This window comes from Caretta caretta, chromosome 5, assembly GCF_965140235.1.
Source record: "Caretta caretta isolate rCarCar2 chromosome 5, rCarCar1.hap1, whole genome shotgun sequence".
In the NCBI taxonomy this organism is placed as follows: domain Eukaryota; kingdom Metazoa; phylum Chordata; order Testudines; family Cheloniidae; genus Caretta; species Caretta caretta.
Window position 1 is genome coordinate 13,892,195 of NC_134210.1, and position 101,583 is coordinate 13,993,777.

Genomic DNA, 101,583 nt, shown 5'->3' on the forward strand with positions numbered 1-101,583 from the left:
CACTGTTCTATTGTATATGTAGCCCTGCTGCCAGGAGGAGTCGGCAGTAACAAGGGCTGGGTTCAATATGTAGGGGCTCCCCTTAACAATAGAAGATAGAACCAGCTCGAGCCCCCATCCAGTAATTTGGGAAAATTCACCACCACCCTGGGCACTGCTCAGCAGCAACATTTCCCCAGTCGCAAGCATTGAGTCCGTGTATAGCAAGGAAAACTTAATAAAAAGAGAAAAGGAACCCAGCATTAATTTGGGAAGACACCTCAGCTATGATTCAAAAGCATCTGACCATTTGCAAACACCCACCCCAGGGTACACTGGGCAGTGTCCTTCGCCTCAGTTTCTCATCTTGTGGTTGTGAAAGTCCAACAACAAATGTTCCTTTAACACATCACTCCCCTCTTCTTCCATTGCACCCCACTGACAGTTACTGTCCTGCGTCAGTGAAGACCCAGAGTTGAGAGGTGCATTCACATGAATTCACCTTCCACCCCCTGCAAGGTGGAGGGGTACTGAGCAATGCCTCAGCTGTGAGGGCACATTCCGAGGTTCCACCACTTGACCCAGCTCTCAATGATTTCAGTGGTTGGTGGAGAACTCACGGATAGTGCAGACTGTGTAGTCTTTTTTCACTGCAATACTGTCCCACACCATGTCCATGGCTCAGCACCTGGTTATTAGTAATTTCAGCTCTAGCAATCACTGAACAAAACAAGGACTCTCAGTTGAATCTAATCAGCTCTGTCTTTAAACAGTGAATAGAAAAGGGCCAAATAGCATCCAGAACTCTCTAGGCAGAGCCCACACCCTCCAGTAGAAACACCTGTCCCCACCCTCTCTGTCTCTCTTTCCGTGGGATTTGGCACTCACTGAGCAAGGGGTAGGGATGAGGTACAGTTTAGGGGAAATCCCTGAATCAGGACAGGCTAAGTATAGTTCTGCCATCCTTTACTCATACAATAAGGATGAAAACATTCCATTACCCCTGCAATAAAGTGATTTGTAACCCAACATCAGGCAACATTGATCATTTTGGCAAAGCAGCTCCCTCTGCTGCATGCCTAGGCAGAGTAGATTATTCCTGGGGGAATTCTGTGCTACTGCATGCACACATCAATAATAAGCCACACATATTTTTCATTTTTTTGCACAGAAAAAAGCTTCTGCTGAGATGTTGGTGCAAGAACCGACGGGACAAATGCCCACTTTTGTCAAAACTGTGGGGTGCAGTGCAGAGGGGGTGAGCAGAGATGCTACCCCGCCCCCACAGGGGGAGGAAGCAGTGTTCCAGCATGCGCCCCTCCCCACCGGGTTCCAGCGACTGGGCAACAGCCGGGGGGGCCCTCGGGCGAGCAGCTGGGGGTGTCCTGTTTCCTCTTTCAGAAATATGGTCGCCCTAGTGAGCACGGTGGCAGAGCAAGACAAGAGGGGAGAAAGCCATATCAAAGGGAGAGTGCAAGCTGGGAGAGCTAATCCCCAGAATGGCCAGCAAGAGGCACTGCAAGTAGTCTGTGCCCTGTGATGGGGTCCCCTCATTTTTTTCCATGTGGTACAATGGGGCTAGCAGGAGGTGACCACAATGGACTGTAAACACCACATGGTAACTCTCCTGGAGTTTTCAGACCATAACTCCCTCTAGGCATGACAGCAAACACAGAGAGGACAAGCCTACTGCTCAAATCCAGGTGACCCATAAGGAATGGCAAGCCTTGAACTTATGGGCACAGGAGCTGTTGTGCACAGAGAGTTGCCCTTAAAGATGCTGTGCTGGTTGTCACCTCACCTTTAGCAGTATGGCTCCAGTCAGAGCCCTGTTGCCATTGGCTGAGTTCCCACCCCAAAGACTCTCAGTAGCATCCACAGCAGGTACTCTGTAGGAGTTAATGGTGCTCCTGGAAACTTATGGCCACATGATATTATGGAGGCCATGAGCTTAGCAGGATTTCCCAAAGGGCTGGATACTGAATATGCCCACATTTACATTAGAGAAAACAGAAACAAGTTTTAGGAGGCATAAAACCTCTCCTGCTTCAGAGCATACACCGACCACGAAACTGCCTGAGATTAGAAAGACTTCCCCTGTGGGCTGATGATTCGAAAATTCTGCCTTGCAGGGATTCACACACCTTCCTTGTGTAACCCTTCTGCCTGTCAGAGTTGACAGCAACAAGGGCCGGGTTCAGTATCTAGGGGTCCCATTCCAATAACACAATGCAAAACCGGCTTGAGCCCCACCCAGTGACCTGGGACAAATATATACCACCCCCGCTGGGCGCCTCCAAGAGGCAATACTTCCCCTCTCGCAAGCACATAGTCTGAGTGTAGCAAAAAGCCTTTTAATAACAGAGAGAAACAATGTGGCATTATGTTGGGGAAACACCACCAACAGGATTCATAACACAACCCATGAGCAAAACCCACCCCAAGCAAATTTGGGGCATGTCCTTTCCCTTTGGTTCTTGAGTCCAGCAACCCAAAATCACCCGAAGTCCCAAAAGTCCAACGACCCAAAAGTCTCTGTCCTTGGTCAGGGCAGCCCCAGAGTTCAAAAGTTTATCTGCAGGGTTTTACCTCCCAACCTGGGTGGAGATGGGGGGGGCAGTTTAAGGGGCACCTTACGTGGTCCAACGCTGATGGCCCCACCTCTCAATGGGGCTCTGCTCCTCCAGCCACTCCGCTCCACTCGCCGTCCTGCAAACTGCTCTGCTCCGCCAGCCGCTCCGCTCGCCATCCCGCAATCTGCTCTGCCATATAGCTTCAGGCTCCCCCACTACTTAACACAACACTCAGTGATTTCAGCTCTTAGTAAGTTTAGCTCTTTTGTGATTTCAGCTTGTAGTAGGGGAACCTCAGTACTGGTGCACCATCAGCCCAAAGTGAATTCAGCTCAGCAGCCTGTAACTAGACTCCTAATGGAATCAAAATTAGCTCTGATATTCCACAGTGGAGAGAGGAGGAATTGCAATTAGCATGCAAGACCCTCATCAGGGGACCTATGCCACCAAGTATTAATACCTGTCCCCAACCTCTCTCAATTCAGAGTTTTGGAACCTATGTCCCTTGCCTAGCAAGTGCTACTTAGTTGATGGCGAGTCCCTCCATCATGACAAAAGGCCAAGTACAGTTCCTCTGTCCTTGATTCCCATAATCAGGGTAATAACAATTTATTCTTCCTGTCCCAATAACAGAGACACTAGGGATCCCACAGCAGCCAAAGTGACCACTTGGGCAGCTATGGGCTCATGCTAGGCAGGGTGGGTGTGCCTATGCAAATGAAATCAGCCCCTGAAGTTCTTTTCCACAACTTGCCACACCTCACCACCAGATGTCAGGGTGGAGCTCATCCTGACTCTGCTTACACTTGGAAGCAACTGGTCCTGGCCCCCGTTAGACCGGATACTGACTAGACGGACTACTGGTCTGATCCAGCAGGATAATTCCCATGGTTCCACGGTGATCTGAACAGAAGAACTATTAGAGAGACAAAGTGGGTGAGGTAATATTTTATTAGACCTTGCCTCACCAATATCCTGGAACATAAACCAGATCATCACTCTGGGATCCACACAGAGGGGACTCTCCACCCGTGAATCCCTCTCTGCCTATGTGGATGTCCCTATTCTGGAGCTCTGCCGAGTTCAGGATACAGGGCAAAAAAAGACATGCAGCAGGATATTGTCCATTCTGCAATACTATGACCTACACAATTTCTTCATGGAAAACTGAGCAGCAAGTAACATAGCTCAGAGCTGTAGCACGTCCTTCACAGTCCTCCCCAAGGCCAGCATGGTGCAGGATACCATGGGGTTAAGCCAAAGGCAGCTAGCATTGCTGGAGCAATACTGCCTGCGGGCAGGGGAAGCAGCTGGAGAGAAATTGCACCTTTTGGGGACAGTTCCTGTCCCAGGGTACATATGGATGAATTTCATTCTCCAAGCATAACTCTGTTAATTTCAACTCCCTCACCTTGCTTCAGTGGAGTTACACCTGGAGTTAATTCAGCAACGTGTATTCTAGCGGCAGACAGTCTGACAGCAGAGGCTGGAAGTTTATGCTGTGAAGGAGAAAATAAGGACAGCAGCATCCTGAGAAATATAAAAGTGTCAGTGGATGTACCATAAAGAGCAGGAAGAGGAAGAGAACTAGCAGCCTTTAAAGAGAGTTCTGTAAACGGTGTACAAGTCAAAAGGTATTTTGGGTAAGAGAACTGTCAGTTTTATAGGGGGAGAAGGTCCTGTACATGATGTAAAACAATATGTGGAGGGTGAGCCAGATTAATGCCTCCCTTTGGTGGAGCCTGTTCATTTGGCAAATATTCTACAGACTCATGCTCTGTTACAAGGTGTGCCTGCTGGGGCTCGGGGCTTCAGCCCCACTCCTGTGGAAGCTCTGAGCCCTGGCAGGTGCCTACCATGGGGCAGAAACCCTGAGCTCCCCACACCCCAGTCTGGTAGGTTGGGAATGCGGGAGTGGAGGTATTCCGTGAGCCGCATTTTACTTGTAAAAGAGCTACATGCAGCTCATGAGCCACTATTTGGCCACCCCTGGTCCATAGGCGCCAACTTTTCCCAGTGCTGGTGGGTGCTTGACCCCCCCAGCCCCGCCCAAACTCCACCCCTGCCCCGCCCCCTCCAACCCACATTTCAACCCTTCCCCAAAGTCCCTGCCCCAACTCCACCCCCTCTCTGCCCCTATTGGACTCTTTCCCCAAATCCCCACCCCGACCCCACCTCTTCCCCGAGCAAGCCACATTCCCCCTCCTTCCTCCTCCCTCCCAGCACTTGCCGCCGCAAAACAGCTGTTTTGCAGCGGCAAGCGCTGGGAGCTTGGGGGAGGAAGTGAAGAGGAGGCGAGCTGGGGTGGGGAGCTGCCAGTGGGTGCAGAGCACCCACCAATTTTTCCCCATGGGTTCTCCAGCCCTGGAGCACCCACAGAGTCAGTGCCTATGCCCTGGTCTATTGTGTATGTTCAAGAGGCAGGAAGCTTTCCTGGGGAATGCAGGCTCCATCACTCATTGTAATTGTTAAATGGTATTTTCCCCCTCTTATTTCAGCCGGATGGGTTTTTTTTTACTTTATATGTACATGTACTTTTCATTGTTCTCTGAGGCATTACCTGGTTCAATTTATATCGGAGACACAGGGAAACAAGAAAAACAACATACCTTTGTCTAGGCCAGGCTCGGCTTAGGCACTGCTTGCAAAACACCTTTTAAGAACATATTTCCAGCACACATCTCCAATTCTTTACACATACCCCCTTACGTACATCACACAATAATAATAATGACCAGTATGCTACCAATTTGCATATACCTCCCAAGACACTTTTTAGATACAGATTATGGCAACAGTTGGGGCAATGAGAGTGATGTGAGTGATAGTATGGTATGCCCACTGCCAGTTGGCACTGAGGGACTCCCTGGGTCACAGGGTGCTAATCCTGGTGTGCTAGCTATATTCCTGCATTCTGCTTTTCTAAACACCCTTGCACATCCAAAACTGATTTCTTCTTGGGGCTTTCTGTTGCTCCTCTGGCTTCTGCAACATATTTGCTTTTGTTGAATGTGTCTAATTTGGGGCATGATCCTACAAGCCCTTCATGGGCAGATATTCAGGGGAATTCAATGGTAGTTCCACATGCAGACAGCTCACATGGTCAAGGTTTTAGGTGGAAAGATGTTTGTTGACAAGGACCTAGGCTTTCTATGTGATTGTAAAGCACCAGTTACATCTATGGAGCTATATAGATAACATGTTAATAAATAATATTCTTCATTTCCTGTCTTACATGTTTGTGTAGTGTTGCTCTGGAGTTTTGAAACACCTACCATGTTCCAACCCAGAGGCGGCTGCATTTCAGAATTAGGTAACAAGATCTACGTACATGCTTTCTGCACTTCACAGCCTGGTCTGAAGCTTAAATCGTTGATATTCGTAAAGGATATTCTTGAATGAAAAGCTGTATGAAAAAATATAAAGTGCCTGTGACGTTATCTAATTAAAATATGACCACATAGATCATTGTTGCTACCACTGTTATATAATTACAACAAATCTTGTACAAAGTGTGGCATGTAAGATGTCTACGGAAAAGTTATGATTTGCTGAATATGATTATGCTATTGGTATGCATGTATCGTTTTTGTATTTGAAGTTGTGAATATTGGCTCTATATTTGTATTTCAAACATGTTTGCTTCTGAGTAACACACACAAGATATTTAGCCAATACATTGTGAAGGAACTATTCAAGTTGAATGGCCCATCAAAGAACGCTTAACTCACAATGGACCATGGGAGATGCCTACCTACACTTAATGGACTTTCCTGTGATGGCTTCTACTGTGACTAAGCAAAGCATGCATGGACATCTGACTTGCCCATGTTACTCCAAACACCATCTTGTTCCCTGTAATTTTCCACAGTCAGAACAATGGGTTTCCCTACACTTGGCAGAAGCTATAAAAAGCCCTGGGAACAGCTCCATTTTGCCTCTTTCCTGCTCAAACATCTGGACTATGGACTTATACTAATGGAAGCATTCTAACCAAGGGACTGAGGACCTTCCAACAATTTGGAAGCAACCAGAGACTTAACAAGCCAGCAGTTTATTCCATCACTGCTACAAATGTGATCCAAGAACTTTGCATTTATTGTATGTATTTGATTCTTTTAATAAATTTTAACTCTCACCTCTCTGTTTTATAATTAAACCTTTAGATATTAGATACTAAAAGATTGGCATCAGCATGATTATTGAATAAGATCTGAGTTGTAGATTGACCTGGCTATGTGTCTGGTCCTTTGGGACCAAAAGAACCCTTTTGTTTTATGAAATTGATTTTAAATAACCACTCCTCATTAAGTCTAGTGTCTGGGTGTTGAATCCAGGACTGGAATACCTAAGGAGGCTGCATTTCTGACTTCTTGTTAGCCAGTGTGGTGAGACAGAAGTTTACTTTTGTTGTTGGTTTAGTACATCTCATGGAAGAATAACCACCAGTTTTGGGACGTCTGCTGCGGGGAAAGCTGGCACAGAATGGTGGCTGTGACATACCAGGGTACAATCCAAACTAATGAGCAGCTGTGTTACCTCTGCCCTGCAACCTTGAATGCCTTACAATACCTTGCTGAAGTAGCTCCCACTTGGGCCTCTCACAAAAAGCATAACAGCATGCAAGTCACATTCGGGTTACACTCTGGGTTCTCACCAGCCTGGGTCATACTGCAGGATGACCTCAACACACCCCCAGTCTTAGATTTTCCCCAGAAATGTAAGTCCTGCCAGTCCTTTCCTGGACAGTACAGGTTATATTAGGTCTATTATTTCTTTAAAAGGAATAATATGCATACAATTTGCCACCCCAAATAGAACTTCCCTGACACTTTAGTTTAAACACACTGGATTAGATAAAACAATACAACAAGTTTATTAACTGCAAACAGATAGAGGTTGAGTATGTATAAGTAGTGAGGCATAAAAGTCAATGGTTACAAGAAAAATAAATATAAACCACTACTGGTGCCTAACTTAACAAACTATGTTAAATTCAAAGCAAAGTTTCCTAACCACATGCTCTCAGCAGTCTTATCATCCAAACTTCTTAGGTCAGGATCCCTTCCCCAGTCCAACGGCTGCTTCCTTTATCCCTCCAGGTGCAGTGAGTCGATGGGAGGGGGGGAAAGTACCTTGGGGCGTCTGTCCCCCGGACTGAAGAATATTTCCCTCTGGGTACCTGGAGACAAAAAGTCTACAGGGAAAGATGTTCCCTGCTACTTTTTTCTCACTTGTTTGAGCTTCCTTTGTTTCCCTTCCTGTTTGATGACTCTGTTTATGGCTTACATTCAAATTAAGCAGAGCACACATTCCTTTGTTTAAGACAGACCTGTTTGCCAACCTCAGTTTGGAACATGTGTTAATAACACCATACAGAAACGTCTTATCACCTCACACACAATGTTGCCACACATATTTTAACAGATTATATTGATAGGCAAATGATGAGTTTTCAAATGACACCTTACAAGGTGTACTTTGTACAAAGATTATTACAATAGTGAGCAGGATGTGACTAAAGGGGTATGTTCTGGCGGAGCTGGGTGGTGGGGGTAAGGTGGGAGGAAGCTCATACCGGAGGCAGTGGTGCCGGAACAGACGGGGCCAGGGGGCCACGACCCTCCCACTTTTCAAAAGTGGAAGGGCCTGGCCCATCCATTTTTCACCACTGCGAACCATGCCCCCTTCCCCTCCAGGAATAGCTAGGTACCAGGGGCGAACTGGTACGGGAGGGAATTGCGGGGGGGGGGAAGCTGGCATGGGAGGAGGATGGGGAGAAGGTGGAATAGCTGGGTACTGGGGCAAAACTGGCATGGGAAGAGGGCAGGAGGAGGGTGGAATAGCAGGGTACCGGGAGAGCTGGCAAGGGAGAGAATGGTGGGGAAGCTGGCACAAGACGGGAACCGGGGGAAGGTGGAATCGCTGGGTACTGGGGGGAGCTGGCACGGGAGGGGAAACAGGAGAAGGTGGAATCGCTGGGTACCGGGGGGAACTGGCATGGAAGGGGACAGGGGGAATTGGCACAATAGGGGAACCGGGGGAAATGGAATCACTGGGTACCATGGGGAACAAGAGGGGAACCTGGGGAGCTAGCATGGGAGGGGAAACAGGGGAAGGTGGAATCGCTGGGTACCGGGGGGAACTGGCACTGGTGCTGATGCAGGGAGCTAGCATGGGAGGGGAACCAGGGAAAGGTGGAATCTCCTGGGTACCACGGGGAGCTGGCATGGAAGGGGACGGGGGGGAGCTCGCACAAGAGGGGACAATGGGGGGGGTGAAGGGAACTGGCACGGGAGGGGAACCAGAGGAAGGTGGACTCGCTGGGTAGCATGAGGAGCTGGCATGAGAGGGGACGGGAGGAACTGGTATGGGAGGGGAACCAAGGGAAGGGGAATTCACTGGGTACCATGAGGAGCTGGCATGGGAGGGGACGGGGGGGGGGAACTGGCATGGGACGGGAACCAGGGAAATGTGGAATCGCTGGGTACTGGGGGGAGCTGGCACGGGAGGGGACAGGGGACGGGGCACTGGCACGGGAGGGGAACTGGGGAAAGTGGAATCGCTGGGTACTGGGGAGAGCTGGCACGGCAGGGGCTAGGGGACTGGCACAGGAGGGGACAGGGGATGGGGGAGCTGGCATGGGAGGGAAACCGGGGAAGGTGGAATCGCTGGGTACTGGGGGGAGCTGGCCCGGGAGGGGACAGGGGACAGGGCACTGGCCCGGGAGGGGAACTGAGGAAGGTGGAATCGCTGGGTACTGGGGGGAGCTGGCACGGGAGGGGACAGGGGCTGGGGCAGTGGCACGGGAGGGGAACCGGGGAAGGTGGAATCGCTGGGTACCGGGGGGAGCTGGCACGGGAGGGGACAGGGCACTGGCCCGGGAGGGGAACCGGGGAAGGTGGAATCGCTGGGTACCGGGCAGTACCGTGGGAACCATTTGAGGGATGCTGAAACCCACCGAACCAAAGTAACCCTCCTGTATCTGACGGGAACCGCTTCAAGGCAGGGCTGCTCCCGCATCCCCAGCACCTCTGCTACCGGGGGACGCCGGCACTGGGCGAGGGGCAGCCGCAGCAGTCCCGAGCCCCGCGGGCAGGCGGGCGCTCGCGCGCGGCTGTGTCGCCCCGTCCCGAATCTCCCTGCCCCGGGCCCGTCTCCGCCTGGCTCGGTCTCGGCTGGGGCGGAGGCTCCTGAAGCGCAGCGGCAGCCGGGGGTTGGGGCGGCGTCGGAGCCATCCGCCGCCATGGTGAGTGCCCCCCGGGCGGCAGGCCGCCGCGCCTCCCCGAGCCGGGCCGCCGTTGCTCCGGGGCCTGAGGAGAGGGCAGCCGAGGCTGGGCGCGGCCATTTTCCCGGCAGGGTCCCTGACACCGCGGCGTGTCTGTCCTGAGGCGGGCGGGGCCTGGGGGGCTGCTGCGTCCCGCCTGCGGTCCCGGGGTCCCCCCGAGCGGGATCAGCCCCCCGGAGAGCCCGCCCCGGGGCTGCTGGAGCCTCCGAGTGGGGTGGGAGCTATACGGGGTGGGGACCCTCCCAAACGGCTGCTTTGAGCCTGCCTGCTGCTTGTGCGGGCGTCACACTGCTCCGAACTGCCCCTGACTCCGGATTGGGGCTGTTGACACGGTGCTATTGCTCCACCTCACTTCCGGGCTCTCCTTCGGACCCCCTGATAATCCCTGTTGTTCCCATCAAGGTGGCAGGCCTGTGAGTCAGGCCGCAGAGGGAAATGCTGCTCTGTTTTTTAGGGGGTGCTGGAGGTCATGACACACGCCAGGACTTTGTTGTGTGTTGTACCTTTTGCCCATCCTTCCTTGAGCCACACGTCCCCCCTGCGGTTCTGGAGTTAAATAACGGCTGGCGCAGGTAGAGAGGGGTTTAGCAGCATGGACAGGTAAGGGAGGTAAAAGGTACCCCACCCTTTGAGGCAAGATCTGAAAGGGGTTTGGGGCGTGTCAGTACACATCCTGTATTATACCTGCTCAGATCTGTTTGCCTGAATCAGATCGTCTGGGTTTTCCTAGGAAATGGGAGGCAGGGCTGGGTGGTTGTTGTTGTTGTTGTTTTTTAAATTTATTTGTGTTTATTTTGTTGGCAAGCCGGCCCTATTACTCTAAATAGCACTGGCTGTTAATAATGTATCTCATCTCTGCTGAATATTTTTATCATAGGGATCAGTCTGTAATGAGCCTGGTTCTGTGATAAATAAATGCCATCTCCATTTTGCTCTTTTCTTTAATGTTGTTAAGATATCACAATTCAGTCCTTCCATTTCTGTAACTTTTTGAGGGGGCGTGACAATATGTACACCTTTTACTGACTTATACCTCCCTTACTTGTGTTTACAAACATCAGCAATAAGTTTAGATGGGGTGTGTACATATTTACTTTATGTCGCTGTCTGTTCCTGACTTGAAACTGAGTTGTGGGTCATTCCTCCCTGCATTACAGTGGGGATCTAAACACTTCCAAGAGAAGAGGGGGAAGCTTGTTATGGGGGGATGGAGGTTGATTCTCCCATGTCCCGGTGCTGCTGAGAGCCGGTGAGAAGCACTGCTGCTGTATGTGCAGCCAACATGGTTCACGTAGTTGTCCAGGAGTGATTCTGCTTTCCCACAGTTGTGGCTGTAAAATTTCTGGGTTTTGTTGAAAATCTGCTGTATTTTACTTGTAGAAGGGAGAAAAATACGCTACATTTTTGGATTGCCTTTTCACCTGCCCTGTCTCCATACTATTAAGCCCCATCTACTCTGTTGCAAGCTGGACCTACGTTTTGAGGCAGGATTCTTTTCTATGGCAGTCTGGTGCAGAAGACTGGAAACTCAGCAGCAGCTTTGTTTAAATGTAAAACAAAATCCTGTAAATTAATTGAATATAAAGAATAACACTTTTTATGCTGTGTCCATATTTCCAGTTTTCTTTATGCCAAAAATTTTTGTATGAGGAATATGTTACTGTAACATAGAATTTGTCAGGAGTGGTTTTAGAGGTTTTTACAGTTGAGTAAGGTTTTAGTTGGGGCTTTTGGGACACAATTTGAGAGGAATGTGAGTAGTATATGGCTCAATAGCATTCATCACCATGTATTTTTGACAGGTTTCCATGCCCCATTTTGGGCTTATGTCCCGCCCTCAGTTTCCATTTCCCTTGGTGTCGAGGTTTGGTGCTGTCAGCCGTTTTTAAATTTTTTTTTCTTATTATGTTTGGTCAGGGGAATGTTGTGTGATTGTGCTTTGATGCGTTTGGTTGATTATTTAAAGGAAAAGGTTGAAAGAATAGAGTGAGAGAGCTTAAAGGAAATGAATTTTTTTAAAAAATAAAGTTTTGGTTAGGTTTTGAGTAGGGTTGGGCAAACTACGGCCCGCGGGCCAGATCTGGGCCATCAGGGCTTTGGATCTGGCCTGCGGCACCACGGGAGTGCTCCCAGAAGCGGCTGGCACCATGTCCCTACAGCCCCTGGGGGAGGGCTCTGCACGCTGCCCTAGCCTGCAGGCACCGCCCCCCACAGCTCCCATTGGCCAGGAACGGGGAACTACAGCCAATGGGAGCTTTGGGGGAGGTATCCACAGGTGAGGGCAGCACACAGAGCGCTCTGCTGCCCCCTTCCCCAGGGGCCGCAGGGACGTGGTACTGGCCATTTCCGTGAGCAGCGTGCGGTCAGGGCAGGCAGGGAGCTTCCCTAGCCCCGGTGTACACCGCTGCCACCGTGGAGCCACTCCAGGTAAGCAGCGCCTGGCCAGAGCCTGCACCCTGAACCCCGCCTGCACCCTGCACCCCAGCCCCTTGCCCTGAGCCCCATGCCACACCCCTCCTGCACCCTAACCTCCTGCCCTGAGTCCCCTCCCGCACTCCACACCCCCTCCTGCACCTCAACCCCCTTCCCTGAGCCCCCCCATACACCCCGCACCCCTCCTGTGCCCCAACCCCTTGCCCTGAGCCCCTTCCTGCACACCACACCCCCTCCCACACCTCAACCCCCTGCTCCAGCCCTACATTCATGGCCCTGCATGCAATTTCCCCACCCAGATATGGCCCTCGGGCCAAAAAGTTTGACCACCTCTGGTTTAGAGGAAAAAAGGAAAGAAAGATTGTTTGGTTAGGTTTAGTAAGGAGAGATGATTTTAAAGACTAGAAAGAGAGGAAAAATAAGCACAGGGCAAAGAAAAAAGGATTTAGAGAATAAAAAAAAATTACGCAATAAGAGAGTCTGTGTTACTGAACACATGCAGAGCGAAACATCCTACCCCAGCAACTGCCGGTAGTGAAATGATAGCTGTTCTGGGAGACGAACCTTGGGAGTATCCCCGCCTCTTGGTGGACCAATCAGAAGCTGTTTTACAGCTACATCACAGAATGCACTTTTTGAGTCAGTCCTTTCATGACAAGATTTTAAAACAAGAGCCTTTCAGAAATGGGCTGTTGCGGAGTGGATTATTTGAAAAACTCTAGCCAATGAGCATTTGATCATGTAGAATCATAGAATATCAGGGTTGGAAGGGACCTCAGGAGGTCATCTAGTCCAACCCCCTGCTCAAAGCAGGACCGATCCCCAATTAAATCATCCCAGCCAGGGCTTTGTCAAGCCTGACCTTAAAAACCTCTAAGGAAGGAGATTCTACCACCTCCCTAGGTAACGCATTCCAGTGTTTCACCACCCTCCTAGTGAAAAAGTTTTTCCTAATATCCAACCTAAACCTCCCCCACTGCAACTTGAGACCATTACTCCTTGTTCTGTCATCTGCTACCACTGAGAACAGTCTAGATCCATCCTCTTTGGAACCCCCTTTCAGGTAGTTGAAAGCAGCTATCAGATCCCCCCTCATTCTTCTCTTCCGTAGACTAAACATCCCCAGTTCCCTCAGCCTCTCCTCATAACTCATGTGTTCCAGTCCCCTAATCATTTTTGTTGCCCTCCGCTGGACTCTTTCCAATTTTTCCACATCCTTCTTGTAGTGTGGGGCCCAAAACTGGACACAGTACTCCAAATGAGGCCTCACCAGTGTCGAATAGAGGGGAACGATCACGTCCCTCGATCTGCTGGCAATGCCCCTACTTATACATCCCAAAATGCCATTGGCCTTCTTGGCAACAAGGGCACACTGTTGACTCATATCCAGCTTCTCATCCACTGTAACCCCTAGGTCCTTTTCTGCAGAACTGCTGCCTAGCCATTCAGTCCCTAGTCTGTAGCAGTGCATTGGATTCTTCCGTCCTAAGTGCAGGACTCTGCACTTGTCCTTGTTGAACCTCATCAGATTTCTTTTGGCCCAATCCTCCAATTTGTCTAGGTCCCTCTGTATCCTATCCCTACCCTCCAGCGTATCTACCTCTCCTCCCAGTTTAGTGTCATCTGCAAACTTGCTGAGGGTGCAATTCACACCATCCTCCAGATCATTTATGAAGATATTGAACAAAACCGGCCCCAGGACTGACCCTTGGGGTATTCCACTTGATACCAGCTGCCAACTAGACATGGAGCCATTGATCACTACCCGTTGAGCCCGACAATCTAGCCAGCTTTCTATCCACCTTATAGTGCATTCATCTGGCCCATACTTCTTTAACTTGCTGGCAAGAGTACTGTGGGAGACAGTGTCAAAAGCTTTGCTAAAGTCAAGGAACAAAACATCCACTGCTTTCCCTTCATCCACAGAACCAGTTATCTCCTCATAGAAGGCAATTAGATTAGTCAGGCATGACTTGCCCTTGATGAGTCCATGCTGATTGTTCCTGATCGCTTTCCTCTCCTCTAAGTGCTTCAGAATCGATTCCTTGAGGACCTGCTCCATGATTTTTCCAGGGACTGAGGTGAGGCTGACTGGCCTGTAGTTCCCAGGATCCTCATTCTTCCCTTTTTTAAAGATGGGCACTACATTAGCCTTTTTCCAGTTGTCCGGGACTTCCCCCGATTGCTGTGAGTTTTCAAAGTTAATGGCCAATGGCTCTGCAATCACATCCGCCAACTCCTCAATGTGTTCAAAGCCATGTATTTTTTCCAACTGCGACTTTAAAATCGGGAGCCTGGACAAAACAGCCATGTTCTTTTACAAAATGCCCACAGACGCCAAGAAACCTGAATTGCCTATGGGTGCTCCAGCTCATGTTCAGAAGAGAAAACCCATTTACACTTATTTTGCTAAAGAGGCAGCACCGGTGCCGAACCCCGCAGTTCATCCTGAAATTGAACTGAAGAAACAGGAAGACTTTATGAAGTGGGAGGTGCTGGGGCGGAGGGGCGGGGATAGGACGAGGCAGGGGGAGTGGGTGGAATGGGGTGGGGCGGGAAGAGACGGTCAGGGTTGGGGAAGGGGTGGAGTGAGGGCAGGGCCTGGGGCAGAGTGGGGGGTCAAGCACCCCCTGGGAACTGGGGAAGTTGGTGCCTCTGCCTCTTTCATATCCCGAACATTTATAGAAGCTTATAAGGGATGTTCGTAGTTGTATTTTAAGTCTCTTTTTAAAGATGTAATTTATAACAGTTGGGCATATTTGGAAATAAACATTTAATTCCAGAATTCTTTGATCCTCTGGAGATAGTGGAAAGTAATGTTTGACTCCTAAACCATCTAGACATGTCATAACTTAAATTGACTGCAAACCATTATGTAGATTGTCCTGAGAAAGCTCTCTATGGGAACCCTACAGGGTGGTTCTGTCTTCTACTCCTTTCTCTTCTCTCTCTAGACTTTATTCCTGGATATTCTCATCTGCTTTTGTAATTTCTACTTTTGTCTTTATGCTGCTGATTTATAAGTCCCTCTTCCCGTCTTTGCAAAAAGAAAAGGAGTACTTGTGGCACCTTAGAGACTAATCAATTTATTTGAGCATAAGCTTTCGTGAGCTACAGCTCACTTCATCGGATTCCTGTCTTGTATATCTAACTTTGTTGGTTTGACTTATATAGCTGAAGTTTAGGGCCAGATTCACTCCAGTTTTGTTGATTTTGCCAGTGTAACCCTGCTGCAGGCTACCTTTATACATTGTAAGCAAAAAAGGCACAATTTTAACTTTTGTTTTGTAAAATCCTTCCTAGGCCAATTTTAAGAAAATGAGAATGTAATCAGTTGTGATTATATTACCATAAATGCATTACTATCACTGATTGCAATGATACATAGAAACATAGTCATGTATTCTTCGGCTTATGAGAAGCTAGTCTTCACTGTAAGTTTTAGAAGGACTTAGAGGGGTCTGCCCAGGGAAGCATGACCAGCAGCCTCCCTCTTACTCTCTCCACATATTGAGCAGTAGTGAGAAAGCTTGTAATGGACAAACTATGGAAATCTCCAGACCCTTGGGGCTCCTTTCCTAAAGTAGCTAGCGCCAACCACAGCCAAGGCCACAGAGTTTAAGTCAAGGCTTTCCACTTCTCTTATGTTCCACCTTCTATGGACATACACACTTGAAACAGAGGGATCTGCCCTGGTTATTGGGCCAGTGGCCTCTCCTCCCCATGGGAAACAGAAGCCAGGAGGAGCCTCCCCGGTCTTCTGACACCAATATTCACTCAACTCTGAAGCTTGACATCTGGGAGCCTGCTTCTCCACTCAGTGACTTCAGTGGAACTACCCTAGCAACTCCCCTGGAATTTTTCCCCCTGACTTCATTTGGTTGTTGTTCCCCTTCATCCCACCCTGACCCTGCCTAACTTCACTCTTCTGCTGTTGTGTTTATCTCCTTTCCCATCTACCACTCTCCTCTTTTCCTTCTGTTTACGTACCCCCTTCTTTACCCCTTCAACCACTCCCCCAAAAGCAATAGTAATATAAATATTAAAAATGAAAAAGCAGACAAACCCTTAGAACTGACATTCCATGAGTGTGGGATGAACTGGGTCACTGTGCCTTTCTTGTGCCGTTATTAATTATTAGCATGGCAGTAGCATCTGAGGCCCCAGTAAGGGACTGGGGCTCAATTGTGCTTGGCATTGTACAAATATATAACAAAGACAGTCCCTGCCCTGAAGAGCTTGTCCTACATCTGTTTTTCGTCTTTTCAGATCTCTTTGGGATAGGGACTGTATCTTCCTATATGTTTTTACAACACTTAATACAAAGCCCCCTTCCTGGTTGGGCCTTAGGTTGCTACTGTAATATAAATAGTGATGTTGGAAATACATGGCATTTCAAATCTGCAATGTACAAATCTTCTCACTGATATCAGTGTAACTCAAATTATAGGAACAGCTTTAACACCTTTTAGAGAACACCCAGTCCTGTGAAAGAAGTGAGTGAACTGGAATTACTTTTATTCAAGCTGACAACTAATAATGAAAAACTAAACAGCTGCATGGAAAGCAACTGTGTTAAAGCAAAGAATACAGAAAATTTAAGGCCATGTCTACACTACCACTTATGTTGGCAAAACTTGTCATTCAGGGGTGTGAAAAAACTCCCCTCCTCCCCCAAGCAACATAAGTTTTGCCAGCATAAGCACTTGTGTGCACAGTGCTTCTGCCAACATAGCTCTTGTTTAGGTGGTTTTATTATGTAGACAGGAGAGCTGTGCTGCTGTAAGTTCAGTAGTGTAGACATGGCCTAAACAGGTAATGTGACTGACCCTTATTTCAAAAGATAAATAATCAAAACAAATATAGTATCATTGTAGGTATCCAAATTCCCTTTGTCAGAAAATCCTGGTTATCTGAATCCATGTGCATCCCCATGTTAGTCACTAGAACTTCTGCTTATCTGAATGCCCAGTTATCCAAAAGCTTTGGATGTCTCCCAGGCCCTTTGGATAAATGGGAGTATACTGTACATTCTTTGTATGTATATGTGTAGAAATAACTTTCTACTTATATAAGCATTGTATTGGGGGGAAGTGGCAAACCAGGTATGTTCTGGAGAAAATAAATGACAAAGTTCAAGGAAATAAAGATACAATATTTACATAAATTAATAAAGTGGCTTAGTGTAGGCCTGGCCTAGATTCCTATGACATGCAAGTAAGGGTATTTACAAATATAGAAGGAAAGGGTTTAATTAGTAAAAGCACATCTCATAATACTTTTGTTTGTTAGTTATCTATAGCCACACACGTGTTCCACCTTAACTCTGTATCTCCTGACTTGTGAAAAATAGGAAGGGGTCACATTGGGCCAGCTTATGCTGCCTCAGCAAGTTGATACATTTTTTTAAGAAGTTGCCAATTTGTGTTGTGAAATCAAAGTAATTTTTAAAATGAAGTTTCTAGCCTTTATAGTTACAAAAACTATCCGCAAAATGTGAACTGAGTATATCTCAATGCTGTGATATCTGTAACAATAGCTCAGAGAGTTAGGAACTACTCCATTCAGCTCTCTTGTATTTGAACTCTGAATCCTAATGGTGATTATTTAAAATGTCACAATTAACAATAATACAAAATAGGCAGTTTTTATGAGGTGAAATGTGTATGTAATTTGTTTCAGATGTCATTGAAGTATAAAATACAGTACTATCCTATAGAAGTCTTCTATAACACTGGTTCTTTCCCCGCCTCAGGTGAATTTCACTGTAGACCAGATCCGAGCGATCATGGACAAAAAGTCCAATATCAGGAAAATGTCTGTGATTGCTCATGTTGATCATGGCAAATCGACACTGACAGACTCTTTGGTATCTAAAGCAGGTATCACTGCTTCAGCCAAAGCTGGTGAAACACGATTCACAGACACGCGGAAAGATGAACAAGAAAGATGTATCACAATCAAGTCTACGTAAGTACCATAAAGTTATTTTTAACCTTTGTCTGAATCTTGTAATGCAACACTGTAAAACTGCCTCCTCACAACCCCACACACACAGATTTTTTATGAGAATATTCATGTATGGATTAATGTTATTATTAATAAAATTAATGTTAATAGGCCATGCTATCTGATGACTGTATCACCATACTTTGCTGAAAGCATAGTAGCGATTATTTTCAGAATTCCTTACCTACAGAAGATACAAATGTTAGTCAGTTGAATTAATAAAATGAATATAGTACTATCAAAGCATTGCTACGTCAATGCTAGGACCTTTAATTTACAGGGTAGTTGGGGATATCTTCTTTGTTAATTATTTGCTGTTCCACTTGTTTCTTTTGAGCCAATATGTCCTGCAGCTATGCTTCTTGAATTGAGAATACATATTATATCCTCCATACAGATGTTGTGATCTTTATTTTTTAAAGTGCTAAATCATCAAGTGGATTCTTACGGTTGCACTCTTCTCCTAATATAATATTTTCTGTTTGTTACTTGAAACAGCACACATTTAAAATGAAACCCACTAATTGACACTTCATTCTTTTTTAGTATTAAATTTGCCATTTTTCTTCACTTGTGCACATAGAATTTAAATTGAAATACTTTGATGGCTTTTAGTTTTAAGAATCTAATATGAATGTTTTTAAATTATTTTAGTTTGTAGATAACTTGTAGGTAGTGCTAATTATATTAGAGTTATTTTTGTAACAAATACTTTTGTAAAATGGACGATATCAGGGTTCATCTTATAAACAGCATGTAGTGGTCTCTCCTACTTGCTCTGGGCCAGATTCTGACACTTTTACTCATAATGAGCAGTACCTTATTCTGAGTAGTTCCTTTGATCTTAACAGGATTACTTGCAGCAGAGTAAAATACGACTCATTGACCAGAAGTGGCAGAATCTGGCCATTTGTGATGATTGAGAATAGCATCTTGACATGTGACGTATGACTCCGTGCAACGGTGTCAACCAGTTGAAAATAGGTTTGTAGAGCAAGTGATTTGGGCCAGGACTACAGTGTTATAGCATGACAACTATCCTGCTATGTTGGTCTTGAATCAAAACAGAAATTCCTTACAGCCAGAGCAAAATGTTGGATCCCAAGAATTTTATGAGCCCAAAAATAGTGTTGAGTAGTTCCTCTTTCATTTTCCTTTAGTTTATGTACATCATGATGACTGTGTTTTTTACAGAGGAGCTACAGGAGACTCCATAATATACATTTTAAATTACTGAAATAAAATGTTCTCTCTTGTAGAGCAATCTCTCTGTACTATGAACTCTCGGACAATGACTTGGCCTTTATCAAAGAGTACAAAGATGGTTCGGGTTTTCTTATTAATTTAATCGACTCTCCTGGACATGTAGATTTCTCCTCTGAAGTTACAGCAGCTCTTCGTGTCACTGATGGTGCCCTTGTAGTTGTTGACTGTGTTTCAGGTGAATGTGCTTTAATTAAAAGATTTTGCTGCATCATTAAAAAGCCTGACTTAATGCACAGGCCTTCTTGCTTTGAAGGTTTAGATTCAGTTTGGAACTAGACTGAAAGTGAATTGATGGTGGGTGTTAGTCCCTGGCATGTTCTCCTGTTCACACCACGAGGGATGAATCTGACCATTCAGGCTCTGTGGGTGAAGTGTAGAGTGGCTGGGGAAGTGAAATCCATCCTCCAACCCAGCATCAGAATGCAAGGCTGCTGCTCAAACTCCCCATTTCTCCCCCCAGCCTTTTACAGTTGCTATCCCAGTTTATAGACTGGAATAATAGCTGCAGTCTGTCCCTGCCAATTGCACAAAGCACTGAGGCTACACAAGGAATTTCTGTGCTGGGATTCTCTGGCCAGTTTATATAGCATAAAGTGGCCTTAGCAGACTGAAAAATCTGAACCATTGACTTTTTTTCCTCTTAGGGGGGTGTGTTCAAACAGAAACTGTTCTGTGTCAAGCAGTTGCTGAGCGCATCAAGCCAGTACTGATGATGAACAAGATGGATCGTGCTCTGTTGGAGTTACAGCTAGAACCAGAGGAACTTTATCAGACCTTCCAGCGTATTGTGGAAAGTGTCAATGTCCACCTATGGAGAAGGTGAAACTGGACCGATGGGTAATATGATGGTAAAGAAAACTCAAGTTTTTGCTTTAAATGGTACCAAGAATAAATATATCCAGAAGCTTCTGTGGTAGTTCACACTTCCTTACCAGGATCCTGTCGCAAACATGTTTGTAGATTTTGTATAGGAGAATGAATTAAAATATTTCTACAGTGGAAGCTGGCAGTTTCCTGAACTCAAGATCCTCTGGCCTACCACCTGAAGATACTTCTGGTCAGCCCCCTGCTACCTGTATTGTTTCATCCTCATGCAGAACAGGAAATATATGAGAGAGGGCAACCAGTTGAGAAAGGAAGCAACTAGAAATCAGGAGCTGAAGGGGGAGAAAAGGTAGCAGTAGGGCGTCAGAGAGCTAGTGGGGAATAGATGGAGCAACAGGAGGGAAGACAGCTTGAAGAAGAGGAGAGAAATGTAGATACTCCTAAATGCATGTTTTGACATTAAAATATTGTGAATTTTAAAGCATTTCAGGGTCAGCATTTCTTCTGCCTTTGAGAGAAGAATAAGGTGTAGACATAGGCATAGCCTTGGGGTTCACACCAAGGACCAGGAGTTAGGAGATTTGGATTCTTTTGTTGATTTTGCTGTTTAACTCATTTATGACGCTGTGCAAGTCACTTCCTTTGCTGTGCTTCTGTTTCCCCATATGAGGATAACAATATTTCACTACCTCACAGTGATCCTGTGAGGCTCCTTCAACAATTGTACGTGAAGCCCTTCAAAATCATCAGATGGCAGCTGGTAGTAGAAGTTTATAACATTTTTGTGGCACACAAACTGGATTTGCTGTCCTCTGATCGACCTAATTAGGCTATTGGGAGCTAAAATCATTGACACTGTAATAATAGGTTATACATAGCCTTGAATGAAAGCTGTTCTATCTGGTGCTTGACATAGATGTATGAGTATTATTCCCATTTTGCACTTAGGAACAGCAAGTCATGGAGAAATGATGCGACTTGCCCAAGGTTACAGTCAGTATGGAAGAGTTTAAAATATAATCCTGACTATTAGTCCTGTGTTCTAATCACTAGATCATGCTGTAGTAAGTATTGTGTAATCAGTTTCATACATTAGCTCTGAGACAAGCTAGTTCTTTATAGCCACACATTTCAGACCTGGATTCCTAAAGTTTAGCTTCTAAATCCATATTTAATTTTAGAAGCTGCCAACTTTGAAAATTGTTACCTCAAAGAACTAACTTGTCTTGCAGCTAACTGATAAAACTGACAATACCCATGTCACATTTTGGGGTTCAGACCAATGAGAATAGGATCTTCTTCTGCCCTGTAACTGTAGGTGCCTTAAATGCTCTGCTGCTATGGTTCACAGCTTGCACACCAACAGCCAGCAAATATGCAGTTCCCTGAATATCTGTGTGCTCTGCAGCCCTTGTACAGTACTCTGCTCCCACCAGTCCGCCTACAATACAACAGCTGCACCGTGGTCTCCACCAGCCTGGGTTACTACTTGCAGGGTGACCCCAACACACCCCCAGGCCCTAATTTCCCCAAAAGTGTGTGCCCTGAAATGTCCAGCTCCCTCCTGGAATACTTGGAGGCATAATAAGGTTCATTGCTCCTTTAAAGAGTCAAAAGCATAGCAGCTTGTTGCTGTAACTGGAGTTAATAATCACATCAAGTCAAATACAGTAAGGGGTTGATTTAGATTTTAGACTAAAAGGTCAAACAAGTTTATTTAATCAAAATGGAGGTGTTGAATTCAAATATAAGGGATAAAATCAAAAAGCAAGAAAAGTAAAACATGCTTTCTAGTGGCTAAGAGTTAAATCAACAAGCTATAGCCTTAGTTCCAGGTAGATTTCTTACTTTTTTTTTCTTTCCAGCCACGGCTGACTTTCAGTCAAGACCTTCCACAGAAGTACAAGGTGCTAGTTCCCCTTGTCTTTCTCAGTAAAGGGTCTTTGCCTAAGTAGCTTTCTCACCTATATTCAGTTCCCAGAGTCTTCAACCCCTTGGTTGAAGGACCCATCTTTCTGAGATTGAAAGAGCTCTGTCCCTTTGTATCTGTGCAGTGATGGAAGCCAAGATGGCATCTTCTTCTCCCCTTATAGCTTCCCCAACTCACTGTTTTGTCTCCAGACTCAGGATAACCTCATATTGTTCTTCCCTAACTGTGGAGTTCCCATCCCCCCGCTTATTTGTACGTAAATGAGGCTTTCATTATATTTGGTCACACCTTGCTTAATTTCAGCAGTGACAGGTAGATAGCTGCCTTCCCACCTGTCTGGGAGAAAACCTGTTTTTGTCAAAACTTTAAACCATAATGAGTATTCATAACTCCTCCATGCAGTGTTAATACTTACATTTCACAATTATATGAAAGTTAATGACACCTTGGTGATTAATAAGAGACCTTCCTTGAGACACTTATTATAATACAGCAATATTGTACAGACGTTCCCCGGGTTACGCTAACCAGACTTACGCAAATCCGCATTTATGGAAAAAGTTCCGTAAGCTAGAAATAGGAGGGTTGTTGGGGTTTTTTTGCGTAATGGTCAGAGATACGTTTCTGACTTACGAAATATTCGAGTTACGCAACGTCATATATATATATATATATATATATATATATATATATATATATATATATATATATATATAGTCAGTTGATTAAATTACTTATCATTTGAGATTTAGACTTCCTGTCTCTATAGTCAGGTAAATCATTGAAATGTATTCTCAGATAAAGATCCTTTTCTCCTTCTAGGAGGGGACGCCATGTTGTCTGGTGAAGACTTCATGCTGATTCCTCCCCAACTGGTGATAATTGAGTCATTACCTCCTCCCCTTGTTAGCTTGATGGTTTTGTTTACCTTTTGAATAAATGCACCTTCATTGGCTCTGTCTGATGGCCAGGCTGGTCAGACAAACAAATACACTGTTCCATTAGGGCAGACTGGGCTTATGCACTGCTTGCCAAGCACATAACTCTAGCATATATTCATAACTTTCTATGCACCCGGTACCTATATCATGCAAGAATGTTAATGATCAGTGAGTTATTAGTTTTGCACTGATATCTTACACAACATCATAATCTGTATCTAAAAGGTAACAGTGTGTTAGGTGTAGTAAGTATGTCAGGCCTGACAAGAGCTGCTGCAAAGAGTACTGAACCACCAAATGGCCTCTGTCGCAACCTACTACATCATGGTCTGGAGGTTAGAACGAGGGCTTATTAGCTAGGATTGTATCCTAGGCTCTTCCACATTGGGGTTCAGTGGAGCTGCAGATACCCAGCCACTAAAAATCAGACCACTTTGCCTAAGTTTAGGCACCCAGGTTTCAACTTCCAGAGGTAATTCAATATCAAATATTCACAGAAATTCATGGAAATATTTGGAAGGCTTTAATCAAACTTTTTGCTGTAGATATCTTTGTAAAATATAATCAAAACTCTTTGGGTGTAATTGGATTAGCAAAATGGGACAAAATAGAACTCTTGCTTCAAAGTAAGATCCAACAAGACCAGTCTTGTCAAGATTGCGGAATATTTTGGGAGCCTCAGTCACATGCTACATCCCACTGAAAGCAAAGTGTCTTGTCCCAGGCATTAACTATCATTCTGTTTTTAGATTGATCCCCTTATTGGTACTGTTGGGTTTCGCTCTGGTTTACATGGCTGGGCATTTACTTTGAAGCAGTTTGCTGAGATGTATGTGGCCAAATTTGATGCCAAAGGTGAAAAAGCACAACTCCCTCCAGCCGAACATTCAAAGAAAGTAGAATACATGATGAAAAAGCTTTGGGGAGAAAAGTGAGTGATGAAAGACACATGTATACATAGGCACGTGCTTAAATACCACAGCGATAGGCTGTTCAGGAATAGCTTAATAAAGTGTATATATTTAGCACAGTGGCTTAGTCCCCCCCGCCACCCCTTTAGGGCCCTTTAAGAACTCATAGTTAGGACCCTATCAAATTCGCGGTCATGAAAAATGTGTCACGAACCATGAAATCTGATCTTTTGGGTACTTTTACCCTATACTGTAAAAGTATACAAAAGTATACAGCATTTCTCAAACTGGGGCTCCTGACCAAAAGGGGGTCACAAGCCTATTGTCAGGGGGTTGCAGCATTGCCACCCTTACATCTGCACTGCCTTCAGAGCTGGGTGGCCGGAGAGCAGCAGCTGCTGGCTGGGTGTCCAACTCTGAAGGCAGCACTGCCACCAGCAGCAGCCCAGAAGCAAGGGTAGCATGGTATGAATGCATCCCTGAAATTTGCTATTTATGCCATGACCAACTTGCAAAAATGTGTGATTACTCCACAATTTAAGTGGACCCCTACTTACAGTTCAGAGCAGTTCAACTAGTCCCACAAGGGGTCCCATTTATTTACTCCACAGAGTACTCACTGGCCCTCCAGGCCCCAACCCCAGTTCAGTCTCTCTCTCAGTAGTCCAAAATACCGCAGTGTATTTGAAAACAGAACACAGACTCTCACCGTGTTGACCCCAGTTTCAGCTAGGCACAGCCCCATCCTTCCTGAGGATTCTGTCTGCTTCCCATTACCTCTTGCCTGGAGTCTGTCCTTCTCCACAGGTCATTCTAGGTAGGCCTTTGCTATCTGTCCCCTGCTTCTTGGGCAGGATCTCTCCTTGCCTTGAAAGCTTTCTCCTGAACTTCCTTGGCTTAGTATCAGGCTTCCTGCCTCTAGCAGTCTCAGTTGCTCTCTCATCCACCATCCCCAGCAGTTGCCTGCTGCACTTTATATAGAAGTCCCTTGATTTCTCTTAGGTGGGGCTCATCTTGTAATCAGGGCTGGCTTAGCCCCAGGCTCTCCTGCCCCTGGGCAAGGCACCCTGTTCCAGTATACATATTTAATCCAGACAGTTTGTGGAGAAGTAGCTTATGCCTTTACAAAAAAAAATGTTAATGAGCAGCCTGAAGAACTAGACATAGTTAACATGTATGGCTCAACAATATGTCTGTGTGCATGTGTGTGTGTGTATATATAAAACTATTAGGAATACTACACGTATGTGATACAAATATATTCCAGAGGGGGATTCTGATGGCATGGTGGGGTGGGAGAGAGAGAGAGACTGGATTGTTGCCAAAACTTTAGGATGGAGTTTGCTTTTATTACAATGTGTGGATAAACTGAATGTGCAGCAAGTTAGATTATAGGCCTAATCCAAAACCCACTGAAATCAGTTGCAGTCTTTCTGCTGAATTCAGAGGGCTTTGTGTTACCCAGGGTTTTCGGAACCCAAAGCAGTGGTAACTTAAATGTTTCTCTCCAGGCAGTGTCAGGAATAAATCAATGGGGACACAGTTCCTCCGTCTGCTAAATGATTGGTACAAACCAGGGTGCTTTTTTCTCAGGTCTTAAACACACACACATATATGCTGTAGTGGTAGGTTCAGAGTATCCCAAATATTATAGTTACCCAATGTTTGAAATCGGGGGGGTGGGGAGAAAACCTGGATTTGTGCTGGAAATGGCCCAGCTTGATTATCATACATATTGTAAGGAGAGTGATCACTTTAGATAAGCTATTACCAGCAGGAGAGTGGGGGGGGGGGGGAGAGAAAACCTTTTGTAGCGGTAAACACCCATTTTTTCATGGTTTGTGTGTATAAAAAGATCTTTCTGTACTTTCCACAGTATGCATCCGATGAAGTGAGCTGTAGCTCGCGAAAGCTTATGCTCAAATAAATTGGTTAGTCTCTAAGGTGCCACAAGTACTCCTTTTCTTTTTGTGAATACAGACTAACACAGCTGTTACTCTGAAACCAATGTTTGAAATGGTTTCACATGATCAACAGCTAGGTTTCCAGGGGGCCTCCTTTTGTCCAGCTGTTGGGGAGTTTAGGTGTCAACTCTTTGCCCGAAGAAAAGCTTCTTTGGACTGTTCCAAAGCATATTCTTTTGCTTAATTTTTTTATAGCTAGCTTAAACAAAGCATAACTCATAGTGATTCCTAGTGGGTCAGCATACTAACCCCTAGTGGGTCACCAATTTTCTTAATTTTAGCAAACTACTCATTATTTCTTATTAAAGCATTTCTGGTATTTCTAGTTATAACAACAATAAAATTTATATGTCAGGAGCACTTAAAACCAACGTTGGCTGTCCAACCATTCTTTTCATTTTCATGATATGTTACCTTTCTGTCCCATCCTCCGATTCTGATTAGCAAAACTGCAATCATGTAGCTGTTTGGCCTTGCCTCTCAGAGCCCTAAAATTATTTCTAGCTATGTGGTGTTTGGTTTTCAGCTAGAAGTCGCTGGACACACAAAATGGCTGACTTCAGTAATATCAAGTTCTGGGGTTACATTTGGACCATGCCTTATAGCAGGAAGAATAATTATGCACAGATGAATTATAACTGCATTGTTTGAAAGTTACAGGCTAATTATTAGAAGATGTATTAATGCTTAGAAAGAAATTTTCAGATTAAAGGCACTACGGAAGTTCGAAGTCCTTTACAGATGTTAAATAAAATCTAATATTACTCCATGACTAGGGCTATACCAAATTTCACAGCCATGGAAAATACATCATGGACCGTGAAATCTAGTCTTTTATGTTTTTACCCTGTACTATACAGATTTCACTGGGGAGACCAGGGTTTCTCAAATTGGGGGTCCTGACCCAAAAGAGAGTTGCAGGGGGGTCTCAAGTGTATTTTAGGGGGGTCGCAGTATTGCCACCCTTACTTCTGCACTGCCTTCGGAGCTGCTGCTGACTGAGGGTCCATCTCTGCAGGCAGCAGTGCAGAAGTATGGGTGGCAATACCATACCAGGCCATCCTTACACTTCTACACCGCTGCTGGTGGCAGCTCTGCCTTCAGAGCTGGACTCCTGGCCAGCAGACGCTGCTCTCCAGCTGCCCAGCTCTGCAGGCAGCACCACCGCCAGCCAAAGCACAGAAGTAAGTGTACAGTACTGTGACTCCCCCACAACTCCTTTTTGGGTCAGGATCTCTACAATTACAAAACCCTGAAATTTCAGATTTAAAAAGCTGAAATCATGAAATTTACAATTTTTTAAATCGTATGACCGTGACATTGACCAGAATTGACCGTGAAATTAGTAAGGTTCTATTCATGAGATAAGCAAGTTTATGGGGATATTTAGCATAGAGTTGAGGTGATTTATCCAAGATAACAAAAGGTATTTTAGGTAGATGCAGGAGTTCCTGGCACCCAATTCTTTGCTCAAGCCACTAGACCAATTTCGGTGATTGAAAACACAAATCTAATCCCAGTGCATGGGTATCTCTTACAAAACAAAAACACTTGCTTCCTGTACTTCTTTTATCCAAAGCAATTAACTCTTCTCCCTATGAATGTAACAGCTCTAAAATGTTCCAAGTAGGAATCTCTCCTTTTCCTACTATTTTAGTGCTCTGTACATAATTCAAGGTGTTCCACACTGAAGCACAGTCTTGTTCTCACAAAGTGATTGATCAGTAGAAATCTTGAAAAGTTTTCAAACCATGGATGATTATCATCTCTTCGAATACTTTTCCTCTAAAGTTCAAACCGGATGAGTAAAGCACCTTAAATCAGTGGCAGATTAACGCACAAGGGCCCTGGCCTATCTGGGGCCCCCCAGAGGGGCACTGGAACCTGTTGTAGTAGGAAGAGAGCCTGAGACATAAGCCCTTGTATTAGAGGCCTGGTATGAGGCAAGACCTGCTTACAAAGTTTGGCAAGAACAGGGCTAATAATGCAGAAGTACACATTCCTAAGAAATGCTAAGCATAGAGTACTTATGCAAACATATTCCGATATTAGGTGGTACCGGAACATCCCAATATTAAGGATGGTATAAAAACATTCCCCAAAGATAACAGGAACACACTGGCCCCTTCTTAAGGATAAGGCTAGGATGACTGTATGTAATAGAGATGTTTTAATTGAACCAACATGTACAAGGTGATGGGTAATAAATAGCCATGTCAGGAGGCAGTAACTAACTATGTCAGAGGCAGTACTAACTTGTTTGTATCAGGGTATAAAGATGTATCTCAGAGGGAGTACTTTTGTCCAGCCGAAGGGGGAATGGAAAGTCCCACCATTTGCTGAGCTGTGTCCATTGTCACAGGCATGTCTTAGTATTCTTGTCAAGTTTGCCAGGTGCTATTACCATGCTTTGTTGACAGTAAACCTGGCCTGGTGCCTTCGTACCTTAACGGATCTTGTGGTCATTGGGCTGTTTGCTCAAGGTCTGCTCTGCCGGATGTCTGCGCAGAGCTGGGGCAGTACACAGGGAGAACACACACATGCAGCCGAACATCTAACCACACCTGTGTTAAAGTGGGGGTGGGGCCACTGGTGCCAGAATGGTAGCTCTACCCCTGCTCCTTTTCTTCCCCCCTGGGGCCCCACCCATTGGCCCAGCCAGAAGTTGGAGCTGGGTTGTGGTAAGAGCCACCAAGGGAGCTCGGGCCGCTGTGGGGAGCCCCAGACCTTCCACCTACCTGGGCAGGGGCTGGGGTGCTTGAAAGCAGCCCCCAGCCCGTGTCCTCACTCCCCGGGGCGCGTTGCCCAAGGCTACTACAGCCATGTTAAAAAGTCGGCAGGCCATGGCCACCCTGGCCCACCTAGTTCTGGTGCCCTTAGGCCCCCGGAGTGTGGGAGGCCCAAATGTTCTTTGTGCCCAAGGCCCAAATAAATCTTAATTCGCCTCTTCCTTCAACTTTTTATTTAGATATTTTGATCCAGCAACCGGAAAATTCAGCAAATCAGCCACCAGCCCAGATGGAAAGAAATTGCCACGGACGTTCTGCCAGCTCATTCTGGATCCCATCTTTAAGGTAAAACAAAAAGTTAATCTGTAGCTGCCCCAACTGGCATTTTCATTCGGTGGTATAAGTGTAGGATTCAGCCTAGAAAAAGATAGAGGCTCACTCACCAAACCTGGACTCCATAAGCTGGTTATTTGTACAGCACACACCATGTGTGCAGTCCCTGCCTTCCAGAATTTATGATCTAGGTAAACTACATACAACAGCATGAAGGAGAAAGAAGGCAACACAAAGTCTGAAAGAGGAATGGAATGTGGCACAGGTCTTGTTGTTCTCCATTTAAAAAAAATTGTTAGTGCAGTGAATTTGTTTTAATATATAAAAGAAATTATTTTGGTGTTATCCAAATCAAAGGTTTAGGAATTATCTTTCATTGGGAGGTTTAGAAAATACATTTGGTGTGACTGTCATCTTTCAGATCTTTGCTGGAAATCATGAATTTTGTTTTTTATACAGAACAAAGAATTATTAAATAAAAACCTAAATTTGGAGACTGTGAGGGCATTTTCAACCTGCATGTTACAGATCCACTATTTACAGCAATATGTTGGAACAGATTTAAGATGTATAATGGTAAATCTTTTACCACACTTTCCTCTGTAGATCTTTGATGCTATTATGAACTTTAACAAGGAAGAGACAGCCAAGCTGATAGAGAAACTTAACATCAAGCTGGATGCTGAAGATGGAGACAAAGAAGGCAAACCACTTCTGAAGGTATTTTTAAAAGATTTAATGCAATAATTCAGTTTGACTTTTTTCCTTTAACCCAATAGTCAGGATTAATGGAGTTGCAACATTTGCTGCTGGTCCCCTTCTATTTTTGCTACACAGCACAGCCCTCCAGAATACTTTATGGGTCTTAGAAGGACCTACCTTACTTGTCAGTTGCAAATCTCAAATTTATCAACTAATCATAGGGGGCAAACAAAGACAACCTTGTGTATCTAGAGTGCCACAATTCACAATAAATTATCTAGAAGTGTGAGCCCTTGAGATATGTGAACAGGATTTGAGTCTGATACTGTACAACCAAACAAAGGCATATTGGTTAAGAGGGAGAGAATGTAGATTGCACATTCAGGTAAATAAATAACTGAAGAAAACTGCTACTGCAACATATATATATTTTGCATCAGTTGCCTTGAGAACTATAACTTTTTCAAAGTTGCCTCTGCACATTCCCACATATGGGATGTGCTAACTTGTCCATTGAGCTTTGAGAAATGTCTAGAAAAGCAGTGACTATTGGGACCTCACAGGTACCGTTCTGCAGTACTTAGTGTTCAGAGCAGAGGCTGTAAGAAGCTTTATCTCAGTTCTTTTGCTAAACCCCAGAATCCTTAAGGGTATAAGACTCCATGGAAGAGGGAAAGGCAGGCGGGTAGTGTGGCTGTGCAGAGCCAGCCGTCACAAAGAGCTGCAATTACTATTACTGTAGAGCACAGAATTAATAACTCCTAGAAATGTCATGAATAATGGTGTAATTGGGTCTCCTTTCTACAATTTTCCACAACTGATTAGTTAAATTTGATGGCAAAACTACACATAGAAAAGTTATAGTTATGCTCATGGTTTGTCAATAAACATTAAAACTGCTGCTTCCATTCATAGCTTCAGAGTTTAATGTGGCCCGAAGCATAGTTTCCTCCTGAAATGTAGTGCACCAGCTTGAAAAAAGTGAGTTTTCAGAATGCTCCATTTGAATAATTCAAATGTTAATTATTTTCATTAAAAAAGAAAAAAAACAGGCAATGAGTGGAATAACTGCTTAATTAGATTAAAGTCTTTTGAACTTTTAAATGGTCCCAGGAGAGCTTTGATTAGTTGTCCTGGTTTTTGCCCCAACTCTGTTTTTGGCTAGTGTCTAGAAGGGCATTAGTTATTTCTGGGGTCAGTTGTTATGTTTATCACCTCAAATAAAGTTTCAGTGAGGATGCAGCATTTGTGTTTCTCAGGCTGATGCGCCACTGGCTGCCTGCTGGAGATGCCTTGCTTCAGATGATCACCATGCACCTGCCTTCCCCTGTAACGGCACAGAAATATCGTTGTGAACTTCTGTATGAGGGGCCACCTGACGATGAAGCTGCTATGGGAAAGGAGGGAGCTCTTTGACTTTGCAACTCTAACTACACAATGCCCATAGCAAAGATAAAAATACGTTGTTATACACATCAGATGGAATAAAACTGACTAGCTGACAAGCCACATAAATCTGGCTCAGAGTTGGTTATTACATTGTGCTGGCCTTTTCTTTATTTAATTTGTTCCATTACTCTGTTTGTATGGTGCCTAACACAGTGGGGCTCCAAACTGGTTGAGGTCTCGAAGTGCTACCACAATACAATTGTTCAGTAATAATAATTCAGTGTTTTCATGCTGCTGCACAATCCACTTTACCTCCTTATGTGCTGGATGGTCTTGTGTGTGAAACTGTACTCTTTAATTCAGTCCCTGAGAATACATGGGTGGGATGAGTTTGGAGGATGATGGAATCCTGCTGTCCCACTCGAGACATGACGTGTTAGGGGGCTGTGCAAGTACACTGCTCACAGCACCCACTCGGACTCTTCCAGTCAGTTACCAGGCTGGATTAGTTCAGAGCACATACCCACTTTTTGGAGTTTTGATTTATTAAATCACTTCTTTAGTTGCTGGAATTCATGCACACTCTGGCTCCATATAAGAGTCTTGATAGGTTTTCTTGCCTCTATTCAGGAGGCGCTCTTTCCTGGAGTTGGGTTTGTACTTCAGATGGTTTCTCCCAAGCAGGAATTCCCCAGTGCCCCTCTTGGAGCTGTGGTTATAGCTTAGGCCAGCTGTACGGCCTTACCCAGCTGCTCCTTTTCCCCAATTAGTCCTCAGGTTCAGCAGGCAGGCCTTCTGCTGTGAATGAGGCAGTATATATGCTGATCCTCTTCCTAAGGATCATTCCAGTTGGCTGGGAGAGAGGAGAGCCTTGTCCCACCCACTCTGCAAGGCTCCTGGTCCCTTAAAGAAATGGTAATGGCATGTCCTCCCAACACTAATTCCCAGAACCATTTTCTCTCTACCAATATCTCCTAGGGTCCTTGTATATATCAGACCTCCCAAAATCTTAAAAGGCCACATGTGATGGGGATGGGTTGATCTGTAGGCCTCAGCATGCCTAATGGGGCAGACTACCCCCTCACAGTGGGATCATGCTGAAATGTCTTGGTTATTTGTATCAGACCAAACCTGGAGAATCATGATGGGCACCTGCTCCTCCACTTCCAAACTCCTTATGTGGAGTCCCATATTAAACTATCATCACCTGCATCTTGTTCAACATCTGCATGAAGCCACTAAGGGAAACTGTGCCTTACCATTAACTCAGAGGCAAATGGTGCCATCTACCAGCTATCCAAAGGCTTAGCTGAGATCAGCAATTGGATAAAGAGCATATGGCTGAGGCTGAACCTGGGAAAGACTGAAATGATGCTGGTAGGGAGAAGGAAGTACTGTCCAGAACTCATCGTCTCTATAATATTCCCCTTCATTGATAGTTTCTTCCCTTAGGTCATGAAGACAGTCTGCAGCTTCAGTGTCCACCTGATATTTCACTGCTTTTAGAAACCCAAATAAATATGGATCCAAAAACCATCTAGATTTGGCAAGAAGATAGCGCAGCCTCCTGTCAGATCTGGACTTAGCCACAGTGAACAGGCATTCATGACCTCCAGACTTGATTTCTGAAACTCTCTGTACCTACGTCTGAAACAGGTGACCACTTAAAAAAAAAAATCAGTTGGTCACTAATGTCAAGCAGTCTCCTCTGTACAGTCCACTGGCAACATGTCACTTCTGTGCACAGTATGCTGCTTTGGTTCCTGGTGAGTCAAAATCAAAGTTTTTGCCCTCCTCTTCAAGATCTACGTCCAAGTAGGCCAAGTTACATGAGGGACCACCTCACTCTGTGATCTTGGCTTTCCATAACACGTGCGTTCTACTGGAGCAATGGAACTTGCAACCAGAAAAGTAAAACTTGTGCTTGCAGGAGACAGAGATTTACTGATGACTGGCCGAATTGTGGAACTCACACCTGGAAGACATAACGTTGACCACAAACCACTGTGTCCAAAGAGCAGAAACCAAAACCCACTCCTTTGAGCTAGTCTACCACATTATACACCTGCCACACACAAACACAGACCTGTGACCTCTGGACTGGAAAGTAGAAGAGCTGTTAATTATAACTTTAGGCATATTTTGGGAGGTTTCAGAGTAGCAGCCGTGTTAGTCTGTATTCGCAAAATGAAAAGGAGTACTTGTGCACCTTAGAGACTAACAAATTTATTTGAGCGTAAGCTTTCGTGAGCTACAGCTCACTTCATCGAATGCATGGGAGGCATTCACAATAATGGGTACCATATGAAAAACAAGGCTTATAAAGTGGAAGGGGAAGGAAATGCTCAGTAAAGCGTTAGGCCTAGTTTTAAACAGCTTTTGAAGACTCATTGAAATGCATTGTTTTACTGTAGGTGTCAAAAACTGTGATCCCAAGGGCCCTCTGATGATGTATATCTCCAAAATGGTCCCCACATCTGATAAGGGACGTTTCTATGCCTTTGGAAGAGTCTTCTCTGGTATTGTTTCCACTGGACAAAAAGTTCGAATCATGGGACCAAACTATACACCTGGCAAAAAGGAAGATCTCTTCCTAAAATCTGTTCAAAGGTAGATGGAAATAGTTTGCTTCTGTTGAAGAATGCATGCAAAAAAAAAAAAGTCAAGATGCTTGCAAAGCCTATTTTTGGGAACCTAATAAAAGGAGCATTGTTTACTTTTGTCAATGAAAATACCAGATTTGTATGATTTTTTTTTTTTGGCTTACGTAACAAAATGAGTACCAGAGGGAATGCAGGCAAATAAAAGGCAGTTACAGAAACTTCCTAAGATAAAAAAAGGCATAGTTTCAACAGATATATAAGGATTGTTACCCAACCTCTGTCTTTATAGAACCATTTTGATGATGGGTCGTTATGTTGAGCCCATTGAGAAGGTACCTTGTGGCAACATTGTTGGTCTAGTTGGTGTTGACCAGTTTTTGGTGAAGACGGGTACAATTACCACCTTTGAGCATGCACACAACATGCGAGTGATGAAATTTAGTGTTAGTCCTGTTGTACGTGTTGCTGTTGAAGCAAAAAACCCTGCTGATCTACCAAAACTAGTTGAAGGTCTAAAGCGTCTGGCCAAGTCTGATCCCATGGTTCAGGTGAGTGTTAGTTTTAGAGTTGCTGGTTTTCAGTGAAGTACTCCTGAGAGACTAGACTTTACTCAAAAAGATACTTATTCACGATAGCTTTCATAATCTGACATTTAGAACCTTCAGCCATACCACTTACATTGTAATCATATGAGACTGAACAAGCTAAGCAGGGATGGGCCTAGTCAGAAATTGGATAGGAAGTCTCTAAGGAAAACCCAGGTTTTGCAATGAGTAGTATTGGTTATTCATTAGGCAGCACTCTTCCCTCTGATTTAGCATTGAAACTATGTCCCAGTATGATGTTGGCATTTGCTTTTCAGATGAGATTGTAAAACCAAGATCCTGACTACTTGTCATTACAGATTTTCCAAGTGTGGGGATGTTATTAGTCTTAGGGTATGTCTACACTACGAAATTAGGTCGATTTTATAGAAGTCGATTTTTAGAATTCGGTTTTATACAGTCAATTGCATATGTCCACACTAAGCGCGTTAAGTCGGCGGAGTGCGTCCTCACTACCGTGGCTAGCATTGACGTACGGAGTGGTGCACTGTGGGTAGCTATCCCACAGTTCTCGCAGTCTCCGCCGCCCATTGGAATTCTGGGTTAAGCTCCCAATGTCTGATGGGGCAAAAACATTGTCGTGGGTGGTTTTGGGTACATGTCGTCAGTCGCCCCTCCCTCCATGAAAGCAACAGCAGACAATCGTTTCGCTCCTTTTTTTCTGGGTTACCCGTGCAGACGCCATACCATGGCAAGCATGGAGCCTGCTCAGCTTACCGTCACCACTTCTGTTGTGGGCAAGTCTACTGTGGGGGCTGCTGTGATCCAAGTAGCCAATGCAATCATTGATGTTCTATTATCAAGGGTAGTGACTCTGGGAAATGTGCGGGCCTTTTTAGATTTTAGGTGCATCGTATTCCTGTCCTTTGTTGCTGGTGAAGAAGTCTTACAGCCGTACATTCCAGTCCGGTCGACGTTGTAACACCCCATAACACTTCTGTGGTTGACACATATAACAGCTCCAGGGCTCTTGCTCTTTTGCCTTGGCCGAGGTACCTTGCCCTAACAGAACCTCCAAGCATTCGACACAGAAGCACCTTCAGCAGCTGGGATTGCTACACAGCAGCAGCTCCTGGGTGCCTTCGCAGCAGATGGTGCAGTAGGACTGCTAGCTGTCCTCATCCATGGTGTATGGCTCCACTTCTTCCGCTGCAACTCTGCTCTTCTGCAACTCCGCAGCAGACGGTGTAGTAGGACTGGTAGTCATCCTCGGACATGTAGCTTGGCCGAGGGTTCTGGGAACGTCTTCCCTGCCCAGTTCCTAGCAACTTCCAGGGCATGGTGTACGGCTCCACCGCTTCCGCTGCAACTCTCCTCTTCTGTTCTCCTGCAAGCTTCTGCCCCAGGCTGCTCTCCCAGTTAGCAGCACCACATGGTTGCATCTACCCCAGCCTACCCCTTGCTCCCATGGCTCATTAAGCCTGGACAGTAGTAAGGAGCAGTTCAACTATAGGCTGAGCAAGTGCAGAATGATGGTAGAATGTGCCTTTGGATGTTTAAAAGCTTGCTGGCGTTGTTGGTCAGACTTCAGCGCAACCAACAGTCCCATTGTTATTGCTGCTTGCTGTGTGCTCCATACTATCTGTGAGAGTAAGGGGGGGGGACGTTTATGGCGGGGTGGGAGGTTGAAGCAAACCGCCTGGCGTCCGATTTTGAGCAGCCAGACACCGATTAGAAGAGCACAGGTAGGCGCGCTGCGCATCAGAGAGGCTTTGAAAACCAGTTTCATGACTGGCCAGGCTTTGCTGTGACAGTTGTGTGTGTTTCTCCTTGATGCAAACTCGCCCCCTTTGTTGATTTTAATTCCCTGTAAGCCAACCACCCTCCCCCCTTCAAAATAAAGTAACTATTGTTTTGAAACCATGCATTCTTATTAATTTTTTAAAAATGAGATAACGGACAAGGTAGCCCAGGTGGGTGGAGGAGGAGGGAAGGACAAGGCCACATTGCTTATTGTAGCCATACTAAAAATCGAACTGTTTGAATGACAGTCTTCTGTTGCTTGGGCCATCCTCTGGAGTGGAGTGGCTGGGTGCCCGTAGCCTCCCACTCCACGTTCTTGGGTGTCGGGGTGAGGAGGCTATGGAACATGGGGAGGAGGGTAGGCAGTTATACAGTGGATGCAGCGAGGATCTGTGCTCTTTTTGGCTTTCTTGCTTCATCATGTCTGTTTGCTCCCCCATTAGCCTCAGCATCGCGTCCTGCCTCCGCTCTTCGTGCTCACTTAATTCTTTCCTGGCCTCGGCCACTGAATGCCTCCATGCATTAAGCTACGCCCTATCAGTGCGGGAGGACTGCATGAGCTCGGAAAACATGTCATCCTGAGTGCAGGTTTTTTGCCTCCTAATCTGTGATAACCTCAGGGATGGAGATGATAGGAGGAGCGTAGAAACATTCTATGCTCTACAATTCTGGGGGGACTGCATGGTCACCTGTGCTGCTGACTTCGCCACGCTGAGCAAACAGGAAATGAAATTCAAAAGGTCCCGGGGCTTTTCCTGTGTGTCTGGCTACTGCATCGGAGTTCAAAGTGCTGTCCAGAGCGGTCACAATGGAGCACTCTGGGATAACTCCCAGAGGCCAATACCGTTGATTTGCATCCACACTACCCCAAACTTGACCCAGCAAGGTCGATTTTAGCACTACTCCCCTCATCGGGGAGGAGTACAAAAGTCGATTTTAAGAACCCTTTAGGTCGACGGAACGGGGTTCGTTGTGTGGACGCAGTCATTTTTAAATCGACCTAATGCAGCTAAATTCGACCTAACCCTGTAGTGTAGACTAGGGCTTAGTGTCTGGCTAAATCAGCGTGGGCAGTTTCTGCCTGTCTGAATTCCATATACAGTTCCAATGTTATGGAGCGCTCTTCACTTCCTATTGTAAGCTATTATGTAGTTTTGCTGTATGATGTTAGACCACCTGCAACATTTCACTGGTGAGTCAGGTGATTCATTGTTAAGTCATTGGGATGAAAGGCACTTCATAAATGTAATGATATTTGGTTAATCTCCACAATAACAGCTATTACTAAGCAATTTTGGAAAAAAATAAGTCACAGAATAATCTAATAGAAAATGCCTGTGGAATGTTCTGATTTAAATTAATTTAAGAAAATATTTTTTTACTCTTACACAACTAGTATTTCATGTTCTAGTGTATTATTGAAGAGTCGGGTGAGCATATCATTGCTGGAGCTGATGAGTTGCATTTAGAAATTTGCCTTAAAGATCTGGAAGAAGATCATGCTTGCATTCCAATCAAGGTATAAAAGGCTTCTTTTGTGTCTATATCTGCAATGCACAGAAGATGATTACACATTAAGGATGGGATTTTCAAAGGGTATTTGATGCAAATTGGGCATCTAACTTCCTTAGGCTTCTTTGAAAATACCATCCAAATATCAGACATCTTCATTTGCACTAAAACTTATTTGGCCATGGAAAAATATTTCTGTTACTAGGATTCCTTCTCACAGGATATTTCCATATTTATAAGTCCTGAGGTTTTTTCCACAGAAAATCTTGGAATCAGAAGATAATGATTCTACTTGTCAATACAGCACAGTTCTTCAGCTGCATTTTATTGTCTCAGTGAAATTAGCAGTCTGTGGTCTGTGTCAGGGAACACTTGTACTAGTGAATGAAACTGACTTTAAAGTCTACCTTGAACAAAATTACTTCTGGGGGAGTTCTGCGCCAAAAAATTAAAAATTCTGTGCACAATATTTTAAAATTCTGCAAAATTCTGCATATTTTATTTGTCAAAATAACACAATATAATCACACCAGTTTCAATTATTTTGATAATTTATTTCAAAATACTTGTTAGCAAGTATGTCTGTAACAATACAGACAAAAAAAAAGTTTCAGGAAATTTTTTTTTTGACAAAGATTCCTTACTAGGCATATTAATACAGAACTTTGGGTAATTCATTTAAACTACAATACAGAAAAGTATTTCCTGCACCCCTCAGAAGCAGTGCAAAGGCATGGGGAAGCCAGGGGTAATAGAGGAGCTGAGGCAGAGGGAAGGAGCCTGGGAGTGAATCCTGGAGGACTGTTGGGTGTGGGTGGGAAAAGTATGGAACAGTTTCTTTTTGGGGAGAAGGAGATTGTTAGAGAGTTGGGAAGCCTCCCCCATGCAGACACCAGCTGACCTCGAGCCTCTCCCATTCAGTCAGGCACATCTGTCCCTATCGCCAGGTAGTCCTGGAGTCCACCTCCCATTCAGCCCCTGGCTCAATGCTGTCACCCCACTTGCTCCTGAGCCTGCACCCCAGTCTGTCCACCCCACTAGCCCTTCTGAACCTCAGTCTGTGACACACACCCCAACAGCCCCATGTGCCCCACTCTGCCTCTGAACCTGGTTCCACAGGCAGATGAACGCCGTTTCTGCAGGTCAGCCAGGTGTTCTGGCAGCACAGCAGCCTCTGGTGGTCGAAAGGCAGAACTGCAGGACTTCTTGGGTAGAATGTATTTTAGGGGGCGTGGGGGGAATTTGCACCGGACATGATTACTCTGTGTGTGTGTGTGTGTGTGCGCGCGCGCGCGCAGTGGCATAGAATTCCCCCCAGGAGTACAAAATAAAACCTGCTACCTAAGGCAAAGAAATGATTTAGAACTTTGTTATAAAAAGGGTAAATAATACAAATGTGGGAATGACAAGACGTAGTAGGTTCCTTTTGTAATTTTAGTGTAAAATGTTGGATGTTCACTATTACAATCTTATTGGAATTTATTTGCTACCTCGCAGAAATCAGACCCAGTTGTATCTTATCGTGAAACAGTCAGTGAAGAATCGAGCCAGATGTGCTTGTCCAAATCTGCCAATAAACACAACAGGCTGTATATGAAAGCTCGGCCCTTCCCCGATGGCTTGGCAGAGGACATAGACAAAGGAGAAGTCAGTTCCCGTCAAGAACTGAAGCAGCGTGCCCATTACCTGGCAGAGAAATATGAGTGGGATGTTTCTGAAGTTCGTAAGATCTGGTGCTTTGGACCTGATGGAACTGGTCCAAATATCTTGGTCGATATCACCAGGGGTGTCCAGTACCTAAATGAAATCAAAGACAGTGTTGTTGCTGGCTTCCAATGGGCAACAAAAGAAGTTAAGTATGAATAATAGTTTACATGCAGGATATTATTAGATATTAAAAATCTCTGACGTTATCCAAACGCCTTTTTAGCTACTGATGGAATATATATGTAACCTTTAGGAAAAGACAACTTATTTATTAGAACTGTTAGGAAATTACACAAAACTATGAACAGTTTCAGCAAAGAACAGAAAAAAAATTGAAACTCTATTTAGATGAATGATTTCTAGTGATTGTAAATGCATGGAATTCCTCCACCCAAATATTAAATAGTTTGCAGTCTGCGAGTGGTTGAACTTTGATTCCAAGTGCAGCTTTGTTGTGAAAACGCCTGTGTTCTTAAAACTTGCATTTCCATGTTGCAATGAATAGTTCTTCTATTCCTTCAGGATACCTGCTCAGTACCAAAAGAAGTGTTCATGACTCTTAACTTGAAGGTCAAGGTGTCAGTGTAAGCACACTGTCAAATATATTTCCACGTGAACTCCCATATCTGTAAAAACGTTCAAAGTAGTAAAAAGTGACAGTATCAAATCCACCATTTTCCTTTCAATTCTGTAAAAGGTCATTGACTCTCTTGCAGGGTGTGTTGTGTGGGGAGAACATGAGGGGCATTCGTTTTGATATCCATGTTACTCTGCATGCCAATGCGGTCCACCGTGGTGGTGCACAAATTCTTCTCACGGTCAGAAGTGTCCTGTATGCCTCTGCTCTTACAGCACAACCCAGACTTATGGAGCCCATCTATCTCGTGGAGATCCAGGTATGTAAGAGGGTGAGCTAGAGGAGACATGAAAGGAATGTAATTGTACAAGTACTGTTAAGAAAGTTGCACTTGCTATGGTTTTGGGGTTTTTTAGGAAGTTGGTCCTGTTTTCTGAGGATGGTAGAGTTGGAGCTGTGTGTGCCTGGAACAGGGTAGAGTTTGAGCAGTGAGAGCTACATGCATTGGGTTAAATCACACTGTTCTTCATGAACTGCCAGTGCCACTCAGTATAAGCAGCTCTATTTCTAAATATGTCTCTGTATACTTAAACAGTAGTTTTTCTAGAGTTTTGACCTACTCTGTGTCTACACTATGATCTTAAATCAACCTATATAGCCACCAGGAGCACTTCCACCAACTGAAGAGGGGCAGGCAGCAGCCCAAGCTGGGAGCCTGGGTGGCAGCCCAGCTGGCAGCCGGCTTTCTTATCCATTTCACAACTCCGACGTAAGGAACACAGTGTCTACATAGACGCTAAACACTACACCTCTTGTGGAGATGGAGTTATGTCGGTATAGTAGGGCACATACATGGGTGGGAGCAAGGCTATAGCGTAGACACTGACATAGTTAGGTTGACATAAGCTGCCTTATGTCGACCTAACTCTGTAGTGTAGACCAAGCCTAACACTCACTTCTCTTGTTTTGTTTTGGGGAGAGGAAGAGTTCAAATTACTTTGTTTGGTAAATGCAAGACCTCAGGAAATTTCTATTTGTACTAAAAGTATGTATTACTTTCTACAGCAAAACACATACTGGTTTGCCTTTTTTTAAAAAAAAAGAACCCTCAAGTTCAATGCCTGCCATAATTTAGAAATGTGTAGTGGTAAAAATCCCCTACCAGAAAACACTCTAACAGCAGAGTTGCTTGAATCACATCACTTTCCCACAGTCCCCCCAGCCAAGTGAGGGCATTGCAATGAACAATTGGATCTGCTTGCTGTGGCTACTGCTGCAAAGCCGTTCTTTTTAGCACCTGGAGTAGTGCCTTGACTGTTTTAACATAGCGTTATCAGTGTGTGTCAAGCATTCTTTTAAATAATTCCATTTACATATTTACCTTAGTGTGCATTTAGTTTTAGACAAATGATGGGAGCCCTGCCTATCACTGATCTGCCCTTTCACTAAAAGACGTAGAGAATTATTATTCTGGGGCAAAAAGTGAGCACAAGTTCTTTACTGAACACACAACCTTTGGACAGCGCTGCACAAACATATGCTGCAGTGTGGTCTATTGCAGACACAAATGACACGCTGGGGATTGTACAACCCGAGACTGGTGCAGAGGTTGGTGAGGAAACGCCTTGGAGAAGGGAGGCAGGCACACATAGATGTGGTTCCAGGGTGGGAGAAGAATCCAAAGGGATTGTCTGGTGCTAAGTGCTAAGAACATAGTGCTGCTATGTTCAATGACCAAGCCACTGCTATTTGTATGTAACTTAGTAACATTTTTCTTCATAGTGCCCCGAACAAGTGGTTGGAGGTATCTATGGTGTGCTGAACAGGAAATGGGGCCATGTCTTTGACAAATTCCAAATGGCAGGAACCCCGATGTTTGTGGTCAAGGCTTATCTACCTGTAAATGAGTCTTTTGGTAAGGAGGCCATATTGTCTTTAGACAACTCCTTGTACCTTCCTTAAGTATGTCTGGATGGTGGGGGAGGGCTTCCAACAACGTGGCTGGGAGTTAATGAAATGGGAATTCGTACATCTGACTTCGTTCCTGGTATTTTTTGCATCTTCAACTCATTGTGCTGACAGGCAGCCTTCTCCGCTGAGCTTTAATGTCTTCTTGGCACCCTGTGCGGACACATGCAACTTACTCGTCCCAGCTGAGAACATTCCAGGGTGACCAGGACCCTACTTCTGTCACTAAAGATATTTATTAAAAGCAGGATCTTATGCTCTAGCAAACTGGTGTAACACAGAGCTATACCAGCTTACCACAGCCGAGGAGGTAGCCTGATGTTTTAAACCAATAACCCAATCTACATAGCCTTACTGATTAACTTGATATTATATCCCTTTCCTTTCACTGCCCATATCTTGTCAATTTTCAGTGTGCTTTTTTTTTTTTTAAATATATATAAACTGAAACTGCCCTTTCGCAGTGGGGATGTGTTTAGTAGTGAAGCTGGAGGCTTTGCCAGCTGTGGGGCAGGGGAACAAGATAACAGATGGGCTTTTGACATAGTGTGAGCAGCACATTAACTGGATAGTTCTGCTGAAATTATCAATATGAAATGAGTATTTAAAGGATCATCTTTAGATTTCAGAGTTAACATTGTAAGGAGACAATTAACACATCAGAACTATTGTTTGTGTCTCGAGATTCAGACAGACAGTACATGGGTTTCTTTGTTTCCTATTTGGAAGGTGCTATTTGCAATCAGAAGTTTGAACTTTTTCTAATGATAGGATACATTGTGGAGGTTGCACATTATTCTGCACCTTGAGCATCTTGTAGAAACCCAAATGCTGAAACAGTTGCTCCTAGATTTCCTTGGTATAGGTAAGGCTTGTCATTCTCAGCTGAGGAACTGAAGCTGTTCCAAAAACTGATATTTTCCGTACAGCTCATACTAAGTTGCATTCCCAGGAGTACTGATATCGCAGTTGGGAAGGAGCTAGTCACATGGCTGAATTGCTGCAGCTGGAAAAGAAAAAAGGAGGCAGTCGTTGTTTGGTGAAGAGGGAAAGGTGAAATAAGTCAGTCATCCTTCTTTAATAAGTATACTTACATCCAAAGTAGTTCTGATGCATGTGACTCACTCATCTAGGAGAAAGGGCAAGATCCACAAAGGTACTTAAGTCCATCATTTAGGTGTGTCTGCCATTCAGCTGCCAGCTGCGCTTCTGCTGATGGGCATGTATAAAAGCCAGCAGCAGTCCTGACACTGGACCACAGCTCTTGCTGAAACCCTGCAGTTTTTCAGGCTCGTGTTCTTCACCTGTCTCCCCCTAGGGCCTGATGGTATAGGCACTCTCAGAGCACACCTGTGGGGTTAGCCCCGATCCATGAGACAGGTGTGTATGTCCAGAATGCACAATAACCCAGGAGTCAGTGTACTCTCACCTGTGATGAGGGAGTAAGGTTCAAGTCCCCAGCAGGGATTGAACCTGACTTGCCCTCAGCCCAGGTGAGTACCCTGCATGTAATGGAGGGGTTCTCTTCTCCCCATCCACCTCCTCTTCTTGGCATTTCACTCATGGCTAATTTAGGCAGCTCCCCATTCAGCTTGCTAGCTTCTGCGGTGCTTAGGTCTCCCCTGTGCATCGTACAATGAATATGGGTGCCTAAGTCGAGGCTGAGATTCCACCAGGAAGTTAACCATTGCAATACAGTTACTAGTTGTTCACTTGTAATTACAGTTAGGTGAAAAGTAAACAAGAGGTTAATGAGCTCAGTTAGAAACCTGGAAAAAAACAAAATGGTAAACTTCAGGGTGGTCAGTTTCCCAGAGGTTGTAATTGGGACAGCACATGTACAGCACTGTACCACACAAGACTTCCTAGCTGTTGGAAAGGAAGGGTCGAGCTAGGACTGCTCCACCCTATCCCCTAACCTTTTTTCTGATTTCATGGCTGTTGCTTTCCACTAAGAAACCAGCACAGAGCAACCGATTGCAGCAGGAGCACAAGCGGTAGGTGTGAAGGAAGGATTAGAGGTGCCAGACTCCTGTGTGAAGTAACTAGGTGCCTTGTGTGATTGTCACTGATGTTCTAAGAATTAAACAGTGGACAATGAGGGGGTTACAATACAACACTGGCTATTGTAATGGTTTAACATGCTTTCTAATCATGCTCTTGCCCAAGTTGAGCTTAGCTTCTCCGTGTTTACACACTTAGAAAGGAGAGGCTCTCTCTTGTACCGGAACTGGAGTTCAATGTTTTGTCTCTCTGGGTATTCTGCTCTAGAGCCAAACGCACCTCAAGAATCTCACTCCACTGTGCCATTCTAGCAAAAAACTATTCAATCCACAGTAGAGCTTCCAACTCTGCCTAGACACAGCAGGTATGACTGGCTGACTTTGCTTTCCTCCCCCCCAGGTTTCACTGCTGACTTGAGGTCCAGCACTGGTGGTCAAGCTTTTCCACAACGTATCTTTGATCATTGGCAAATTTTGCCTGGAGATCCTTATGATACAACTATTAGTCTTTGGCAAGTTGTGGCTGAAATACGCAAGCGCAAAGGCTTGAAGGAGGGTATTCCACCTCTAGACAACTTCTTAGATAAGTTGTAACCACCTTCTCTGTTTATCATGTTACAATGCCCAGTTTCACCTTGTTACATTTCCTCAAAACCAGGAAGGAAGTAGTAAGCTTTGAGAATATCACATTGAATACAAACAATCCAGCATATTGCAATTATATCATGTTCATTCCCCCCCCCCCAAAAAAAAACCTGAAAAAAAAAAGTTATGTTGACTGACTAGTTATTTTTGTAAGCAGGCCACTCAGTAGTTACCTACAACTTTCACAAAAGAGATTATTTCCATTAACACGTAGTCTGTTTCAGAACTGTCCTGATGTAGAAAACAGTGGAGGCAGCTGCTTTACTATAGAATTATGCAGGAATTCTTAACTAAATTTAAGTTTTTCTTCTTAGTCCCCTTAAAGCTAATAATCTATTTCACTTACCCCTTTGAAAACGTACATGTTCTTGATAATATAGTGAAAGTGATCTTAGAAACCAAGCCTTTTAACACAAGATTAAAGTTTTGAATGAACTTAGATTATCTATTTTGGTATTAGGGAAACTGAAGTAGACAATTAGAAAAAACAGCCCCCAATTTCTTACTAGCCTGTTCCAGTTTCTGAAAGAATTTAATAATGTTAACTAAAAAGGTGTTTGGGAAAGCCTTCACCCGAGCTGCTCCAAATAATAGCCATCATCAGTTTGTGGGGGTGAGGCTAGTTTTGCTTTTATCTACCACTATTTTCTCTACCCCTCAGAGTATGTAATAATGTAGGGATTTTTTTTTTTAAAGTGGTAGAAACTACTTTCCTCTAGCAGCTGAACAGTATCTGGCTCTGTTCAGTTCAATTAAGTTACACTCCAAGCAAAAAAAAAAAAGGTTCTTTTACAGTGGAAGCTAAATGGAAGTGCTTACATTTTATTACACTAAAAAAACCCTCAATATATATCAATCTTGCTATGAAGCAAGGAACATGCTGAAGTACAAAGCCTTAAATGTTCCCCCTATTGCATAGGTGCAATAAGGGTACCCTATGCTGCCCAATTCAGCATGTTCTCCAACACTGCAAACTGCGTTCCCTAGAGTACTCAAAATATTCAGTATAAACTTTCTAGCAGAAGGGTTGGTATGGCTGACATATCAAAGCAGTCTGTTAGGAACCATCCACAAATATCTTAGCTAGTAGCTGCTATATGTACATCTGTATAGTATTAGAACTGTAGCCAGCTATAATTTGTCCATGGAAGTCTTTCAATTGCATTTATGGCTCTCACTGTACTGTTGGGCCTGATATTTAGAACTATGCTTTCCTATTAATTGAAGGTAAACCTTGCATAGGACTTCCATCAAAAAGTTTTGCCAGTTTTTAAAACAAAAGAAGCCCAACTTTGAAAAACTGCTGCGATAACTCATCTCATTCTACAATTGCCAGTTTGCAACCGACGAAAACAGCGATGGACGAAACTGAATTACATTTGTCAAGCTAAAAGTCACACACACAGCTCAAACTTGACTTCCTCTCAGTGCTTGTAAACTTCTCCGAGAAGAGCGGTGTTTGAAAGTGGAGACTGCATTTGCCCCAATTACTTAACATAATGATCATTGTTATATGGCTGAATAGCTCCTCTCCCCCTGCACCTGATTTATACTAATGAAGTGTTTGCTACATACCAACTAGTGGTGCCAAGGAAATACTTCAATTCTGTTATAAATTCCATTACTGAGTCTCTCACAAAGAATGTACTGTTGAGAAACTGAGCACTGATCAAAGCATGAAAGCTGAGAGGGATTATCCCTTCTACTACAGCCTCTGTAGGGAGCTCTGTCTGTCAGGATACATTGGCCATCATGCACCCATGACGCAGCCCACCGTTACCTGCTGCGCTAAGTTGGAGTGGGTTTGTCAGGTGAGTCATTTTTTCTTGTCCCTGGTTGCAGAGCAGCCCTCTGGAGCCCCTTGTATACTAGTATATCCCCATGGTAGCTCTAATTTACACTCGGCCCACAGCAGGTTTCCTGCCAACCAAGCATTGGGCAGAGGGAAAAAGTGTGGCTTAAAGCCACCTTTTGCCTCTTGGGTATGTTTGGTGCTGGGACTCCTGGAGAAGTGGCACAATCTGTCCTGTGGCTATGCGCTGGTGAAGTCCATTTCTCATTGCTGCACAGCCAGTTCTTAAAATCCAGTCCAGGTCAAAGGGTTGTTGTGGGCTTTTGGCTCTCCATCCAGTTTTACATACTGTAAATAATCTTCACGCAACTATACAGGTCAAACCAGAAATTTCTTTTTGGACTAGGACTAAGGTAGTTATACCACACAACTTTGGCTTCCGGCAACTGAAACCAATGCACTAGACTTCCATCTGAGAAGTGAAAAACAGACTATACTAGTTGCTGTAGAACTGCAGGCATCACTGGCAAAACCTTCTGCATAAAGTTCTCAAATTGTGAAGGGACAGCTTGTCACTTCATTTCACTGCTGCAGTATGGATGTTCCAAGCAAGCAGACGAGGCACAGGTACACTGTGCATACCCTTCCACCCTGCTCAAATGGAAGGGAGCACTGAACAAAGCTGATCCTGGGCAATTCGTAAGTATGTTTCCTCAGTTATCTGCTGCTCTGAGAAAAGGAAATCTTTTTTTCTAATTGAGCAGATACAACAGACTAGGAAATTATAGAATTGCATATTGCAATTCAGTGCTTCACATGTTAGTTTATGATCCAGTGTATCAGAATACCAGTCTTGGTCACTGACTTCTACTCCAGCTGTCGTATGCACAACATGCCTCAGGTGGCACATAACCAGGATTCAACACTGAATTTAGTCTGCTGGTTGGATCGTTAGCTGCCCAGGCACTGAGTGTGTGTGACAAATACTGATCCATGCCAGCATCTGCAAAGTACCAGATGTTCTTAGTACAAGATAACTTTTAAAAATATTGTTTATCTTTAGTGTCTCAACATTAGCAGGACTATGCTATTTTTACTTCAAATATGCAATTAGTATAGAGAAAAACACTAATCACCTAAAGAAAATTAGAAATAATAAGCAGCTTGGCTTTATTAACAAATCATGCCAGAAAAAACTTGCTCATTTAATAGGTACAAAGTTAGTAAGTAGACAAAGGGAAAAGAGTAGGGGATGAACTGAAGACTGGCTGAAAGAGCATACAAAAAAGCTACAAGTAACAGGAATGCCGATAATTTGGGGTGGGAGTGGAGGATGACAAAGGGATCTGAAATCAGCCCTGTTTTAACATCTCCTGTATTTACACTTAGTTCAAATACTATGGTAACAAGTGCCATGAGTATGGCTTTCGGAAGGCATAAAGCACACTGAACTAAATGCAACACTTCCTCATTAGTATCAAAAATAAATAAAATATATTAGGGAAGAGACAGGAAAGAATGAGAATGAGTTGTTAGGGGAAGAATTTTAAATATAGTCAATAGAAACACTATACTTGGAGAAGTTGCAATGTCAAGATATACAGACAATACCAAGATTCCAGCTCTAAAGCAAAGCATTTCCTTACCACTTTCCTGGTCTGTAACCCCTTCCAACATGCAGCACTGAGAACATCCATAGAATACTGTGTAAAATTCTGGGTACCACCAAAGAAAATATCAGGGAAGAGGAAGGCAAAGATCAAAAATATTAAAGGGAGGGATTAGGAGGAAAGATTAATTATAGTCCTGATCAGCAAACCCTTCTAGACACTATACACAATAGGACTGTTAAGAAACCTTGCATGATTTGGCCCTATATGTATATTTTGGCTAGGCAGGGACAGTGTCTACACCTGTTTGACGATTATCACAACAAAGAAACCCTCTAGTCTACCATGAAGTTTAACAAGGAGTAATGGGCTGAAAGAGTAAAGAAAGTTTCCCAAACGTAGTGTCAAACTGTGCAGTAGCCAAAAAGGCGAGTGAAGCCGTTTGAATCATTTAAAGCTTAACTAGACAAAGCTTTGGCAAATATGCACAGAGAACAATCCTGCACTGGACCAAAGACAGACTAGACAGATAAGTAACTACTTCGTGATTCCAACAGCTGCACTGAAGGACACAGTTTAGTTTTATGAACTAGTATGGGTAGGCAATTACATGAAGGAAGAAAAAGGATTTCATCGTCTGAACAGGGTTTTTTTGTTTGTTTTTTTACTTTCCACCTTATAGAAGAGGCCTGGCCAGAAGTTAAAGGACCAAAGCCAGGTTCTGCATAGCAGTTTGTTTGTGAATTGAAAGCACACATTAACATCTGTATGATGAAGGGTTTGCATAGTTTTTCTCCAAAATACACAAGGAAGAACACTTTAGGAATTTGCATTCATAAGTAAATAACACAGTCCGGAACCAATTTACAGGATTTTTCCCCCCCATGGAAGGGGGAAGAAGGGGAAAGAAGGATGTAAGGAACAAACAAATATAGCACAAATCATGGCTATTTCACAAACCTTCATTATTCTAAATGAAGTTTATTACAGGCTGCAGTGAAAGAATTCAGCAATGCAGACTTCTGCACCTCTCTCTTGTATCCAGGATAAACATATGCTGTTTTCATTCTAGAGTGGTTAAGTGCCTTCTTTATTTAAAAAAAAGTTGTATTTTACATTATTGCTGTGTAGGAATCCATCCAACAACAAAACAAAGTCAGTTTCCCCAGAACAAGCCAAACAGTACATTTGTTCTGACGATCTTTTTTACTCCAAATATTTTATGACCGTGGGGGGAAGGGGGGGAGAGAGTTCTAATCATATCTGTTCCTACTGTAGATGTAGTTTTACTCGAGTTTCAGAAGGCAACAGAATCAATCTGTCTCTTTAATAAATATCAAAATAGCTTCCAAGACACTGCAGTTCCTTCTCTAGTCATGACGAGCAGCTCTGTGCAATTACTCCTAGAGTTTTTTGCTGCCAGCGTTTCAGTCCAATGAGATGATGTCAGGAATGCTGCTCCCACTGCTGGTTATGACTCCTGTCTCACTCCTGCTTGAAGAACTAACGTGAGTGCTGCTCTCCTGGTGGCTGGTAGATGTGATGATATTGCCAGGGGTGCTGCTTGTTAAGGTTGAAGTGAGACTATCCAAAAACATAGGAGGACAGTACTGCTTGAAACAAACAATGATGCCGATAAGGAAGAGACTTAACTGCACAAGGGAAAATAAGCTCTGAGGATGCATCTTCCCTACAACAAGTTAGTTAACTACAACAGAAACTTGCTAATACATGCATAATAAGAACCAGACTTTTACAAACCAGCAAGCAAGAACACAGCAAGCAAAGAATGCATCAAAATATATTCTGCTCATTTATTTGAGAAGGCTAAGTTAGTTATAACAACACTTCACTACTTCTAATACATATGCTACAGAACATTTACTGGCATACTATGAAATCTTAGTACGGAGCTGTGGCAAGGTCTTGTGTTGCTTTGACATCTCAGTGGAAAATTTACCTCATAATTTGCAGATGTGCAAGTATAAGAGGGTCTCCTGTCATTTGTGTAATCACCTTATATTTACATAGCACTTTTAATCCTGAATGACACAAGAGTGCTTTGCAAATTGTGTGTCTACAAGAATCAGTTCATCCACGCCACTGAAGTGCAGCCACTTAACAGGAAGAGATACTTGACTCTAAGAACATTTTACCAATGACAAATGGGCTGTAATAGTCGGATTTTTTTTTTGTAAACTAAACTCATGCAAATTCGAAACAGGTTTCCTGAATTGGCAGAACCTCCTTTTAAACTAGCATTATTATGGTTGAATACAGGGAGGAATGTTTAAGGCACTACTAATCTCTAGCAGGTTTGAACGAGTTCATACCCAAAAGGGATCAGAACATCTTCAGTCTTTACCTACTTGATGCACTCTAAAAACGTACTATACTAGTTTTTAAATGGATTCATACTGTTGTGGTGTCTTCAAAACCATCCCACCCTGGGACCTCAGGTCACAGCAAGTGTTTGGAATCAGACTGTAATGTCTGAATTGGCTGGAGAAGTTGATTTACAGCAATATATTCAATCTATATCCTGTGTGTACAGCCTCTATCAATCCCAGCTTGGCAGCCTTTGGATCCCCAACTGAGTCCCCTGCTATAGGGCCCATCTGCAGGGACATGCAAAAAGGAGGGCAAGAGCCCCCCCATGTGTGTTTCTGCAGCCTTGGGCCAGGAGAAAGTGGCAGGGCTGCTGGCTGAGCTCCTCCTGCCCCCATCCCTACAGCTGCAGCCTGCTGCTTCTCCTTCCCAGCTACTGGGAGTCCATGTTGCCTCTGCCTCCAGCCCCTGACTCACCTCAGCTGTGTCTGCAAAGCAGGCAGCAGCACTGGGACTCCAGGAGCACAGAAGCAGCAGCAGGTTGCAGCTGTAGGAGTGGGGGGGAGAGGGGGGAGAGAAACGACGGGGGAGGAGGAGCCTGTGACCAGGTGCCCTGCTGCTTCCTCCTTGCCCAGGCTGCAGGGGGAGATGCTGCTGGGCATTGCGAGAAACGGGGGCGGGGGTCCACTCAAACCTGTCATTTGTGTGTGTTTAGTGTCCCTCCAAAAGTGTTCACATTTAAATTCCTGTGCATGCCCCTGCCCATCTGACACAAAGTACTATCGGACACCGCAACATTAAGTACTTCCTTTTTCTCCAAGGATTGGACAGATGACAGTTGTCCTGAAAGCTCAGGAGAGGATCAGAATCTGTCTCAAATCCTACTCTTGTCTTGGCCATTTAATTAAGATCAAGATCAAGTGTAGTATCCATTTAATATCTGATATAGCCTCCTGCCTATGCAGGGGACTGGATTGTAATACGTCTGATACCCGACCTAGAGTCAGTTACATTACAAAGGGACAGAAACTTTCATGTTTCTGGGAAAAGGACACTAGCTACCTACCTACCTGAGGATTTGGGGGGAGGGGAGAGAGGGAGTCTTCCCTTATTGAAAAGGGATTCTATACTGGTCTATCATGGGATGCTTTGTGCCTTCCTCTCAAAGTTTGGTACTAGCCACTGTTTAAGAAGGATTCCTGACTAATCGGACCACTAATCAGACTAAGAGGAGGACCCGACTAGTCCGGATAGTTTGCAATTCATTTTTCTGAAGTGTATAACCATGAAAAACAAAACATTAAAAAATTAAAGGCCATCAGTGCAGCCAGGAAACATACCTGTGGATCAACTGGGATTAGTGAAAGAAAATCCAAACCTAAAAAGATAAGAGATTAATGTTGTCTCCTCTGTTATCAAGAGTTGTACAGCTTTAAGAAACGTTTTATCATAGTTAAATTGCTTAGTGTTAGCTATAGAGTACTTAGTGAAGGACATGTGATAACACCCGTCTCAAATTATCAAGAGCCAGGAAAAATAAAGTTGTCTAGTTATAAGTGGGTTTTTTCCCCTACATGAAGGTACAGCGACGATGGTGATTCACTGGATATACTGGAAAAAGAAAAGGAGTACTTGTGGCACTTTAGAGACTAACAAATTTATCTGAGCATGTGCTTTCGTGAGCTACAGCTCACTTCATCGGATGCATTCAGTGGATTCCATCTCATGAAGTGAGCTGTAGCTCACAAAAGCTTATGCTCAAATAAATTTGTTAGTCTCGAAGGTGCCACAAGTCCTCCTTTTCTTTTTGACTCTCAACAGCTGCTACTCTGAAACCTGTCATTATGCAAGGCACTGGATATACTGGGGTGATTTTAACATAGTTGCATAGATGAGGAGGTAGCTAATTGGAGATATTGCAAGTGTATGCAAGTTTAGCATAGCGCAAGATTCACTGTGTGACCATAACTTATCAATTGGACATAAAGTGAGTCATAATATTAAGCATGCTGTAGAGAAGTAAGTCCACCACCAAACAGCAGGCCTCTCCTCCATCCAACGGCAGCCAGCAAGGAAACACTTCTAACATCATCCCTATGGTGTTAAAGCTGTCTGGAAACATTAGGAATGCAGAAGCAGTTCAAACTACAAGCTTCAAGGGGCAGTGACTGAATTTCTTCCATCCTATACACCTTCAGTGCTTAAGCATTTAGGGTAGAACTTTCAAAAACAGAAGCCTACCAATGCTAGAGAGACTTTAGTCTTGTATTTTTGAAAATCCTGGCCTTGCCTTCCCCATATTGACAGAAAGAAAGACAAAAGAATAGAGAATGGAATGGGCTACTGTAGAACTCACCTCCTACTCCCTCCCTTGCCAGCCAGCCCTCACCTCCAACTGGATCTAGGCAATGGTGTTCCCTCACCAGCAGGCTGTCTCTCCCCCCACCCACTGAGAAAGATGGATGGGAGATTTGTTTCAGGAGATTTCTCTACAGCGCCCATAAGGGATCCACAACTCATTGTGAAATTCTAGAACTTTAATTCACTTTAACCTTAAGGAGAGAACTAAAGGTGAACTGAAGGCTTTTCTGAGTATTCTACAGAAAGACACTGGGTTTTCTTAAGGGAGGCATGTTGGGAGGGAGGGAGCAATAAAAGAACCAGAGAGCGCAGTGAAACACAGAGGAGGAGATCTATCCCGATACCATCATCCAGGTGGGGGCTGGAACAGGAAAAAAAAAGGCACAAGTGCAGCAGGGAGGACACGGACAGGTCAGGGAAAGGGGTGGGTGTTGGCTGAAACCATTTTCCAAGGCTCTGTGTACTAGTGTAGGTAGAAAGAATCCCAAGAATCCTCACAAACAGCATTCTTGTAAAGAGCAAGGATAGAAAATACCACCATTTCCCACCTTCTGATTGCTATTAGCAGCAGTGTTGAAGAATGCATCATGGGCATTTAGGGTATGTCTAGATAAAAAAAGGCAACAGAGGTCAGAGCTTACACATTGTAGCTCACACCTTAACCTTTTTCCTAGGCTAGACAGAGTAACACTAGGAACAAACCTCAACCAGCTAGATAGAAGTAAAAGGTTTCTCTCCTTGTCTAGAGGCAAGATAAGGTTGAGGTGAGCTGTCACAACTTTAGATGCTTACTCTTCCTGTCTCGTGTTTTTAAAGCACATCAGCCAGGTGATCACACTAACAAAACCTAATCCATCATGGTGAGGCTTCTCCTCTAGCTGATTTACCAACACACAAACTCGAGTTTGTGCTCATTAGAGCATTGTTTTTGACATCACCATTTTGGAAGCTATACGCCTGGAATCTGAGTGTGGAAAGACACCCTTGTGACCTGCTTGCACTGTTCTTGTTTAGATGTAGCATCAGTGCAGCACTCAGTGTAATCTGGCTCAGTAAGGCAATACCTCATTAGTTATCAGAGTGTTGGAATAGGTTTAAAAAAAAAAATTCACCACCACCTACCTGGCAAGTCTGATGACATACTGGATATCTGTGAGTGGTGGAATGGTACTGAGTAGTCTGTTAACGAAGGAGGAATAGCAGCAGGATCAACTGTTGTCACACTGGGCACTCTTACAGTAGATGGCTGATACATGAGAACCCTGTTTTAAACAACATGGGAAATTACAAACAAACAATCTGGCTGTTAGTTAAGAGGAGAGAAATTCTGCACCACAGCGCATTCTCATTCACAAGGTCACTATGTTACAACACAACTATAGTGTGGCTACTCACTACACAGTATTCCACTCTAATCTCCTCTTTCATAACAGTCTTCATTATAACATGAACGTATCTTGGCTCTCAACAGCAGCTGTGACATAGGAGCAAGTTGGCATTAAAACAAAGTACAGGGCTTCAGGTCATTTATAACACTATCATCCAGGAATATAAATGGATATTTGTAAGTGAATTAAGTACTCTGGGGAAGTGAGGAACTGACAGAACCAGCTGGAGCCACGACCAAGCTGGCACTTGTTTAAGCTTCCCCACGTATCGCTATGCCCATGTTTCTCAATGTTGATCTCTAGTGCCACAAAGTTGGTCCAGCATTTATCAGTCCTCTCTTACCAATGTATGGTATGAAAAGACCAAACTCATCTTCATTCACAACTTAAAGCAAGAGTTAAACTCAGCTCTCCAAAGGTCCAAGACAGTTCAGTAACTCACAGGGCCAACTATCCCCTCAAATATTTGAAGAAGATCTTTTTGTAACCCCAAGTCAGTGATAGAAACTTACACACGAAAGATGCCACAATGCACACATTTCTAGACACTGAAAATATGGCTTAAGAGACACCTTAATTCTACAGAAGTAGAGCTGATGTTTTTGTGCTCAGAAAACAGACAGGAATACTTCAGACCAACATAGGACATAAACATATGGCTGGTTGCACCCATCTTGCCAAAAAGTGGCAGCAGCAGCACTATGAAAGGAAGTCACTGGCATCTGAGGTTACTATTAAACCTATTCTTTCCTAAAGATATTTAGGACTATTTACATTTGCAATCAGTACTGAGAGGGGAAGAAGTCTGACTCCTCTGCTGCTCTCACAACAAGTGATGGGAATTCAAAGAGGGTCACCACTGGAAATCTATGAAAAAGTAATTTCAACTATAGACTTGCAAAAGAGCAGTAAACACCTGTTGCTGCAGTGTGAACAGGGCATGCTCAATATTTCATCAGGTGGCAGAAGGGAGAAAAGTAGTAAGTTTTGGGCATGGGGTGAAGAATTTACTTGAGGAAAGACATGAGTGACTATGCTGTGACTCTCAAATGTTGTAGGAAATTTGATTGTGACCAGTCAGTAATGCCAGAAGGTTGACCCTCTGGAATGGGTAGGTGGAGCAATGCTCGGCTCTAATAATGGTCAGCCTAACAAATACTCCCCTTCTTTAGATGAGTAACTGAAAGTCTCTCAGGCCCCCAGAGTAGAATCATAGAATATCAGGGTTGGAAGGGACCCCAGAAGGTCATCTAGTCCAACCCTCTGCTCGAAGCAGGACCAATTCCCAGTTAAATCATCAAAGTACTCCAACTGAAAAGCCCTGATGGGAAGTTGTAGTCAGGGACTGCAGTTGAGTGATGTAAAAAATGGGAGGGACCCAGAAGAGAAAGAAATGTTGGTAATGGTAAGAACTTCACTGGAAGTTAGGAATCCTGTGTCTACCTGGGAAAAACGTGGAGATGAGGAGATAAGAGAACTTTTAGGAAGCAGCACTTCTGACTGTGCCTGACAAGAGCCACTGAACAAAATCCATCCCCCTTGTAACTCTACTAAAGCAACAGAATTGTAACCAGGAGTGAATATGGCCTTCTTGTTTTTAGCAGGATGGCTTTTTGCCATCTTCGCCAATCTTCTGGGGTGGCTGTTGTTTTTTTGGTCCTTAACTCCCATTGCTGCTTCTTCTATCCCACTTAACTTTTCTCTCTCACACACAGTGTTCCCTGTCTCTCTTCTGGCTGATTATCAGGTTTAAGAAATTCAGCTGCATGCAGACTTTGGAAGGAAAATCTAGGAGTTGATTCAACACAGTATAGGGTTTCCCTTCCAAGGCTGACATGCTGGACTTAAGCATATCAATGAAACAGCACTACAGATATTCAGGAGGCAGGCCCTTTACTATTTGTGGTATTTTCAACCCTTAAATGAAAGCTAGTTTAGCAGGAACGCATTAGCATTTTGCACAGGGAACCCCCACTGCCACAGCTATCACACCAAGAGAGTACATTACTGCATACACAGCAAGTGAGGGCAAATCTCTGGGTGATGTAAAACTATATAAAATAATCACCTGTACGAAGATACCATATATTAATACAGGCTACTTCTTGCAGAAGGCTAACAAAAGTTCTGATGTGGAAATTTGGAACTGCATCCAGAAGAGATATTTACAAGTCCATCCACATGTTAGCTTATCTGAGACATTACAGAATAACAACTAACTTTAAAATTAACAAACCCTTTGGTTGGGCTTCCTTGTGTTTCAGACATAAATAGGCATTTCCTTTTGGCAGGAGGATCTTCCTCTTCATCAGAAGAGCTTTCTATTGTCAAGTCGATAACATCTACTTTCTTCTTGTTTAAGTCATTGGCCACTGTCACAGAACATGGTTTGCTGACAACACTGGAACCTAAAGAAAAAGCATGATTGTTTAAGCGATGTTAACATAAGCCATTTCCATTTGTGGTACGAATAGCTTCTCAAATTCTACCCTACTGACCTGAAACATTGCCCTTCTGGCCTCTATATATGAAATCGGAATTCAGAAGCAACCTTGGGATTTCTACTCCCTACACCAAAGATTGGGTGCTCCAAAGGCTTGTCTACACTACCGCCTAAGTCGACGTACGTTACGTCGCTCAGGGGTGTAAAAAGACCACCCCCAAGTGACGTACCTTACATCAATTCCTGCAGTGTCTACACCATGCTATGTCGCTAGGAGAGCGCTCTCCCATTGACTTATTGTGTCTTCAGCAGACCCGCTAAATTGACGCCACTGAATCAATCGCAGTGGTGCTGATTTAGTGCCATAGTGAAGACCAGTCCCAGAAAGACCTGGATCATCCAGTGCATCTCTGTGTTAAACCGAGGGGAACAAACTGCTTCTTGGGCCTCTCCCAGGGATAATGAACGGTCCATTTCCCAAAAGAATCAACATGAAAGAATATTCTGAGAGAGAAAGGGATGTTCTTTTAAACTCTAAATGGGTGAAGGGCCAGGATACTAAGCTCCCATAGTCTTTGCTGGTAGCTAAAAGGGTTATCCTCATTACATCCGAGAGTCTATAATGTTTGGATATTTTTATCCGTTTGATATTCAGTACCCAAATATACATACTTTCTATTTTGGTACACTGAGGACTGGACACTTTCAGGGCTTCCTTCTTAGGCCTCATAGGACACCAAGAACCATCCTCTTGAAATTTAATCTCATCCACATCGGAACATTCATTGAGGATTTCCATAAAGAGCCTGGAAAATAAAGTTGAGTTGCTTTGGTTTTGTTTGCAGTCCTGAGCTAAATCAGAAGTAATGAAGTTAAAAGCCAGCTATGATGGAGTGTGAATTACATCAAGGAAGCTACGGAGAGAAAAAAAAATTTCATCTACCTGGGGTATTACAACATTACTCTACAATCACACCACTACAGCTGTCCTTCTCTATAGATTTCAACTCTGTTCAGAATACCACAGCCTACACCCACTCCACCTGGGGAGCGTTACTGGTATTTATGAACCTTTTCAGGGGAGTAATAGGGATTAAAGATAAAATTATAGCCTTGGAATAAATGCTTGACATTGATTGAAGCAGTTACAGAATATTTTACAGTCCAATTCTATGCAAAGATTTCAGAAGTACAGCCTGCCTATGTAAAAACCTAGTGATATGGTGGATTCTCCATCACTTGATGTCTAAGTCAAGACTCATGTGTTTCTAAGAGATCTGCTATAGCTCAAACAGAAGTTATAGGCTTGATGCAGGAATTATGGAGGAGGCTCTGTGGTCTGGTGTTATGTAAAAGGTGAGCTTAGATGATCATAAATGGTCCCTTCTGGCATTGACATCTCTGAATATTCAAGGAAATAAAGTAACACTGAAATAAGATAGCCAGAAACTGAAAATCTCAATGTTGACAGCATAGCATAGGTTTGTACTTGCTATATTCACATTCTAAGATACAGAACTACTGTAAAAAAGCTAAGTGACAAACTCAATCTCTTACCCATCTAATATTAAACTCTCATAAGCTGCCTTTTTGTCACAGACAGGACAAATCCAGGTGGGTTTCTTTTCATTCATTTGTAGGTAAAGAGCAGCATCAAAACATTGCAGATGTGTGCAGGTAACAGCACGGCATGGGATTGTCAGTCTCATTTTTCCCAGCTGCAAGAGATGCAATAGAAACAAGTATCAGCATGACAGACAAGAGGGAACTGAAATACATTTTCAGAGATAACAATGAAATAAACCAATCACGGGATAAGAATGGTTTCCTGTTGGTAAATAAGTGCCCAGTCCCAAGGTCCTGGTATGCCCATAAATCCTATCAGAATCAACAGGAGTTGCATGTGCAGAAAGAATACAGGATTGTGTCATTCACAGAGGCAAAACCAATGTTTCTAAATGTCAAGGCCCAGCACAGACATTTTTAATAGCAGATTGTGCTGGCCCTATGTCCGTGTTCTATTGCTAAAATTTTGTTATGGTAAAATGTTTGAAGTAGTCATAATATTTTGTACCTTTTATCCCAGGATCTCAAAGTGCTTTATGAACACTGATTAGTGAAGTCTGACTTCTGAATTGGTATTATACCCACTTTATATGGGTAAACTGAACAAAGCAGATCACTCAGCTGGTCACAGTCACACAAACAAATCATGACTGAGCCGAGAATAAAACTTAAAAAGAGTTCTGACTCCCAGGCATCGTGTTCTTGTTAAAAAGATTACAGTACTACAGACTTGAAGCATTATTTCCTGCATGATTTCAATTTAAATAGGCTGAAAGAGAATCCCAAAGTTATTTGTAGGTCTTATGCTTGGGTAACATTCAGTGACAAAGTGGTCAAGAGTTGGCTTATTCTTATAAAAAGGTGGTAGTGTGGTATAGTAGGTAGAACATTTGAGTCAGGAGATCTAATTTCTATGCTCAGCTCTGCCATTTATCTGCTGAGAAACTCTAGATGAGTCATGTCAATTTTAATGCCTCAGTTTCACCCTCTTAAAAAAAAAGGGGGGTAAGGGTGGGGAGAGATGATAATACGTCTTCTCCTGTTTAAAAGGTCTTGAGAGGTACACATGATCAAGTATGTTGCACTGGATGCTCTCACAGCACTTTAATGCTCTCACTTGTTGACTACTGTTTGTATTTAAAAAACAACATACCACTTACTATATTATAGAAATCCCTCTTACAGTAAAAGCTATTTTACAAAGTTCTGAGTTGTGGGTACTTTTTACAATAATCCAACTTTGAATTTAAGATGAACAAAAATAAAGAATGATTCCCCCCAAAATTTAATTGCATATTATACTTCACAACTTTACTTACAGGACACATCAGAGATACCCGCAAACTGGTTGTGGCAATTTCACTATCAGGATCGGCAGTAAGCTTTTCTTTAACTAGTACAATGAAAAACACAATTTAAATTATATTACATAACCATTTTTAAAAATGCCACTCTTACCACTCAGGTGTTTGAGTAGATACTCATTAATATACGGTTTAATTTTCATGTAAAGCCATCTATATTGAGAAGCTGGGAAATCTGCTTGCAGCAAGTATCAAATTTGCATTGATTTCCTAGCTTAAGGTCCAAACCTGCAAACACTGGCAGGCAGAGTACTTACTGCCATCAAGAGTAATCCCACCGATGACCCACAGCAGTTAGCACTAGACACAGTATTGTTTGCAAGAGCAGGCCCTAACCTATAAATAGGCTGAATCAAGTACAACCTTTGAAGGGGGCCTCCAAAAAAGTCTTTACACGTCACAGGAAGGTGAACGGCACCTCATGCATGTGGAGAGATTAATGGATATTGATGCCAACACAAGTGCTATATTTTACAGCCCACCACTGCAGAGGTGCTCTTAGCAATATAAGGAGAGTATCCAGGCATTGAGTAGGTGTTCCCACATGGTCTGGAATGAGCAAAAGCAGTGCAAGCTCTCTCTCTACTGGGGATAGAAGACTTCTGTAAATCTGGTACCTTTCACCAATTCTAGATCTCTCTAAAAAAAAAAAAAAAAAAAATTAGAAAAATTCAACCAACTTACTTAGTGCTCTGGAATGGTCTGGGTTTCTGATACCTTTCATTTTTAACCTCTGCAAAAGCATGGCTGAAGTGAGCTGCCGAACAAGATATACAGACATGGAGTAATTCTACAAAGGAAGAAAAATATGATTAAGGATGGAAAAGTTTCATAGAATCATAGAATATCACGGTTGGAAGGGACCTCAGGAGGTCATCTAGTCCAACCCCCTGCTCAAAGCAGGACTGATCCCCAATTAAATCATCCCAGCCAGGGCTTTGTCAAGCCTGACCTTAAAAACTTCTAAGGAAGGAGATTCTACCACCTCCCTAGGTAACGCATTCCAGTGTTTCACCACCCTCCTAGTGAAAAAGTTTTTCCTAATATCCAAACTAAATCTCCCCCACTGCAACTTGAGACCATTACTCCTTGTTCTGTCATCTGCTACCATTGAGAACAGTCTAGAACCATCTTCTTTGGAACCCCCTTTAAGGTAGTTGAAAGCAGTTATCAAATCCCCCCTCATTCTTCTCTTCTGTAGACTAAACATCCCCAGTTTCCTCAGCCTCTCCTCATAACTCATGTGTTCCAGTCCCCTAATCATTTTTGTTTCCCTGCCTTTTAAATCAAAAACAAAAAAAATACAAAAACAACCAGTTTTATTTCATGCAGTAACAGACATACCTCACAATACAGTAAGATTTAAATATGCTAGTAGAATTAAATGTAAATCAGTTCTCCGTTGGTCACACCTTTTTGAAATATTTCTATAGATTAATGATGGTGCAGAAATGGAATTTCTTCCTAAGTAAAGCCATTTATTAATTTGCTGACCAAAGTTTGAAGCTATTGCAATCAGTGGGATAAATTCACAATTGGTTCAAGACAGTGCACCTCTTCACAAAGTTCCACCCTCTTACACCAACAGAGAACTTGGCCAAATGTCAAGTCATGTGTTTGTCAGTTTTATGGTAGGTATCTCAAAAGGTGACCCAAAACAGAATATAAAACTGTTTATACAAAAGCACATGCCTGCCCACATAATCATTAGTGCAGATTTCAGACTAATTCTAACACTATTACTTTCTCCCACATCTCTTTAGCAGGCTCCCAAATGAACAACTGCAGGAGAGTAAAATGTCTAGACATCTCCAATACCAGTAGCAGAGTGGATCAGAGCTCAAGACGGGAGTTTGCTTCAGGGAAAAAGTAATGATGTAGAGATAGATTATTTAATTTCTTCTATCCTACCTCCAGTGTGCAATAGTTCTCTGTAGTAGTTATTAATATCTTGTATTGTCTAAATTGTATTAGAAGAACTGAACTCTGATACTTCACTTGAAAGACTATTCCTCAGTACTACAGATCTCACCAGCAGAAAATTTTCCCCGATTTACCCTAAGTTTTCCCCTTCTTACCTGCAACCCTGTACTCCCAGTTATACTTCCTTTTACGATGTCAAACAATACCTCCACCTGTTCTTGTTATTTATATCCTGGCAATGTTAGAAGGCATATCCCACACATAACTATCACTCAAATGAATGAAACAATATTTAACTCACTCTTCCTGCAAATTTAGCACTCTTCGCCTCAAATAACTTTAGATGCTCTCCTCTGAACTCCCTTCAATTTGTCACCAACTTTTTGGTCAAACTCAGAACAGAGCACACTATTTCAGGTGTGGTCACACCCATTACCTTCCTGGGCTATGATATAACTTTGCGCCACATATGTGAAGGTATTGGTCTATTTACTACTGTGTCATAGCAAAATCAAGCCTAGTCTGGTGTATTCTTGTACTATTACTACTTTTGAGGTTTCTCCATTATTGACCTGTTTTGGTCTATTTTTCCTTGCTTATATTTTCTAAATCAGATCTCAGTTTGCAATTTTCGGTCCTCACTGGTGTTTACCACTGCTCCCTAATTCATACCATCTGCTCATTTCATTAACTCACTTGTCACTTCTTTCAGCTCACTGATGAAGGTTAAGACACTACAGTACCCCCAAAAGACACTTCCCCTCCAACAAAATGTGCTGCTTATAACCCTTTGTTTACAGTTCTTCACAGCCAGTTTTCTTTTCTTTTAGCTGTGGTCTTATGGCTCCCATCACTGTAGTATCAGAGTGCCTCCTATTTAAATACAGAAACACTCCTAAGTATTTAAAAATAGAAACAAAAACATTTCTTCCTTTGAAACCTGTTGAAGGAATAGTCATGTCTGGGTGCACAAAAGTTGTCTACATGCATGTGAGGGGACTGAGGGAAGCCGGGGGGAAGGGGGAGAGAGAGTTTTTGAATGAGTTCTAAAGCTGTCTGTGATCATACTTGTCTCTTGCAGGCACAATTTCCACAGTGTAGATCCAGCTCCTGTGAAAGTTCTGCATTCACAAGGCTTCCACTATCAGTTAACAGATTTATCACTGGTGAATGTAGCTATTGTGGGAGGTTTATGATCACTGAGGGAGAGGGGATTTCTCAGAAGCTGGGATCAATACCATGAAAGGTTTCTAATTTCATGACAGAGACCTTGAACCAGACTACTGAATTCAGGGCTCAATCCTGCAAGATGTTAAGCACTCTGACTTGGATCTAGCAAAGGACTTCACCGTGTGCTTAGATTACATCTTATAAGTAATCCCACAGGCTTCAGTGTCAGAGTACTTCACACTTTGCACAAAAGGAGCCTTGGGAACCAGTGCACAGAGAATACCGCATTGATGTATCTGCAGCAATCCATGTTGGTATGCAGATGGCTTGATGCGTTTAGCATCAGTTGTAGTATATTTGAAATGAGATGGGCTATAATGTCACTAGACCTAAGTTGTCTAACCAGCTTTCCCACTGGCTTCACATAAATGCTGAATAATATGAGGGAATCATTACAGGTTGTCTTCCTCTCTAATATTTATTTTAGAGAATGTAGTTGTCAAGATCAAACCTTGTTCCTTTTTTGAGTAAAGATACTACATGTTTCTGGCATCTCATCAGTTTTCCCAACTTTAGAACTGAAGTGTCAGTCATACAGCAAGTTCCTTGCTAACTTCACTTAATAATCACAGGGCGACTATCTTCCACACCAACTAAATTATAGATCTTGAAATTTTTCAAGTATCCCTTACCTGCTCTTTATCAATAGCCATTTTAATATGGTCTTCCTCACCTCCTAGTTGTCCGAACTCTTTCCTTTAGCTTTCTTGTCAAAGACATTTTAAAAAACAAATTCAGTATCAACCTTTTCAGCCATCATTGATTTCCCTCCTTTATTAAAACCAAATTCCTTTTAGAACTAATTTTTCCTATAATACATTTTTTTCTAAAACACCCTTGTTCCCTTTAGCCTCTTGAAAGTATGTCTACACTACAAATAAATGTATTAACTCGGGTTAAAATAAGCAATGAAGACATGGCAACTCTGCTTTTAACTCGAGGTAGCAACTTAAAGCTAAAGCCCATATGGGAGCCTGGGGCTGAACTTGAGCTACTAACCCAAGATCAAGTCAGAGTTGTCATGTCTTCATTGCTACTTTAACTTACATTAGCTAATATAGGTTAACAAACCCACCGTAAGCACACTTTTTTTGGTAGCGTAGCTCAAACTCAGTCTGTTCTTTTTGCTTATTTGTCTTCTCCATGAAAATTTACATGAGTCTATAACTTTGTATGGCTGACTCCCTCTTTTTCCACTTGCAGTGTTTTGTTTTTTAAAAAAGCCTCATCTTTCAGCAGTTCCTAGTCTCATTTTACTTTACACAATTTATGTGGCTTACTTATTGCACTCCACTTTCATCACAGGCAGTGAAAATAAACTGATCAGTTTATCTTTCTGGTTTCCATGCATGGGTAGAATGCTTTAATATCTGAACTGCACACACACTGAAGATAAGTTTCAATTCTAACAAACAGTTTTCATGTGAATTTTTAAAAAGGATCATGAAAACAGTTCTATTAATATATGTCTCTTTTGAAAAAAAAAATCTTAAATCCTAAATTACTTGACAGCGGCCTTTGTATTTTCACAAGAAAGTGAGATTTTCTAGAGCTGCTTTTTTTTTGGGGGGGGGGGGGGGGGGGGGGGGGGGGCGGGCGCGCGCTGGCCTCCCTGCCACTTGGAGTTCAAAATACTCTTTTCCACTAGAAACAATTAAAGCTTATATAAATTAAAAGGTATACCACAGCTCCCTTAGAAAAATGGAGACTAGGGAGAGAATTACTTTGAGTCTCTTCCTCTCCACCCACCCTGAAGTCACTCAGCCCCTTGAGGGACCAGGCTCCATTTGCAACAGAGGATGATATGCTACTCATTATAACCACAGATAATTATGCACATGCTCAGTTTTATCATGAGCAGTGCCACTGAACTTAGTGTGAGAGAAAAACTGGAGACTTAGCTATGTTCAAGTAACTTCTTTTATTTACTAAATTGTGAAATTAAAATTGGTTTCATGAAAACATTACTGAAAAATGAACAGCATTTGGGTAGAAAATAGGAAACTCAAACGCATGTCTGTATGAGGGTGGCTGGAGACAAGGCATGTCTGGTCATTTTCAAAATGTCTGCTCCTGTGCCCACTGATTTCTCTCACTGATCTTAATGGCCAACTGCCTCATAGAAGACTCATGCTACAGAGCATTTTCTTTGTCACAAACTATATCAAGTTAGGAAATGGCAAGTTCCTTTCTTTACTAGTCATTTTTATTATTCATCTCACTACAAACAGTGAAGAATAAAAAAACTGTTCTCTGAAGGAATTCTAAATCCTTTTACATTATTGTTTTACTTTAATAAGTTTCAGGTGAAATGCTGGCACTGCTGAACTCATTGGAGTTTTGCCATTGACTTCAATGGCACCAGATTTTCTCCTATAGTCATTAATCATGCACGCTCTATGGAACTTTTCTGCAAGCCCTACATTCCTGTAAACTATTTAACTTTTTATTAAAGCTTCTAAGATAAATGTTTTCTTCCTAGCAAGCTACTGGATGGGAAGAGAGTGGAAATCTTTATAGTGAAGGAGTACAGGCAACATATGTTAGCACATCTCTGGTCAGCAACGATCAGGAAGGAGTAATACTGAGTGAGGTTACTCTCATACTTCAAAGAACATAGTTTACCTTTCCAATTTCAGATGCCCAAGAAATGGAGATCTGATTTGGCACTGCTGATGATAATCTAACTAGAGATGTAATATTCAACGGGCGGCCGGGTCGCTTCTGCTCAATTCCATTTTTTGGTGGTGGAGCATATCCCTGCAATAAGGAAGAAAAGAAATGTCTCTCTAAAATTTTAGGAACTCCTCTGACTGTACTCTGAAATCTACCAAAGAGACACCATTACAAGGTTTTTGGAAATCAGAAGTTTTTATACAGAGTTATTTTTTGGCACTCATTTTGTATTTTGCCATCACAAATCAGTTACATACCTACCCTTCTCTCCCACCCCAATAAGTCTCTTTTAATCACTAGCAAAGAGATCTTTACTTCAGTCTAGTGATTGGGTATGCATCAAGTTACATGCTCTGTCCCGAAACTGTTATCAATATAGAAAAGTTCTGTACAGCTTTACAGAGCTGTACAAAGATTATCTGTAAATGGGTAATGTTCTCCTCCATTTTCATCTACCCTCAAGCTTCAGAGTTCCTGTGCATACAAGTCACGACCTTGCCCAAATGTTAACTGTTATGAAACCACCTGCCCGTAGAAATGAGTCTCACATTAGCCTTCTTTGTGCTTGGGAGATTTTGCAAAAAAAGTTTCCCACAGTTGCTAACATGGTTTGGCTCCACCACTTTTTGTCAATGTTTGTATTTGTCTATTGGCCTAGTATTTGTCTGTCCTTCATCCTCACCATGAATATTGCTATATACCAACAGCTATAAATGGCTCAAATTTTGGAGTGAGATATCTTCTACAAAATTTCCTCACAACTCCAGGAATTCAAGCCATCTACTGAGCACAAAAAAAAAGAAAGCACACTCAGATTAAAAACAGACTGCATACAACCAAAGCAAACCTGATAAGATTTTGCAGATGCTAAGTAGAGAGGCTTCCCTCACAGCCACAGTCAGAATTTTTAAGATGAATCTTTATGCTGCAATTTATCTTTGTCACAAATGGACCAAAATTAATTAATATCTACATAGTACTTTTAACATGTAAAATGATAAATATTAGCATTGGTATCTTAGTGATCATCAGTGCCTAAAAATGCCCGATGTATAGATCAGTAACTGTACAGGCAAATTAGGCATAAATTTGTGAGCATATTTTTGAAAAAAGTCAGGCCCTTTTTTTCCCCCACTTTAGACTTTAAGGACACAAATCTATCAGCAAAAGCTACATATTGAATAGAATTTCAACAACTTACCGGCAATGGAAATAACTTCCCATTTACTTTAATGCACAAACTATTGGGATAGTTATCTTCTTGAGGGCAGCTAGTCTCTGCTAAGCATAACCTATTTCCAAAAGAGAAATTTCATTTTTAAGTGAGTTACACTCAAAACTATTTATATGTGTTAAAATATATTTGAATTAAAATAATCAAGTACAAACTTAATGTAAGAAAAACCTTGTATCACCTTAGCTGAACTTGGACTGTGTAGTCCCTCCTGCCCCCTGGCAAGAAGTCCCTGTTGAGGGAAAAAGAAAAAAAAGAAAGTCCATTGAGAGAAAGAGAGGGGCAGGGATTGGAGGGGAAACAAAATCTCACACCCCAATTTATCACATTTTAAAAAAGGACAGACCTGCTCCAACATCTCTAGTTACTTTCAAGACTCTGAAGTTTCTCATTACTACACTACCCATGTAGTACAAGAACAAAGCACTTGTAACCAAAACAATCTATTTGTATTAATTAAAAGGATAAACTAGGTCTGTGCAAGGTCTTGGGACTCCAAGGAAGTCGTGAAGAGAGAGGGGAGAAAAAAAATCCGATGCCACCTGAGGCGGGAAAACCAGCCCAAAGGAGGTCCTCCCTACCGCACTCCACTGACAAACAAGGATAGAGGGTAGAAGCAGCATCCCACCCCAGCAACTAGTGATGTAAATATCGTTTTAAAAGATAACAGATTTAATAGTTTAAACAGAGATTCGGGCCTCATGTGCAGGACTCTCTCCATTTCAGGCAGCACCTTTGTTCCGAGGATGGCGTATCTCCCCTCCCTGCCTTGCCCCAGACAGATGGGAAGGGCAGCTGAGCTCATACCAGGGGTGACAACAGGCCTAGCCAAGAGAGCCTAGAGTAGTTGAGGGGGCTCAGGACCTCCCTCACATCCTCAGTACCCAGGAAAAGGGATAGGGGCCACAGGTACCTAGTTTGTCCCGATGCGGCGTCCGCACACACTCCATGCCACCCCAGCAGCAGCTTTCCTTACCAGTGTGCAGACTGCCTCTGCAGCCAAACCCCTTCCAGTGGCACAGGGAGAAGCCAGGGGATGACTTTACCCCCCCCCCCCCCCCGACAGGGCCCGCAGCCCCTGCCCACCTCCCTGGCCAAACACGCACACCCTGCCTGGCTGGCCATGCCCACCCTCCCCCATCCCTGCAAAGCCCCTGGGACAAAAACCCTGTTGGGCTAGAGCGTTAATATCAACGCAGCCCCTTTAAGACAGGGGTGGGCTCCCACTGACCCTCGTGATGCCTACCCTTTCCTGGTTGCCATAATCACCTCTTGCCAGAACCTGGTCGAGACCCGCACACATGGGGTTAATGGTTAGGGTGGGTTAACGGTTAGACTAATACTTACCGGTTAACCAGTTAATATTTTACATCCCTACCAGCAACCAGGGAACATGGGAAGAAAACAGTCTGCCACTCTTGCAGCAGCCATGAAGGCTATTTGATTTCAAATAATCAGGTCCCATCTTCTTATCTAACTCCCTGATGATGTAGGATTGTCCCCCAACATAACCATTATGTGTTTGTACAAACACTAGTTTTAGGTGTACTGAATAATAGGCTCCCACCCACCACTTTACTTGAAAGGTTGTTCCACAGGCGAAGAGATGTGAAGGAAGATTTTTCTGAAACTCCCCTGCAACTTTGCAAAAGCAGTGATTTAACACATGCTCACAAATGAATGCCAGGCACTCCCTCTTACCTGGAAATGCAGATTTCTCTGACTTGCTGAGGTGTTAAAGCAAAGATAAAAAACTTCTCTTGGAACCTCTGAATACTGCTCTGTACTGAGAGAAGACATGCAAAGCAGCTTTAAAACAGAATGGTCCACTAATAAAAGTCCAAATGATTGCAAGGGTGGTGAGTTAATAGAGTCCACAACTCTGCTTTCTTGAACAAAACAAAGGTCACATAATAATGGAGTTGCTGCTGATTGCATGCAATTATCAATGAGGAATGGATATGAATCATTCAATTATAGTCAGATAGCTTAATATTAAAATTACATTTAATACTAAAATGACATTTTTGCCCTCTTCAGAAGCTTGGAAAACTAGGTTTATTTTATTCCTAGATTTTACAAGGGACTATACAGGGTTGAAGTGTCCCAAAATTTTCGCTGGGTGTCAGGCGAACATGCAAAGCAAACATCAACCCTGCATTTCCTCCCACATATCCTCATAAAAATATAAGTAGAGTTTGAGATATTACAGTAAGTAGTTATCAGACAAGCATGTGCACAAGCTGTTATTGGCCAGGTGGAGAACAACGATTCACTGGAAAACTGCTTTAATCCCAGGAGTGGTGAAGAAAGTTACACCTTTGGAAACTACCAGACCTCAATGCTAAAGAAAACCATCTATACGAAGACCTTGTCTACACTATAAAGCTTTTGCCAACAACATGGGAGGCATGCACACACTACTTAGCTATTTTGGTGGCAAAACTCAGCTGTTTTGCAGCCAAAATAAAACCACCTCAACGAGAGGCATAAAGCTTTTTGTGGCAAAGTGACAAGGCATCAGTGTAGACACTGCTGTTTGTTTTGTCGACATAACTGGCTTCCACCAGTGTCCCACAATGCCTGTCGTGACCTCTCTGCTCACTATTTTGAACTCTGCTGCCCTGCGCCCCTTCCCTTTCAAAGCTCCAGGAAGTATCTGACAGCTGAGCGTGCAGCTCCCTTTGGGGAACAAAGAGCAAATCATTAATGTGGAATGCTCCTGTTCTGCCCTGCACTAGGAACACAGGGGAGCGGGGGAGAACAGGACAACTGCTATGCTGCTTTGACATTCCTCAGCAGGGAGAGCTCACAGAGCTGCTCAGGATGTCACTTCCAGCAGCTGAAGAGGCTGTGGGAGAATTCGGAGGGAATCACAGAAAACCCCAGGCAGGCAGGCCAGAAGAGACTTGGGGAAGAGCCTGCTTAGCCGAGCTGGGGTCTGATAGGATAGGTCAGTCAGCCTGATGTCTCCCCTGCCCCACACACACCACTCTCCTCTACCTCCCCCCAACATTTCAATTGAAAAGCAGCTGACAATCTACTAGGATACCTGGAACATGGGATTGAGAAATCTGTGTCATGTGACATTGTACCTGCCCAATCACAGAATATCAGGGTTGGAAGGGACCTCAGGAGGTCATCTAGTCCAACCCCCTGCTCAAAGCAGGGCCAATCCCCAATTTTTGCCCCAGATCCCTAAATGGCCCCCTCAAGGATTGAACTCACAATCCTGGGTTTAGCAGGCCAAAGCTCAAACCACTGAGCTATTCCTCCCCCCGAGGCATTGCAAACCCTTCCCAAAGCACCTTGCGGCTAGTTGCACAGTGGAATAGCTACCCACAATGCACTGCTCTCTGTTGATGCAAGAATGTGGATGCACTCTGGTGACACAAGGAGCTAGTGTAGACATGCCACAGAGCTTTAATTAAAGCGGCATAACTTTTGCCAACAAAACTTTGTAGTGTAGACAAGGCCTAAATATGCCTGGGGATCCCCCTTATGAATATTTAAGGAGGCAGGGAGGAAATCAGACTAATGGCAGAATCCTCTTACTGACTCCTACTTGGCCATTTGTGGTGGTAATTATTTTAACATGAGAACAGGGTGCAAAATGTGTTACCTTATGGATTTCTTTTCTGGGACCAATCTCACCCATAATACTGAAGCAGTTCAGACTTGTTTACAAGTCTGGGGGCTCTCCATTTGTCCTCCCTGTCAGTGAGAAAAGGCCCATGAAATTTTCATCTCTTAAAAGTAGAAAAGAGTGGGTGTGGGTTTTGCCGCTATGGCTCCAAAGATTGCCTATAAAAACTAGGATTGCAACAGGCAACTTGGAAGCCTTGAACTGCCATGTTGATTGTACCACTGGAGGCAGAGAATTTGGGGGCAAGGTCATAAGTGGCATGGCCAAGTCTCTGAGCCGCATAACAGCCTGGGCTGCCAGTATCTAAAGAGGGCAGTAGTCCAGAAATCTCAGATTGTGGGAAGGGTCAGGATCCAGAAAATATTAAACAAGTTTTATTAAATATTAAACAAATAATAAACAAGTTTTTCTTACTATGCAGAAAGGGAGCTAAGGGTGGGCCCATAGGCTGTTTTTGTTTTGGGGGGGTTGAGGGGGAGCCTGAGCTGGTAAAAGTCTCATGATCATTTGGAAAGGCAGGAGTATTACATTAACCGACATGTGGTTTGGTTTTTTAAGATTAAAAAAAAAAAAAAAACACAACACTACATTGCTAGTATGCAAATATATGAACTACTCATCCCTTCAAAAAGTCATATGGAAATAACTATACTCCTTAGCTGCTCAACCATAAGAAAAAAGAAAAGGAGTACTTGTGGCACCTTAGAGACTAACCAATTTATTTGAGCATGAGCTTTCGTGAGCTACAGCTCACTTCATCGGATGCATCCGATGAAGTGAGCTGTAGCTCACGAAAGCTTATGCTCAAATAAATTGGTTAGTCTCTAAGGTGCCACAAGTACTCCTTTTCTTTTTGCGAATACAGACTAACACGGCTGTAACTCTAAAATCAACCATAAGAGTCTATTTGCCCTCCAAATCCTTAATTCTCAAATACACACAGCGAGTTGTTTGTTTTCAGTCTCAAGAGCCTTCCTGGGTCTACTAAATGGGATTATGCATAATCCAAGTCTGTTTTATTTTAAAACCAGTTCTCTTTCACACACAAAATCAGTAGTTAATTATCTTGATATATTTCATGTAAAAAACTCATATGGAACTAATTACACCAAGTAAAGCTCTGTTTAGGGCTTGGCTGCAGCCAACCTCTAAATATTAATTTGTAGAGCTTGATGTGTACTTTAAACTGACAGTAAAAATGGCGTTTTAAGGGTTCACTCTCTCTCAATAAAACGCTAGCTCAAGCATGCCTGGTTTACAAATTTTTTTTTTAATTTATTTTATTTTAAGTGTTTTTCCTGTCAGTCCTGCAAACAGCCTGGGATCTGAACATCAAGCAAAAATTCTTGACTTCTGCGTCATCACTGGAATAATTCATCAGGCAAAATTCTTGGACTCACTGACAATTGTGCAGGACTAACAGAAGTAAAACACTTCTATTGACTTCTATTAAATCAGAATATGCACAGAGAACACATCTGTTAAGTAAAAAGTGGTGATGTTCCTCCCAACTGCCCAAAATCACTTCTACAGCCTTACTCTAACATGCTAACAATGCTATCCTTGCGAGCAGCTTTTCCTTTTTTAGTAGCCACAAGACCCTTGATTTTTTCTACTATGGAATACGGGGATATACAGGTTAAGTGGCAGAACTTTGTTGGATGTTTAGAAAGAGCTCTTTCTAAACCTTCTGTCTAGCCAAACGGGTCAGTTTTGGTTTTCGAACTACAAGAGGTCGGTGAGGTGATCGCATTGGCTGTCACTTTTGGTTGACAGTGTTTTTCCCAGGTCAGTGACTTCAAGCTCACAGAGGAGTGCCCAGGCTTTACTACTAGAATGAGCGTAGCGAAGACCCTCCATTATTTTGTTCCATCTTTTCAGGCATGCAGCGTTCCATGACAATTAGTGCTTTTGCTGTATCCAGATCATAGTTCTTCTCATACTCTTCAGCTGCCACAAGGAGCATAGACCATGTGATAGCTGTGAGAAATATGTTTCACAGCACCTTTGGTAAGAACATAAACAAGGCGGTCAGAGAGTCCTGGGATTGATCAGATATGGTGTATCCTTTCTACAATTACTGCGGCATATGCAATGCACATCTAAACTGACTTGCAGAATAGCAGAACAGTGTTGGCTGCAAGCAAAGTCTCCAAGCACTGTCTGAGTTTTCAGAGGAAAACCACTATTGTCTTTCATCAGAAAGCAGAGGTCCAGTGTTCTATCTGCCAAAGCAAGAAGTCCCTGATTTTGAACCTAAACAAAGATGGTAGACATCTGCAAAATGAGGTCCACCAGCTGCATCATGTCTGCTATAGCCCTATTCTGAGTGGTGGCTATTTAAGTTACCAAGGTACACAGCCAAATGGGGAAAAAATGGAAATGCAGGCTTCAGCCATTCAAGATTTGGAGGTTTGCACGCATTCATTACGGTCAGTTGTCCAAGTTCTTACTGCAGCAATAGAAATTCCCATGGTCTTGGGATCCTTCAGGACTGAGACATCTTTAAGACCATGCCCAGGCCGCACTGAACATCATTCACAGCAGCAATGAGTTCATAACCATTAATATTGCATCTTGCAGTTTGCTTGTAATCTGCAGCATGAGTTTCTTAGTAGATCATCAAAGTTATTCACCTTGAGAACTCTTAAAAGACAGTCATACTTAGCAGGAGACAAGCCTAAAAAGCTGTCATGAAGTGACAGTCATTGCCCTCTTCAAACATGGGAAGCCAACAAATGATACTGCCAACAACTGCTCAATATCACTCCTTTTCACAATTTGCAAGTTAATGGAAAGGGTCTTACTGGCCCATCTCACCCTATCTTTGAGGATGCTTATGGCTTTGAAAGGCTGAAAAATATTGCAGTTGAAAACATTTTTTAAAAAGTGAATTCATAAGCATGATACCCAGCAAGGAGAAGGGTTTAATTACTTCAGGAATGCAAACATGTAGCACAATTGTGCTTTTATATTGTGGCCAGATTCTCAAGGTGGGAATACTTGTCCATTTCCTCTTCCTGGATTTAGCATTAATTTTTATCAAGTCTCCCCTTATTGCTGGCAGTTCCCACTGTAGTAATCATTCAAGGAAATTCTACGGTTTGGTTCTATACTATGTCTAATTTAACATTATCTTTCAAGACTATCAGTTGCTTTTACAAACACACACCTCCAACAGATAGAAAAACTCCTGGTTCGTGTCCTGGTTTAGGTAGTTTATATGGTAAAGAAACCTTCTAAAAATCGTGTATGAAATCTGCACTTGGTTACAAAAGAATATCCCTAAATCAAAATTAAGTATTTCATCATGACTAAAACAAAAGCAGCTCCACAAGCCACCCAAAAGAGGAGATCACTAGAGGCACAATGCACAGTACTTTTAAAATTTAATGCCCTACAGAAATACTAACAAAATGAAGTTTCAATACCACTAGAAGATACAGAGGTACTTAACTAGCATTGCTCAAAACGTACAGCTGGGATGCCATAACTCATTGCAGTTGCAAAATATGGTTTCACTTTCATGGTTTGCAAGGGTATACAGATGCAAAACAAAAAAAAAGTGAAATTTCACTCTAATATTGGAGTCATTTTTTAAAAGAGTACGTACTGAGTTCTGTGAGGAAAATGCTATCCCCGCCAACAAGCCATGCACATGTACATCAAAATTTGACCCCAGATCTCTTTGGAAAGGTTTCCTATGCTGACGCTACTAACTGACATTACTATTATAAAAGCAAAAGTGGTCCTTGTTAGAGCCCATTAGGAAATGGATACGTAAGAAGAGAAAATATAATGCCACTATATAAACCCATAGTATGCCCACCCCTTGCATACTGCATGTAGTTCTAGCCATCCCATGGCAAGAGAGACATACTAGAATTTAAAACGGTACAGAGAAGGGCAACAAAAATTATTAGGGGTATGGAACAGCTTCCATTCGAGGAGAGATTATAAAGACTGGGACAGTTCAGTTTAGGAAAGAGACAACTGAGGGAGGGGTGGCAGAAGAGGTCTTGAGAAAGGTCTGAAAAAATCATGAATGGATTAGAGAAAGTGAATAAGAAAGTGTTATTTACCACTTCACATAACACAAGAATCAGGGGTCACCCAATGAAATAAATAGGCAGCAGGTTTTAAACAAACATAAGGAAGTACTTTGTACAATGCAGTCAACCTATGGACCTCGTTGCCAGGGGATGTTGTGAAGGTCAAAAGAATAACTAGGTTATTCTATGGAGGGTAGGTCCATCAACGACTATTAACCAAGATGGTAAGGGATGCAACCCCATGCTCCAATGTCCCTAAGCCTCTGACTGCCAGAAGCTGGGACTGGATGACTGGGGATGGATCACCCAATAATTGCCTCTCTTCATTCCCTCAATATCTGGTAGTAGACAGGATACTGGGCTAGACAGACCATTGGTCTGATCCAGTATGGCCATTCTTATGTTATTGTGTCCTTATACTGGCACCCAACACCATAGTATATAAGCATCCAATATATACAAAGACTAGGACATCCGTCTTCAATCTACATGGGGACTTTCATTTGAGCCATGCCTAGAGTACCTACTGCATACAGCCATATTTTCCTGAAGAGTACTTCAGACCAGTTTAAACTTTTGGTTCATGTTATACAACAATGAAAAAACAGAAGTTATCCTGTACCCTGCCATTTAAGAATAGTAACATGTATAGATGGTTTATAAACAAACAATCCACAAAACTTTAAGCAAACTTTATATTAATAAATGTCTTAAAAGAAAATTTGACAACCACCAAATCTCAATTACAACTTCCTTGCAGTATGTTGGTTTGTTTGTTCTTGGTTCAGAGCTTGTAATACTCAATTATCAAGTCATTTTCAAAACCTAATCAGTTTCCTTTTTAATCATAGCCATTGTAGAGCAACAGTTCACATTTACGTAGATTCAAAAACTTAGCATTTTCACTGCCTCACGTTTCTCTGTCAGCAAACTGCTGTAGCTCACGAAAGCTCATGCTCAAATAAATTGGTTAGTCTCCAAGGTGCCACAAGTACTCCTTTTCTTTTTTCACTTACAGCAGTGCACCCTGGAAGATATGGACACTGCCAGAGCTGGTTGAAATATTGGAAAACAAAAATTTCATGCAGGTTTGCTACCTTCTGTGATGTTGCACCCCATAATGCTTTATGGAAATATGCTTATGAATATAAATATGACATAACTGGAATATGTTTTATGCTACATATGCCATGTAACATATCTCTGCAAAGGTTATGATCTACTGAATATATTCATCCTATTTGTATGCGTGTATCATTTTTGCATTCCAAGTTATGAATATTGGCTGTGTACTTGTTTGATTTTAAGCAGCCTTAGTAAGGCATTTGGTCAGCTTCTTTAGAAAGGAATTTGCAAGTTAAGTGCCCAGTCAAGAAACACTTAAATGGACAATGGATCTTGGAAGACTCCAGTCCACATAAGAAGTCTACCTGAGGATGTTCAAGGTAGCATGTAAACAATGGCTGCCACTTGTAAGAAACTGAGTCATGCATGGACATGCGACTTGCCCATGTGACTCCAAAACTCCATCTTGTAGCTGGGATTCTACACAGGGGGAGGGAGGGGTGTCCACCCACAAGAGGAAGTCTATTTAAGCCCCTGGAAACCCCTCCATTTTGTCTTCAGCTGTCTCAAGAGATATCCTTTCGGGGTGGAGAGGCTACCTGAAAGAAACTGGAACAAAGGACAGTAACCACAGGGGTGAGAGTGATTGCTGGACCCAGACTAGAAGGAGGCTAATCTATAAAAGAAGCTTACTGGAACATCTCTGAGGGTGAGATTTCATCTGTAATCACTGTCTTACTGTATTAGGTTTAGACTTGTCTGTTATTTTATTTTGTTTGGTAACTTACTTTGTTCTGTCTGTTATTACTTGGGACCACTTAAATCCTACCTTTTGTAGTTAATAAAATCACTTTACACTTATTAATTAACCAAGAGTATGTACTAATACTGGGGGATGGGACAGCTGTGCATCTCTCTCTATCAGTGTTATAGAGGGTGAACAATTTAGGAGTTTACCCTGTATAAGTTTTATACAGGATAAAAATGGATTTATTTGGGGTTTGGACCCCACTGGGAGCTGGGCATCTGAGTGTTAGAGACAGGAACACTTCTTAAGCGGTTTCCAGTTTAGCCTGCAGCTTTTGTGGGACGTTGTTCAGACCTGGGTCTGGGTCTGTAGCGGGCAAGCGTGTCTGGCTCAAACCAGGCAGGGCTCTGAAGTCCCAAGCTGGCAGGGGACACAGGCTTAGAGGTAGTCTAAGCACATCAGTTGGCAGTTCCCAAGGGGTCTTCTGTGATCCAACCCGTCACACCTTCCTCCTCAAAAAACAAACCAACCCAGAAAAATTACGTACACTACCATACAAACCAACCCCAACCCCAAGACCTGGAACATCCAAAAAGTTTCCAAAACTAGATCTAGCCTCTGGCTAAAAATCAAGACAGGTGCACTACTCTCTTCCAGGCTATACCAATATACAGAGAAAGTGCTTTAGACTACCTGGTTAGTAGTAACCCAATAAAGCATGCTATAGTGATATATAAATAGCTCGATTACACTTACATCCTTGTGTAAAAAGAAAAGGAGTACTTGTGGCACCTTAGAGACTAACCAATTTACTTGAGCATAAGCTTTCGTGAGCTACAGCTCACTTCATCCGTCTAAGGTGCCACAAGTCCTCCTTTTCTTTTTGCGAATACAGACTAACACGGCTGCTACTCTGAAACCTATCCTTGTGTAAAGTAATTCTGTACCCATATAGAAGTATTTTTCCGAAGTTTGCCAGTTGAACACAATCATGCTGAAAATCTAACTGGTAGTTATTCACACTACTGGAGAAGCCATTATTTACAATCAACAAATTTATTAAATCATTAAGACATGTTCACAACTCTGAAAAATTAACAGTTATTATTAGGGCCGTAAAGCGATTAAAAAAATTAACTGTGATTAATCGTGTCATTAATCATGGTTAAACAATAAGAGAATACCATTTATTTAAATATTTTTGGATGTTTTCTACATTTTCAAATATATTGATTTCAATTACAACAAACTACAAAGTGTACAAGCACTCACTTTATATTTATTTTTGATTACAAATATTTGCACTGTAAAAAACAAAAGGAATAGTATTTTTCAATTCACCTAACACAAGTACCGTAGTGTAATCTCTTTATCAATGAAAGTTGAACTTACAAATGTAGAATTATGTACAAAAAAACCCCTGCATTCAAAAATAAAACAAAGTCCACTCAGTCCTACTTCTTGTTTATATCGGTTTACATTTGCGGGAGATAATGCTGCCCACTTCTTGTTTATATCACCTGAAAGGGAGAACAGGCGTTCGCATGGCACTGTTGTAGCCAGTGTCACAAGATATTTACATGCCAGATGCAGTAAAGATTCGTATGTCCCTTCATGCTTCAACCACCATTCCAGAGTACGTGTCCATGCTGATGATGGGTTCTGCTCGATAACGATCCAAAGCAGTGCATGTTCATTTTCATCATCAGAGTCAGATGCCACTAGCAGAAGGCTGATTTTCTGTTTTGAGGGTTCAGGTTTTAGAGATTCTGCATCGGAGTGTTGGTCTTTTAAGACTTCTGAAAGCATGCTCCACACGTCATCCCTCAGATTTTGGAAGGCACTTCAGATTTTTAAACCTTGGGTCAAGTGCTGTCACTATCTTTAGAAATCTCACATTGGTACCTTCTTTGCGTTTTGTCAGATTTGCAGTGAAAATGTTCTTAAAACGAATAACATTTGCTGGGTCATCATCCAAGACTGTTACAACATGAAGTATATGGTAGAATGTAGGTAAAAAAGGAGCAGGAGACATGCAATTCTCCCAGCAAGGAGTTCAATCACCAATTTAATGCTTTTTTTTTTTTTAAATAAGCATCATCAGCATAGAAGCATGTCCTCTCGAATGGTGGCCGAAGCATGAAGGGGCATATGAACGTTTAGCATATATGGCACGTAAATACCTTGCAATGTAGGCTACAAAAGTGCCATGTGAAGGCCTGTTCTCACAATCAGGTGACAATGTAAAGAAGCAGCGGACAGCATTATCTCCTGTAAATGTAAACAAACTTGTTTGTCTTAACAATTGGCTGAACAAGAAGTAGGACTGAGCGGACTTGTAGGCTCTAAAGTTTTACATTGTTTTGTTTGAATGCAGTTCTGTAACAAACAAAAATCTACATTTGTAAACTGCACATTCACCATAGAGATTGCACTGTAGTACTTGTATGAGCTGAACTGAAAAATACTATTTTATCATTTTTACAGTGTAAATATTTGTAATCAAATATGATAATATAAAGTAAGCAGTATACACTTAGTTTTCTGTGTTGTAATTGAAATCAATATATTTGAAAATGTAGAAAAACATTCACAAATATTTAATAAATTTCAATTGGTATTGTTTAACAGTGTGATTAAAACTGCAATTAATCGCAATTTTTTAAGTTAATTGTGTGAGTTAACTGTGATCAACAGCCCTAGTTATTATATTACTTGCTCAGCACCAGTGTGCTTGGTACTGTACAAAAACAGAAAATGACACAATCCTTGCCTTGTGGAGTTTACAATCCAAAAGATTAAGTTCAATTGAGGGAAGAGTATAGTGATCACTTATAAGAGATTGTGTGAAGAAATGGGTTTTTAAGGAAAGAGGGAGCTACTAACAAATGATAAAAAAAGTCTATCATAGTCATGGGGGCAGGTACAGAAGAGTGAAGGGAAAAAACAAAGGAATTAGGAAAAGAAAAATGGTTAGTCTCTAAGGTGCTACAAGTACTCCTTTTCTTTTTGCGAATACAGACTAACACGGCTGTTACTCTGAAACCTGTCACAATTAGCAGTGAGCGTGAGAGAAAATGAGAGCAAAGATGGAGGTAGGACCATCTTATGCGCAGTCTCGGAGGCATGAATATTAAATGTGATGCAACAAACTGAAGTTCAAAAAAAAAGCAGAAATCAACATTCATAAAGATACAATACGTTTTCCAGGAGCTGAATTTAGACCCAGATTTTGAAGGTATTTAAGCATTGGTGCACTCAGTGTTGCAATGCTTATGCGATTTAGGGACCTAAATCTCATTTTCAGAAGTGATCTAGTCTAAGGCTATAAGTGCCTACAACACTTCTGAAAATGAGATTTAGGTCCCTAAATCGCATAAGCATTGCAACACTGAGTGCGCCAAGGCCTAAATACCTTTAAAATCTGGGCCTTTGAGGATAAACAGGACTTCAAATTGCTGAAGTGCACACAACAGTTCTATTCTGTACTCCAATAAAAACAGTCACGGCATGTCTATACTTGTCATTTAAAGCGCAAAAAGTCCCTTTTTTGCGCAAAAACCACGAGAGCGTTTACACTTGCCAATGACTTTTTGCTGTGAAACTCAGTCGTTTCACCGCAAACAGAAAACCACCTCCACAAGAGGCGTACAGTTCTTACAGGTGACACTTTTGTGGTGATGTGCAAGTGAAGACACATTCTTCCTGTTCACATGGCTTTTAGCCTCCTGAGGATATCCCACAGTGCCTAAGGTGACCACTCTGGCCAGCAGCTCTGACACCATGTAAACAGATGTCCTACCCCTCCCGCTGTAAAGCCTCAGGAACTTTAAAACTCCCCTTCCTGTTTTCTTGGCACGTGCTCACTTATCAGAGCAAATGATCCCCTGCTTAGAGCAGTGCTGAGCTACTGGAGCTGACCAGTGTTTGGGGAGAGGAGACTGTGCAGAGACCCAGGATGCCCCGCGATCACCCCTCCTTCCCACCAGACCTATCCTCAAAATGGAGAGAGCTGCACTGTGGGATAATTGCCCTCAATGCGCTGCTCTCATTGGCAATGTAAGTGTTACAAATGTGAACATGATCTGATGCCTGTGGAAGTAAGCGAGAACACAAACCAGCACTTTTCTTTTACCAGTTCCCTATCACTGGTGAAACTGACCGTGTAAAAACTCTGCAAATGTAGCCACAGCCTCAGTCAACAACAGGTAAGGTGAACAATCATTTCTGCACAACCAACATTCATCAAGTGATTAAATCTACTTCACTCATTTGGTATAATGTCACATTCATTATGGAAGAGCTGGGCTCTTCATAGCCTACCCTGAAAACAAACATCTCAAATTTTCTGTAGCTGGAGGACAGTTTGCTAGCCTTGACAACTTCCTTCTAGCAACACGACGGCGCAATTTGTGATCACCCACATGGATCAAAAATTTCCAAAATCCATTTTCTACTGGCCCTGATAGGTTTGCTTCTTGGTTATACTGATCATAGGTACATTTTGCTGCAAAGATCATACAGGAAGTCATTTCTTTAGTATTTTCAAAGGCAGAAGAGAACCATGATTTTGAGTGTCACTTGGCTGCAGGTAAAGAACATTATTGCTTCTGGGAGTGGAAATTAGAGCAATTTATAAAATGACAAGCAGCACTGTCTGTCTTCAAAAAGTGGAAATGTTGACCTCTATACAAGTGTCTAATGTGGGAAGCTCACTATTTTATGGATCTGGATTTACTGATCAGATGTAATGATCAAAATGATGGTTGCTTTAGTCAGTCTTAACAACAAACTCTACAGATTGCTTAATTTAACACTTACCTAAACTTGTAGGTTTAATGAGAACATCAAGCACATCATAAAATGGGAGGCTTTTTAGCTGAACATCAGGATGGACGGGTGGAATTGGAGGTGATGGTTGCTGCATCTCAAAGTGAGGCTTAGTGTCTTGAAGCAGCACAGAACCAACAGGCGACGAAGGGGATTGAGGGGTGACTGAAGTAGAAGGTAGTGGGTGGATTCCAGAAACAGCCAAGTCAGGTTCCACAGGAGAGGAGCTACTATCCAAATTGAAAACTGAAGGTTTTACAGGTGACAAGTCAGACAGACTTTCAATTGTCCTTGGGTACCGACGCCTATAGAGCTCTCGGATTTTAATTTGAACGGCTGGGCTGCAGCCACTCTTCAATAAATGCAGTGCCCTCATCAGGAGGTCATGTTTGCGCCCACTTTTATTACGTCCAGCAAAGCCCAACAACACTTGTAGTTCAGAAACTCGAAAACTTGATACCATATTCTAAAGGGAGAAAAAAGTTAAGGTTAGCACAGTACTCCCAATATGTACAGCATATAAAATTCATTTCTGCAAGTACATAGATTTTTATTGCTCAGGTTTAGTATTTATTCTTTAAAAACCAGTAGTGCCTCTCCCTAAGTATAGCTTTGCCCCTTGCGCATTTCCAAAATTTGAGTATGATCTTGCCTATTCAACTAGACCAGTGTTTGCTAAAGAGCGGGATCACTTCCTCAGGTATCAGAGTAGCAGCTGTGTTAGTCTGTATCTGCAAAAAGAAAAGGAGTACTTGTGGCACTTTAGAGACTAACAAATTTATTTGAGCATAAGCTTTTGTGAGCTACAGCTCACTTCATCGGATGGAATCCACTGAATGCATCCGATGAAGTGAGCTGTAGCTCACGAAAGCTTATGCTCAAATAGATTGGTTAGTCTCTAAAGTGCCACAAGTACTCCTTTTCTTTCCTCAGGTAGGATCAAAAGGAGGTGCAGTTGGTTTCTTCTCCTGAAGAAGGGCTCAGCTTTCCAGAGTTAGGGAAACCATGAACTAGATAGATAACTAATTTTGCAAAAATTTATATGAATTATGAATTGTTACTATTCAACGTCACTGATTTTTTCAAAGTAAAACAACATTTTAAAAAGGATTAGTGCTCATTTAAAGGTAATTTTGATTACCTTTTTTTTTTTAAAGTGCATCTAGGTCCCAAACAATAGTTACTACATGCCATTTCATAATTAACTCATTAATTTTCAGATCTGATTTCATGCTTTAGAAAATTAAAAGGATACTGTCAACTTAAAACTTCACACCCACCTGACCTTTCCCCTCCTATTATCACAAGTAGCACCTAAAAAAATAAAGGTTTCAGAGTAACAGCCGTGTTAGTCTGTATTTGCAAAAAGAAAAGGAGTACTTGTGGCACCTTAGAGAATAACCAATTTATATGAGCATAAGCTTTCGTGAGCTACAGCTCACTGTAGCTCACGAAAGCTTATGCTCAAATAAATTGGTTAGTCTCTAAGGTGCCACAAGTACTCCTTTTCTTTTTTAAAAAAATAAAGTCTTTCTTCAGCTTGTTTACTCTGTGAATTTGAGAGTTCTCTGTATTTAGACCGTTTACTATTTCACCTGTATATTCAGCTAGTCGGTCAGTTTTCCTGTTTGTAGAGGACTATTCCACAGAGAAGATAATTTTGAGAGAGAGGGAAACATGACTGGAAAATGTGTATGCAAAACCACAAGACTGATTTATTTCCCCCCTGCCAGAGGCAGGTTAATACATAAAGCTACTTGAAATCTAGTCAGTTTAACAAAAAATTGAAAGTTGAGAGTTCCTTGAAAAGACTCACTCAACACAACAGGGGGACCAGTTGCTGAGCTGGTGTTAAAATTCCAGTGGAACCCAGATTATCCGATCTAATTGGGACTGGGGCCAGATCAGATAACCAAAAATCCAAATAACCCAGAGAATGGTTTCCCGAGCCCTGGCCACTGTCTGCCCCAGGCAGCTGGTGCTTTGATAAATATGGAGAGCTGTATAATGGAGGCTCAGTTAAATGGGGTTCTACTGTAGTTTATTCCTGGTTCCCAGACAATGTTCTGTAAACCACGCCCTTCTATCCTATTATGACGACAACTAAGGGCCTCATTTTCAAAGGTGTGAAGCACCCACACTTCCCATTGACTTCAGCTGGAATTGAGGGAGAAAGATGAAGGGAAAACAGGAAAATCAGACCATACGTTTCTATTATTTCTTCCCATCACCATTAAACAATTATCCTTTAATTACTCATCTTGAATATTTACAATCTAAAATGTTTGAAGTGGGGTGTGTTTTTCCTAGACTATTAGCAGTTGACAGTAATTGTGATTGGAAAGGTAGTTTCTCATAAGAGTGTGATAAAGTCTTGGACAGTCTTGATACATCTTTTTAGTGGGAATTCCCATTAATACTTGGCTAACAGATGCCATCTAAAGGTACTATGATAACTGGCTACAGTTATTTGAACAGTAAAAGGTGGAGAGGAATTATGTAGAATGATACATGATATTGCTAGAAGTTACAGAATCAAAAAACTGCTGAAGGGAAGAATAACAGGAGAGATTTCATGAGACTGAAACACAGTAAGGTGTGCAATGTGGAAGTCTTCCAGAGGAAGTAGAGGAAGTCCCATGATCTGACACATTCTAGTATTTTGTCCAGGATAGCCATAAATGTACTGTAAGTAACAAAACTAACTAGCCAGGGAGATAACCAGATGACCTAAATAGGAGTTTGAAATGACAGGGACCTAGGATTCTATAAAATGTTATTTGTTTACTGCCAACTCCTAAATGGTCTTGGAATTTTTGAAAGTAAATAAAATATTGATATTGGAAACTGTTGACAATACATTTCAAGATAGTTTTATCCCTTATTTTGGTATTAGAGCAGATAAATCCATCATATAATTGTGGACTAGGTAAGTAGGGAAAAAGTTATTTTTAGTCTAAACCACAGTTGCCTCCACCAGAGCAGAGATGTAACACAGTTACTGATTTAAGAAAAGGAGTACTTGTGGCACCTTAGAGACTAACAAATTTATTTGAGCATAAGCTTTCATGAGCTACAGCTCACTTGCTGTAGCTGACGAAAGCTTATGCTCAAATAAATTTGTTAGTCTCTAAGGTGCCACAAGTACTCCTTTTCTTTTTGCAAATACAGACTAACACGGCTGCTACTCTGAAACGAGTTACTGATTTGTTATCCTAGTCTTCCCCCCCCAACCCCATGGTTGTATAGTTCCCAGCTCTGTATGTCCAATTCACATCACGCACTATACAGTTATTTCTCCGTAACAACTTGGTATTAGAATCACTGTAATCAAATTGGCTGTCAGCAGTTATTAGCCATATTGCAGGTATTGACATGATCTTTGAACTTCTATTTTTCAAACAATTTTACTGTAGATATGCAATTATTCTCCCACTATACAGTATAATACATCTGCTAAAATTAGCACACTCAGAATTCTCAAGTTGACTGCCAAAAAAAAAAAAAAAAGTGTCACCTCAAATTCTCACTCCCTTCAGTTAAAACGGAAAATCTCCAAAAACTGAACATGAAAAAAAATGGATTTGAGATAAATATACATATCCAGCCATCCAGAAATGACTTTCAAACTGTCAAAAGGACATATACATTTTAAATCCTTTGACATATTTCCCTCCTTCAGGTCCAATCATGCTCCCTATGAAGTCAAATTTTTAAGGTTTATTTTTGGGCCTGGGATGGAGATTTAAAGAAAACATTGGGGCTTTAAAAAAATTAGCTTACATTAACAGTATAATTAAGAGTCTTGCAATGTATTTGAAATTTAGAAAAATATAAGAAAATAATAAAATTTTAATATTAAAAAGAAAAATGCTTTATTGGCTTAACATGCTCTTGGAGGTCAGACTGTTTATATACCAAATGCAACAAAGAAATGTTATAGCATTGTGAAATTCTTACTTTAGGTTTAGGGAACAAAACTTTTTGCTGATAGTATTTATGGAATCCATTGTGACTAACAGAATTTAAACCAAAATGTAATGTGGAAACTCTTTTGATCAAGGATTAAAGAAACAGGCTATGTCTTGCAGTATGCTTTCCATTTCTCTTATTGCTGCTTGTGTGCATTCATGAAAATTAATCAAGGCAAAATCTGCAGTCAAGCATATCTAGAAACAACTCATGCTTAATGTGGAAATTCTAAAGACTAAATTTTGCTATTGCATATTGTTATCAATGTCACAACCCCCAAGTTAAATGGAGAGTCAATGCTCCTCAGATACATCTTGTAAGTAGAAAAATATGTACACTGCACTGATGTACGAAACTTGTGCTTTTGAAGAAAAATATTGCTAACACTGATTTTACTGCAAGTGATTAAACACTCTCATTAACAGAGCATCCCACTTAGAGCTGCATTCTGCTTTCCCTTTAAGTCAACAGTAGTTTTGGATGTGTAAGGAATGCAGGATCAAGTCCCTATTTCATAATTTACTTCCTGATCCTGCAAACAGATCCATCAGAACGGACCTTATGTTTCTATGGATTCCCATTAAAATCAACAGGAACCTGTACGGGCATAAGCATCTACTCTTGTGGATCTATTTGCAAGATCATGCCTTAGTAATTTCCAGTAAATATTTCCATTTACAAGTTATACCTAATGTAGGTTCCAAAAAGTTGTTTTCATTTTTTGTTTGTTCTCTAGACACTGCAAAACTATAGCCTAGTTACCAGTGTGTTTTTCACACTACTGATCTGATATGGGCTATTGATGGTGTTTTCATGGTTTAGTTTTAATTTCTAGTCTCTCTTACATATAACCACCATCACCCTTTTTAAACATGGATGCAAGCTTCAGATGTAAAAATCAAATCTCTTCCAGCTATGACTTCATGCTTTGACAAAGTTGCACCCGATCAGCTTCTTTCCTTTTTCTTTGGGGGGGAGGGGAGAGGGTGGCGGGTGTTGCGGCGGGCAGGAGAAAGTTTGAAGGAAGTTCTGTTGGACCATGTTTAAGTTTTAAAACAGGAAAAATAGTCTGGGAACTTCAAGTGGTTTTTCCTGTGCTTTTATAATTCAAGTGTGTTTTTGCAAAAACAAGATTTTGAAGGTCAATAGATCCAAATAATATAGACAGGAAAGTTTCACCCATTTAAAAAGAAGTTGAAATCAAAGTAGTTCTTCCTTTTCCTAAGTAGAAGTTACTATTCAAAAACTAGTCATGGTTGTTTCAATTCAAGCTTTAAGTGTAGCAGGTGAACAGTGACTGAGCTTTCCAAAGTAATCTAGGGAATTTAGGTATTTTCCACTGAAATTAATGGAAAGCACATGTCTAAATCCACTACTCCACTTGGAAAAAAACTCAACCAAGTAGTACTTGAATCTCTACATTCTTTTTCCCAACTCATCTTTTACTCTGCAGACTGCTAATAGTGCTGCTAATCCACTTACATACCACCTTTCAGCCAAAGATCTCAAGACTGTCACAGGCAATGAGTAGGGCCTTATCAAATTCACAGTCCATTCTAGTCAATATCATGGCCACAGAATTTGAAAATTAGTCAATTTCACATTTTCAGATGTTTACATCTGAAATTTCAGGGTGTTGTAACCATGGAGGTCCCAACCCAAAAGGGAGTCATGGGGGAAGGTGGCAAAGCGTGTGTGTGTGTGTAAGTACGAGAAGGCATGATCCATGGGATTGCCATCCTCACTTCTCCGCTGCCTTCAGAGCTAGGTTCTGAAGGCTGCAGCCCTGGAGCTTCCTGCAGTCACAGGAGGTTTACTGGAGGTGGAGGTAAGTCTGACCTCCCCCATACTGCTGGGGGTGCCCCAGGGGCTCCTAGCTGCTAGTCCCAGCCGGGCTGGGGAGGGACAGGACTTGCTCTTCCCTGCCCAGCCCCGGAGCTTCCTGCAGCTGGGGTAGGTAGCCCGAGGTGGGTCTGATCTCCCTGCCCAGAGCAGCTGTGCAGGGGAAGATTAAGTCTCATCTATTCCCAGTCCAGGGGTGGACTAGCAGCAGGAGCCACGGCCCGGTAGGAGCCCCTAGCTGGGGTGCCCCCATCACTGCCCCTCCCCTGCAATAGCTAGATTTCATGGTCTGTGACATGTTTCATGGCCATGAATTTGGAAGGGCCCTAGCAATGAGAGTTTACGTGATTTGGCCAAGGTGGCTCAGCAACACTGTGACAGACTCATGAACAGAACAAGGCCTCCTCATTCTAGTTCTCTACTCTACACTCATGTAACAAAAATTATGTTAGCAAGATTAATTCAAAAATAAGTATGTGCACTGAAATAAATGGAGCTATTCTTGTTTACACCATCTGATTATCTGGCCCTAATAGGGAGGGCAAGAAAAACAATGCAATGTATAGCTAATGAGGAAATGCAGAAATTAAGCACTAGGTTTTCAAAGCTGCATGCATCCCAGTGCATGGTATTGTAAACCATAATTGCATGCTTGTGTTGGATGCCCACAAATCTCTGAAAACTTGGCCCTACATGCTCACCACTCAGGTATTAAGGAGCAACCCATAGCTTTTTTACCCTATGAAATGGATTATCTCACTTTTTTCCCCCCATTAACATTCTTTAAATATCGCTTGTGTGAATTACTGGATTTTAAAAATCTAGAGTATTACAATTCATCTCCCCCCGCCCCGCAATTTAATATCTAAGGTACCAAACCTGTAACACAAAATCTGTTCAAATCAGTGGGATACTTGTGTGCAGGGACTGCAGGATGAAGTCCCAAGTGTTACAGATTATCTTCCATCTACAATTAATCAGTTATTTTATTAAACTGAATGAATGGAATGTTCTAAACAATGTTGAGATCTCTCCATCATATAGTTACAGACAACTGTTCACTGTCTAGTCACAGCTGCATTCCACCACTCAAGTTTTATCAAGAATTACACATTGGCTTTGGGTTAGAAATCATAAACCCAGAGCCCCTGATGCAAGTAATACATGACAAAAACTGAAAGATGTGCACAATGGGACATAAGATAAACAAAATTCATCCACTTTATAATATGCTGTTTCCTTCCTAGCTAGCAATTGAGAACCCATGCTTTAAAATGCATTATTATACTGGATAAAATTAAATGGGTTAAGTGCAGTGGTTTTAATTTTATACTTGAACAACTAATGTTACACAGTATGGCAGTAGTACAGTTTACTGTAGATATACAAAAATGTTTTGTATACCTGCACATCCTATTACCATTTTCTTCCTCTATTTCTTAATACTAAGGACACATATAGCACTTTACATGTTGTAAACATTGTACGAATACTAACTAATCCTCACAATATTCTCGTTAAGTAGGCAACTATTCTCCCCATTTTACAAAGTGTGGAAATGGATGCAGAAAAGTTAAGTATCTTGTCTATGGCTGCACAAGGATTCTGTTGTGGAACTGAAGTTTAAAACTCAGAAGTTTGAGACTTCCGAACTTGCATGCACTCCTCTCAGCCACGGTGTCTTTTGAGTAGGATATTATTAGTCCCTTGCTCTGTTCACTGATTAGATGCGTCTCAGCAAGTATTACCCAGTCAGAAAGCAGATGTAGTTATTAAAATGAGATGCTACTTACTTTCCATTGTTTACAAGCCCTAACGAAACCTGATGTGGATTCAAACTTCTTTTTAGGTACAGAAATGTGGATCCACTTGAATTTCTTTCTGCTGGCACATTCTTCTTTCCTTCCAAATGGCATGACAGGTTCCCAATGTCACACCTAATTTGTTTCCTAATATAAAAGGAATGAACATGTATATTCTTGTTCACCTAAAACTTTTCTATTGTCCACACAGATGGAAGTCTTCCTTCTAAAAACACAAAATATTAAGAGATAAGCACAAATGTGTGCTTCTTTCAACCTAAACCTTAGAGTTCCTCAGATTGCCACAATGCTTTTAAAAGAAATACCATTATACACTATGCAGTTAAACCATCTTGATCAATATTCACCTTATCTTTCCACAATGTTAAGGTCTGTGAGCGGTAAGGCTTACTCTGGATGTTTTTGGTAACAACTTTTCTCAAGACTTTCTTGAAACTATGTTCAGAGCATTGTTTTGCTCAGGAACGACAATGACCATTTGTATGAGACACAACAAAAGCTTATACTTTAATGCAATAGTCTTTATACAAATACACCAAAGTATAATAAAAAGCATTCAATTTTACAAAACAAATAGAGTACCGTGACAATCCGTGACACCCCTCCAAAAAAATTGGGAATATGGTGGCTACAAGATCTCCTGGTTTTCTTTAACCACAATGAAAGGCTTACTGCCCCAACCTTTTGGTAATGGTTCCCCACACAGTATGTTAATACCACAATCATAAAACACAACATAAAAATGCCTTTTCACCCCAGAAAGCTGAGCACACTGCCTCTACAGCATTCTCACACTCTGTTGGCCTAAAAAACCCCAGAATCAAGCTTGAAGCCTGAACTCTGATCTGCTGCTTCTAAACTGCCAGTGACCTTACTTATAAAAATTGAGCTTTCCAAGCTGCCCTAATGTCCCTTCACAAGACAGGTAGAGACCACATATTGAAGTGAACAGCTTGCTCAGCATCAGTGTAGCAAGTAACTCTGCCACAGACAATACTGTAGATTAATCCACAAAACAGTAATTTAGGGAGGAAATTTTTGGAGGTTTATCCATAAAAGCAGTTTGAGAAGACGACATTCTCCTCCTTGACTGTGGGGCATGCAGGAGTGGCTGTCAAAAAGAAACTGTCTAAAAGAAAAGGATATCTGTGAATTGAATTTCTGTAATTCAGATCACTAATCCAAACAGGTGAGCTTCATGCTCCGTCTTTTAAACTGTGATCTATCAATGGGAATAAAGGCCTTAATGGCTAGACGTGCACTGCATTGCACTCTCTCCAGCAGCAACATAGGATCACAAAAAGGGCTCATAAACCACCACCTTCCCTGTGCTAAACAGACATCAAGATAGTCTCTGGACTAGAGGATCCAGATCACAGACAGCCCAGTTTACAAATAAGATAAATAGAAATTGAAACATCAGAGCCATCACTTTGGACCAACAGTCACTATCTAGCATTACCCTAGAACTCTTACAAAGAAAGGGCAATCCAGGGGTTAGGCACTAGCCTGGAACTGAAGAGACCCAGGTCTCTACTCCACTACAAACTTCTTGTGTGACCTTGGGCAAGTCATTACGACCTAAATGCCTCTAAAAATATGAACATTACTCACTCAGCAATGCAAGGCCTATGTGACTTAGGAGCCTAAGTCTCACTGAAGTTAATGGTACTTAGGTCTTGCAATGTTGAGCAGAGCAATGCTGAAATACTTTTTAAAAATCTGGTTTCAGAGTAGCAGCCGTGTTAGTCTGTATTCGCAAAAAGAAAAGGAGCACTTGTGGCACCTTAGAGACAAACAAATTTGTCTCTAAGGTGCCACAAGTAGTCCTTTTCTTTTTAAAAATCTGTGCCTGAGTCTTTCTGGCCCCACTGTCTTATCTGTAAAATGGGGGAAACAACATTTCCGCTCAGAGGAAGTGTTCTGAAAATATCTACATTGAGGATTGAGAGTCACTGAGGTGCCTCGACAATGGGGAATTTTTTTTCCCCTAGCAATATATCTTATCTAACCAATAACTGAGGCAGGAATATAAACTGGGTATGAGGATAAGGGAAAGCATAGTTTTCCTCATCAAATCCTACCCTCATCATGGAAGTTGGAGGCTCCTATAATTTACAATGAATGTGATCCTGCCCCTATTCTCCACTGCAATGGTTTTCAAACTTTTTAAACTGTGTACCCTGCTTTCCAAATAATGCAGTCTACTGTGTACCCCCATTGGAGATAGGGTCACCATATACCTATGAAAGGGGGGGGGGAAGAGAAGAGAGATACGGTCTGTAAGGGATAACATCATGCGTGTCTGCCAATACAGGATTTTTCTCACATGCCTCAATAAAATCTTACGTACCACTAAAGGGTATGCGTATCCCAGTTTGAAAACCACTGCTCTCCTGGATCATTTAATTCACCAGACTAGTAATAATATAAAGCTTTCTTGGATCATACAGCCCTCTATCAGCCATAGCAAGGGACAATCTACACAGATGTGTATAGTTTATTAATGCACCATACAAATCACATCCCTCAAAGGGCTTACAGTTAAAGCTACTTTAGCTATGCTCCTGCACAGTAGTAATATGCTTAATGACCACATATAACTTACTTCCTGCTATCTGGCGTTATGAGGAGATAAAAATAGAGGGGAAGATAAAGCAGCACAACCAACAATCAAATTGTAGAAGGGGAGAATTTACAGAAGTTTCTATCTATAGAAGTATGGAGAAGGAAGAGTCCCTTCCAGACAATTTAAGCCGTGTCAAAACCTACATTGTCTAGTGAAGAAATTCAGGATGTCCACCTCTACACTGGACATTTCAGATGTATATTTCCAATTCATTCGGAATGTAATTAGGGGCTAGATGGAATGAACTTTATGGGAACCTTTTATCTTATACCTCCTTTGAGACAACACCCATTTTGCTATATCCTCCTTTCTATTGCAAACTGCAAGTGAGCTAAAACAAGAGACTGAAGTTCCCTGGTGTAGAGTTTGCAGGGAGACAAGACCATCAATAGTAGGACATGGGAAGGGGGGTTGGAACACCAAACGAGCAAACCCAAAAAAGCCAACAAAACAAAACCACACCTATATTGCCTGAAAAAAAAAAAAAAAAAAGAGAAAAAAGAAAAAATCTTACTAAATCAATTCAGAAAGAAAGCTCATATTCAGGAAGACCAAACTCTGCTCTTCCCTCAAATCCTATCTGGACTAGGAAAATTCCCCACCAGGGCTGTGACCAATTTGTTTGAACCAATGTGAGCACTGGTGGGAGCCCTAACACAGGCAGAGCTCTGGCAACTGCCAGCGTTTCCCACATGTTAGTTAAGCCTGGTGAAAAGGAGCCTACCTACTAGAGTCTTCTCTACACCAGGGCTCCCACTGGTGCTAGCACTGGGGTTCATGTTAATTGGTGACAGCAGAAATCCCTACCGTAGACAAAGTTTAAGAGTGGTTTTGCAAACCTACACACAGAACTCCCACTGCAAGCATGGCACTCTTGCAGACTTGGGCTGTATTTACTAAAAATAAGAATATGAAGGAAAATGTCATATACCAAAAAAAGATGTTTGCAGATGCTTTAAGGAAATTAAAAAGATATTAAAAAAAAGCAGATGTAGTCAGCTCTTTGTATTAGACTTTTAACAGATATTCAAAGGAAGAAATGTGCTTGATGTTGAAAGTGTTTATAGGAGTTCAATGTAACGGTGTAAAAAGATATCGAGTGAAAAAGGGTAGATGGAATAGTTCTGCCACAGAAAAATACACAAACGCAAGGGCTATGGAAATTGGTATACTGTTCACAAATTCATTCAATTAATATATTTGGATGGCAAATTTAACCTCTCAAATCTGATTTTAAAAATCAGTTTGAGAGTCCTCCTAGCCCCCAATTAATACAAAATGATACACATTTCTGTGAAATAGAGAAAAAAGGTACCATACGTGACTGCATAATTGTCTCCTTTCAGATCTCAATTACCAATCATCTCACTTAGTAGGCAGAAATTTTCTATACTAGTGTAAACTGGATGTAATCATAAGGATGATTTCAAGATGTCGGAAAACAATCTCAACATGAAAATGGAAACCAGGATTTGCAAGTTTTCCACTCCTCTACCTCTAAAAAAAGTAAGACAATAGAAAGCATTTTTCTTGAAGTCAAAGAACATACAGGTGAGGGCTACAAGGTCATTGAGATGTGCTAATGAAAGATAGTGTGTGTGCCCGCACAAAGCACCTTAACTTGAGGCCTGCATTCATCTCTAACTTCAAGTCACATTTAAAAGACAGCTTAAGTGTTCTCCCTTTTTAGATTTAAAAAAAAAAAGCCACATTCACAATGAATTGTGTGTGTGTGTGTGTGTGTGTGTGAAGGGGGGGGGTCCTCTCCTCTCCCCCACCTAACTTTGGCAAATAACAATTCGAGAGATCAATGCCCGGGCATGCAATCACAGAAAGCTCCAAATCTGGGGAGCAAGGGCAGGACACCTCCACTTGGACTGCCCCCGCCCCCCATCCCCGTTTGGGAAGTATGAATGTAACCTGGGCCCTCAGCAGTGTGCGAGCACTTGGGGGGGGGGGGGGCGCACACCCTGAGGCGGCAGATTGGGAAGGAGACGCGGTGGGGGGGGGGGGGGGGGGAGATCCGGGCTAGTGGGTCAAGACCCTGAGGGGCTGGAAGGACGCGGGGGAGGGAAGACCCTGGTGGGGGCTGGCAGATGAGGTGGTGACCCCCAAAAGGCCAGTGGGAGAGGGCGGGGGGGGGGGGTAGACTCTATATCAGTGACCGGCCCCGGCTCAGGGGTCCAGCCCGAGCTGTGGGCGCGGGGAGGCCGGCACTCGGGGTAGCGACGAGTTTTGTGCTCACCCTCAGCGCCTCGAAATCCGCCATTTTCTACCCGCTGCCGCCGCCGGGCGCCGCCGCAGCCGCCACCATCCTGCACCCTCTGTGCGCTCCCCACGTGACGGGGCGGGCTCCGCAGCCCATCCGGCCCCGCTGCGCACGGGGGCGGGGCGGGCGCTCGGCCACGGACCCTCAGGGGGTGGGGAGAAGGGGTGGTTCCGTGCCCTTGCCATCGCCGCCCCACAGCATCCCTATACCCCCTCCGACAGCACCCCCTCCCCACAGCACCCCCACCCGACAGCATCCCCCTGCCCCCTCACACCCACCCGACAGCATCCCCCGCCCCACAGCACCCCATGGCCCCTCACACCCCACCTACTGCATCCCCGCCCCACAGCACCCCATGCACCCCCACGCGACAGCATCCCCCTGCCCCGTCACACCCGCCCCACAGCACCCCATGCACCCCCACCCGACAGCATCCCCCTCCCCCACACCCCACCTACTGCATCCCCACCCGACAGCATCCCCGCCCCACAGCACCCCATGCCCCCTCACACCCCACTTACTGCATCCCCGCCCCACAGCACCGCATGCACCCCCACCCGACAGCATCCCCCTACCCCCTCACACCCCACCTACTGCATCCCCGCCCCACAGCACTGCATGCACCCCCACCCAACAGCATCCCTCTTCCCGACAGCATCCGCCTGCTCCCTCACACCCCACCTGACTGCATCCCTGCCCCCACAGCACCCCCGTACCTGGCAGCACCCCACGCCCTCCCCACACCTGACAGTGTCCCTTCCCCACAGCACCCCTCACCCACCAACAGCACCCCCATGCCCTCCCCACTACACCCGCTCCATCACAGCACCCCCATGCCTAACAGTGTCCCTTCCCCACAGCATCCCCCACCTTCACCCACAGACAGCACCCCAATGTCCTCCCCACTGCACCCCCATAATCCCCCCTCCTCACTACACTCCTTTCCACACAGCATCCTCATGACTCACACATCCCCCCCCCCCCCCCGCATGACTTCCTAGCTGTAAGAAGAGTAGGACAATGGAACAGACTGCCTAGAGAGGTTGTGAAAGCTCCTTCACTGGAGGTTTTCAAAAAGGAGGCTGGAGAGCCATCTGGCTTGGGAGGGGGTTAGACTAGATGACCCTGGTGGTCCCCTTCTAATCCTGTGATTCTAGGGCAGCATCCCCTCCCCACAGCATCACCATATCACTCATTCCACCCAGTCCCTGACAGTATCCCATGCCCATGGCATCACAGTCCATCCCCCCCAAATCCTCCCCACAGCATCACAATGTCCCCCATCTCTCCCTGGCCTGACACCATATACCCCACATACTTCCCCACAGCCTGTGTTCCCCACTATGTCCCCCCAGCCGGCACTGTTCTCCCTACAACATATCCTCCCTACAGCCCACCTGGCATCATCCCTCATACCCTGCCCTCTACATCACCATGTCTTGCCCCCACTACTACCCTGCCCACCTGACACCCTCCTCTTTACTACATCCCCCACCACATAGCCTCCCCACCTGGCACTGCCCCCCCTGCAACAAGGCCAACAAGGCCACCCCATAGACATCACTATGACTGTCTCAAACACAACTGTCACTGTTGTCTCCCCATGAGGCCTCCTTACAGCATCACCTTCCCGTCATGCCCCCCTCTTCACCTGGCATCATTCCCTCCCCTTCTTGGCAGCCCCCTGCAATGAGGCTTCCACACAGCATCACATCTTCCCCACTAGAATCATAGAATATTAGGGTTGGAAGGGACCCAGGAGGTCATCTAGTCCAACCCCCTGCTTGAAGCAGGACCAATCCCCAATTTTTGCCCCAGATCCCTAAATGGCCCCCTCAAGAATTGAACTCACAACCATGGGTTTAGCAGGCCAATGCTCAAACCACTGAGCTATCCCTCCCCCAAGAGACTGTCCCTCCACATTATGTGGCCTTCATACAGCATCATGGCCTGGCCCCCTCATAACATGACCCCGCTGCACTGTTGCAGTCTGGTTCAACACTTGACTTCCCCTCACACCACCATCTGCACAGCATCACTTACTGTCCCACTCTCCCAGAATATCATCACAAAACAACCTCCAAATATAACTATTCTTGATTTATATGATACCCAATGTGCACATAGAACGAGACAGGCCCTGTCATAAACCATTTACAATCTAAAAATCTATCATGTTGAACTGCAAATTGCCCCCTATGCCTGGAATACCTCCCCCTCCTCTTCGTATCTTCCTTAAAATCCACCACTTCTACCAGTCCCTCGTCTTCAACCCCTCCCTCTTCTGAACGACTGTCCATTCTCTTGTCTTGGACTGGTCAGGGAATATCACCATATATGTTTGTAAAGCCTCATAAACTTTTACAAATGTTGTATATTGTATCTCATATCACAGTAAAAGGAGTTTTAGAAATATACAAGATAGTTGTTTTCAAAAGAGTAATCCACTGCTAGATGCGGTAATAGGGAAATACGTTTAAAATGCTTTTTAACTAATTCACGATGGAGTCTTCCTCAAAATTGATATTTACTTGTACTGCAGCAATGCCTAGGGGCCCCAGTCATAGATCAGAGCCCACTTTGTTCACAGAACGTACATTAAAAGACATCTCTGCCCCCAGAAAGCTTACAACTGAAGTAGAAAATCATAGAATGCTAATAAAGACCTATAAATCTTGTTTGACATGACAGAAAGATGATAAGCACAACAAAAATCTTAACTAGTTAGTCTTGAACTACAGCTAGTTCAAATCTAGTCCAGATAAATAATGACTGAAAAGTGTTGGTTGTCCATTTGGTGAATTCAGTTCTTCGTGAATAAGCATCCAGATCATAAAAGCCAGAAGACTAGGAGTTATTTGGCACTATTGTGTGTGGAGTTAGAAAAAACAAAAACTACCTCCTCACCCCACAAACCATCCTTCCAGGTCTGGACTAAGGCATATGAAAGGAAGTGGTAGCACAAGCTTGCATTGCTACTGTTCCTGTTCTGTGGATAGAGGATTTCAGCCACCATGACTGTCAAACATTTACCAAAGAAACATTTAATTTCTAAAAAAAAGTCTTACAACATATGGGTACAGAATGCATTTATCTATATTTTATCAAAAAGTCTTTATTTATAGTCTTACCTATGACCTCTCTAGCACTGTAGTAGCTGTTGAAGTATTAGCCTATTTTACAGAAGGGCAATGGAAGCAAAGAAATTAATTAATTTGCCCAATCTCAAAGAGGAAGTCTGTGGCAGAGTTGATATTAGAATCCAGATTTCCTGAATCCCTGTCCAGCACCTTAACAAGAATATTTATTATTCTTTTGGACAGAAGTGTGAGCTTCAACTATTGAATTTTTGTTTGTTTATATGAAGTGATGTTATTCTATTAATGTGAGGGAAGGTAGCATAGCTGTCATAAGTCTGAACATGTTAAAGTGCAATATCTATATATATTGGAATTATTATCCCATAATTTCATTGCTCTCAGTTTTATCCATTTACTATCAGATACAGTCTCATCACAACAGAAGTGATAATGAGATATTTTTGCTTCATTTTTATTAATAAAAATGTAGTAAAAAATGTCACTGGCAGTAAATTTTGAAATGGAATAATGGGTCTCCTGCTGCAAAGGAAATGCTGAGACATTTACAGCAAAACAAACACTGAAGTGCAACTGAAAAGCATATTTCAAAAGCAGCTAGAGAGAATTATCTAATTACAATAATTGCCTAGTCACAATATTCAGTTTTGTTGGCAATGTTGCTGTTAAGTCAAACAACCGATTTATTAAAAGGCAATATGGAGCCAACAAACAGGCAAGCAACCAGACCAGCTCACGTAGGGAGATTGTGAGAAGACACAGAAGAGGCATTAAAAAAAGGAAGATACAGGCTTTCTGCCCCAGAAGGTTTTGAAATTCCAAAATTTCCTGCAGTCAGCAAGAAGGGACACTTTTATTTTAAGCTTGTAACAAATATACAAAATGTTTTTAAAAAACATTTCAAAACAGAAGGCTCTAGACTATGAGTTAGCCACGGCCTGTGCAGCAGGCCACGCTGTAACGAGTGCTGTCAGGAAGAATTCTGGCTAACTCTTCTGGGGAGCGCATACTGAAGTGAGAATTCCACTGCCCTGGGACAGAGGGCAACATGCAAATCCCCACTCAAGCCCAATCAGCTCTGCTGACCATGGAAGACTGCAAACATTGCACCGCCCTTGCTCTTTTGGGGAGGCTGGTAGTGGTACGCCACACACAGCATCTACACTCGCTTGTCACATTGGGATCAACAACTCTAAAAGATTGCATCATGTTATAACCTTGAGGTGTCACATTAATTAATTCAATGTTAAACACAAATTTGCAGTCAGTTTAGACAGGGACCTTTGTGTTTAGCACCATGTCAGCTGGTTGCAGATGGACCTCATGGTTCCATCAAGGTTAAACCATGATTAGGGATGACTTGTCCTGCCTACTGACTGTAAACTCATGTTTAACAAAGTTGTCACAACTCTTCAAGATTGTCATAACACAACTTGATTTAGTCATTCATTTATTTATTTAGCAAAGACGAGCCCATTGCAGCTAGCCTAGGGGGAGGAAGGCTCCTGGTGCCCTTGTCCCATCCCTTCTGTACAACCTACCATAATCTGGCTCAAAAATTCAAGATAGTAAACTAAATAAACCCATGTAGCATCTGAAATTCTGTACTAGAATAAGTTCTAGCACAAAAAGTTAGGTTCAGTTAGACCATTACACACACATCATGCAGCCCAACCAACCAAACCAGATCTTATTCATGGAGGTTAGGTCCATCAGTGACTATTAGCCAAGATAGTCAGGGATGCAATCCCATGATCTGGGTGTCCCTAAACCTCGGACTGCCAGAAGCTGGGACTGGATGAGAGGGGAAGGATCACTTGATAATTGCCCTGTTCTGTTCATTCCCTCTGAAGCATTGAGCACTGGTTACTGTCAGAGTACAGCATATTGGGCTAGATCAGTGGTTCCCAAACTGGGGTTTGCAAAATGTTACAGGGGGTTCTTGGGGAAAAATTCCCTAATGATGGACAGAGCTGTCTCTAGGGAACCCAGGCAGCCCGGGGCCAGCAGCCTGGAGCCCCTGGACTTCCAAGAGCTAAGCAGATCAAAGCAAGAATATCTATCACACTGAGGAGATTTAAACTTCAAGACTCCTTATAAGAAATGGAAAGGGAGATGGATATTTTTTGCTGTTTTTCAAATTAAATGGGCAACTAGTACGGTTTTTAAAATTATTATGAAGAACAACTTTAAGCTTTGTTGTAACGTGTGTCGTTTGCCTGGACTGCTCAAGACCCGAATGCTTGTGTAGGAGGAACTCTTTGGAGTTGGCTTCTTAAATCCCTTCCTGCTGTTTCATATCTGATACTCCTTGATGAAACATAGGAGCCTTGTCTTATAACAGGCTTATTCAAAGTGAGATCTATGAAAGGGAGATCTTGGAAGAGTGTTGCCATTTTCATAATGTAATAAAAATACTGTAATGATAAATAATTAATAAAATGTCATAAAAGCAAATTTTATATTTCCAAGATCACTGCTTTTATAATTTATACTCAGGTAAAGAAGAAAATCCCTGGAAATATTCATTTTTAGGAGGGTGTTCACAAGACTTGACATTTTAGTGAAAGGGGTTCACAGCTTGTTAAAGTTTGGGAACCACTGGGCTAGATGGACCACTGACCTCACCGAATATGACCATTCTTATGTTAGAATGACCCTCCCCGCCATTCCCTACTACGCACCTCATATTTCTCCCTTCAGCTGCATATGGAAACATATTCAAGACAGAATCAGAGACATAGAAGAGACACCAAAGCATGATATTTTCTCCCTCACACAGAGGGATGCCAGGCTTCTCTATCCTCTTCCAACTCACAGCCACATCTATCCACCCAGCAACCTATAGAATCACGTTTCCCAATGTCAGGTGACCTATATAAGCAAGCAGACTGTTTTTGGAATGTTTTGACATCTAACATGTTATAAGACAATAAGAAATAAAGTTAGCCTACCTTGCTTTCCGTCTGCTGTCTCCCACTTTTCTTTTGGCTCCATTTCCCTCTTGTTAACTCTTCTTTTCAACCCTTCCTCCCTCTCACCTCTGTTCTCCAGTCTTCTTCCCCAGCCCTTTCTATTCCCTTTCTTCAAAGACTTCCCAATTTACCACCTCCTGCAATGTTCTTTCCCTCCCAAGGTCCCACTCTCTTCTTTTCACAAGTGTTCTCCCCCTTCCATCCTCCTCCTCCCTATCTCCCCTTTTTCCTTCCCCAAAGCTGCCATCCCCCTTTCCTCCTCATTTCCTCCTTCCCACCTTCTCAGGGATCCACCCCCTCACATTCTTCCTTTCACTCAGGGTCTTGCCCCATTCTCTTCCTACCCCGGGGCTATCTTTCAATTCATTGCATTGGGGGACATCCCCCAGAAGTAGAAAATTACACTCAAATGGGGGAGATGTCCCCCTTCCCTTCCTAGTGCATCATCCCTTCAGCATCCCCAAAGAATTTCAAACTACCCCTTGTGCATACAGACAAACCCCTGCCTTTCAGCTTCCCCACATAAAAGGGCATACCCCAGCCATCAGATATTCAGCCACCCTGAGCCTTTGTCACCCCCAGCAGCTTACTAGGACTTCAGCAACCCCCCCATGATCCAACCCCTCATCTAAGCTTTAAACATGCTTACCTCAACTGTGACTTTTCTTGGCAGCTTCTTCCACCTCCTCCTTCTCCTCAGCCTCTTGGAAGCCCCTGCCCCAGGAGCATTTCCCACACTTCCTCCTTCTGCCCTCTCTTGTTTTGTAGTGAAAGGCACAGAGCTGGATGAGGGGGTAGCTATCTGTGGAGCAGACACCTTGCCTTGCTGTGAAGTAGCCATCAGAAAAGCAGCCCCTCAGTACCTCTTACTAGTAGGAAGCCAGAACTGCAGGGTTTTCTATGCAAACACTGCTCAAACTGGGGAGCTAAGCCTCTAGAAGTAGGCTGCTTTCTCCCCTCATAGGGATAGGCTTGTTAATGGAGAAATACATCATTAGCTTAATAATAATCTTTTCAAGGTCATTTGCCACGCATGCTGGTGAATACTGACTCTCGTATAGCTTTGTTACCTAACAAAATATTGATAGTATGAGTAAAGCCTAGGTGGTGCCTGCAAGCCAGGGTTTAAACCCTGGGCCAGGCAGTTAGAAACCCCACAGCTGCTCACAGCCATCTAACAAATTATTAGCATTACACCCCAACAAATTCTTATGTTCTTTAGCCTTACTGGTAGCAGGTATATGGATGATGAATACAAACTAGCAGCAGGGATAGGCTGTGTTTTGAGGCTGAAACAAGTAAGGGCTGAATGGGGTTCACAATGTTTAACCATAAAGATGTTTAACCTTTAAGCTGCAAGTTCTGAGTCAGATTCATTGTCTTGTTACAGTTGTGCAAAGAGAGTGTAACATATTAGCTCCAATGAAAGTGAGAGGAGAATTCTAATTTAGTAGCATTTAACACCCTCTTTACACAGGTGTTAACAACTACACAAACCTAGTGGAGAATCAAACCTACTGTCTATAGTTTCAGTTTGTGCTCTGCCTGTTGTAAACCTTATTTTTCCGTTACCTATAGCTGAAGAAAACTTAATTTTTGTTGGAAAGACACCCATTACGCATTATTCCTGAAATGACCTGTAGGCCTGATGATTGGCACAACAAAGCTTAGAAATGGAAGGCAGCAGTATAACTCAACCCTGTATCTGTTGTACCAGCTGATAAAAATAATCCATATAGTTTTAAACGCATGTTATCTGGATAAAGCAATGCTTCCTTGGTTATAGTACTAATAGTAACAGCTTAAAATGAAAGTTAATCTAAATTCTCTTCACTACTTACTTTTTGTCCTTTGATTAGCTTTGAAAAAGAAGTGTGCCCTGTTTTACTTTCCTATTCGCATATACTAGCACAGTGCTCCAAAGTACTGGTTGCAAACACAACAGGAGAATGTTTAATGTCAAGAAATACATCGTTTAATCATTATTAAATTAATTAAAATATTTCTATTAAATGGTTTGGTATGTTTTTCCCCTCTACCCACCCTAGATTTAGGGCCTGGATTACCTGATTGCCCACTTCCTT

The 101,583-nt window shown here is 42.8% G+C and overlaps 2 protein-coding genes across 7 annotated transcripts; one reads left to right on the plus strand and one right to left on the minus strand.

The window, feature by feature from the left end:
* The first annotated feature begins 9,492 nt into the window (after positions 1-9,492).
* Positions 9,493-31,398, plus strand: LOC125636797 (elongation factor 2). The gene is given in 9 exon segments (XM_075128352.1): positions 9,493-9,801; positions 18,029-18,243; positions 19,542-19,723; positions 20,193-20,349; positions 20,351-20,396; positions 23,994-24,175; positions 29,088-29,193; positions 29,788-29,901; positions 31,143-31,398. Coding segments are annotated over 9 exon segments (1,101 nt in total). The 5' UTR covers positions 9,493-9,798; the 3' UTR covers positions 31,239-31,398.
* A 6,806-nt stretch (positions 31,399-38,204) lies between these two features.
* On the minus strand, positions 38,205-93,523 carry PIAS2 (protein inhibitor of activated STAT 2). Of its 6 annotated transcripts, XM_048850483.2 has the most exons (16): positions 93,403-93,502; positions 88,499-88,654; positions 80,883-81,357; positions 68,252-68,336; positions 66,732-66,782; positions 66,518-66,608; positions 65,266-65,400; positions 60,172-60,277; positions 59,443-59,516; positions 58,115-58,275; positions 57,230-57,363; positions 56,351-56,522; positions 53,849-53,988; positions 51,706-51,743; positions 39,422-39,532; positions 38,205-39,302 (listed from the first exon to the last, which is right to left on the minus strand). In XM_048850483.2, exons 2-16 carry the CDS (start codon positions 88,619-88,621, stop codon positions 39,267-39,269), a joined length of 1,932 nt encoding a protein of 643 aa, XP_048706440.1. In that variant the 5' UTR covers positions 88,622-88,654; positions 93,403-93,502; the 3' UTR covers positions 38,205-39,266. The 6 variants fall into 6 exon arrangements, with proteins under 6 accessions (XP_048706440.1, XP_048706436.1, XP_048706437.1 ...); XM_048850479.2 differs by having other exon boundaries at positions 38,205-39,532; XM_048850484.2 differs by lacking the exons at positions 38,205-39,302; positions 39,422-39,532 and adding an exon at positions 47,574-49,621 and having other exon boundaries at positions 93,403-93,501.
* Between the last annotated feature and the right edge of the window lie 8,060 nt (positions 93,524-101,583).

Bases quoted from the DNA above. Each gene is read 5' to 3' on its own strand.
- PIAS2 (XM_048850479.2), bottom strand. From the start codon at position 88,621: ATGCCATTTGGAAGGAAAGAAGAATGTGCCAGCAGAAAGAAATTCAAG. The intron at 59,517-60,171 runs GTAAGTTGGTTG...TCATTGTACTAG, and splicing joins AGACCATTCCAGAGCACTAA to TTAAAGAAAAGCTTACTGCC. The intron at 39,533-51,705 runs GTATGTTTCCTG...GATTTCATTTAG, and splicing joins TAATCCCAGTTGATCCACAG to GTACTGGACACCCCTGGTGA.